The sequence below is a fragment of the Xenopus laevis genome, chromosome 2S, assembly GCF_017654675.1.
Source record: "Xenopus laevis strain J_2021 chromosome 2S, Xenopus_laevis_v10.1, whole genome shotgun sequence".
NCBI lineage: Eukaryota > Metazoa > Chordata > Amphibia > Anura > Pipidae > Xenopus > Xenopus laevis.
In genome coordinates this window covers 63,954,250-64,076,145 of record NC_054374.1, presented here as the reverse complement: position 1 = coordinate 64,076,145, position 121,896 = coordinate 63,954,250, and the positions used below count along the sequence as shown (strand labels likewise).

The window sequence follows — 121,896 nt, the reverse complement described above, 5'->3', positions numbered from 1 at the left end:
CTTCCCCAGAATCGCCGCTGTTTAGCGGGCTGGTGGCAGCCGTTTGGGCCGCTGTGTGGCCTGATTTGGCCTCTGTGTACCTGAAATGCCAGGGCCTGTTTTAATTCTCAGTCCAGACCCGCTGGTCCAAATCATGTCCAGTTTTGGGTCTGTTATTCAGGACAGAAACACTGAAACAGTGGGGTATGGAAATGACAGCAATCTATGGAAGATACACCTTCCAGAAATAAAGTATTTATCACCAAATGAATGGAACGCAAAGCCGCCAGATGCTAGATTTACTGCGCAAGCGCAGCGCCTGACAGTTTGCGCATGCGCCGATTCCTTTTATTTTTTTTTAAAGTATCTGTGACTGGATGCAGTTGCGTTTCCAGTGTGGGAATCCACTCTAGTGCAGCTGCCAAAGACTAGTATATCGGAAGCCAATTCATTTATCTCAGAGCCGAGCAGTCAACATGGTTTTAGATTTAGATCTTTTCAGGGAAGACAAAGGAGGAAACCCGGAGCTCGTCAGGGAGACTCAGAGAAAGAGATTCAAGGACCCGGGGCTGGTGGATACATTGCTGAACTCGGACACAGCATGGAGGAAAAGTGAGTGGCAGCATTTTATAAACACGTAAATAATCTTAGCGGAAGAATTCTGCTAATTGTTCTTGATGTATAAGAATCCGGTCCGTCTGGCTCCTTTTAGCTGTCACTGATGGTGGGCCTTGCAGTTCAGCTGTAACCGAGCGTCTAATTAGCATAAGGCGTCCGCCGCTACTTGTTTAACATTAGGATCCTGCGGAAGAGCTCTGTGTAGTATTGGAAATACATTATACTGTACACTGGGGTTCCTAAATGCTTCTGTACTGCGGGAAGAATGGAACTCGCAGTTAAACATATGTGCTTGTGTCCACGTGTTATTTTATCTTCTGATGCAATCCTGCAGCAAGGGGGGGCGGGGCCTTTGCGCTTCTATCTTTCTAATTCCTGCCACTATTGATGTGCACTTCCTGTAGGGCTTGGTTGAAGTGCAAGTTACTATTTGTTACTAGGCAACTATTGTAAAGTTTTTTTTTTTAATGAGAATTCAACCCTTTAGGAAAAAAACCCATACCCACAACCCCACGGTGACTCCTCTCCCTCCTGCCCCCAGCTTAACTGAACAAATGAAAGGAAATAGTTATGTTTAAAATACTTCATCTGCTTTTTCTGGGAGGTTCTTACTGCAGATTAGGTGAATCCAGCTGTGGTGGTGGGGGGGCAAACGCCACATTTATTAAAGGAGAATTCAATCCTTTAAGGAAAAAACCCGTACCCCCACCCCACGGAGACCTCCCCTCCCTCCTCCCCCCAGCCTAACTGCCCCCCCGGGGAAATGCCCCATACTTTATACTTACCCCTCCATGCAGATTCTGACATTGAAGTTCCACGCAGCCATCTTCCTGGTCTTCAGCAAATTGAGTGGGAGATCGACATGTTGGCACATGTGCAGTTGGATCAATTTTACCGGTTTGCGACAACTCATGAAAATTGCCAAAGAAGACACAAAGACCCAGAAGATGGCTGCGTGGAACTCCGATGCCAGCATCTGCGCCGAGGGGTAAGTATAAAGTATTGGTGCATTTCTCCCGGGGGGGGGGGGAGATACAGGATTTTTTCCTAAAGGGTTGAATTCTCCTTTAAGGATGCTTTAATAAACGTGGCGTTTGCCTACCTGCCCCTCCACCACACACAGCTGGATTCACCTAATCTGCTGTAAGAACCTCCCAGAAAAAGCAGATCAAGTATCTTAAACATAACTATTTCCTTTCATTTGTTTTATCTCACTGTAGCAAATAGTAACCATTTGATCCTCATTAACACTATGCTATGACTTCCTACAATTGAGAATAGCAATTAAAGGGGTTGTTCCCCCTTTAAATGAACTGTTAGTATGACGTAGAGAGTAATATTCTGAAACAATTTGCAATTGGTTTTAATTTTTTTATTTGTGGTTTTTGAGTTATTTAGCTTTTTATGCGGTTGATACATATGAAAATGTTGCTTTAAGTCTGACTGATGCATTCTCTCCTAATAGGGAGTACGGTAGCATACTGAACATTTTGTCTACAATTACAATCCGATAGAAAAGAGCGGTGGCCACAAAACTCCTGTTTACCTGTCAAATAAGTATATACAGTATATGTGACGCACAAAAAGCGGTTACAAGCAGAACTTGGTGAAACAAGTGGTGGTGTCATACTGTATGCACAGGGGTATTTTGATTACCACTGTTCTTTGCTAGAGTACAATTGCTGTCAAAACAGCCATGTGCCATAGCTATAAATCATACATAAAATATGTAGAGTATATTTATATTTTCTTTATTAGGGATTTGCTCTTCTCTCTATCTTAACAGAGGAAAGTTGGGGGGGGGTTGTAAAAGGCTTACTACATACAACATAAGAAAAATGTTTCTTCTTTTCACTAACAGTTTTTGAGGTGATTGAGTACTGTTGTATTTATAACAAATATGAAGATATATTTATCTGCCCAGGTGTCTACATAGTGTACTGTAGATCAAACAACACAGTCCATTTGTTATAGCTATATGGGTGTGTTCTGCTGGTGTCTACGGAAGGTACTCTTCTAAGCCAAGGAATATGTCAGGAATATAGACTCTATTCTTTTCCATTAAATTAGTCCTATCTCACACCCTTATTGATTTGTTTGTGTCCTTGCAGGCAGGTTTCAGGCAGACAATCTTAATAAACAGAAAAATCTTTGCAGCAAAATCACCGGGGAGAAAATGAAGGTAAACTTTGATCATCAATGATCTCTAACCCTTATTCCTGATTTACCTGTGCAACTTATATGTAAATACTTTTTGACACCTTAGCCATACTTGTACGTCTTCTTACACCTTTGTCATTTTTCTGCCAAATTCAGCTATTTTTAATATGTTATTGACTGTTTTTCGCCCTGCTAGCTCCTTCTCTTTTCCTTGGAGTTCCATGACCTGTATAAAAACACTCGGCCTTCGGCCTCGTGTTTTTATATGGTCATGAAACTCCTCGGTAACTTATAATATCCTCATATTTTACAAGAGGGGGTACTTTATTCACTATATATAATATGCTCTTTATCAACATCCTTCTCCCTTCAGCTCTTTGTTGAGACCATTTTGGCTTATAGATAAGCAGAAGTCCTTTTATCTGCACACTGAATGCCACCAAGAACCCAAAAAGTTGGAGATTGATATAACACTAAGCCGTAAAATATGTTCAGTGCATGCCCAGTTCATCAAACTCACTCAAGGAGGTATATTGTCCCTTAAATTGAGCATCTCTTGACTGTAATGCAGCCAAACTTACCAAAACTGGTTATTGCCAACAATAGTGAAAATTACTTCTATTAGGGATGGTGAAGCCATAGGATCAATTCTGCAAAAGCATCAAATAAAAATGAACCAAAAAAGTGTAGAGAAATGATGCTGAGCAGGTTTAGTCCTAAAATGTTATGATAGAAGTAAGGCAGAAATAGATTCTATCTAGACTCATTACAACAGAGCTGTGCAGGTGTATGGGAGTGAATTCCTGGAATACTGGTAGACAAATTCAATTTGGAAAGAAATTACTCTTGAGCTGTTGTCAAAAAATCATGATGTGTGGGCACTTGGAACAATTGTAGATGTGTGGAAGCTGCCCTGAGATGCTGCAGCAGAGGTGTAGATGCCTGACTTAACCAACACAGAGCGGCTCTTTAGGGCCCTAACAGAGTGGTGTTTGAAGGTGCATCTGTTGAAATGCATGATAAAGGCATAAAAGTGAATACACACTAGAATAATGTATTTTGAACACAAGTACTTGCCTCTCAGAAGAGTCAAACACATGAAAAATGGCTGTGAGGTGTAGGTTGTAGATAAAGCAGTCTGGTGTCAAAGACCTAAAGGAAAATAAAATAGGTAATTTGAACAGGGTATTGCATACAGCAGAATGCATTTTAGTTGATGCTAGCAGAAGTTGTGTTTAAGGAACACGGGCCTGCCGTGTTAATTTTTAAGGTAAGCTGGGAATGGCATGGTGGAGGGAGCCATAGTATAAGCAATTTTCCCACTTCTAAACTAGGGATACACAGAATCCAGTATTCTATTTGGTATTCTGCCTTATTGAGCAAGATAGAGAGTATGCAGAATCTTCGTGCATGGCCGAAACAAATCCTTAAAATTGCATGACTTTTTGTCATACAAACAAGGAAGTAAAACATTTTTCTTTTACCCCTCCCTCACCTATTTGGAATACAGGTATGGGATCCGTTATCCAGAAAGCTCCAAATTACGAAAAGTCCGTCTCCCATAGACATCATTATATTGAAATAATCCACATTTTTAAAAAGATTTCCTTTTGCTCTGTAATAATAAAACAGTACCATGTATTTGATCCAAACTAAGATGTACTTAATCCTTATTGGAAGCCTACTGGCCTTATTTAATGTTAACATGATTTTCTAGTAGACTTAAGGCATGAAGATACAAATTACAGAAATATCCATTATCCAGAAAAGCCCAGGTCCTGAGCATTCTGAATAACCGGTCCCATATCTGTTTTAATTCTTGAAATATCAGTTGTTTTTACTATAACACAATTTTATTTTGCATCTTTTGCTGTGGTTTATTGTTTGATTACTGCTGATTTGGTAAAAGTATCATTTTCTCTAGTACAGTGCATTTAGGGGCAATTCTGAATAAACCGACCCAATGATGTCCCCATACCATTACCGCTTTCATTCCCTTTCGGGGCCCCTGAGGCGGGTCCTTTTGTACTCCTCGACCCTTAAAAAAGGGCGAACTCACTTTAATATGGTATATAGAATAATTTCTAGAAGGAATGTTGGGAAAATTGTGGTCATGATAAATATGGCAAATGTGGGTAATATGGGCAAACAAATGTCACTTTTATAAACAGACATTTCCAGATAGCTGTATTACTTTCTATAAAGTCAGATTTTCATTGTCTGATTTTTGTCTGCTTTTACAGAAAAAGGAACCATTGGGGGACAGTGATGTTCTTCCTGAAAATATCCAGCTTGACCAGCTGACAGCTGAAGTTCTCAGTGTGAGTAAAGATCACTGTACATTGTTTACTTATTTTCTTTAAAATCAGCTTTAAATGCAGTTATACTTTTGATTGTTATTTTATTGCAATAAATGAACCTTACTATCTGGTTTTGCATTCTTGTTTTTCAGTTCCAACCTTTCAGCTTTTAATATATTGCAGGTGTTAATGCCTGTGACTGCTTGGGTTTTTTAAATTTCATTTTAATGCTATTTTGGGGGTCAGATTTTGCTCCTTGCACCTGTGCTGTGCAGTAGTTACTAGGGCTATAGTTATAAAGCGATAGCACAGTTGTCTACAAATGGCCGCAGTTGTTGCACAAATCTTTGCCATTTATTAAAGGTACTTGTGTCTTGCTCATTTTGGCACAAAGCTCCAGTGTGCCCAACAGACAATTCACTGCATATTCAGTGCCTATTGACTTTGAGAACCCTGGCGTTACTGCTACCTTGAAGGGTGGCATGTGCCTGAAATGGCATTTGCAAACTACACTTGCAGTTGTAAATGAGCCCTACCAACTTTACCAGCAGTTTAGTCTTGTCTAAAGTGCCATTTTCTCAGACAGTCTGGACATAAACTTCTTTGTTGCCTTTTAGCTTAGTGGTTTATCATATCATAATATCATACATAAATATAGGAACACGAGGAAACACAAGTTAGGAAGGGGCAAGGCTTCTAGCCACATTTATTGTAGAAAAAGGATAGTGCACAACATTTCAGGCTAAGAACTTTTCTTCAGGTGAAAAAAGGTACAAGTGACTGATCATAAACATTTATAACCAATTGTGTCTCAGTGAAGAAACATTATTGTCCATGGAATAGTCCACTTGTTGAGAAAGTAGACCACATTTGGAAAAAGTCTATCTAGTCCGATTCAACATAATGTTTGGATAAAATTCTTTACGTTTTTAATAATTAAAATGCTTTTATTGGAGACACATGGCAGAACATGGTTAACAGCTGCTATATTTATTTATAAAGTATATTTCTCAGCACTATACAGTAAATAGCTGCATACAGTGAGCTTACAGATTACATACACAAAAAAATAACCAATAGAACAGGGAAAAGGGACCTGCCCAAAAGAGCTTGATATGTAAAAAGTTTATTTTAAATTTGTTTAATTTTAGAACAATTTTAGAAAAGTAAACCCTGTGGTCTTTGTTGAAACCAAAACTTGTTTGGTTGTCCTTGCCATCAAATCTGTTATGAGGTCTGGTTGTATAGAAGTGGAAAAGAGCATAACTATTTTAATGTAACCTGCTTTTGTGTTGTATTTCTTTACCTCTGCAGGCTCTGTCAGTTACACAGATAAAGAGACTGCGGGTTTTAATAGATGAAGCCATAGCAGCAACCGATGCAGAACGTATTAAGCTGGAAGCAGAGAGATTTGAAAGTTTACGTGAGATTGGGAACCTGCTTCACCCAACAGTGCCTATCAGCAACGATGAGGTACATTCCAGAATATGCAATAGGAAGGGAACTAGTTTATTTTTCCATCATCGCAGTAATAATTATTCATATGATGCCAAGTCATTTAACCATTCACATTTGTAAAATATTAAGCTCATTGTAAAAATGCTTACATACTTTTAATGGCAAAGAGACCATATTCTAGTATTTCTATGAAAAAAGAAAATTTCCTGTCGTGTATTTTTTCCCCATTTTTACTGCCCCTTTAATAATGTTATGGCTTAATTTTTTTGCGCAAGAATAACGTTAATAATTTTAACACTGAAACGTTCTTTCAGGACAATGATAACAAGGTGGAACGCACTTGGGGAGACTGTGAAATTCAAAAGAAATACTCGCATGTGGACCTTGTGGTTATGGTGGATGGCTTTGAGGGTGAAAAAGGAGCTGTAGTAGCTGGGAGCAGAGGATATTTCTTAAAGGTGAGGGTCATGTGGTGTTTAAACTTGCAGCTCTGTTTACTGGTCTAAGCTACATTTGCTATTAGCTGTTCAGTAAGTTTCTCTGTGAAGTATACTGTGCCACATGACATGTTAAAAGGCTAATCCTCAGAGCCCCTACACCCACCTCCATTGCTCTCCTTCCCTGCTACTTTGAAGAGTATCCCTGTGTGTGTGGACCTGTCTTAAAACTGCAGTGCGGCAGAGTTCAAATGAGCCATCTTCTGCTGTCTTCAGCTCCTCTTCTGTCCATTCCCCAGCATGGATATTCCAGGAGCATGCGCAATTGATTCTGCATCTGTAATCTTCACATACTCCCACAAGAGCCATATCAGAAAATGAACAGAAGAGGAGCCTAAGACCTCTTTTAAAACCATTTACTTTTTTTTTTAGTTAGCTAATGTATAGTGAATATCGCCGCAAAAATTACACCCATAGACTCTAATGGGTGAAAAAATTTGTCACACATCAAGAAAAATTTTGTAGCCCACACAAATTTTTGACAAAGCGAAACAGGTCAGATTCACCCAGCACTAATATTGAGATGTTGCTTAGAATCATATATCCGTTATGCAAAAAGGTGTATATATATGGTTGGGTGGCTTTCACACCCAATAATGATTACATTTAGAACTAAAATTTCACATTAGAACTAAAACTTTATAATAAGTAGTGGAATTAGGTCTGTAATTGAATGCTACTTTTCTCCTTATTTTAGGGTCCGTTGGTGTTTCTAGAGCAGGCCCTCATACAGTTTGCTTTGCATACTCTGTCAGAAAAGGGATACACTCCCATATATACCCCATTCTTCATGAGAAAAGAGGTCATGCAGGAGGTGGCCCAGCTCAGTCAGTTTGATGAAGAACTGTACAAGGTATGTGTATGATCTACATAGTTTGTTTATAGAGCTGCAGTTTTTTTTGTGACTTTTTCGAGATAGGAGTTCATCAGATATTCCCTTTGTGTGTATTTTTTTTCGAGACATTTAAATAGTTATTGGGGTGTTACTCTGCCTTTTGAGGTGTTCAGCCTGTGTAGTCACACAGGGGCAATGAGAAAGGGCAGGGCATATTGTTCATTATTCTTATATTTGAACATTTGAAGTATACAAATTACAATGTATATATATATAAAATATTTAATTGTCATCCTCCAAGTATGCACTGAAAGCGAAGATATTTTAGCCACAGGTGGCAGATAATGGGACCACTGTACTTGGGTGAAAAAAACATTATGTACAAGCAACAAACGAGTCCAATGCCATAGTACAGAACTAATATGACTTACTTTTTTTCCTGTGCAAAAATTGCACAATTTTGTTTGCATCTTTATTGTCCTCATTTGTTTTATATTTTTCCACAAACTCATATTTCCATAAAACTGCCCTTTGTCATATTAATTAAACTTTGTTTTTATCTTTTACGAGATTTAAACAAAAATATGTTCCTGGGAACAGTCAATTATGGGATGTGACTGCCTCTATGTGGACTGGCAGCCTACAGAAGACTCTTTGGCAGTACACCTGATTTTTATGCAACTTAAACTTGCTTCCAAGGAAGGAATTAAAAAAATAAGCACTTGTTTTGAGGCCACTGGGAGCAACATCCAATGGGTTGGTGAGCAACATGTTCCTCACAAGCCACTGGTTGTAGCTAAGGTCACACTTAGCCTGCAGATAAACTTGTTGGCCCAGGTGCAGGCAATGTATTGACATGTTTTAGCATTGAAAACAGCTCTGTGTGCCTGCTCCTGGGCTGATGCAGATCCTTTCTAGTTTCTTATGTACATTTAAAAAAAAAAGTCTAGTTTAATAAAAATGCAGCTAAACACGTCTGTGGATCCCAGCCTACTCAACTTCATTCTGAGTGGCCCCCCATTTTTAATTCCTGACATCCACTTCCCCTTTAACCCAGAGCTTTTCTTTAAGTACAAGATACTGCATTATTACAGGAAATTATGGGAAAAAAATATGACTCTACAAGAAATGATCTTCCGTTAATTTAAAGCTTTTCTGGATTTCAGCTTTCCGGATAAGCAAAGATAAACTAAAGTTGACTTGGCATTGTATTTTCTTTTATTTGCAACTTATTTATATTTAAAGGTGATCGGTAAAGGCAGTGAAAAATCTGATGATAACTCTGTAGATGAGAAATACCTTATAGCTACTTCAGAACAGCCAATAGCTGCATTACATCGGGATGAGTGGCTGAAGCCTGAAGATTTACCTGTACGATATGCTGGCATATCAACCTGTTTCCGTCAGGAAGTAGGGTCCCATGGAAGGGACACACGAGGCATATTTAGAGTACACCAGTTTGAGAAGGTAAAAGCTTGTTCAGTTTGATCATGTATTTCTCCTTTGCGTATTTAATTTGAACAATTTTATTTTTAAAGTATGTTGCTCTTTAAGACAACCCCAATTAACTTGCCTCTCATGTCATCTATTCTGTCCCAAATGTATTATTTTTTTCTTCTTTGTAACCCTTACCAGATTGAGCAGTTTATTTATGCCTCGCCACATGATAACAAGTCCTGGGAAATGTTTGAAGAAATGATTATGACAGCCGAATCATTTTACCAGATGCTGGGCATCCCATATCGTATTGTGAATATTGTTTCAGGTACTCAAATGAAGCCTATTTTTGGAATCATCATGATGATGATAATTACCACTTATATCGGTGTAGGGTTAGAGGTAAATTAAATGCCCCACCCTTTCTAGAGGATAGAGCACAATCTGGGAGCATTTAATTTTTTATGTGGACAAACATACCCTCCTTTAGGCCAGTGGCATACAGCATTATATCCGCTGGTGTAAAAAAATGTGGAGAAACTCGATCCCTAGTTGAAAAAAAGTAAATGTCCTGACAAATAATTTCTTTTGTTTTTAGGCTCCTTGAATCATGCTGCCAGTAAGAAGCTAGATTTAGAAGCCTGGTTTCCAGGCTCAGGTGCGTTCAGAGAGCTGGTCTCTTGTTCAAACTGCACTGACTACCAAGCCAGGCGGCTACGGATCCGCTATGGACAGACAAAGAAGATGATGGACAAGGTACTGATGAACTGTGCAAGGGAAATGTCCCAGTCCTGAAATGAGAACACGGCAGATAAGAAAGAAATAATAGCAATGCTGATAAGATAAAACACCTAAATTTTTCTCTTGCCTAGATTGGGGGACACAGGAATCATGAGAATGAAGCAGCTTGGTAAAATGGAAATTGATAGTTAAAAATGACTCCTTCTACTGCCCCGCGCTAATGCCCATTGGCCTTCCCATTTTCTGGAGGACTGCAGGCAAGCTCCCTATCCCCTTAGGCTGTTGATTTCTCTCCCATAAGGTCTGCGCCAGCCTAATAAGTATGGTTCAATCATATGCACTATGTATATATAGCTCACACAAGGGAACTATTGTTTTGGGCAGAAATAGCATTCCGCCACTGCAGCAGCAGAGTTCCTCACATACTTCGAGCACCAGAGAGACAACTGTGTAACAACATGAAAACCTTCCTGCAAGGAGCAACAAGAATAGTTTCCCCCCTCCACACATACACATATCGGGTTCCCCCTTTGGGACATGAACTTCGTAGTGGCAGTCCTACAAGAGGATCCCTATGAACCTCTAGGCAACATTCCGCTCTTCATTCTCATGGAAAAGGTTGTATTCCTTCTGGCAACTAGTATTCGAGCTGGCAGTTCTGTCCTGCAAATCTCCATCCACCGGTAATGAGACCAACACCAGACTTTTTTTCTAAAGTTTGTCTCGGAGTTTTATCTTAACCAGAATTTGCTAGTTCCCTCATTTTGCCCAGTCCACAAAAATTCCCTAAAACAAAGACTTAACTAGCTGGATGTTGTTTGATAACTCATAACCTAATTGAAGGCTATGGGGAGGGTTAGGAAGGTAGACTCACTTTTTGTTCTTGCCGACAGCCCTAGAAAAGACTCAAGGCTTCCAAGATGACCATTGCCAACTACTCCACCATCATTAGGGCCTATGCAGTTAGGGGCAAACCTCCTCCCTTCAAAGTCCGAGGTCGCTCAACACGCTCACTCTATATTTTCTGGGAGTTCGGCACCAGGCCTCCACTCAGCAGGTGTTTTGAGTAGCCATCTAGTCCTCCCTACACACTTTCACAAGATTCTAAAAGCTTGACATGCAGGTGTCAGTCGAAGAAAGTTTCGGGACGAAGGAGTTATAGACAGTGATATACTTACCACCTACAGGGCGACATTGTCCCACTTTTCAGGGGTTGCTTTGAGACATCCCCATGGCACCTGTGTCCCCCAATCTAGGCAAGAGAAAGAGGGTTTTTTTTTGTTCTCACTGATAACCCCTTTTCTTTCAGCAAGTTCTGAGGGGTTTGTCTGTTTCTATGTTGTTTCCAGTGCTCTGCTTCAGATTCATAGCATGTGCCTGTGGAAAAACCATCCTGTATTTTAATGGAGGAAAAACAAAATTGTCCATCAATGCGCTGAACCTTGTTGATCTTGCATATTAGACATTTTCTTTCCCACGTATCGTATGCCTACTTCTAGTTCAGTCCCTGCTTGTCATGCCACCTTCCATATATGTTATAAAGGGGGTCTCCAGCATATGGGGGGTTTTGACTGCTGCTGTTGTCGTCCAATCAGGATTGGTTGCATTTTAGCTGCCACTGACTAGTCAGTGGACAAAACACCCAGTGTGCTGGATATGCACATTATTGGGCTTGTACTTGCAGTTTCAGTGTACTTCAATAGGCTTGTAGATGGTTTCAGTTGTTCCCAACTGAAGTGAACTGTTGTAAAACTGTCCCATATGGCATTTGCTTCAGACATTTTGAACTAGCCTGTACAGTAAAAGACACATGCTTGTAAGAACAATACTCCCACATCCCAAATAAGTTATTCATTGAGAAGCAGAGTATACTGACACCCCAAATACATTAAATGCTGTATTGCTCGAAGCAGTGAGGACTTTAGCCCCATATACATTATTTACTTATGAAGTAATGGGCCCTGATACACTAGACTACTTTCTGCCATTTCAAAGAAAAATATAACTGAAGACAGGAGCTGATTTCAGCATGCTCCTAAATCAGGGGTATCCAAACTTTTTGCAACCATTCAGCCTGCCATTCTTACGTACTGGTGCGTAGTGATGCGCCGCTCTCGTATACTTCTTTAGTTTACTGTACTGGCATGTCGGTATGTCTATTGACACTATGTGCCAGTACGTGTCTATTGCTAACACCTTCAGCACACAGGCAACAGTATAGACCAAGTGGCAGATCATTTCACTACTATGCCGAAATATTACTGCTATGCTACGCGATTCCTTGTTTAAATGTGTTTAATGATGTTAATGGTTCAAAGAATGTCAGGCTGAATGGTTGCAAAAAGTTTGGACACCCCTGATTTAGGAGCATGCTGAAATCAGCTCGCGATTCCTGATCGCACTGTGCTGACGGGCCGCATTATTATTAATTTCATGAAGGAGGCCGAGGGCCGGTGTAAATTTTGAAAACGGCCCGCAATTGGCCCCTGGGCCTGACTTTGGACATGGCTGTCCTAAATTGTCTGTATTCCAGCCAACACAAGGCAATTATAGACAGGAGAGAATCAAGGGGAAATAGGAAGTGTTTTGCTGTATTGTCAATTATGCCATCAAGTGCTATATACGAGAATAGCACCCAACAAAATAATAGGAAGAAAACATCTGTTGTAGTGTTGTGTGTTGTGTGGGTCAGGAAAACCTCAACCTGCTCCTGACCCTAACCTCTGCAAAATATTGTCATTGTAGGACCTGCACTCAATCCGCACCTCCTTCTTCTGCCTTTGTATGTTACTTCTGTGTTCACCTCTGATTCCAAGACAAGGAATCTTTGTAAGCCTTGGAAGAACGTTCTTCCCTTGTGTGACCTGAACCTAACGCTAAGTGGTTGGCCAAATTAAACTTAATTATAGCAGTATAATTACGTAAAACTTAAATGTGCTATTCTTGCAAGATTGCAGATTCTGGCATTGTTCATTCAGGCACTCCATTTTTTTAAAAAATAGTATAGAATAATATTAAATTTGATTGGATCTTAATTAGATTAACAGATTTCTTTGACAGAATGCCAAAGTCAATATGAAGTAAAAATGCAAATGTAAGGGACACGATAAAGCACATAATTTTTGATACTCATTAGCATGACCTTTTTGTCTCACAGGTAGACTTTGTGCACATGTTAAATGCCACTATGTGTGCCACAACCCGTGCAATTTGTGCAATTCTAGAGAACTATCAGACTGAGGAAGGTATAATTGTTCCAGAGAAACTCAGGAGCTTTATGCCTCCAGGTAAGTTTTATAGATGAGAGAAATTCTGAATGTTTCTCTTATTAACTTTGAAAAAGTGTGTAACTGATTAACTATATGTTGTCCCAAAAACATAATCAATCTACATTTGGCTCGAACCAGTTTGCATATGTAAGGGCTCATTTATTATTGGCAGGGGCCATAGTTGGTGCTAATGTAGTTTTCGCAGGGCACCATGGGTAGGTTGCATTGTGATATGTGGGCAAAAACAATGTGCATTGCATATTGCCATCATTGAATAAATGAGCTTTATAGTATTTTGAACAATCCTCTATTTCCTGTTAAATATGCATTATATAGTGGTTTTATGTATCTACACATATAGGGAGTTATTTATCAAGGTCAGAATTTATTTCAATATCGGCTGCTACAAACTCCGATCTAAGCCGCTCGGGTTTTTAACACTTCTTTAATACATTTTGCGGGAAAAGCTCCAATTTTTAAGATTTTTCGGGGATTTTCCAGAGTTTTCACCCTAAAGCCCCGAAAACATTGTGGAATTGCCCGAAACCCCCGACACAAACAAAAATCAATGGGACTGTTCCCATTGACTTTTATGCAACCTCGACAGGTTTGAGATGCCGTGTTTTGATATTCGGGCTTTTTATCCCTCTGGGTTTAATAAAATCCAGAAAAATTCGTGTTTTTTTTAAAAGCCTATAATAACACAAAAAATCACGAATTTTACAGATTTTGTGTATTCTGAGTTTAGTAAATAACCCCCATAGAGTCCACCCCCTCAAAATATTGTCACACTCCTGAGTCATATTGTTGGTGACACAAGCTGGAAGGGGGTACAGGTCAAAAGAGAAGAGATATGAAAATCATGTAAACATTAAATAAAAATAAACTCATAAGGCTGGTTCTGCCTCCAGTATGATTCATTTTATCTTGGTTTGTATCAAGTACAAGGTACTGTTTTATTATTACAGAGAAAAAGGAAATTAATTTTTAATTATATGTATAAAATGGAGTCTATTGGAGACGGCCATTCCGTAATTCAGAGCTTTCTGGATAACGGGTTTTACGGATGACTGATCCTATACCCGTATACGGTATATATGTCTCTATAAACCCATACCTTTGGTGGGGGAAACAAATTCAGGTGACAGGTGCCCTTTAGGTCTAAGGCTACATGCAGCATGTTCCAGTGTCTGCAACATCCAACATCCGCTCCATGTTTCTGCTTACAGGCATAGTGCTGACTCAGGAGCAGGCTCTGTCAAGCGATTTGGCTGTTTCTCGGCCTGCATTTATCCTGTGTTGTGATCGCAGCCAATATCCATTTGTTGTTTGTCTTGAAATCAGAAACGGTATATATTTTGTGCTATAGGTGTGGTGATTTATACATTTTGCCTAAAAAGCATTTAGAGCTTTTAGGCAAAGTTCAAAGCAAGTACAATATCTGTAGTGATGTGCAGTAGTTGCATCATGCTGTGGGGTTGCTTATCACAAGGGACTGGGCATCTTGGTAAATGTTCGTTTAATATGCCTTGTACTGAACATACATTTTTGCCTATTGTTTTAATTAGGAAATATGTATTTTTTTTATTTCACTAAATAAATTATTAAATATTTCACTATATTACAATATATGGGGGTAAACTGTGCAATTGGCAGCAAAGTCACATTTTACATTTGTTTTGTACAAGCTTAATCAAAACAAATCAGTAGTCCACTGGAAGCCCTCTATAATGACCTGCTCTTTATTGAATAGTCTGAAGGGCTACAAAGGGTAAGGTCACACTGAGCGTTTCGGGGAGTTTTAGTCACCTGTCGACTAATTGCCTCGTCTTTGCGCTGACCAATCTCCCCGAACGCCTTCCCTCACTCTGCGCTGGCTAAAATGAAAAATTGCCGGCGCTAAATGAAAAAGCTAACGATTTTTCATTTGAGCCGGCGCAGAGTGAGGGAAGGCGTTCAGGGAGAGGGTCGCCACAAAGACGAGGCGATTAGTTGCCAGGTGACTAAATCTCCCCGAAACGCTCAGTGTGACCTTACCCTAAGGGTTGTTTATACACTGAGTTTTTTAGTGGACTGCTTATTTGTTTTACTGTGCTCATAAGAATCAGAAATTAGAATGTGATTTTACTTTCAGATTTGGACCATTTAGTGCAAGCAATAGAAAATTAAATTCATATGTCCTACTTAAAACAATGGTGAAGGAGGCAAATATGCTGCCTCAAATACCACATACCCGAATGTGGGAGAAATAAATGGTTTAAAAAAAAAAAAAAAATGTTCAGGAATGGAAAAAGATAACATTTATTGGTGAATCTTACAAATTCCACCTATTTTTCTTTCTTAGGTCTAAAGGATATAATAAAGTTTGTAAAACCTGCTCCAATTGACCAAGAACTTACCAAAAAGCAGAAGAAGCAGCAGCAGGAAAAAGGAAAGAAAACAGAAAATTGTGGTTTAGATACTCAAATGGAGAGCATGAAAGTTCATTCAGCTTAAGATATTTGTCCATAACCTTGTATACCCTTTCTGTCTTGTATGCTGCCTCTTACATTTAACTACATCCCATCCAGCAGACCATTAAATTATTGAAAATCTGATATTTCTCTCACTTACCTGTTACTCTTATAAACGGTTGCTGCTACATATTAAGAGAGACTTCTGATTTTAGACGTTGGGTATTAAGAATAAGGTTTGAAAAGACTATTGGAAACCTTGAAATAAAGTTTAGTGATTGAAGCATTTGTATGAAGCCGATATCCCATATGTAATTTAATTAAAAAGGAAAATCATGTAATTTAGTTAAACTGTAATTTTTAGGAGAAACTAATCAAACACTGAAATATACATCAATAGATGTGTAGAATAAATGCAAACTAGACTTTTCTGAGCAAAATGTTGTAGCATAACTTAAAAAAATGAAAAACCACAAAACCTCTCTTGCTTGTATTAACATATGACATAGTAGAACAAACCAGACAATCTCCTTGATAAGGAGGATTACCTTGGCATTGTTAACTCTGAACATGCATTCCATAAAATCTTTAAATGTTTCACCACAAATAATATTGTGTAATACAAGTAATGTTGCAGTATATTTTCTCAAGACTTTGCCTCACAGTAAACTCTGTTATTTTGGTTACTGTTTCCACAATACAAACTGGAAGAGGCTACATGACAAAATGGCATAATTGTTGCTAAACTGAGGCCAGGTCAATATAGTTGCACTGTGTTGTCTTAGCTGATATGTTGCATTTATGTTAGGCCAATATATTATATACTCCAGGTCCTCTCCTGTAAATGCCTACTACAGCAACACGTGCAGGTGACAACCAGGGTTTAACAAGCAATTCCTACAATTTCCAATAATGATTGAGTTAGTGTCATCCACAAGCTCCTACCAATACAAATTAAATATCCAATCTATGTTGAATTCACGTGCATGGTCAGACCAATGCATCCACAGAAAAAAATTTAAAGTATCTGATCTAATTTATTTTAGTTTTATTATTGTTTTGAAGAATCTGCATTCAATGTCATCTGTCCTTCTCCCTGCATCTGAAAGGTTAATTAAAGCTTTATATTGGCCTATAACTGATGATGTGCTATTCTCTTGGTTGGGTTTACCCTCATCACAATGTAATATACCTGTATAGTATATGCTTGCTGAATATTAAAGGGTGCCAATATTCAATCTTCGCAGAATATAATCAATAAAAAACTTGAACCCGAGCTGGCTGTTCACTTGCTGAAAAATGCACTGGCTTTTCCTGTGAGTGTGAATGCTGGATTCTTTAAAGGGAACCTGTCATCGGAAAACATGTTATTTTTTCAAAACGCATCAGTTAATCGTGCTGCTCCAGCAGAATTCTGCACTGAAATCCATTTCTCAAAAGAGCAAACAAATTTTTTTTATATTCAATTTTGAAATCTGACATGGGGCTAGACATTGTCAATTTCCCAGCTGCCCCTGGTCATGTGACTTGTGCCTGCACTTTAGGAGAGAAATGCTTTCTGACAGGCTGCTGTTTTTCCTTCTCAATGTAACTGAATGTGTCTCAGTGAGACATGGGTTTTTACTATTGAGTGTTGTTCTTAGATCTACCAGGCAGCTGTTATCTGGTTACCTTCCCATTGTTCTTTTGATTGGCTGCTGGGGGGGGAAGGGAGGGGGGTGATATTACTCCAACTTGCAGTACAGCAGTAAAGAGTGATTGAAGTTTATCAGCACAAGTCACATGACTTGCGGCAGCTGGGAAATTGACAATATGTCTAGCCCCATGTCAGATTTCAAAATTGAATATAAAAAAATCTGTTTGCTCTTTTGAGAAATGGATTTCAGTGCAGAATTCTGCTGGAGCAGCACTATTAACTGATTCATTTTGAAAAAAAATTTTTTCCCCCATGACAGTATCCCTTTAAGGACTGTTACTTTCCTGCCCGTGTAAACAGTACTAAGAGAGCTGCAGGGGATGCATAGGAAAACCTTGAAGATAGTGTAGCACTAAGTGGAATAATACCCTGAGTGGGTGTGTTTTTCAGGCAAATGGAGCACCAGTCCAAGGTTAGTGATAATATCCACTGGAAAAGACATGCTGCTCTGCACAAATCTTCCAACTGGAATTAATTCACTGACATTGCAGGCTGTAGTTATGGCCATTGATAAAGCTGCTCTCCAGGAGAGAGAGATTCATAGGCATAACTTTTAAGTGGCTCAAACTGATATTCTGCTAGCTTTTGAAGTATTAACATAAGATCCTGAGGCACAACCTTAGGTTTAACAACAGGCTTTACATGTTTGACAGCCTAAAAAAAAAATATAGAACCAAGGGGAAAGTGGACCACTGAACTCTGGTAAAGGCTGTTAGAGCTGATAGTTTGCCCTGTAGAGTTGAGAGACTCCATTGAATATCCAGACCTCTCTGGAGAAATTCCACAACAGCGTCTTCAGAATGTTATGGGGAAAATTGCTGGGGTTCTTGCTACAGGGAACACATTTTCCCAAAATTTTGTAGTACTTGAATGAAGTTGAACTTTTCAAAGATGCCAGAATGGTTTTAATTACACTATTAGAGAAACCTTTCTTTGACATTATTTCCCTCCCAACATCAACCAAGTTAAATTGGACATTGATAGATAATGTTCCCTTAGCTTAGCAGACATCATTGTTTCAGAAGTGTTAATGGTTGCTCTAAGGCCATTTTTCAAAGTTGTGGAACCTTGGCCACTGAGAGAGTATCACAGCTTGTGCTTTGTTGCTGTTTTCGAGATAAAGGGTAGAGGAAGGGACTTAATCAACACAAAGTCATATTATCTAAATTTACAGGTATGGTATGATTCAGCCTGTTTGTGTACAAGTGCTACGTGGACTGCATTGATCTCTTTCAATTGAAGCTGTAAAGTTTTTGGGACTTGCTCGATTGTACCTGAACTGAGTTTTCCAGCAAATGCTCTCCCCACACAAACAGTTGTGTTCATATTAACAGAACCTAAATCCTAATTGATTAGCTAACCAAAATATTTACAAATTGACTGTTATTAGTGATGTGTGGGCTGACCCCGATACCCACGGGCTCGATACCAGTGCACCATTTGCAACCTATGCCTGCTTTGCCCCTTTTGTGACGTCATTGACAAGGTGGCGCAGGTCTATAAATAAAGGGGGAAAGGGTGGGTTGGCCAGTTTCGGGTCAGGTGCGTGTCAGGCTTTTCTCAACCCTGCACATCACTAACTGTTATTGATGAATACATCAGTATTGATCAAAATGAATGAAAGTCTTGTTTTCTGCCTTCACTGGGCAGAATAAGCATAGATGATAAGTATCTTTTGAGTTCTCACCAAAGCTCGAATACGAGGCAGCAAGGCCAGAAAAAGTCAATTAATACAAAACTATTGATGAGTGGTCTAGGAAATTGGAATGTTCACATAAGCACCTTTTAAGTCTACCCTGGTCATTTTGACTTCATAATTTAGTTCCTGGACTATACTGTATATCTTAATCTAAAAAAACAACTTCAAAATAGACTTGAATTCGCCAAAAGGCTTCCTTCTTAAAATAGACTGCTCATTCCCCACACTTTCTGAAAAACTTTTCACCATGAGTCTTTTTCTCATGATGTTTTGTAGAGCTTCTAACGTGTCTAACCCTACCCCCTACATATACCCCCCCCCCCAGCCTAGCTGCTACCCTGGGCAAATGCCCCTGACTCTTTAGGAAGGAGGGGGGGTCTATTTAGGGTAGGGGGTAGGGTTTTTTTACTTTACAGTTGATTTCTCCTTCGACTGGAAGCAAACATAGATTGTGCTAGAGGGGATATTGGTGTCCCAGTGTGTTTTTGCAGCTACAGGCATCACAATTGCTGACTGCTAATTTCAGTACTTTCAGCAATGACTCTTCTATAAAATTGTTCACAATTTTCTTCCAAAGGCTTCAGAATGACTTTTCTGTTGATATCAGATTGTAAAGCCTCTGCAATATTACTAGCCCATGCCAGAGGTTTGGGCATTGGGCAGGACTGGACTAGAGAAGATAATATATATTCTAGTGCTCCCAAAGGTAGTACAGGTAGGGACCTGTTATCTAGAATGTTCAGGACCTGGGGCTTTCCGTAGTTTGGATCTTCATACCTTAAAGGTGAAGGAAACCATTTTGCAAAAAACCCCGTACCCCTCACCCCAGGTAGACCCCCTCCCTTCTCCCCCCAGGCTAACTACCCCACCGGGGATATGCCCCATACTCCATACTTACCCCTCAGTGCAGATTCTTCCAGCGGAGTTCCACACATCCATCTTCCGCATCCTCTGTAAGCTTACTGGGAGATCGTAAATTTCCGTGTAATTCTGCACATGACAGTTGTTGCAAACCGGCAAACTGCTCCAGCTGCGAATGCCAGTCAGCTTACAGAGGACGTGGAAGATGGATGCGTGGAACTCCACTGAGGGGTAATTATGGAGTATGGGGCATTTCCCCGGGGGGTAGTTAGCTTGGGGGGAGGAGGGAGGGGGGGTCTACCTGGGGTGGGAGTATGGGTTTTTTTCAAAAGGGTTTCCTTCTCCTTTAAGTATACTAGAGAATCATATAAACATTAAATAAACCCAATAGGCTGGTTTTGCATCGAATAAGGGTTATTATATCTTAGTTTGTATACAATGTACAGTTTTATTATTACAGAGATGAAAATAATTTTTAAAAATGTGGAATATTTGGATAAAATGGAATCTATGAGGACTTTCTGTAATTTGGAGGTTTCTGGATAATGGATCCAATATCTGACTTTCTATTTAAAAGGTTGAGTATTACCTATGGAGGAATTCAGGGACAGTGTTCTAGAAATAAGGAGCAGCAAGGTAGAAAGGTTTTATATGAAAGTTGGTAGTGGGAGTGGATGGTATGAAAAGATGGTGACTCTAAGCAGAACGGAGTACAGGGACGTACAGTGAGACAAGCAGCAATAATAGGATTTTTTTAAGTTTTATTTTTTATTAGTTTCACCTGCGACACAAGGGAAAAAATGTCAGCTAGAGCATACATTGGTTGTTCATACAGGTTAGGGTTGGGGCAGACGGGCAGATTCGTGGAGATTTAGTCGCCTGGCGACTAATCGCCTCTTCTGTGTGACGACAATCTCCCCGAACTGCCTTCTGTCTGCTTGAATGAAGAATCGCCTGTGCTAATACACTCGTGGCGATTCGTTTTCCGAAGTCGCCCGAAGTTGCCTTACGGGGAAACTTCGGGGCGACTTCAGAAATTAGCGCAGGCGATTCTTCATTCAAGCAGACGGAAGGCAGTTCGGGAAGATTGTCTCCACGCAGAAGAGGCGATTAGTCGCCAGGTGACTAAATCTCCTCGAATCTGCTTGTCTGCCCCAACCCTTAGGCAGTTCTTCAAAGGATAACTCAAAACTGCTAGTACTGGCAGTAGAAGATCAAACCGTTTTTATATACATATGAGTGTGTAGAAAAGGGGGATGAGGTCGGAGGGGGTTGGGCTGTGGAGCATACATCAATTTCTATTTGGGCATAGGTGGGTAATGTCCTGTTAGCTGGTAGCCTGGGGAGTAGTTGTGTCAAGTGTGTCGGCCCATGTCCCCAAACAAATTTGTCTCGGCAACCTCTGCTTATGTATGTTAGCTTGTAAAGAGGAAGTGCTTCATATATTAAAGGAGAACTCTGGGTTCCAAACCAGAATTTGATAAAGACGCCCACATTACACAGAAACCCCTAATATACTTATCACAGTTACCTGTTTCTTCAAAAAGTATGGATACATGCCATTTTCTATGCTGAAATCCAGCTGTTTAACAGTTCTTCTCTTTCTGCATCATTTGAAATACTGACAGGGAAGGAGGGACTAAACACTGATGTTACAAATTGTAAGAACTTCTCCACAGCTTACAGACAGCATGCAGGAACTACATAACCCATAATGCATTGCACTATGATGTTCTATTCCTTATATGTTAATAGTAAAAAAATGAAGCAGGAAGGGGTGGGACCCTTACTATCAGAGGGGGGTCAGCTGGTTGATGAAAACAAAATAAAAGCGCAGATTCTGAACTCATATTTTTCATCTGTCTACACAAATGAGGAACCAGTAAGTGAAGGTTTCCTTCTTAACAGTACCAATTCTAGTAATACAACTAATGATGCATGGTTCACACATGATGAAATTCAAAAGAGACTAGAACATGTTAAGATTAACAAAGGTCCGGGGCCAGATGGTATTCATCCCAGGGTAATTAGCGAGCTTAGCTCTGTGATTGCCAAACCTCTTTACTTAATTTTTCAGGATTCATTGAGATCTGGCATAGTGCCGAGAGACTGGCGAATTGCTAATGTGGTGCCTCTATCCAAAAAAGGATCCTGTTCTCAGCCTCAAAACTGTAGGCCAGTTAGTCTGACGTCAGTGATAGGAAAGCTTTTCGAAGGGTTAATAAAGGATAAGATACTGGACTTCATAGCAAATCATAATACTATGAGTTTGTGCCAGCATGGTTTTATGCGTAATAGATCTTGCCAGACTAATTTAATTTCTTTTTATGAGAAGTTAAGTAGAGACCTCGATTCTGGGATGGCAGTGGATGTGATTTACTTAGACTTTGCTAAAGCATTTGATACAGTGCCACACAAAAGGTTACTGGTTAAATTAAGGAATGTTGGCCTGGAACATAGTATTTGTACCTGGATAGAGAACTGGCTAAAATATAATATATATAATAATAAATTGGTTAGAGGGATGGAAGACTTAAAGTATGTGGGTAGACTGTCAAGGTTGGGGTTGTTTTCTCTGGAAAAAAGGCGCTTGCGAGGGGACATGATTACACTTTACAAGTACATAAGAGGACATTATAGACAAATAGCAGGGGACCTTTTTACCCATAAAGTGGATCACCGTACCAGAGGCCACCTCTTTAGACTAGAAGAAAAGAACTTTCATTTGATGCAACGTAGGGGGTTCTTCACAGTCAGGACAGTGAGGTTGTGGAATGCACTGCCGGGTGATGTTGTGATGGCTGATTCAGTTAATGCCTTTAAGAATGGCTTGGATGATTTTTTGGATAGACATACTATCAAAGGCTATTGTGATACTAAGCTCTATAGTTATTATAGGTATGGGTATATAGAATTTAATTAAAAGTAGGGAGGGGTATGTGTATGGATGCTGGGTTTTCATTTGGAGGGGTTGAACTTGATGGACTTTGTCTTTTTTCAACCCAATTTAACTATGTAACTATGTAACTTATGGAAATCACGTGTGCAGGTATGGAACGCATTTTAGAACGCATCAGGAGAACACATGCTCCTGCTTGCGCTCTCCCTATGAAGAAGTATGCAGACCTCTAAGGCCTCTTATTATATTCACTTATCCCCAGAGGCTGCAGTCGACCTCCGTGCTGCCCACATATGCTCTTGCAATCTCCCCCCTCATGGCTCATTCCTCAGCCCTCCCTCCTCAGTCCTCAGTCCTCCCGATTTAGGAGGGAGGTGCGACTGCAGCCTTTAAGGATGGGTGAGAGAAAAAGCAGGCAATGCTGCATTCCTCTGCTTTAGGAGATTGCATGCGGCAGAGCGATTTTCCCTGAGGATGTCCTAAAATGCTTTCCGTATGCAGGGAATTGTGGGGTTTGGAGGATGCAGGGGGAGGACAGATGGCTGCTGATACAAAGTAACCGTAGTCAGCCAGCTCAGCAAAGCAGTCAGACAGATCAGAAGGAGAGCAGGGGGCTAGGCTCAGGGAACTTTTCCAAACCATTAAAAATCATGAAAAGTCTGCATCATTTTTGTTTGATGTATATTGCAGATTATATTTACTTTTCAAAAAGCTTAAGTTATGTTTTTATGGAGTTCCCCTTTAAGAATTTCCAGTCCCGATAGACATGCCTCTGGAGATAGCACGTTTGGCATGTCTAGTGTTTCCAATATAAAGTAAACCACTTTTCCCCAGAACTTATTGACTTATCAGGCAAGTCTAGAAGGCATGAAAAAATGTACCTGGGCTAGCCCCACAAGTAAAACATGAATTATCCGGTTTAAGGCCTGGAATATAGTCGGGCTGGTGTGAAATAAGTTCTGTGTATTGTATGGTATTGTATCAGGATATCTTAATGCTAATTTCAGTGGGTAAGGGTGGGTTAGATCCCAGTCATCAGGGTCTAAGTATGGTATGTCCAAGGCCCATTTGGTATTACATTGTGCAAAGGAGTTTCCTCTCTGTGTGTTAAGGATAGAGTAAATACGAAACACTAATCGTTTATGGTGCGTGGTCCTTAAAGGAACAGTAACATCAAAAAATGGAAGTGTTTTTAAGTAATGAATAAATAATGTAATGTTGCCGTCCACTGATAAAACTTGGGTGTTGGCTTCAGAAAGACTATTATAGTTTATATATGCAAGCTGCTGTGTAGCCACTGGGATAGCCATCCAAGCACAGGATACACAGTAGATCACAGATAAGTTCTAAAGGATCCTATTGTATACTGTATCTATTATCAGCTGGCTGTGTAACTTGTACCTTTTATCCTTTTTCAGCTTTGAATGGCTGCCCCAACAGCTACCCAGCAACTTATATATAAACTATAGTAGAGTTGCTGAAGCAAACACACCCGTTTTACCAGTGCAGGCCAACAGTGCATTATATTTACATAGTTATATAGTTAAATTGGGTTGAAAAAAGACAAAGTCCATCAAGTTCAACCCCTCCAAATGAAAACCCAGCATCCATACATACACCCCTCCCTACTTTTAATCAAATTCTATCTACCCATACCTATACTAACTATAGAGCTTAGTATCACAATAGCCTTTGATATTATGTCTGTCCAAAAAATCATCCAAGCCATTCTTAAAGGCATTAACTGAATCAGCCATCACAACATCACCCGGCAGTGCATTCCACAACCTCACTGTCCTGACTGTGAAGAACCCCCTACGTTGCTTCAAATGAAAGTTCTTTTCTTCTAGTCTAAAGGGGTGGCCTCTGGTACGGTGATCCACTTTATGGGTATATAAATGTCTATAATGTCCTCTAATGTACTTGTAAAGTGTAATCATGTCCCCTTTTTTCCAGAGAAAACAACCCCAACAATTAAATTAATGCACTTTCATTTGTTGGTGTTTGTTATATCTCAGTAATGCAGACAGACTGTTATCAGTTCACCATCTTTATTTCACACACACAGAGACTAGCTTCCCAGTCTCCTCCCACTATTCCCCAAGCTGCAACATTCTAACATCCTTCAAAGGTAATTAACTTTATAAAACTTAACACAGCTTAAGTAAACACACAACCTCTTCCCCGCCCGTCTATTATGCTTCAAAACCTGGAAACCTTATAAAGTACAGTCATCCAGATGCCTAGGTAAGTTGCTTGTGCAGGCTGAACTTTGACATATTTCAGTGGCCCGTTCAACGGGGTGGAGTATTGCCTGATGGGTTTTCTGGTGTTTGTGGCTGTGCAACCACATTCGATGTATCATAACAGAAATGCCAGTTAGAGGCAGTGTTCCACACCTGTGAAGGCTCAGAAACAGGTGATATACTGCTCACATGCCAAGTAGATCCATCCTGCAATTTGTAGGTGACTGGTTCCAACTGACTGTGGATCTGAATGGGGTCAGACAATATGGGATCAAATTTTGACCTGATTGAGGGTTTTCTTATTCTCACCCATTGCCCAACCTTAAGAGTAATTGTCTTGGCTTTTCTTCTTGAATCATGGTTAGCTTTTGTTTTGCTCTAATAGGTTTTTACCCTTGCTCGCAAGTCTCTGGGTTCCGTTACTTTTATCTGTGAACGTAAACGTTCACAGATACACTCACGTTCACGTCAGTTTTACTGGTGATTCCCCAGTTGCGCTATGGGGTGCAGACCTGTAGTGCTGTAGAACTGTAGTTAAAGCTTTGCTGAATAGAAGGCCTTCATGTAGGTGTGCCTTAAGGCCATTCTTTAAAGTTTGATTAAAACGTTCCACACCTCCATTGGCCTGTGGATGGTATTGTGGTGTTAAAATATGCCTCATGCCCTTCAATTGAAGGAAATCTTCAAAATATTTTGACACATTGTGGGCCATTGTCTGTAATGATTTCTAGTGGAAGTCCCCACCATGAAAACCATCCTTCTAAGGTAGTGATGACAACTTTTGAGGTAATCACCCCTACTGTAGCTACCTCTGGCCATTTAGAGTATAAATCAAATGCAACCAACAAATGTCTCTACAGTAAGTTTACACTCATTAGCCGCACTTTTAGTATAGCCAGACTATGTGTTTCCCTGGAAGCTCCGTCCCTGGCCTCCTCTTGTAAATCACGGTTTTGTCAAAGTATGGGAATCACACGCTGTAGGCAGAATAACTGCATTTAGGATTTATTAAGTATCCACACAACATGTTTCGGGCACCAAGGCCCTTTCTCAAGTGTCTGGTGTTGTGGTGCTATGGTTATTTCTCCGCATATATCCAACTGAATTGTATCCCATGGGGCTTGGGGAAAAGGCCTAACTTGTAGTGGAGCAGCCGTTTTCTTCAAATTTTTCCCACTCAGTAAGCATGGTTCACAGTTTCGAATCAAGGTTTCAATTTGATTATCTATGCCAGGCCACCATACTGCTTCTCTGCAAAGCTGTTTTGTTCTTACCACACCCAAATGTCCTTCATGGGCCATCCTGAGGACTGCTGGTCTTAGTGCAGTTGGAATTACTGCCCTGTGCCCTCGTACTAAACAAACATCTTTCCAGGGTGACAACTCTGTTCTCACTTGGTAGTATGACTGAAGGTGTCCTGCTAAAACAGATGGCCATTCTCCACTTAAGTAGTTTAGTATTTCTTGAATCACTGGGTCATTCTGAGATGAGGTCACCAAATCTTGTGGTGTAACTGTGAAGACTAAGGAATTGGACATCATCAATGTGTCTTCTTCCTCCTGTGCAGTCTTTGTCTCCTCAGACTTGAGGACTATACGTGACAGGTAATCTGCTACTTGATTCAATTTTCCTGGTCTGTAGCAAACTTCAAAGTTGTATTGATATAACCTGTGTGACCATCGCTGAATACGAAGAGGGTGATGGCCAGATCCTGATGTAGACAGCAAGGAAGTTAGGGCTTGGTGATCAGTTCTCAGGGTAAACGTCCTGCCACGATGCCGCTTTTCACAAGCCCATATACAGGCCAGTGACTCCTGCTCTCCTGCTGCGTATTTCTGCTCAGCTGGAGAGAGAGCTCGAGAAGCAAAAGCAACAGGGTGCTCCACATCATGCTGAATCTGTGATAAAACTGCACCTATGGCAACAGCTGAAGCATCACAAGAGACAAATGTAGGTGACTTTGTTAAAAAATACACAAGGGTTGGTGCTGAAGCAATACGATTTTTGGGAACACGATGATGTCCACTCCCGGTGCACATCTTTTTTTAAGTAAGGCACGTGGTGGTGTTGTGATATTTGCATAGTCAGCTACGAAACGTAGATAATAGTTTGTGAATCCTAGAAACAAAGCGAGTTCTGCTCTGTGTTTTGGCTCAGGTAATTGATGCATGGTCGAATACCGAAAATATGCATTGTATGAAGCAGAGTTTATAATAGAAACCTTTGCTCCAGTTTCCAAAAGCAGTGGAATTGTGACATTAGCAATCACACAGTGGCAGAGTTTGAAATTTTCATTATCCTTACCCACCGCATTAATCTCACTATTATCAGGTGTACAGTCATTTTGTTCTAGATTATGAACCGTTGTGTCTGGCACTGAGAAGCAGAATTTAGCAAAATGGTTCAATTTGTTACAGCACCTGCAGCGTTTCCCTTGTGCTGGGCACAGTTTCATGCCACCTTTATGGCTGCTGCCTCCACAATTGAAGCAGTGTGCATTAGATTTACTGTCAGTCAGCTTGTGTACATGAACAGAGACCTCACTCCCTCCTGAAGGGGGCATATTCCTGGCCTCCAGCAAAGCCATTTCCATTTGGCACCCCAGCTACACAGATTTTTGTAAAGTAAGTGTATCTGGTTCCATAAGCAACCTCTCTCTAAGTTTAGCATTTGTCGTTTTTTCAATAAGTTGGTCTCTAATCATTTCATCGTGCAAGGGACCAAACTTGCAGGGGACTGCTAGCCACCTCAGCTCTGCAACATAGTGATGTATAAGTTCCTCTTCAGCCTGACAGTGTCTGCGAAACTGAACTCTGGCCACTTAAGCATTTGGGGCAGGTTTAAAGTAATTCTCCAGAGCCTGTACTGTGGCAGTGTATAAGGAATCTGCTCCCAGAATTGTGAAAATGAGGTATGCTTCAGAGTCCAGGGAGTGAAGTAACAGGGCCCTTTTTCTCTCAGGGGAGATCTCATCCAGGCCAGATGCCAGTAAATAGATAGAAAACTGTTCATACCAGAGATCCCAAGACACTGCAGGCTCTCCTGGGTGCTGCAGAAACTTTTCAGGGGGATGCACAGAGGGTTCAGATGTCCTTGTCGCCATTGTTATATCTCACACACACACACACACACACAGTGACAAGCTTCCCAGTCTCCTCCCACTATTCCCCAGGCTGCAACATTCTAACATCCTTCAAAGGTTTATTAACACAGCTTATGCAAATAAACAACAGTGTTACTGTTCCTTTAATAGTTATGTGAGTTTAGAGAGGGGTAGGAAATGGACTCATAGACCTAGGGATATTGTATTCTGCAGTTAAGGCTGCAAAGGACTTTAGCCTATGATCATCATACAGCTGACCAACATATTTGATATTAAACATCATCCAGAGATCAGGAACAGTAAGGAAGTGTTTTAACACAGGGTTGCGCCACAGAGGTAACATTTTGGAGGGTTTTTTTTTTCATAACTAAGTAATGTTGCCCACACCAAAGGTTCCATTTTCGATCCTGCCTCCACTGAGATGGGGAATGCAGCATTGTCAGCCAAGGGAGAGAACCAAGACACCATAGACTAGCTGGGCAGCTAAGTAGTATAAAAAAGTGAGGCAGGGCCAAACCACCATTGCTCTTAGCGGCTGTTAAAATCTTTAGGCTTATATGTGGCTGTTTGTTATTCCATATGAAGGAACATACCATGGAGTCAAGTCTGGTTAATAAACTGTATGGGAGCGAGATTGGGGATTGTGAAAAAGATAAAGTAGTTTAGAAAATACTACCATTTTTATGAGATTAATGCACCCCAGTAGGTAAGTGGGAGACTATGACAATGCATGAGGTTGGAACCTGGTTGCTGTACCATTGGGTCTATATTTAGCACTCCTTATCTTCATGGATTCACAATAACCCACACTCCCAAGTACTTAAACACTTTGACACATTCTAATTCTGTGGGGGGGGGGCAGGGGGAAGGTATATGGTTATGTAGCCACATGTAGGTAGATTTTGCCAATTAACTTGGAGCCCCAAGACCTCCCCAAACTGGTCATCTAACCCCAGGAGTGCCATAAGGGACTGCCCCTCATATGCCAGGTACACCAATGAGGGGCCCTTGAGTAGTGGGGTTGTGCGAATGAAAGTCACTAAGGGCTCTTTAACCAGTACAAATAAGTAGGGGGATCCTGTCTAGTGCCTCTGCCTAGGTTGAAGTAGTCAGAAATGAATTTGTTTGTGCAGACAGTGGCGGAACTACCGGGGGAGCAGGGGGTGCGAGAGGGCCAGGGCCCACACCCCCTCAGGGCCCCCCAGCAGTCCATTCTCCATTGAAAATGTGGCCAAATGCGGCCGCACGGAGGGGGCGGGGCCCGGCTGTGCGTCACGCACCAGGGCCCGCCCCCCGAAACGAACGCTACTGTGTGCAGAGTCTGGCTACTGGGCTGGCAGCCAAACCCAGCTAGTGAATTTAGGTCCAAAGCCCATTGCTGCCATCACCTTCCATAGATACCTTAATTCCACCGAGTCAGGTCAAGGCCTTCCTAGCATCTAGGGAGCCCACCACTCCCAGGTATCCCCCTAACTGGGCCAGATTGAGGTTTGTGTATAATCTGCATATGTTGATGTCAGTTGCCCGGCCTGGCATAAAACCAGATTGGCCAGGGTGCACTTAGATAGAATACCCATGGTGAGGCAGTTATATAATACTTATATATTATATATAATACTTTTGCTATAATTTTGACATTGTTGGAGAGAAGTGAGACAGGCCTGTAGGCAGCACGGTCTGTTGGGTCACCACCCTTCTTGGGTATTAAGACTATAAGTTCTTCCCAAAGGGATAGGGTAGGGTGCCAGCAACAAGGGCTGCCTCATATAACTAGAGCAGCTTGGGGGTCAAAGTGTCTAGGTTAAGATTGTATCAGTCTATTGGGATGCAGTCCAGTCCAGGCATCTAACCAGTAGGGAAGGAGGAGATTGCATCCTTGATTTCAGTAACTGTCAATAGCTCTTCCAATAGGTGTTTTTTATTGCCTAGTTAGCTTCTCCAGGGAAATATTGTTTAGGTAGTTCCTTAAACTCTGGGTATTTTCAACTTGTGTGGGCCAACAGAGCATCTGAAATATTGGACAAATGTGTCGTTGATGCCCCTGGGGGGACCATAACTGTGTAATGGGGACTAGGGCATTGCTTTCCCAGAGGAGGAATGCCAATAGCTGCCCTTTTTTATCTTTCTCAAAGAAGAGGTGGTTGTAATATAGGAGCTTCTTTTTGGTTTTGTTAAGCAAGTGGAGTTGATGTCTTTGGGCCTGTGAGACTTGTTGAAATTGCTGCAGTTTAATTGGTTCGTAATTATAGGATTTTTACCAGGTGTGACTCTAGGAGACCAATTAGTAGAAGAATGCCGTAGTGTAATGGGATAGTTTAAGTACATAGATTAGCATTTTAGCTATTACTTGTGAAGGTAAGCAGCATATATTGCAATGTTTTAGCAGTGGCATTAATAGTGTTAATGCTACTGGGTTCAAGATAACCTCTCAGACAGTGTGCCAAATTAAGAGAATTAATGGTCAAGCCATCAATAGTAGTGATAACAGAAGGCGATGAGCCATATTTGGATGAGAGGATCATGAGCTCTATTTTAACTAGGTTCAGTTTGAGGCCTCCTAAAGTGAGAGTGCACAGTGAGAACAGAACAGGGTTGAGGCACCTCAACATTAGGATGAACTAGTGAAGAGGATGTGTTAGAAAAATTCCATATCCAGCAGGTTATGGGTGCAGAAAAAAATGTTTTAGGAGTTTAGGATGTTAGGGTAAAATGACAGACATGGCGATAGATAGACAGGATAGGTCCAGTGAAGCCTTGTTAAAAATGGGCTTGACACAGGTCTGTTTAAAATAAATGGGGAAAGTACCAGAACTAAAAATGAACTGAATATACTGTATGAGTAACAGCTAAAGTTAGGGCAGAGGAACATTGTTTTAGTAATGATGAAGGCATAGGATCATGTGAATAAGTTGTACTGTAGCTGAATAAGACATGAAAGGATTTAGTAACAATATTAAAATAGTTAAAAAGGATTGTGGAGACATAAGAAGGTTGAGATCATTCAGTCAGTTGCAGAAACTCTTAGTTGTTTGATTACCAAAGTGAGTGCTATGAGTATAGTTTTTATGAGAGGTGTTATTATAAGATCTATGTAGAAATCAAATGTTTCTAAATAATTTGGCTCTTCATTATCAACTTCTGGATGTTTTCTGGAAGATGCGCAACAACTGTATTTTGTCTGGACAATGATACTCTTTAAATTTCGCTTTTGATTACTCTATTTATTTTATTTGTGACATGGACTGACTGAAGGAGAACTGTATCCAATCTATGAGCTTGTCAAATTTGGTGACTAATTGCGCATCCGTCAGACCAAGCATTACAGTTTACAATGTCTAAGGAGACGATACAAAACCAGGCCTGCAGAAACTGCAAAGTTTTTAAGCTGGGGAACCTGATACCTGAATAAACAAATTGAGGTTTGCAGGATTCTAAAATACTCACCTTGCACCCAGTGCTGTACATGAGGGCCATGCCCAGTTTGCCTGAATTGTCATCGCCTGAGAAGGCACTTTGCAGTCTGGGACCAGAAGGGGCTGAGATGGTGCACATGCTGCAGTCAGGTGATCCAAGATAGAATGAATCTTTTGCAAATAAAGTGGTAAAGGAAAAAGCCATCTGTGCTCGATATCATGGGAATGTGTTTTTTGTCTTTTTTCTTACATTTCTTTGGTGTCCCGGTGGACTAGCAAAGGCTCTTTTCCTTTGTGAATGCAGTGCTGGCTTTAGGTAAGTTGCAATGTTTTTTGGCCCTCAGTTCAGACACATTAAGGTCGGCGAGCGGAAAGGTGATCTTTGCTTTCTGTCGGGTCCCCAGGGAGCGGAAAGCCTTTGCTCGGAAAGGCCCGCAGCTGTCGCGCAGCTATACAGAAGGCTATAAGTTGCCTTATGTTCTGCATCCAAATGCAAGTTTCACATGTTCCCAATGTTTGGTGGGTTGCACCGTAAAAACAACGACGAGCAGACGCCCAACGTGGGGCTCGAACCCACGACCCTGAGATTAAGAGTCTCATGCTCTACCGACTGAGCTAGCTGGGCCGCTGCTTGCTAAACAGATGGGCCCTTCCGGGACTGGTGAGTGCCGACGGCATGGCGTCAGTGGTTCCCATGCGGTTCCCATGCGGTTCCCATGCGGTTCCCATGCGGTTCCCTACAAGGACACAGGTCAGGGCAACGGAAGCATTGGTGGTTCAGTGGTAGAATTCTCGCCTGCCACGCGGGAGGCCCGGGTTCGATTCCCGGCCAGTGCACGAGCTGCGTTTTGCCGGGGGATAGCTATTCAAGACTTCCCTGCACGCTCCTTGCCAAAATGAATAGGAGTTAGCGCGAGGAAAAGGCAGGAACGCAAGCAGTCGCTTGCAAACCTATGCCATTTTTCCAAGTGAAGCCTCTTTCCCAGGAGAAAAGTAACAAAGGCCCTCTTTAGCTTTTGGCACCTGAAGCATTGGTGGTTCAGTGGTAGAATTCTCGCCTGCCACGCGGGAGGCCAGGGTTCGATTCCCGGCCAATGCACGAGCCGCCTTTTGCCGGGGGATTGCTATTCAAGACTTCCCTGCACGCTCCTTGCCGAAATGAATAGGAGTTAGCGCGAGGAAAAGGCAGGAACGCAAGCAGTCGCTTGCAAACCTATGTCATGTTTCCAAGTGAAGCCTCTTTCCCCGAGAAAAGTAACAAAGGCCCTCTTTAGCTTTTGGCGCTTGCAAGCTGCACGAGATCAACTTGTCATCCAGGAGGACTATCCAGCTGCTTGAAATCAGCTTGCCCTCCAGGCGGAAGATCCAGTTGCTTGACATGCCGCAGTCAGGTGATCCAAGATGGAATGAATCTTTTGCAAATAGGGTGGTAAAGGAAAAAGCCATCTGTGCTCGATATCATGGGAATGTGTTTTTTGTCTTTTTTCTTACATTTCTTTGGTGTCCCGGTGGACTAGCAAAGGCTCTTTTCCTTTGTGAATGCAGTGCTGGCTTTAGGTAAGTTGCAATGTTTTTTGGCCCTCAGTTCAGACACATTAAGGTCGGCGAGCGGAAAGGTGATCTTTGCTTTCTGTCGGGTCCTCAGGGAGCGGAAAGCCTTTGCTCGGAAAGGCCCGCAGCTGTCGCGCAGCTATACAGAAGGCTATAAGTTGCCTTATGTTCTGCATCCAAATGCCCGTTTCACACGTTCCCAATGTTTGGTGGGTGGCACCGTAAAAAAAACGACGACGGAAGACGCCCAACGTGGGGCTCGAACCCACGACCCTGAGATTAAAAGTCTCATGCTCTACCGACTGAGCTAGCCAGGCCACAGATTACTCAACAGGTGGGCCCTTCCGGGACTGGTGAGTGCCAACGGCATGGCGTCAGTGGTTCCCATGCGTTTCCCTAGAAAGACACAGCTTAGGGCACCGGAAGCATTGTTGGTTCAGTGGTAGAATTCTCGCCTGCCACGCGGGAGGCCCGGGTTCGATTCCCGGCCAATGCACGAGCTGCGTTTTGCCGGGGGATTGCTATTCAAGACTTCCCTGCACGCTCTTTGCCGAAATGAATAGGAGTTAGCGCGAGGAAAAGGCAGGAACGCAAGCAGTCGCTTGCAAACCTATGTCATGTTTCCAAGTGAAGCCTCTTTCCCCGAGAAAAGTAACAAAGGCCCTCTTTAGCTTTTGGCGCTTGCAAGCTGCACAAGATCAACTTGTCATCCAGGAGGACTATCCAGCTGCTTGAAATCAGCTTGCCCTCCAGGCAGAAGATCCAGTTGCTTGACATGCCGCAGTCAGGTGATCCAAGATGGAATGAATCTTTTGCAAATAGGGTGGTAAAGGAAAAAGCCATCTGTGCGCGATATCATGGGAATGTGTTTTTTGTCTTTTTTCTTACATTTCTTTGGTGTCCCGGTGGACTAGCAAAGGCTCTTTTCCTTTGTGAATGCAGTGCTGGCTTTAGGTAAGTTGCAATGTTTTTTGGCCCTCAGTTCAGACACATTAAGGTCGGCGAGCGGAAAGGTGATCTTTGCTTTCTGTCGGGTCCCCAGGGAGCGGAAAGCCTTTGCTCGGAAAGGCCCGCAGCTGTCGCGCAGCTATACAGAAGGCTATAAGTTGCCTTATGTTCTGCATCCAAATGCCCGTTTCACACGTTCCCAATGTTTGGTGGGTGGCACCGTAAAAAATAGGACGACGGCAGACGCCCAACGTGGGGCTCGAACCCACGACCCTGAGATTAAGAGTCTCATGCTCTACCGACTGAGCTAGCCGGGCCACAGCTTGCTCAACAGGCGGGCCCTTCCGGGACTGGTGAGTGCCGACGGCATGGCGTCAGTGGTTCCCATGCGTTTCCCTAGAAAGACACAGCTCAGGGCACCGGAAGCATTGGTGGTTCAGTGGTAGAATTCTCGCCTGCCACTAGGGATGTCGCGGACTGTTCGGCGGCGAACTTGTTCGCGCGAACATCGGCTGTTCGCGTCCGCCGCAAGTTCGCGAACATCGCACGACGTTCGCCAATAGGCGTTCGCGTCAAAATCATTCGACCATTCGATCGCTAAAATCGAACGATTTTCGTTCGATTCGAACGAAAATCGTTCGATCGAACAATTAAAATCCTTCGATCGTTCGAATCGAACGATTTTCGGATGTTCGAAGTTCGCGAACTGTTCGCGAACTGTTCGCATTTTTTGCCGGCGTTCGCGAACACATTATCGGCATTCGCTACATCCCTACCTGCCACGCGGGAGTCCCGGGTTCGATTCCCGGCCAATGCACGACCTGCGTTTTGCCGGGGGATTGCTATTCAAGACTTCCCTGCACGCTCTTTGCCGAAATGAATAGGAGTTAGCGCGAGGAAAAGGCAGGAACGCAAGCAGTCGCTTGCAAACCTATGTCATGTTTCCAAGTGAAGCCTCTTTCCCCGAGAAAAGTAACAAAGGCCCTCTTTAGCTTTTGGCGCTTGCAAGCTGCACAAGATCAACTTGTCATCCAGGAGGACTATCCAGCTGCTTGAAATCAGCTTGCCCTCCAGGCGGAAGATCCAGCTGCTTGACATGCCGCAGTCAGGTGATCCAAGATGGAATGAATCTTTTGCAAATAGGGTGGTAAAGGAAAAAGCCATCTGTGCTCGATATCATGGGAATGTGTTTTTTGTCTTTTTTCTTACATTTCTTTGGTGTCCCGGTGGACTAGCAAAGGCTCTTTTCCTTTGTGAATGCAGTGCTGGCTTTAGGTAAGTTGCAATGTTTTTTGGCCCTCAGTTCAGACACATTAAGGTCGGCATGGTGATCTTTGCTTTCTGTCGGGTCCCCAGGGAGCGGAAAGCCTTTGCTCGGAAAGGCCCGCAGCTGTCGCGCAGCTATACAGAAGGCTATAAGTTGCCTTATGTTCTGCATCCAAATGCCCGTTTCACACGTTCCCAATGTTTGGTGGGTGGCAACGGTATAAAAACGACGACGGCAGACGCCCAACGTGGGGCTCGAACCCTCAACTCTGAGATTAAGAGTCTCATGCTCTACAGACTGAGCTAGCCGGGCTGCAGCTGGCTCAACAGGTGGGCCCTTCCGGGACTGGTGAGTGCCGACGGCATGGCGTCAGTGGTTCCCATGCGTTTCCCTAGAAAGACACAGCTCAGGGCACCGGAAGCATTGGTGGTTCAGTGGTAGAATTCTCGCCTGCCACGCGGGAGTCCCGGGTTCGATTACCGGCCAATGCACGAGCTGCGTTTTGCCGGGGGATTGCTATTCAAGACTAGGGATGGGCGAATAAATTCGCCATGGTTAAATTCGCGGCGAATTTCTGCGCCAAAAATTCGCCACGCGACTCGTTTCGCCGCGCGTCGAAATTTTCGTCGCGCGACGAGCCGCGACGCCGCTAATGCGCGTCAAAACAAAAAGACGCGCGACAAACTGAACGTCACCCACAGCAGCCAATAAGATGTGAGCCATCCCTGTGCCATCCCACTGGCTATATAAGGAGCTGCAGAGGCCATTACTCGTGGCGTTTCTGGTAGAGGTAGAGAGAGCAGGATAGTGAGAGATTTGTGTGTGATTTAGCTAGTGGAGTTTGTGTAGAGAGTTTTTTTTTTTTAATCAGTGCAAGTGGAGGTTGTGGATTTCAGTTTACTGTTTTCCCTCTTCTGCTTGCCTGCTCACCACCCAATAGCCCTTTTTAGGGCTAACTGTCTTTGTCTTTGTCTGTGCTGGTGTGTGTACTCCTTGTGGGTGCACACTTCTGCTGAGGGGATTTAGTTGAGGGTTTTATTTTTTTCTCCTTTCCTTCCCCGAAATATCCAAACCCCCCCTTATATATATATATATTTTTTTAAGTTTAGTTGCCCAATATGACGGGCCGTGGGAGAGGGGGGAGGGGTGGTGGTGGTGGTGGGAAGAAGGGTGGGATAGGAAGGGGTGGCCGAGGAAGAGGCCGTGGTGCTGGCCGTGGGCATCCAACCCCACAACAGCCCAGCCCATGTGCCATGCCCAGTCTGGGCACTGTAAATCAGTCGCAGCACAAGCTGCCATCAAAGCAGCTGCCATCACAGCAGCAGCTGCAACAACAGCAGCAGCTGCAACAACAACAGCAGCAGCAGCTGCAACAACAACAACAGCAGCAGCCGCAACAACAGCAGCAGCAGCAGCAAATGCCACAGCAGCAGGTGGCTTTGGGTCGCAGTGGGGCAACTGGCACACGTAGGACTGTGCCAGATTTTTTTGCCACTGCTTCGCGACCCATACGCTCGCAGCAGGCAGAGGCAGTGGTAGACTGGCTGACCCAGGCTACCTCGTCTGCAGCGGGCACCAGTGAGCGGCAGGAGGTGGCATCACCTGCTAGCTCAGTGTGGGATGACACCCCATCCCTCTTATTTGATCCTGAGGTGGACTTGGGCCCAGACACCCAGGATCTTTTTGATGATCAGGCAGGAATGGGGGGGGCATTCATGTCTGATGAAGAGGAGGAGGTCATGTCACAGCCCACATCAGTAGGGGATATTGGGCAGGGTCCCCTTATGGCAGGGCAGCAAGTTGCTGGTGTGGGGTCAGACACCAGCATGTTGGATGTGGGTATTGATGCCATGTATGAGGCAGGGTCTGGTCTGGGGGAGGATGATGACAGGGACAGACCCTGGGAGCCGGCTCCAGAGGATAACAGCAGCAGTTCAGGGGGGGAACTGTTTGTTGTTGATGAGGATGAAGAGCCGGCTCCACCGACCACTGCTAGGGGGGGCAGGCAACAGGGCAGCACTGCGCCTAGGTCCAAAGCCTATGGGCGTACGGGTGGGGACCATCCCCAACCCTCCACAGCAGGCAAGGCAGTGGCCCGCACTTCAGCAGTGTGGGCTTTTTTCACGTGCCATGCAGAGGACCAGGCAGTAGCAGTGTGCCAGCTCTGCCGGCAGAAGGTTCGAAGGGGGCAGGCAGGGTCACATATGGGAACATCAGCTTTAAGTTCCCATATGAAACGTCATCACAGGATGACGTGGGAGCAGCACCAAAGTGGCAGGGCACCGGGTGGCAGTGGTGCTTCCTGTCCACCTCCTCCCATTCCTCAGGGAAGAGGTGCTAGCTCCCCAGACCCTGCAGCAAGGGAAGAGGATTCTGGGGCTCACAGTCGGAGGCAGCCACTGTCTATAGCAGAGGGTTTTACACTGATTAGTGATTATGCCTTACTTCTTGTAATGGTTCCCTGGATGCTCCGTCTCTGGCACCCTGTATATATCCAATGTATTGTGAAGTATGGGAATCATTCACGACAGCAGGTTAACTGCAATTAGGCTGTTTATTATGTCACCACACGACATGTTTCGGACCTATTGGTCCTTTTTCAAGTGTGTACAAACTGGTGCGAAATGAACATACTTATACACCACATGTGATAGTTGGCCCGCCCACCAATCAACAAATCCCCAGGTAGTTAACCCTTAGATCCTAAATAGAAAAAAATTTTTGAAAATTTTAAAAGTTTTTTTAAAATGGTAAAACCATGTGTCTCCATTCAGTGTCCATCTGTGAACTTGTCCATCTCCATATATACGGCATCGTGTCTAAACATCATAAATAGATCAAAAATGTCAAAAAATAATTTACAATAAAAGTTTTTTTAAAAAAACAATTTTATACATAAGTTTTCTCAATATGCATAAGGAACTGCTCAGTTATGAGCCTACCTGAAAAGACAACTTGAAAAAGCAAAGTCTGCCCACATTTATATTTTTAAATTTACTTCATTATTGGGTTTAATAATTCGTTTCTTACCCTTAGTTGGCTTCTATAAAATGAAAGCTATGATTATGTTCTATTCTAGTTTGTGTGGTCTTCAATATCTGTGGAGGAAAACAGGTACGTTATCATCCTAAAAATGGTATGATACTCCAATGGTCATTCATGCCTATTGGGGCCATTGTATTCATTTTTCTAATCCAATATGCTTCTTTTTGGGCCAGTGTTTTTCTCATGTCACCCCCCCTATTGGGCATTTTTATCTGCTCCAGAACCAGCCATTTCAGTTGGCTGACATTGTGGCCTTCTGCATGGAAGTGTCTGGAAACAGATGTATCTGTAGCTGTTCCCATTTTAAAGTTTCTGATGTTTCCCCTGTGTTCTTTGATTCGGTCTTTGACTGCTCGTATTGTTTGACCGATATATGCTAATCCACAGGGACATTTTAGACAGTACACCACAAATTTAGATTCACAGGTGGTATAGTGTCTCAGTTTAATCTGTGTACCCTTAGTTGGATGGCTCACTGTGTTTCCCTTTACAATAGAGGCACAGCATATGCAATTCAAACAAGGAAACGTGCCTTTTTTGGGTTTACCCATGAAACGATACTCCTTTTTCTCCTGACTATCTGAGGGGCATAGCGTGTCTTTAAGTGTGCGCCCTCTTGTATAGCAAAACATAGGAGGTATACGGAAGAGATGCCCATACTTGGTATCCTGTTGGAGGATTGGCCAATACTTTCTTATAGTTTTTTCTATGGCCTTACTTTGTTTTCCGAATTTTGAAACAAATGGTATCCTATTTTGGTTTTTTGTTTTGTTTTTCGGATTTCAATAATTTTTGTCGGTCTAATTGCATTACTTCTTGAATAGTGGGTATTAGTTTGTTTCTCCTATATCCCCTATTCAGAAATTTTTTGGTAAGCATATTGACAGAGCCTTGAAAGGAGTCTGTATCCGAAGATATACGTAAAGCTCTTATGTATTGACTTTTAGGGATGGCTTTTATAATGTTGGGATTATGAAAACTGTCTGATGTTAACAGTGTGTTTCGGTCTGTGGATTTAGAGAACATGGAGGTTTTTATTTGTTTATCCTCTATCGAGATATTCACGTCTAAGAAGTGGATTGCTGTAGTGGAGGTCTCACTGGTAAATTTTATAGTTTTATGTTTTTGATTAGCCTGGTCTATCATTTCTTGAAATTCGTTTTTCGTCCCTCCCCACAATAAAAAAATATCATCCACAAATCGCCAATAGTGGATAATACTTTGACAATAATGTCCTTTCAAGAATATAGCATCCTCTATATAGTTTACAAAGATATTAGCGAATGAGGGAGCGACCGCTGCCCCCATTGAGGTCCCTTGGCGTTGCCAAAAGTACTCCCCTTCAAATCGGAAGTAGTTTTTTTGTAAAACTATTGTTAGACAATCAATCAGAAAAAAGATTAAGTGATGTGACAGGTTTGTTTCCAATAATGCCTCCTCTATATATCGTATCCCCTCCTCTTGGGGTATTGAAGTATATAGACTTTGTATGTCTATACTACATAAGAGGACGTCTGTTTGTGGTAGGGTAACATCATGTAATTTAAGTAACAAATCTGTTGTGTCTTTAAGACAAGTGGGGATCTTTGATACAATTGGTTGGAGGAACTTATCTACGAATTTTGAGAGGGGTTCAAGTATGGAGCCAATAGCAGAAATTATAGGACGCCCAGGAGGATCTATTAAAGATTTGTGTATCTTCGGTAATAAGTAAAGCACCGGTGTGCGGGGGTGCTCCACCTGTAGAAAATCCTTCTCTTGTACGTTAAATTGTTTTTATTTTTCCCCATCTGTATTTTATGTGGCTGATCCCAGATATTTGATACTTCATTTCTAATTACATTCTCAAACGTTGTTATACAAGGTGCTTCTACTACCGGTACAAACGTGCTTGGTTTTTTTAATATGTGCACTTCTTTACTCAATTCTGTGCCTGGACTTTCTGCAAAGTGCATTTTCAATTTAAGGGTTCTAATAAATTTAAGAAATTCTATTTCCCAATTTTCTAATTCATTTTCATAATACGGCACAAAACCCAATCCCTTGTCCAATACTGCAGTCTCATTTGGTGTCAGTCTGTAGGAGGAAATATTAATACACAAGTTCTTTACCTCCGCTTGTTCTGTGTCCTCTGCGGATAATCTTCCCTTGGGATTGGGGCTCGTGGATTCCTGTACTGGCGTCTTGTATTTGGCGCTATCTCCTGCGAGCCCTGCTGTTGAAAATGGGTCGGCGGGGGTGGAGGTGAGGAGCTCATCTCGTCGCTGCTTCCTGACGTCGGTCCTCCCTGCCATCTGTAGGGAGGATACCTTTGCCCATGGCGCGGATTCCATCTGGGAGCAGGCAGTCCGGTTCGGGGTTTCCCCCAGAAGCGCTGCCGATCGCGTCCCTCCTCCACGTTCACGTCCTCTCGTCTCCGTCCCTCCCACTGGCCGGCGTGGAACTCTCGTTGTCTGGTACGTTCGTCCCGCCATGTATACACTCTGCCGTGCAGGTAATCGTTGGCGTCTCGCTCAAACTTTGCGGTCTTCTTCGCTGATATATTTTCTTTCAAACGGTTTAAGGGTGCTGAATGTTGTAGCGTTATTTCGTTCGCAAAGATCTCTCCTTTCTCCGTTATAATCCTCTTTTGTATGGTGTCTATCTCCGCCTTTGTTTCACTTATTTGGGTGGTTAGATGATCGATAGTCAGCAGCATAAGATCCTGACTGCATTTATTACATATTGCATGCCACTGCTATATATTTTTTCTATTTAGGATCTAAGGGTTAACTACCTGGGGATTTGTTGATTGGTGGGCGGGCCAACTATCACATGTGGTGTATAAGTATGTTCATTTCGCACCAGTTTGTACACACTTGAAAAAGGACCAATAGGTCCGAAACATGTCGTGTGGTGACATAATAAACAGCCTAATTGCAGTTAACCTGCTGTCGTGAATGATTCCCATACTTCACAATACATTGGAGGCAGCCACTGTGTAGCTCAGCCTCTTCTGCAGCCTCCTCCTCCTCAATGCGGCCCCTGTCCCGCCAGGTTTCCCTCCCCCAGTTCCTCACCCACAAGACGCCTCTCTCCCCCAGCCACCCCCAAGTGCAGAGGCTTAATGGCTGCCTGGCAAAGCTTCTGGCAGTGCAGCTGCTGCCCTATCAGCTAGTCGAAGCAGCCCCCTTCCGACAGCTGATGGCTTGCGCTGCCCCTAACTGGCGGATCCCCAGCCGCCATTATTTTGCCAGGAAGGCCGTCCCTGCCCTCCACCAGCAGGTGGTGGATAATGTGTCCCTGTCGCTGGATCATGCTGTTGGCGGCAGGGTGCACTGCACCACTGACACGTGGACCAGCAGGCATGGGCAGGGGAGGTACATAACCTACACTGCGCACTGGGTCACCCTCATGAGTGCTGGGGAGGGTGCAAGCCGGGGCGCTCCCCTCAGGCTACAGGTGCCTCCCCGTGGGGTACAGGGCAAGCCCCACATGTCCACTTCCTCCTCCTCCACTATGGATGAGCCACCCCTGAAGCGTCCCCGCAGCTACGCTTCAGTGCAGCACAGGCGATGTCAGGCTGTGCTGCAACTCCTCTCCCTGGGCGAGAGGAGTCATACTGCACCTGAGCTCATGGCTGCCTTCCAGACTCAGGTGCAGCGGTGGTTCACTCCCCGCCAGCTCCAAGCAGGTTACATTGTTTGCGACAACGGTCGCAACCTGCTGGCCGCCATCCACCTAGGGCACCTGACCCACGTGCCTTGCTTTGCACATGTCCTCAACCTTGTGGTGCAGCGCTTCCTCAAGAGCTACCAAGGGTTGGGTGACATGCTGGAGAAGGTACGTAGGGTATGTGCCCATTTTCGCAGGTCCCCCACCGCCAGCGCATCTTTGGCACGGATGCAGCGGCAGCATAGTCTGCCACCCCACCGGCTCATCTGTGACCTGCCGACGCGCTGGAATTCCACCCTGCACATGGTGGAGCGCCTCGTAGAGCAGCGCTGGGCGGTCAGCAATTACCTGCTGGAGCACAGTGCCAGGGGTACTCAGGGGGCGGATTTGGGGTACTTTAGTGCAGAGCAGTGGCAGCAAATGAGGCAGCTCTGCCAAGTACTTGCCCCCTTTGAGCAGGCGACACGCTTTGTTAGCAGGGACAATGCGTGTCTTAGTGATGTCATACCCCTGGTGTTCCTCCTCAAGCGCACGTTGGATGGGCTGCTAGAGGAGGGTGACGTGCCTGAGGAGGAGGAGGAGGAGAGTAGGCCCCGTAGGCAGGCAGAGGGGGCTGAGGAGGAAATGGTGCCCGATGAGGAGGATGAGGGAGAGGAGGACTGGGTGCCTGCGCAGCATGGGGAGCAGGGCACATGCCACCCAACCACCCCAGCTATTGTCCGCGGCTGGGAGGGTACAGAGCAGGGGCCGGTCGAGCCAGATGACCTGCTGCATCTGGAGGGCAGTCAAGAAGAGGTTGGTCGGGGGCACCTCTTTTACATGGCTGCCCATATGCAGACTTGCCTCCGAAGCGATCCCCGGGTCTGTTCTATCAAAGACCGGGAGGATTATTGGGTGGCTACTTTGCTTGACCCACGGTACAAGGGAAAGGTGGGGGAGTTCCTTGTACCCAGCCAGAGAGAGAGGAGGATGGGTCAATTGAGGAAGGCTCTGTGCTCAAAATTAGTGGAGGCCTTCCTCCAGTCTGACACTTCTCAGGCCTCCACTACTCCACACACCCAGCAGAGACGGGGGCCCTAGCAGCAGCAGCAGCAGCAGCAGCAAGGGCGGAGATCTCATGGGTGTGTGGAAGAGCTTTTTTCGAGCCCTCAATGGCCAGCAGCAGGCCCAGTCAGCACCCAAAGCCACCACCAGCAGCGGGTGGAGCATATGGTGGCTGACTACATGGGGTCAGTCAGCGTGCAGGATGCCATTCGCCCTGACGATGACCCCATGCATTATTGGGTCTCGAGGCTCGACCAGTGGCCAGAACTGGCACAGTACGCTCTGGAGGTGCTGGCTTGCCCCCCTGCCAGTGTCCTGTCAGAGCGTGTCTTCAGTGCCGCAGGTGGGGTGGTCACTGAGAAGCGGACACGGCTATCCACTGGCAGCGTGGATAAGCTGACATTCATTAAAATGAATGAGGCATGGATAAGCGGGGATATCCAAGTGCCCATTGCAGACAGCAGAGACTAGCCTCCTCTCCTCCTTCTCCTCCTCAGATTTAGCCTCCTCTCTCCATACTCTGCCCATACTCTCCTCCTCAGTAGTATTGCCCATTCCCCATCTGTCTGCACCTGCTGCCCTTGCTGCTGCTGCTGCTGCTGCTGCTGTAGCCTGCTACTAGCCCTAGTAGTACTGCTGCTGTGCTGCATTGTCGGCAAATTTTTTTATGGTGGGGGCCTATCAAAGCTCCTACTGCTATCGTAGATACTACTGTGCTGCATTGTCGGCAAATTTGTTTAGTAGTTGAGGCCTAACATGGCCTTTTAAATATGTTTCTTCGAATACTGCCACATTGTTGGCTAATTTCTTCTGGTTGAGGCCTAACATGGCTTCTAAATATGTTGCTTATAATTTTGCCGCTAAGTTGGCTAATTTCTTCTGGTGGTTGAGGCCTAACATGGCTTCTAAATATGTTGCTTATAATTTTGCCGCTAAGTTGGCTAATTTCTTCTGGTTGAGGCCTAACATGGCTTCTAAATATGTTGCTTATAATTTTTGCCGCTAAGTTGGCTAATTTCTTCTGGTTGAGGCCTAACATGGCTTTCTAAAAATGTTTCTTCAAATACTGCCACATTGTTGGCTAATTTCTTCTGGTGGTTGAGGCCTAACATGGGCTTCTAAATATGTTGCTTATAATTTTGCCGCTAAGTTGGCTAATTTCTTCTGGTTGAGGCCTAACATGGCTTCTAAATATTTTTCTTACAATTTTGCGGCTAATGCCTTTGAGGCCTGCCTCATTTAATTCTTCTGGCTCTAATATAGAGTTGATTAAAAGTTACAACATGACTGTTGCTGCCGCTGCTGTTGCTACTAATGCCTCGTTATTTGGCAAAAGTCTTCTGTTTGGGGCCTGCCTTATTTAATTCTTCTGGCTCTAATATAGAGTTGATTAAAAGTTACAACATGACTGTTGCTGCCGCTGCTGTTGCTACTAATGCCTCGTTATTTGGCAAAAGTCTTCTGTTTGGGGCCTGCCTTATTTAATTCTTCTGGCTCTAATATAGAGTTGATTAAAAGTTACAACATGACTGTTGCTGCCGCTGCTGTTGCTACTAATGCCTAATTATTGACAAAAGTCTTCTGTTTGGGGCCTGGCCTCATTTAAATTTCTTCTGGCTCTAATATACGAGTTGATTAAAAGTTACAACACTGAACGGTTGCTGCCCGCTGCTGTTGCCTACTTAATGCCTCGTTATTTGGCAAAAGTCTTCTGTTTGGGGCCTGCCTCACTTTAATTCTCTGGCTCTGATATAGAGTTTGATTAAAAGTTACAACATGACTGTTGGCTGCCGGCTGCTGTTGCTACTAATGCCCTCGTTATTGGCAAGTCTTCTGTTTTGGGGCTGCCTCATTTAATTCTTCTGGCTCTAATATAGGAGTTGATTAAAAGTTAACAAACCTGACTGTTGCTGCCGCTGCTGTTGCTACTAATGCCCCGTTATTTGGCAAAAAGTTCTTCTGTTTGATGGCCTGCCCTCCATTATAATTCTCTGGCTCTAATATAGAGTTGATTAAAAGTTACAACATGACTGTTCTGCTGCCGCTGCTGTTTGCTACTATGCCTCGTTATTGTGGCAAAAAGTCTTCTGTTTGAGGCCTGCCTCATTTAATTCTTCTGCTCTAATATAGAGTTGATTAAAAGTTTACAACATGACTGTTGGCTGCCGCTGCTGTTGCTACTAATGCCTCGTTATTTGGCAAAAGTCTTCTGTTTGGGGCCTGCCTCATTTAATTCTTCTGGCTCTAATATAGAGTTGATTAAAGTTACAACATGACTGTTGCTGCCGCTGCTGTTGCTACTAATGCCTCGTTATTTGGCAAAGTCTTCTGTTTGAGGCCTGCCTCATTTAATTCTTCTGGCTCTAATATAGAGTTGATTAAAAGTTACAACATGACTGTTGCTGCCGCTGTGCTGTTGCTACTAATGCCTGCGTTATTTGGGCAAAAGTCTTCTGTTTGGGGCCTGCCTCATTTAATTCTTCTGGCTCTAATATAGAGTTGATTAAAAAGTTACAACCATGACTGTTGCTGGCCGCTGCTGTTGCTATCTAATGCCTCGTTATTTGGCAAAAGTCTTCTGTTTGGGGCCTGCCTCATTTAATTCTTCTTGGCTCTAATATAGAGTTGATTAAAAGTTACAACATGACTGTTGCTGCCGCTGCTGTTGCTACTAATGCCTCGTTATTTGGCAAAAGTCTTCTGTTTGGGGCCTGCCTCATTTAATTCTTCTGGCTCTAATATAGAGTTGATTAAAAGTTACAACATGACTGTTGCTGCCGCTGCTGTTGCTGACTAATGCCTCGTTATTGGCAAAAGTCTTCTGTTTGGGGCCTGCCTCAATTTAATTCTTCTGGCTCTAATATAAGAGTTGATTAAAAGTTAGCAACATGAACTGTTGCTCCGGCTGCTGTTGCTTACTAATGCCTCGGTTATTTGTGCAAAAGTCTTCTGTTTGGGGTCCTGCTCTCATTTAAATTCTTCTGGCTCTGTATAGCGTTGATTAAAATTATACAACATGACTGTTGCCTGCCCGCTGCTGTTGCTAACTCAATTGCTCGTTATTTGGCAAAAGTCTTCTGTTTGGGGCCTGGCCTCATTTAATTTCTTCTGGCTCTAAATATAGAGTTGATTAAAGTACAAACATGATGTTGCTGCCGCTGCTGTTGCTACTAATGCCGTCGTTATATTGGGCAAAAGTTTCTGTTTGGGGCCTGCCTCATTTATTCTTATGGCCTGATATAGAGTTGATTAAAAGGTTAGCAACATGACTGTTGCCTGTGCCGCTGCTGTTGCTATATGCTGTTATTTGGCAAAAGTCTTCTGTTTGGGCTGCTCATTTAATTCTTCTGGCTCTAATATCGAGTTGATTAAAAGTTACAACTGTTGATGCTGCGGCTGCTGTGCTACTAATGCCTCGTTATTGGCAAAAGTCTCTGTTTGGGGGCTGCCTATTTAAATTTTCTTGGCTCCTAATATGAGTTGTTAAAGTTACAACATGACTGTTGGCTGTGCTGCTGTGCTTACTAATTGCCTCGTTATTTGGCAAAAGTCTGGTGGGTGTATCTATCATGGCTCCTACTGCTTGTTGCTGACACTACTGCTGCATTGTCCGCAATTTTTTTTTTGTCGTTTGAGGCTACATGGCTTTCTAAATAGGTTGCTTATAATTTTGGCCAGCTAAGTTTGGCGTAATTTCTTCTGGTGGTTGAGGCCTAACATGTTTCTAAAAATGTTCCTTCGAATACTCCACAATGTTGGCTATTTCTTTGGGTTTGAGGGCTTACATGGCTTCTAATAGGTTGGCTTATAATTTTGCCGCTACGTTTGTAATTTCTTCTGGTGGTTGAAGGCCTAACCTAATGGCTTGTCTAAAACTGTTTTCTTGCGGAGAGACGATGATAGCATTGAGTGTGGCTATTTTGTGTGGTGTTGAGAAGGCCGCATTTGTTGTTTTCTAAATACGCCGGGTTAGCTTATAATTTGCCGTTGTACCAGAATCAAGTTTGGCTAATTTTTCTGAATCCGCTGGTGGTTCGAGGCCTAACATGTTCTAAAAATGTTTCTTGAAACTGCCACTTGTTGGCTAATTTTTTGGTGATTGTGGCTCTACAGTGGCTCTCATTATTTTGATCAGTGTCACTCTCTTGTTGCCAGCGACTCACGCGTTGATAAATTCTATGTAGAGATAGATATAGCAGGCCTGCACATAGAGGTCCGTGTAATTGATTCTCTATGAACACGTTGCTAAGTGTTATATTGTCTCGCGGATGGTGACTCTCTGCTTTGGTTGGAGGTGTGCTTAGGCTTCTAGGAGAGGTTGGTTCGACTTGCGTCGAATACTGCAGCATAATTGAGGCTAATTTAATTTGGCTTGTAAGGGTGCTCACACTTTGGCGTTCTAGAATGAGAGATTTGCTTCTAGATTTTGTCCGCTAGTTGGCTAATTTCTTTCTGGTGGTTGAGGCTAAACGGAAATATAAGTAGATTTATATGTGATCTTTTTATAGTATACACACGTGCACACTTGTTGGCATAATTTCTTTTGGTTGAGACGCTAACAATGAGGCTCTCATAAAATATGTTCTACCGGTGGACTGTGTGGTCATATTGCCCGCATTGTTGGCTAATTTCTTTGGGTTGAGGCCCTAAATGTGCTTCTAAATAGGTTGCTTTATAATTCTTCCGCTAAGTTGGCTAATTCCTATGGTGTGTTAGATGTGTTATGAATGGGATTCGATAAATGTTTCGTGTCGAAGCAACTTGGCCAGACAATTGTTGGACGTACTTGCTCGTGTTAGGTTGGAGGCTCTACACGATTTTTGTTGCTTATATTTTTGCGCTATAAGCAGGAAGTTTGGCGGTGAATTTTCATGTGCAGCTGTGGTGAATGAGAGGCGCCTAACATGGCTTCCTAGATATATGATGATATTACGATATTTGTCAAGCCATGATTCTATGACGTAGAGTATGCATTGCGGTTGAGGCTAAATGGCTTCTAAAAATGTTCCTAGTAGAATACCTGCCACATATGTTGGCGTCAGATCTTCTTCTGGAACGGTTGAGGCTAACATGAGCTTCTAATTATGACTTGCTTCTACTTCTTGTGGTGGTTGAGGTGTGGTGGGTTGATTTCTCTAGCAAATCACAGATCAGCCCGGCACCTGATAAGCATGGTGTTCAGGGGTAGAATTCCTGCGCCTGCCACGCACCGGGAGGCCCGGCTCTACTCATTTCTCCGGCCATATGTCCACCGAGCTGCCCTTTTGCCGGGGGATTCCTAATTCAAGATTCGCCTGACGCTCCTTGCCGAAAATTGAATACGGCACAGTTAGATAACAGAGTCGATAAGGAAAAGGCCCGAGAGAACTCGATAGCACGTCGCGCTTGGCAAACCTAATCTAGTCAATGTATCTCACACTAGGCGTGTCAAACCCTCCTCTTTCCCGATGAAAAAGTAACACAAAGGCCCTCTTTAGCTGGTTTGGCCGCTTGCAAGCTTGCACGAGATTCAACTTGTCTCCAGAGGACTAATCCAGCCTGCTTGAAATCAAGCTTGCCCTCCAGCTGGAAGATCAGCTGCTTGACATGCCGCTCACGTACAGTGATACCAAGGATGGAATCGAATCTTTGTCAAATAGCCTGTGCGATAAAGCGCGAAACAAAAAGCGCCTCTCTGTGCTCAGATATCAATGGGAATGTGTTTTTTGTCGTTTTTCTTACCATTTCTTTGGCTCATCATGTCCCCGGAAGTACTGGAACTACGCCAAAAGGCTCTTTTCCTTTGGGAATTGACAAGCTGCTGGCTTCTTAGGATACGAGAATCTGCCAATGTTTTTTGGCCTGCAGCTTCAGACACGCACATCTACAAAGTGCTTACCGGCAAAGATGGATCTTTGGTTTCCATCTGTCGGGTCCCCAGGGAGCGCGAAAGCCTTTGCTCGGACCAGAGAGAAAGTCCGAACGACAGCATGACCCACAGCGCATCGCGACATGCCAATACAAGAAGGCATAAGTTGCCCTATGTTGACATCCAAATGTGCCCGTTCACACATCGTTCCCCACATGATTTCTCGTGCAAGCGGGTTAGGCCCACGGTAATACAAAACCGGGACTGGTGAGCGAGTGCCGACCACGCGACCTCCGCCATGTGGCGTCAGTAATCGGTCCCAATGCGTTTCCCTAGAAAGACACAACTCAGCGGCACCCGATCAGACAAGCATTGCGTGCCAGATCTCAGTGGCGCTCTCCTAGACGATTCTCGGCCTGCCACGTCAGGCCACATCGAGAGCCGGATCTTGCATCTTTCACAACGCACGCCGCGGCCAATGCACGAGCTGCGTTTTGCCGGGGGATTGCTATTCAAGACTTCCCTGCACGCTCCTTTGCCGAAATGAATAGGAGTTAGCGCGAGGAAAAGGCAGGAACGCAAGCAGTCGCTTGCAAACCTATGTCATGTTTCCAAGTGAAGCCTCTTTCCCAGGAGAAAAGTAACAAAAGGCCCTCTTTAGCTTTTGGCGCTTTGCAAGCTGACGAGATCAACTTGTCATCCAGGAGGACTATCCAGCTGCTTGAAATCAGCTTGCCCTCCAGGCGGAAGATCCAGTGCTTGACATTGCCGCATCAGGTGATCCAAGATGGAATGGAATCTTTTGCAAATAGGGTGGTAAAGGGAAAAAAGCCATCTGTGTCGATATTCATGGGAATGTGTTTTTTGTCTTTTTTCTTACATTCTTGGTGTCCCGCGTGGGACTAGCAAAGGCTCTTTTCCTTTGTGAATGCAGTGCTGGCTTTAGGTAAGTTGCAATGTTTTTTTGGCCCTCAGTTTCAGACACATTAGGTCGGCGAGCGGAAAGGTGATCTTTGCTTTCTGTCGGGTCCCCAGGAGCGGAAAGCCTTTGCTCGGAAAGGCCCGCAGCTGTCGCGCCAGCTATACAGAAGGCTATAAGTTGCCTTATGTTCTGCATCCAAATGCCCGTTTCACACGTCCCAATGTTTGTGGGTGGCACCGTAAAAAAAAACGACGACGGCAGACGCCCAACGTGCGGCTCGAACCCACGACCCTGAGATTAAGAGTCTCATGCTCTACCGACTGAGCTAGCCGGGCCGCAGCTTGTTCATCAGCGGGCCCTTCCGGGACGGGTGAGTGCCGACGGCATGGCGTCAGTGGTTTCCCATGCGTTTCCCTAGAAAGACACAACTCAGGGCACCGGAAGCATGGTGGTTCAGTGGTAAAATTCTCGCCTTGCCACGCGGGAGGCCGGATTTGATTCCCGGCCAATGCACGAGCTGCGTTTTGCCGGGGGATTGCTATTCAAGACTTCCCTGCATGCTCTTTGCCGAAATGAATAGGAGTTAGCGCGAGGAAAAGGGCAGGAACGCAAGCAGATCGCTTGCAAACCTATGTCATGTTTCCAAGTGAAGCCTCTTTCCGAGAAAAGTAACAAAGGCCCTCTTTAGCTTTTGGCGCTTGCAAGCTGCACAAGATCAACTTGTCATCCAGGAGGACTATCCAGCTGCTTGAAATCAGCTTGCCCTCCCAGGCGGAAGATCCAGTTGCTTGACATGCCGCAGTCAGGTGATCCAAGATGGAATGGAATCTTTTGCAAATAGGGGTGGTAAAGGAAAAAGCCATCAGTGCTCGATATCATGGGAATGTGTTTTTTGTCTTTTTTCTTACATTTCTTTGGTGTCCCGGTGGACTAGCAAAGGCTCTTTTCCTTTGTGAATGCAGTGCTGGCTTTAGGTAAAGTTGCAATGTTTTTTTGGCCCTCAGTTCAGACACATTAAGGTCGGCAAGGTGATCTTTGCTTTCTGTCGGGTCCCCAGGGAGCGGAAAGCCTTTGCTCGGAAAGGCCCGCAGCTGTCGCGCAGCTATACAGAAGGCTATAAGTTGCCTTATGTTCTGCATCCAAATGCCCGTTTCACACGTTCCCAATGTTTGGTGGGTGGCACCGTAAAAAAAACGACGACGGCAGACGCCCAACATGGGGCTCGAACCCATGACCCTGAGATTAAGAGTCTCATGCTCTACCGACTGAGCTAGCCGGGGCCACAGCTTGCTCAACAGGCGGGCCTTCCGGGACTGGTGAGTGCCGACGGCATGGCGTCAGTGGTTCCCATGTGTTTCCCTAGAAAGACACAGCTCAGGGCACCGGAAGCATTGGTGGTTCAGTGGTAGAATTCTCGCCTGCCACGCGGGAGCCCGGGTTCGATTCCCGGCCAATGCACGAGCTGCGTTTTGCCGGGGGATTGCTATTCAAGACTTCCCTGCACGCTCTTTGCCGAAATGAATAGGAGTTAGCGCGAGGAAAAGGCAGGAATGCAAGCAGTCACTTGCAAACCTATGTCATGTTTCCAAGTGAAGCCTCTTTCCCCGAGAAAAGTAACAAAGGCCCTCTTTAGCTTTTGGCGCTTGCAAGCTGCACAAGATCAACTTGTCATCCAGGAGGACTATCCAGCTGCTTGAAATCAGCTTGCCCTCCAGGCGGAAGATCCAGTTGCTTGACATGCCGCAGTCAGGTGGTTCAAGATGGAATGAATCTTTTGCAAATAGGGTGGTAAAGGAAAAAGCCATCTGTGCTCGATATCATGGGAATGTGTTTTTTGTCTTTTTTCTTACATTTCTTTGGTGTCCCGGTGGACTAGCAAAGGCTCTTTTCCTTTGTGAATGCAGTGCTGGCTTTAGGTAAATTGCAATGTTTTTTGGCCCTCAGTTCAGACACATTAAGGTCAGCAAGGAGATCTTTGCTTTCTGTCGGGTCCCCAGGGAGCGGAAAGCCTTTGCTCGGAAAGGCCCGCAGCTGTCGCGCAGCTATACAGAAGGCTATAAGTTGCCTTATGTTCTGCATCCAAATGCCCGTTTCACACGTTCCCAATGGTTGGTGGGTGGCACCGTAAAAAAAACGACGACGGCAGACGCCCAACATGGGGCTCGAACCCATGACCCTGAGATTAAGAGTCTCATGCTCTACCGACTGAGCTAGCCGGGCCACAGCTTGCTCAACAGGCGGGCCCTTCCGGGACTGGTGAGTGCCGACGGCATGGCGTCAGTGGTTCCCATGTGTTTCCCTAGAAAGACACAGCTCAGGGCACCGGAAGCATTGGTGGTTCAGTGGTAGAATTCTCGCCTGCCACGCGGGAGGCCCGGGTTCGATTCCCGGCCAATGCACGAGCTGCGTTTTGCCGGGGGATTGCTATTCAAGACTTCCCTGCACGCTCTTTGCCGAAATGAATAGGAGTTAGCGCGAGGAAAAGGCAGGAACGCAAGCAGTCGCTTGCAAACCTATGTCATGTTTCCAAGTGAAGCCTCTTTCCCCGAGAAAAGTAACAAAGGCCCTCTTTAGCTTTTGGCGCTTGCAAGCTGCACAAGATCAACTTGTCATCCAGGAGGACTATCCAGCTGCTTGAAATCAGCTTGCCCTCCAGGCGGAAGATCCAGTTGCTTGACATGCCGCAGTCAGGTGATCCAAGATGGAATGAATCTTTTGCAAATAGGGTGGTAAAGGAAAAAGCCATCTGTGCTCGATATCATGGGAATGTGTTTTTTGTCTTTTTTCTTATATTTCTTTGGTGTCCCGGTGGACTAGCAAAGGCTCTTTTCCTTTGTGAATGCAGTGCTGGCTTTAGGTAAGTTGCAATGTTTTTTGGCCCTCAGTTCAGACACATTAAGGTCGGCGAGCGGAAAGGTGATCTTTGCTTTCTGTCGGATCCCCAGGGAGCGGAAAGCCTTTGCTAGGAAAGGCCCGCAGCTGTCGCGCAGCTATACAGAAGGCTATAAGTTGCCTTATGTTCTGCATCCAAATGCCCGTTTCACACGTTCCCAATGTTTGCTGGGTGGCACCGTAAAAAAAACGACGACGGCAGACGCCCAACGTGGGGCTCAAACCCACGACCTTGAGATTAAGAGTCTCATGCTCTACCGACTGAGCTAGCCGGGCCACAGCTTGCTCAACAGGCGGGCCCTTCCGGGACTGGTGAGTGCCGACGGCATGGCGTCAGTGGTTCCCATGCGTTTCCCTACAAAGACACAGCTCAGGGCACCGGAAGCATTGGTGGTTCAGTGGTAGAATTCTCGCCTGCCACGCGGGAGGCCTTGGTTCGATTCCCGGCCAATGCACGAGCTGCGTTTTGCCGGGGGATTGCTATTCAAGACTTCCCTGCCCGCTCTTCGCCGAAATGAATAGGAGTTAGCGCGAGGAAAAGGCAGGAACGCAAGCAGTCGCTTGCAAACATATGTCATGTTTCCAAGTGAAGCCTCTTTCCCCGAGAAAAGTAACAAAGACCCTCTTTAGCTTTTGGCGCTTGCAAGCTGCACAAGATCAACTTGTCATCCAGGAGGACTATCCAGCTGCTTGAAATCAGCTTGCCCTCCAGGCGGAAGATCCAGTTGCTTGACATGCCGCAGTCAGGTGATCCAAGATGGAATGAATCTTTTGCAAATAGGGTGGTAAAGGAAAAAGCCATCTGTGCTCGATATCATGGGAATGTGTTTTTTGTCTTTTTTCTTACATTTCTTTGGTGTCCCGGTGGACTAGCAAAGGCTCTTTTCCTTTGTGAATGCAGTGCTGGCTTTAGGTAAGTTGCAATGTTTTTTGGCCCTCAGTTCAGACACATTAAGGTCGGCGAGCGGAAAGGTGATCTTTGCTTTCTGTCAGGTCCCCAGGGAGCGGAAAGCCTTTGCTCGGAAAGGCCCGCAGCTGTCGCGCAGCTATACAGAACGCTATAAGTTGCCTTATGTTCTGCATCCAAATGCCCGTTTCACACGTTCCCAATGTTTGGTGGGTGGCACCGGTATAAAAACAACGACGGCAGACGCCCAACGTGGGGCTCGAACCCACGACCCTGAGATTAAGAGTCTCATGCTCTACCGACTGAGCTAGCCGGGCCGCAGCTGGCTCAACAGGCGGGCACTTCCGGGACTGGTGAGTGCCGACGGCATGGCGTCAGTGGTTCCCATGCGTTTCCCTACAAAGACACAGGTCAGGGCACCTGAAGCATTGGTGGTTCAGTGGTAGAATTCTCGCCTGCCACGCGGGAGACCCGGATTCAATTCCCGGCCAATGCACGAGCTGCCTTTTGCCGGCGGATTGCTATTCAAGACTTCCCTGCACGCTCCTTGCCGAAATGAATAGGAGTTAGCGCGAGGAAAAGGCAGGAATGCAAGCAGTCGCTTGCAAACCTATGTCATGTTTCCAAGTGAAGCCTCTTTCCCCGAGAAAAGTAACAAAGGCCCTCTTTAGCTTTTGGCGCTTGCAAGCTGCACGAGATCAACTTGTCATCCAGGAGGACTATCCAGCTGCTTGAAATCAGCTTGCCCTCCAGGCGGAAGATCCAGTTGCTTGACATGCCGCAGTCAGGTGATCCAAGATGGAATGAATCTTTTGCAAATAGGGTGGTAAAGGAAAAAGCCATCTGTGCTCGATATCATGGGAATGTGTTTTTTGTCTTTTTTCTTACATTTCTTTGGTGTCCCGGTGGACTAGCAAAGGCTCTTTTCCTTTGTGAATGCAGTGCTGGCTTTAGGTAAGTTGCAATGTTTTTTGGCCCTCAGTTCAGACACATTAAGGTCGGCGAGCGGAAAGGTGATCTTTGCTTTCTGTCGGGTCCCCAGGGAGTGGAAAGCCTTTGCTCGGAAAGGCCCGCAGCTGTCGCGCAGCTATACAGAAGGCTATAAGTTGCTTTATGTTCTGCATCCAAATGCCCGTTTCACACGTTCCCAATGTTTGGTGGGTGGCACCGTAAAAAAAACGACGACGACAGACGCCCAGCGTGGGGCTCAAACCCACGACCCTGAGATTAAGAGTCTCATGCTCTACTGACTGAGCTAGCCGGGCCACAGCTTGCTCAACAGACGGGCGCTTCCGGGACTGGTGAGTGCCGACGGCATGGCGTCAGTGGTTCCCATGCGTTTCCCTAGAAAGACACAGCTGAGGGCACTGGAAGCATTGGTGGTTCAGTGGTAGAATTCTCGCCTGCCACGCGGGAGGCCCGGGTTCGATTCCCGGCCAATGCACGAGCTGCGTTTTGCCGGGGGATTGCTATTCAAGACTTCCCTGCACGCTCTTTGCCGAAATGAATAGGAGTTAGCGCGAGGAAAAGGCAGGAACGCAAGCAGTCGCTTGCAAACCTATGTCATGTTTCCAAGTGAAGCCTCTTTCCCCGAGAAAAGTAACAAAGGCCCTCTTTAGCTTTTGGCGCTTGCAAGCTGCACAAGATCAACTTGTCATCCAGGAGGACTATCCAGCTGCTTGAAATCAGCTTGCCCTCCAGGCGGAAGATCCAGTTGCTTGACATGCCGCAGTCAGGTGATCCAAGATGGAATGAATCTTTTGCAAATAGGGTGGTAAAGGAAAAAGCCATCTGTGCTCGATATCATGGGAATGTGTTTTTTGTCTTTTTTCTTACATTTCTTTGGTGTCCCGGTGGACTAGCAAAGGCTCTTTTCCTTTGTGAATGCAGTGCTGGCTTTAGGTAAGTTGCAATGTTTTTTGGCCCTCAGTTCAGACACATTAAGGTCGGCGAGCGGAAAGGTGATCTTTGCTTTCTGTCAGGTCCCCAGGGAGCGGAAAGCCTTTGCTCGGAAAGGCCCGCAGCTGTCGCGCAGCTATACAGAAGGCTATAAGTTGCTTTATGTTCTGCATCCAAATGCCCGTTTCACACGTTCCCAATGTTTGGTGGGTGGCACCGTAAAAAAAACGACGACGACAGACGCCCAACGTGGGGCTCAAACCCACGACCCTGAGATTAAGAGTCTCATGCTCTACTGACTGAGCTAGCCGGGCCACAGCTTGCTCAACAGACGGGCGCTTCCGGGACTGGTGAGTGCCGACGGCATGGCGTCAGTGGTTCCCATGCGTTTCCCTAGAAAGACACAGCTCAGGGCACTGGAAGCATTGGTGGTTCAGTGGTAGAATTCTCGCCTGCCACGCGGGAGGCCCGGGTTCGTTTCCCGGCCAATGCACGAGCTGCGTTTTGCCGGGGGATTGCTATTCAAGACTTCCCTGCACGCTCTTTGCCGAAATGAATAGGAGTTAGCGCGAGGAAAAGGCAGGAACGCAAGCAGTCGCTTGCAAACCTATGTCATGTTTCCAAGTGAAGCCTCTTTCCCCGAGAAAAGTAACAAAGGCCCTCTTTAGCTTTTGGCGCTTGCAAGCTGCACAAGATCAACTTGTCATCCAGGAGGACTATCCAGCTGCTTGAAATCAGCTTGCCCTCCAGGCGGAAGATCCAGTTGTTTGACATGCCTCAGTCAGGTGATCCAAGATGGAATGAATCTTTTGCAAATAGGGTGGTAAAGGAAAAAGCCATCAGTGCTCGATATCGTGGGAATGTGTTTTTTGTCTTTTTTCTTACATTTCTTTGGTGTCCCGGTGGACTAGCAAAGGCTCTTTTCCTTTGTGAATGCAGTGCTGGCTTTAGGTAAGTTGCAATGTTTTTTGGCCCTCAGTTCAGACACATTAAGGTCGGCGAGCGGAAAGGTGATCTTTGCTTTCTGTCGGGTCCCCAGGGAGCGGAAAGCCTTTGCTCGGAAAGGCCTGCAGCTGTTGCGCAGCTATACAGAAGGCTATAAGTTGCCTTATGTTCTGCATCCAAATGCCCGTTTCACACGTTCCCAATGTTTGGTGGGTGGCACCGTAAAAAAAACGACGACGGCAGACGCCCAACGTGGGGCTCGAACCCACGACCCTGAGATTAAGGGTCTCATGCTCTACCGACTGAGCTAGCCGGGCCGCAGCTGGCTCAACAGTCGGGCACTTCCGGGACTGGTGAGTGCCGACGGCATGGCGTCAGTGGTTCCCATGTTTTTCACTACAAAGACACCAGTCAGGGCACCTGAAGCATTGGTGGTTCAGTGGTAGAATTCTCACCTGCCATGCGGGAGGCCCGGGTTCGATTCCCGGCCAATGCACGAGGTGCCTTTTGCCTGGGGATTGCTATTCAAGACTTCCCTGCATGCTCCTTGCCGAAATGAATAGGAGTTAGTGCGAGGAAAAGGCAGGAACGCAAGCAGTCGCTTGCAAACCTATGTCATGTTTCCAAGTGAAGCCTCTTTCCCTGAGAAAAGCAACAAAGGCCCTCTTTAGCTTTTGGCGCTTGCAAGCTGCACGAGATCAACTTGTCATCCAGGAGGACTATCCAGCTGCTTGAAATCAGCTTGCCCTCCAGGCGGAAGATCCAGTTGCTTGACATGCCGCAGTCAGGTGATCCAAGATGGAATGAATCTTTTGCAAATAGGGTGGTAAAGGAAAAAGCCATCTGTGCTCGATATCATGGGAATGTGTTTTTTGTCTTTTTTCTTACATTTCTTTGGTGTCCCGGTGGACTAGCAAAGGCTCTTTTCCTTTGTGAATGCAGTGCTGGCTTTAGGTAAGTTGCAATGTTTTTTGGCCCTCAGTTCAGACACATTAAGGTCGGCGAGCGGAAAGGTGATCTTTGCTTTCTGTCGGGTCCCCAGGGAGTGGAAAGCCTTTGCTCGGAAAGGCCCGCAGCTGTCGCGCAGCTATACAGAAGGCTATAAGTTGCCTTATGTTCTGCATCCAAATGCCCGTTTCACACGTTCCCAATGTTTGGTGGGTGGCACCGTAAAAAAAACGACGACGGCAGACGCCCAACGTGGGGCTCGAACCCACGACCCTGAGATTAAGAGTGTCATGCTCTACCGACTGAGCTAGCCGGGCCGCAGCTTGCTCAACAGGCGGGCCCTTCCGGGACTGGTGAGTGACGACGACATGGCGTCAGTGGTTCCCATGCGTTTCCCTACAAGGACACAGGTCAGGGCAACGGAAGCATTGGTGGTTCAGTGGTAGAATTCTCGCCTGCCACGCAGTAGCCCGAATTAGATTCCTGGCCAATGCACAAGCTGCGTTTTGCCGGAGGATTACTATTCAAGACTTCCCTGCAAGCTCCTTGCCGAAATGAATAGGAGTTAGCGTGAGGAAAAGGCAGGAACGCAAGCAGTCACTTGCAAACCTATCTCATGTTTCCAAGTGAAGCCTCTTTCCCCCGAGAAAAGTAACAAAGGCCCTCTTTAGCTTTTGGCGCTTGCAAGCTGCACGAGATCAACTTGTCATCCAGGAGGACTATCCAGCTGCTTGAAATCAGCTTGCCCTCCAGGCGGAAGATCCAGCTGCTTGACATGCCGCAGTCAGGTGATCCAAGATGGAATGAATCTTTTGCAAATAGGGTGGTAAAGGAAAAAGCCATCTGTGCTCGATATCATGGGAATGTGTTTTTTGTATTTTTTCTTACATTTCTTTGGTGTCCCGGTGGACTAGCAAAGGCTCTTTTCCTTTGTGAATGCAGTGCTGGCTTTAGGTAAGTTGCAATGTTTTTTGGCCCTCAGTTCAGACACATTAAGGTCGGCAAGGTGATCTTTGCTTTCTGTCGGGTCCCCAGGGAGCGGAAAGCCTTTGCTCGGAAAGGCCCGCAGCTGTCGCGCAGCTATACAGAAGGCTATAAGTTGCCTTATGTTCTGCATCCAAATGCCCGTTTCACACGTTCCCAATATTTGGTGGGTGGCACCGTAAAAAAGACGCCTAACATGGGGCTCAAACAAATATATTAGTGCACATTAGTGACAAATTTCTGGGGACCTTTTTACCCATAAAGAGGATCACTGCACTAGAATACACCCCTTCAGACTAGAACATCTTTCTTTTTTAGCAGTGTAGCATTTTCTTCATAGTGAGGACAGTGAGCTAGTGCAATCCCCTCTCTGGTGATGGCTTATTCTGTTAATGCTTTTAAGAGTGGCTTGGATGATTTCTTGGACAGAGAAACGCTTTGCTTTTTTAGTTTACCATTGGGAATGTGGTAACCCTAATGAGGATTGATGCACCAATACTTAAATTAATCTTAGGCAGAGCGGAAGAACATCCTCCATATTATAATACCAAAGGCGTTTGTAAAACTTAATTATATAGTTAGTATAGATATGGGTATATAATTTTTGTGAGGGTATGGAGGAGTGAGTTTGTGTGTATGCTTTGGATCCATATATCCATATGTTGCTATATACATCAGTTTATTCCAACTCCTTATTCTGGTAATTTTGCTTGTTTCATCACTTGTTTCATCATTTGTTTCTGTTAACCCCAACAACTTTTGTCTGTAGGCCTACTCTGCTTTAGTTCTTTTCATAAATATCTCAAGCACACATATGTGTCCACCCCTCAGTGAACAAGAGATATTTTTATAGGCCCAAACTTGGTTCTGATGTCTGTAAAACAATTTTTTATCCTGTATTTCGCCTCTTTGCACTTTCATGCTAGCATCCTAAAAAATTTTCACCACATCCCCCATCCATAGAAATCTCAGCCTCTCTAGTTTCCTCTCCATACATGACACATATGAAGTACTCTGTTTAGCTGTTCCAGGTAACTCCTCCTGGCTTCCTTACTTTCTTTCATCTAACACCCCATCCATCATATTAGGTGACTTCAATATACTTGTTAACAATACTAACAACCCTTCTGTCTCTAGACTTATTTTACTAACATCCTCCCTAGGCTTATCTTTGTGCTCAGACTCCCCCTCTCACTCCAATGGTAACTCTTTGGATCTAATATTTACCAGACTCTGTCTCTCTTCACTCTAATATCTCAGCCATCTCTTGTCCTACCTCTGTCTACTATAGCATTCTCACCACTGCCCTTAATGAGCTTGCTCCTGCAAAAACTAAACATGCTAAACCCAAACCAATTTAACCATGGCATGCTGCTCATACAAAAGCTCTCCAAAGGCACTCACGTGCACTTGGGCATCACTGGTGCAAATCCCGCTTAGAATTAGACTTTTGGAGCTACAAATCTGCCCTGCACTCCAATAACACCAGCCATTCCCAAGCCAAACAAACATACTTCACTTATTAACTCCCTATTAACTCCCTTTCTAAAAAAAAATGGCACAACTTTTCTCCAACTTTAACACAGTTTTTTCCCCTTCTCCACTCCCTCTGTGCACATCTGTCTCTGCTCAAGATATTGCTGAGCACAAAATTGACACAGAAGTGACATTACACTACTCAACCCCCCTAAACTTCCACCACCCTTCCTCCACACTCCCCAGTCTCTCCTGTGCTCCTTCACCCCTGTTACTGTTGAGGAAGTCTCAAAATGTTGGCATCTTCTTGCCTTCCTACCTGCCCACTTGATCCCATTATTTTAAAACTTCTCCGCAATACCAATCTTGTCTAACCAAAGCCTCATCTATTTAATCTCTTGCTCCCTTCAGTCCCTCCATTCGATTAGGCTTTGTGACATGACCCTGTCCTGGTTCTCTTCTTACCACACTAATCGGTCCTTCAGTGTCTCCTACAATGGAGTACCATGTTCTCCCTACCTCTTTCTGTTGGGGTTCCTCAAGGCTCTCTACTACTACCCTTATTATTCTCCCTCTATACTTCCTTCCTTTGCAAACTAATCCACTCTTATGGTTTCCACTACCACCTCTATGCTGATGATACTCAGATCTATCTCTCCTTCCTAGACCCTTCCCCTCAACCCAGAACTCCAACCTCGGATCTCCTCCTGCCTATCCACTATCTCTACTTGGATGTTGCAATGCTACCTTAAATTAAACCTCACTTAAATGGAAATAGTTCTCTTTCTTCCAATTAACACCTGTAACATCCCAGAAGTATCTATCATAGACCCCACCTCCCCAGGCCCGGTGCCTTTGGGTTATCCTAAATTTTGCCCTGTCCTTCACTCCTCACATCCAGTCATTTATTAAATCATGTCACTTCCACCTAATGAACATATCCAAAATTAAATAATATATCACTCAAGATGCAGCCTAAATTCTTATTCACTCTCTCTCACATCATATCATATCTAGACTACTGTAACTCTCTTTTAATTGGCCTTCCCTGCCAGAGACTGTCACCTCTCCAGTCCATAATGAACACTGCCCTGAGGTTTATACTCCTCAGCAATCGCTCCTTCTCTGCCATGCCAATCCCTGCACTGGCTTCCACTACCTTTCAAAATAAATTTCAAATTAATGACTCTGACATTCAAAGCACTTCATAACTCTGCCCCTCCCTACACCTCTGAACTCATCTCTATATGCTCATCCAACTGCTTCCTATGCTCCTGTTGAATTTGCTCTATTGTGGGGCACCAGGCTAATGACTTGAGACAGACTGATCTTTAAATAAGTGGTACTTATTTACAAAGCAAATAAAAGGTATATAATAAAAGGGAACTAACTAAGATGGAGGTAGAAAGGAATAGGGAAAGGTGCAATGGAAGGGATTGGAAAGTGCCTAACTAACAAAGTATTTACAATGCTCTTTATATACACATAAGGAAGACCATTGAAATAAGCATACTGACCTTTTCCCAAAAAAGCCACACCCAAAAGACAGTCTCAGCCAATGCACTTATTTACAGTTTACCATCTATGTGGGCTTGTTGACTAGAAAGAAGCTATATGATTCAAATATGTGAAATGTTAAATGTAATAAAGGTATTAAAAAAGTGAAGAGGGTACCTGTTTGTTTTTAGTGGAGCCCTATTTGACAGCTAAAAGCTCTGTTCATGATACTTCAAATGACAGAGGTCCTTGAGGCTTCAGGGAAGGCTCACTATGTGCATGTATGTGAGAGGTTGTAAGATGACCCTTAAAAAAGTGTTCATGAATAACACATTAAATATATTTTCCTGGTCAGTTATTACTCAGGGTTGCTCCTGTGAACCTGTGAGAAGCTGCTCAATAAAAGTTGCCTTAGTTCAGGGGTGCCCAGACTTTGTTACCCTGGCATCTGCTCTCAACACCTGGCCCCCATCAGGAGATCTATCTTGATTAAAATAGTGTGCTCTCCTAAGGCAGAAGAATGCAGACTCACCTGTATTCTGCAATTTCATGTTCAAATACCCCAGAACTCATAGAAGGGTGGACATTCCATGTATAAATACCCCCAGAACTCACAGCCAGATGACTCAGTGTCAAATTAATGTCAAATTCATGCCCCTAGAAGTCATAGCAAAATGGCAGAGTGGCAATTTCATGTATAAATACCCCCAGAAGTCATAGCAATGACATATTCACAGAAGGCAAGGAAAGAGTTAATAGTCAATGTGGGATAAACACCAGGCAAATGTGTGTAAGTAATGAGTTAGAGAAGAGTTAAGAGGGAAGTGCCAGCAGGCAGTACAAGTAATAAATACTGCTTATCCTTGTACTGCTGCTTTATCAGTTCAGTGTGGGAGAGGGGAATCTGCAGAGTAATCCTTTGTGCTCAGCCCAACCTCTCTCCCTTAGTGCTCAGAACTGCCAGCCCTCCATTTGTGCTGCTGCTCCTCTTGTGCCCTCCTTCCCTCCCTTCCTTCCATTCTGTTCTTATATATGGTTGCTTATCTAGCATCTAATCTGAGCTATTTATGCCATATTGCTGTACTTGGTTGTATCCACATCAAATGCACTCACATCTGAATGTCTTGTTTTCAGACACTTTTCAGCCAAAGACAATGCTCCTGTGATAAGGTCCCAAGGAGGTTTATAACTTCAGAATGTAATGCTTAATCTGTAGTATCAAGAAACCTTACCAAACTGGAATATATACATACATACATATACGTTATCCAAAAGTGCATCGGCACTGATGACAAAAAAATTCATAGGTGCCTGGGTGCAAGTCACCGAACATAGCAACACAAACCAAAAATGTGGAAAACTGCACTCACGGACTTATAAATCCATTTGCTAAAATTTATTGTAGGCAAACATACTGATGTTTCAGCTGAACACCAGCCTTTCTCAAACTGCTACAGTATTCTAGACACCAACTCAAATATTGTGAGGTGGCAGGAACCCAGTGACGTGGAAAAAGGAAAATTCAAAGTATGTGAACAAAATACACTAAAAACACCATTATGATCATCAAAATACTATTTAGTATCAAACAACTCAAATACATTTCATTCACAGTGACACAATAAAAATAAATTGCATAATCAGAAAGTAATATATAATATCACCTTGGAAAATGTGAACCTAAAACCTCCCCATATAATAAGAGCGCACCCATTAAAATCAACACTGCATTGTGAAATTCAATGTATAAACCAGTTAGAGAACTATTTATTGTGCAGCATACCAACCTGATAAGTATTCAGGGTCAAAATCAGTTAAAAAACGATTAAGTGTGTAGCATAAAAACATTGTATCACAATGCATTAAGTCCAAATTCCCCAATACAATGTAGCAATGTGAGCCGTCAAAGTAACATAGCCATTCTAGGCAATCAAACCACCACCGTTAGTTTAAAATTGAAAAGGCCACCAATATAAAGCAAGAATATAATTCTACAAGTCAACATGAGCAGCGCACTCCTCTTGCTAAGCATATTCGTTCTAGCGGTACACTGCATTCAGAGGCTTCTGGTCCACCCACTTGATAATTGGTTATTATTTAGCCTTCGAGTTGCTATGCTCACATCACTGTAGCAACCATGCATCAATTTCCATTGTCTCACATATAAAAGTTACCAAGCAATGACAGCAAAAGTGTCCACCATTCAATTAAATATACTAAATACTTCAAGGGCACAACAATATAGGATTCAATACTGCTATCTTATGGAAAAGTCATTTATTGCCTTAGGTGACCTACTACTATCTCGTCTAGGCTTGCAGGTTACAAAAGGAGAAACAAATAATTATGTCACAAAACCTTAATCGTATTACAGCCATATAGTCATACATCATGAAAATACCAGCATACAAAGTTTAATCCTCAAAATAAAGGTAAATATGACACTAGTTCATACAATCCATGCGGGTTCAAAGTATTCAATCTATGAATACATCACCATTCAAGTTGTAACAGCAACTTCTCCTGATTCCCCACTAATTGAGGTTGGTACATGATCAATTAACATACACAGTAGGCTTGCCAGGGAGTGTTCTTTGTTAAGAAAATGCTGTGCCACTGGTGTATCGGCCTTGCCTGTTGCCAATGCTAATCAGATTAACCGTGCTAATGCCATGCATTCACAGAACGTGGTGATAGTTTTGCCAATGTAGAGGAGTCTGCATGGACACTTGATAAAGTAGATTAAACATTTAGAATTTAATTTCTATAGATTAAATCTCATGATATTTGAGTTGGTGTCTAGTATACTATAGCACTTTGAGAAAGACTGGTGTTCAGCCGAAACTTAAGTATGCTTGCCTACAAAAATTATAGCAAACGGATTTATAAGTCCCGTGAGTTCAGTCTTCTACATATTTGTTGCTATGTTCAGTGACTTGTACTTGGGCACCTAATGGATTTTTTGTCATGAGTGCCGATGCATTTTTGGATAGTAATTAACCCTTTTTTTGTATTTGTTACAAGCAATTTAAAACTTTGTTCTATCACCCAGCTCTTAGTGTGAAGGCCTCATCTGATGGAAGGGAAGTGATTGATGTACTGTACCTCTTACAGGTTATCAGTTTTCAGATGCAGAAATTCTTTTTACCGAAACAGTGGAGATTGAGCTAACTGCGTCTAACCATGATTTGTACCACAATTTGCTGTGATTACGGGAAAGAGAAATTTATCTGAAACTACATGGGATCTATTTATCAGGCTATTACAAGAAACAACACATACCACAAGATTTTCGCATCAGAAAAACCCCCACAATAGGAAGGAATAACATAAACTTTTGCAAGAGTTGGTGTCAGGTACTTAAAGGGATACTGTCATGGAAAAACATGTTTTTTACAAAATGTATCAGTTAATAGTGTTACTACAGCAGAATCCTGCATTGAAATCCGTTTTTCAAAACAAGAAATGGATTTTTTTATATCTAATTTTAAAATTTGCTATGGGGCTAGACATTTTAACATTTCCCAGCTGCCCTCAGGTCATGTGACTTGTGCTCTGATAAACTTCAGTCACACTTTACTGCTGCACTGCAAGTTGGAGTGATGTCATTACCCCTCCCTCCTACAAGCTGCTATAATGTAAATAGAGCCTTGTCTGCTGAGCCTGTCAAGATAGTCCTGTGATCACTGCCCCCACTTACGTTTCAAAAATAAATTTTATATATAAATATTTTATATAGATAGTTTATTATATTTGTTTACACAAAAATGAATGGCAGAGTATGGAGTACTCTCCCATGACTGATGACAGGGAATAGAAAAAAAGGATAAAATAAGGAGGACATACTTGAAAACCAGGAAAACTTAGGAGGAAGTCTAGGAAGGGTTAAAATAGCTCAGGAGAAAGGAGGCAGTAAGTAGTTAATGAAAAAAGAAGTATTGCAGGCAGGAAAGGAGCAAGGTCTGTGTGAGGTGGATAGCAGAGGGAACTCACAGCTCCTTTACCCCATCTAGTAACCAGTAAAACAAACTAGGAAGGCAGCAAGGAGAGAAAGCTCCAAAGGAATGCAGAGAACAAACTTACAGAACGGCAGGAGCTTTGATAGTGTCTGTGGGAGGAGGGGCTGCTAGTGCAGCTGTAGAGCAGGCAGAACGTAGGAAAGTGAAAGTAATTGCTTCCCTGCAAACCATGTGACCTCTCTCCTCCAAACATCACACGCATGGGCAGAGAGGGGAGGGGGAGTGTACAGCTAGATTCTCATGTCGAAGTGCGACCTGGCTTTTCATTACAGAGTGGCTGCCTCCAAGCACACAGGTAATGCTGTGCCTGCTGTTAGAGCAGCACAGGATGAATGTGTAATGAGCAGAAATGGAAGCCCCCATGACAAAATACAAACTAAAATAACTTATGCATGGATTTGTGGATTAACATTTTATTTGCCAGACAGTGTTTATGGATGTGTGTTTTTTTATAAAAATGCAAATAAAAAAAAGTTTAAAATGACGACAGATTCCCTTTAATAAATGTTCAATGGACTTGATGCTAATGGTTATAGAGATGGTTATGAAGAATTTGGTTGCAATACGTAGTGAGATAGCAGCATTTGAGTTTGCACATCTAAAGTCTTTGATGATTGATAAAGATACTAACTGGTTGAATAAACTACAACAACAACTTTCCCAGTATAAATCGTAACTGCATACATTCAAAAAACAAAAGGTACTGACTGTTAATATTGATTACCAGAATAGACGGGTATAGGTGGTTGATGGGTGTTGAGAATAGTGCCACTAATAGACCACTAAGATCTTGAGGGCATTTGTTTCCATCACAGATTGACTCTTCTCCATATACATCAAATTCTTCTGATGCTGATACTCCTTACTGTGGAAGAGGACATCAGAGGAGTGGTTATAAATGCCATACTGCTAACATCTTGGGGAGAGGAAAGAATAACCCTGTGATTCATTATATCCCCAAACACGTTCTTGATCCTCTTCTACTTTTATTGGGCCTGGCCCCCCTGTCAGAGACAGCGACACCCCCATAAAAGAAGGGGTGGGCATAAGCACCTGCACAACAAAGGGACCGAGACCACAGAGAAAGTAGTTTTTAACTTTAGTTCCCACCTTCTTACTTGTGCAGAAATGGGTCTCCTTTCCAAGGGGTTGTCATTTGTACCCACCTTTTGACACTTTGGTTGATATTTACAGACTTCAACGTACACCTACATTAAAAGAACATTATGGGGTTTCAATTGGCCCCACATGCAAGTTTAAAGCACCCAGTCTTATTGAACATACTAATACTCTCAAATCCATTGAGGCATTTATAAGACTTGTTGCAGATGAGACACCTGCTTTCCGAATTTAACTAAACCAGAATATGACTCAATTCGAAAAGTCAAACCATTGTAATTCAACCTGCAGACAAGGGATGGGCTATAGTGATCCAAAATTATAATGATTATCGTAGTGAGATCATGAGACAATTATCTGATAGAAATGTCTACCAGCAATTACCCAATGACCCAAGGGTCTTTATTACAGGCATTAGCTGTGTTTGTTGGTCATTTCTTACAGCCATTGGTACAGAATACTGCCACTTATTATTATTATTATTATTATTAACATGTATTTATATAGCGCCAACATATTGCGTAGCACTGTAAAGTAAATGTGAATATACAACTAAATCACATGAATTATATACATAGAAAATATGGAGTCACATATATCACAATCAATACAGGTACAAAAGGTGAGGAAAGGCCCTATGCATAGGCATACACTCTAAAGGGAGGGGAGTAATACACAAGGTGTGGGAGTGGGCAAGATAGAATTAAGTGGGTGAGAAATGTGGTACTGTATGTGGTGTTGCGTTTGGTAGTTAAGCAGAGTGAGGGTAGGCTTCTCGGAAGAAGTGCGTTTTAAGAGATTTCTTGAAAGCAGAAAGTTAGACAGACCATTCCAGAGGAGGGGTGTAGCCCTTGCAAAGTCTTGAATGCGGCATGTGAGGAGGTAATGAGAGAAGAGTAGCAGGTCAGTACAGGAGAGAAGTAAGCAGTTGGGTGAGTGTAAGGACCATCTGGGATTTGAACACTTGGGACTGGGGTTGCTGGACTTTAAGTGCACAGTCAGTGCACTTACCAAGTGAGCCACTGGAGGGTCTTGGGGCTTGTGCTGATCCTGTTATAGTAATCTGTATCTTGTTACGTTTCCAGTTTGTCTCCTCCCTGGTCTCCTCCCTTCTTGTTACCCTCATGTGTTTTGTGTTCTATAATCAATTGCTCTTTATAAAACCACGCCCTGAGCCTTGCTCAGGGCTGAGTCATTGAATGTATTCTGTTTGTTCCTGACCTAAACCTTGAACCTGTTTGAATCTGAATCTGTTTGGTTTTGTTCCTGAATCTGTGCCTGGATATTCCAAGTTCCAAGTTCCTGAATCTTGTTCTGTGTTTTTGTTCCAGCTTTTCATTGCCTGCCTGGTAAAGACTTTATTTTTGACCTGTTCCTGTTTTGCTTCAGTTCCATTAAATCCTGTATATTTCACCATGCCTGCTTCAAGTATTTGTGGCTTTTTCCCTGGGCTTCCACCACACGCACTACCAAGTGTGAATTTAACTCCTGTTGCAGCGGTTTCCCGCTGTGAACATTACAGAATGACTCAGCCAAACTGCAGGAAGCCTTTGGGTAAGCCCTCCATGCCTTCAAGTCCCGTTGTTGAACTGCAACTCCCTTGGGATGGGGAAGGTGAGGCCAAAGGTCAGGATACCACCGCTCCGCTGACCACTGAGATGCAAATCTCTACCAGGAGGAGACGCGAGTTAGGAGTTCTGGGTTGATATCAGGAGATGAGAGATAGATCTGAGTATCGTGAGCATAGAGGTGGTAGTGGAAACCATACGAGTTGATTAATTTGCCGAGGGAGGAATTATAGAGGGAGAATAGTAATGGTCCCAGGACAGAGCCTTGAGGAACTCCAACAGAAAGAGGTAGGGGAGAACATGATACTCCATTGTAGGAGACACTGAAGGAACGATTGGTGATGTAAGAAGAGAACCAGGACAGGGCTGTGTCACGAAGGCCAATCGAATGGAGGGACTGGAGGAGGAAAGGGTGATCTACAGTGTCAAATGCGCCTGAGAGATCAAGCAGTATTAGTAGTGAGAAATGATTGTTGGCTTTAGCGGTTAAAAGGTCATTAGTTAGTTGAGTCAGGGCAGTTTCCATGGAGTGTTGTGGCTTAAAACCAGGGGGTCCAGCAGGTTATTGTCGGAGAGGAATGAGGTTAGTCGGTTGTAGACTAGGCGCTCAAGCAGTTTAGAGATGAAAGGTAGCAGAGAGATAGGTCGGAGGTTGTCAAGATTGGAGGGATCAAGGGAGGGTTTTTTCAGAATGGGGGTGACAAGAGCATGTTTTAGTTGAGAAGGAAACAGTCCAGTTGAGGAGAAGTTTTGAAGGGAACAGGGGGGCAGGTGGTAAGGTGAGAAGAGGCCAAAAGCTTTGAGACTTCCTCATCAGTGACAGGGGTGAAGGAGCACAGGAGAGACTGGGGAGTGTGGAGGGAGGGTGGTGGAAGTCTAGGGGGGGTGGAGTAGTGTAATGTCCCTTCTGATAGTGTCAATTTTGTTTTTGAAGTTCTCAGCAATATCTAAAGCAGAGACAGATGTGCATGGAGGGGGTGGAGAAGGGGAAAGGAGAGTGTTAAAGGTGGAGAAAAGTTGTGTTGATTTTTTAGAAAGGGAGTTAATGAGTGAAGTAAAGTATGTTTGTTTGGCTTGGAAGAGGCTGGTGTTATAGGAGCGTAGGGCAGATTTGTAGCTCCAAAAGTCTGATTCTGAACGGGATTTGCGCCAGCGACGCTCAAGTGCACGTGAATGTCTTTGGAGCGCTTTTGTAGCAGTATGCCAAGGTTGAAGTGGTTTGGGTCTAGAACATTTAGTTTTTATAGGAGCAAGCTCATTTAGGGCAGTGGTGAGAGTACTATAGTAGACAGAGGTAGCCACATTAGGACATGAGATGGCTGAGATATTAGAGTGAAGAGAGTCAAAGGAAGAAGAGAGATGTGACACTTCTACAGCTTGCAAGTCGCGGTAAGTACGTGTTTGGGGAATAGCAGGGGGTGAGGAGGGAGTTGGTGAGGTCATTTTAATGAAATTTTCATGGTGGGAAACACAATGTGTTGTTTTCTTTAATGATTTGAGTGCCAATTCCCAGTCTTCCTGATCAATATCAACCTGCAAGAACTCCTGCCATCTCCTGAGCTGCCATTTAGGGGTATCATCTTTCAGATATAACAATGCTCTATAAAATATTGTGGTTCCTTTAGTTTTACTGTCCTGGGGATTAAGTAATCTATTAATTTGGGGTGTAAGAGATATAGGGTTACAGGTGGAAGAACTTTAAAAGTACAGCGGGGAGGGAGAAGCAAACCTACCCCACCTCCAGGTCTGTTTCCAGGTCTGGCAGTATGAGTAAGGTGTAGGCCCCCATAGGACAGGGCAGCAGGTGAGGCAGTGTTGGTAGGAGAAAGCCAGGTTTCAGTAAGTGCTAGTAGGTTAAAGGAATTTGCAATGAAATGGTCGTGTATAGCGGTCAGTATGTTGCAGACAGATCTGGCATTCCAGAGAGCACAGGAAAGATTAACTGGGTTTTTGGGTATAGGAGTAAGTGTTCTGTACTGTTTGAATTTACTCCGGAGAGAAGGATCTTGTGGCCATGATATAACTGGGATGGGGTAAGGGCCAGGGTTTGGGGAAATGTCCCCAGCTGCCAGTAATAGAAAGGAAAGATAGACTAAGTGAGAGTGGGATTTATAAATCCTTGGTTTGTATGAAAAAGAGGAGTTTTGTGGATTAGCTTAACAGAGCACTTTATAAACTTCATGTGTGGAGAGGGAAGGAGAGGAGAGTAGAGAGGCTGAGATTTGTATAGAACTAGGATTTGATGGAGGAGGTAGTGAAAAATGTTTTATGAAGCATGAGAGTGAAAGGAGGAGTAATGCAGGATAAAGCATGTTTGGAGTAAGAAGTAACAAAACTAGCAGGTACTAGCAGTATGAGTAAGGTGTAGGCCCCCATAGGAGTCCACTTATATCAGAGATATGGGGGACTTTTATTAAATCTTCAAGAGGCTGGTCCACTTCCAGTGAATGTGAAATTCGCCACTATGGATGTATCCTCACTTTATACACTGATACCCATGGAGGAGGGGCTAGCAGTGGTGAGAGATGCACTCAGTAAGAATCCTGATACACAGAGACCTCCCACAGAATATATATTTTTTTAATAGAATGCTTTTTATTGAATATTAACTGATAAATGAAAGGAAGGGAAAGTGGTAAAGAAGTAATGGGAAGGGGGAAATTAGCTGGATTTATTGTCCATTAGTTGAAGGAGGTGGCTGGTGATTAAACCATGGAGTCTAAAAACTTGCTTGTACAGCCTCTGGCTAGGAATGTGAGTTTATACAGTTCTAATTGCGAGTTGACAAGCTTGATCGACCAATTGAGGGTTTGTGGTGTTAGGCCCATCCAATGCAGGGCAATTGTCTTTTTGCCGTAGAATAGCTGCAGTCTCATTAGGCATCTGGTGTGTATTCTGGGCACCAGGGAGTCAAGGAGGCCTAGTAGGCAGGTAGTTGGGCTGAGCACTTGGGGCAATGGTGGTTCGCTTGCCATAAAGGCCACAATTTCCCTCCAAAATTTGTATATAGCAGGGCAATACCACATTGGTTGCAAGAAACTGGCATTCAGGGCTGTGCACCTTGGACTGTTGGAATAACCCATCCTACTCATGGCATACAGTTTCCATGAGGTAAGATATGTTTGATGAATAATTTTAGGTTGTATAAGTTTATCTCACTTATCTATAATTTCTTCCCAATCATCAGGATCTATTTGAATCCCACTGGTTTCCCATTTGTATTTAACTCTGGGTCATGGGCCATGTCTCTTAGAAATCAAATGCCTATATGTGTTAGATAGGAGTTTTGCTCTATTGGGTTGTGCAATCAAGTCCTCGAGTTCTGAGTACTGAAGTTGTGGAGGAGCAGTTTAGAATTGCGCTGAACAGAGGTGGCTAATTTGTGGCGTATCTGAACTTAGACAGGTCAGGCAGAGTGAGAGTTTGGTGGAGAAGAGGTAAGGTATGGAGTGTCCCATTGGTATAAATGTGTGACAGTTTCTTCACCCCCAACATGGACCATGTTTTAGCTTCAGGAACTGCAAAGTGTGGAAGATTACTGTTGCCCCACAGTGGGGTGTCTGGTGACCACAAGTTGGCTGTTTTAGTTAAATGTACCATAGCATCCCAGGCCCTCTTGACAGCATCCATCACAGGAAGTAAAGGGCTAACATCTTTCCTGGTCCTGTACAAAGCATTATGTAGGCTTTCAACAGATACCAGTTATAAAGCCTCTAATATAGATGCTGGATTGTCAGCATTAAACAACTTCCAGCTGGCCCCTGAAATGAAGAGATTGCATTAAAAAAAGGCTTTAGTTCCTCACATTTTTAAGCAATCTTTTTGTTCAACCGACTGAATTAAAGCTGAAAGTCTGCAGTTCAACTGCATCTAAAATGTTTCATTTAAAATTCATTGTGGTAATGTACTGAACCAAAATTAGAAAAAAATTTAAATTTATTCTGCCTATTAATGTGAAGGGCAGTTTTGTCCATTGCACAAGTGTATCTGTCATGTCTCCAGCATACACTTTTACCATATTTGGGATTTCCCTATTCATTTGCTCGGAGCTCCCTCCTCTGGACACTTGTTGTAAGTGCACAACGTCACTTCCTATATCCATTTTTACACCACCATAAGGCTTATGGCAGAATTTGGACTAATCAGGCTACCGTACGCCCACCATGTGACCTAGAGCAATGCCTTGTGGGAGCCAGGACTCCATTTTACAGACCATGCTGCTGGAAGAATCACACAGTTCTAAGGTTACCATTCGTCCCCGTTTCACAGGGACATGCCCCGTTTCAAGACCCTGTGCCCGTCAAAAATTGCCCCGTGAAGTGTCCCCGTAAAATGGCCATTAATTTAAAAGTCCCCGTGTATGCCTGGCTGCATCCCCGTGAATTAGGAGCCCTGGTTGGCCACAGAAAACATCTGTCAAGAGAGTAGAGTTCCAGACTGACCTACTTCTATTGGCTATATTTTGGCGCCAAGGAGAAAGGGCTGGGCCGCAGGAGGTTATATAGTTGTCCCTGCCCTCAACGTGCACAGTTGCGCAGTGGATGGAGACCAGACAGGACTCACCAGAGGAGCAGGAGTCACGGACGCGGAGGACAAGGTATTAGCAGCAAGGGAAGGCAGGTGAGCCCTGGCCCCTGGCTTAGTTAGCTGCAGCAGCCAGTCAGTATAGGGATCCCATTAGTAGGTAGGTAAACAGTAACAGTGCAGTGCTAGTGTAAGGGGAAGCCTTTGTTGCCCAATGTGTGAATCTGGGGGAGGGTCGCTGGGGGTCGCGGTGTTTGCTGCACAGAGTTGAGTCGCTGCCCTTTCTGTAGGAGTCGCACTTGTCCGCGCGTAACATCACTGCTGAGAGACTGAGGGAGGAACAGACGCGCTCTGTGTACAGACTGCAGACACTGGCGCCTTCTGATACTGGATCCAGCACTTGGGGGAAGTATGTGGCTGCTGCTGGGATCCAGTACTGGGAGAATTCTGTGGGTGCTGCTGGGATCCAGTACTGGGAGAATTCTGTGGGTGCTGTTGGGATCCAGTACTGGGAGAATTCTGTGGGTGCTGCTGGGATCCAGTACTGGGAGAATTCTGTGGGTGCTACTGGGATCCAGTACTGGGAGAATTCTGTGGGTGCTGCTGGGATCCAGTACTGGGAGAATTCTGTGGGTGCTGTTGGGATCCAGTACTGGGAGAATTCTGTGGGTGCTGCTGGGATCAAGTACTGGGAGAATTCTGTGGGTGCTGTTGGGATCCAGTACTGGGAGAATTCTGTGGGTGCTGCTGGGATCCAGTACTGGGAGAATTCTGTGGGTGCTGCTGGGATACAGTACTGGGAGAATTCTGTGGGTGCTGCTGGCTTTATCTAGTACTGAGGGAGTACTTTGGGTGCTGCTGCCACTACTGCTGCTTGCAATTATCTGGGTGCTGCTAGGAATACTGTGGGTGCTTCTGACTGTATTCCCTACTGCTAATACTGTGGGTGCTGCTGGCTTAATGCACTAGCCAATACTACTTGTAATACTGCAGGTACTTCTGGGAGTATAGTGAGTGCTTCTGGCTGTATCCAGTACTGTTGGGAGTCTAGTGGGTGCTGTTGACTTTATTCAGTACTGATGGGGGATAAAGTGGGTGCTGTTGACCTTATCCAGTACTGTTGGGAATATAGTGGGTGCTTCTGGCTGTATCCAGTACTGCTGGGAGTATTGTGGGTGCTGTTGACTTCATCCAGTACTGATGGGGATATAGTGGGTGCTGTTGACTACATCCAGTACTGTTGGGAGTATAATGGGTGCTATTGACCTCATTCAGTACTGTTGGGAGTGTAGTGGGTGCTATTGACCTCATCCAGTACTTATGGCAATATAGTGGGTGCTTCTGGCTGTATCCAGTACTGCTGGGAGTATTGTGGGTGCTGTTGACTTCATTCAGTACTGTTGGGAGTATAATGGGTGCTATTGACCTCATTCAGTACTGTTGGGAGTGTAGTGGGTGCTATTGACCTCATTCAGTACTGTTGTGAGTATAGTGGGTGCTGTTGACCTCATTCAGTACTGTTGGGAATATAGTGGGTGCTTCTGGCTGTATCCAGTACCGATGGGAATATAGTGGGTGCTGTTGACTTCATCCAATACTGTTGGGAATATAGTGGGTGCTTCTGGCTGTATCCAGTACTGCAGGAGTATTGTGGGTGCTGTTGAATTCATCCAGTACTGTTGGGAATATAGTGGGTGCTGTTGACTTCATCCAATACTGCTGAGATTATAATGGGTGTTCTGGCTTTACCCATTACTGCTGGGAATCTTGAGGGTGTTTCTGGCCATACCCAGTGCAGCTGGGGATACTGTGGGTACCCAGCAGATTTCTAGGCAGTGGCTCAGACTGGCTGGGATTTATATGTAGTGTCCCTGTGCTGTGTGAGTTATGTACCCCAGGGCTATAGAGATTTCCTTGGAATGGCCTAGGGGTGGACATAGTCTTGTCTAGTGGCCCTGGGCTATGCCGTTTGCTTTGAGGATGGGTAGTAACATAGAATTTGTGGGACAAGAAGATTTTAGCGTTTGTCTGAATTCCCAAGTGATACACAGATGTTGGCGGCAGTGCCCCTTGTGTATAAAGTGTTTGCTGGTAGTTGTGAGTGTACAGCAGTGTGTACAGCATGGGATGACATTGCCCTGGGGTATACAGATCTCTGGCAGTGCCAATGCATTGGGACATACTATCCTGAATATGCTGCATCATAACAATGATGTTTCCACCACATTAACCCATGTGCTGCCAGTTGCAGTAGAAAAGAAAGAAGTGAAATATGCGTGGCTGTCCGTTATACAAGGGAAGGCAGGTGAGCCCTGGCCCCTGGCTTAGTTAGCTGCAGCAGCCAGTCAGTGTGACACTAGGACTCAGGAGTCACGGAGGACGTGGCCGGGTAGTAGGTAGCAGCATCCTCCTAGAGGCTGTAAGTCCACATAGGTCAGACATAGGGGCTACCAGTAGCCAATCACAACCCTTATTTGGACCACCCAGGAACATTTTCCATGCTTGTGTTGCTCCCCAACTCTTTTTAAATCTGAAGGTGAAAAAGGTTGGGGACCCCTGATTTAAAGGGAATCAACCCCTTTAATAGAGCCAGTGTGTGTGTGTATAGCTATTGCAGTGCATTGGAGTTGTACTTGTAGGCACTGGTGTATAAAGGGTTAATATGATTTCCTAAGGGAATACATATGACAACAATTTAATGAAATATAAGATATGCATTTAATTGTACACCCAGATATTTAATACACTATAGTATATATTTATTAAAGCATGAAAATAGTTCCAGGATATCTTTGCTGGATTTCTTCACAGTTGGATTCCTTCAAAGTCAGACTCCTGCTTCAAGCATTCCAAGCCAGTCATCCTTCCATCCATCTCACAATTGCCATGTTGAATATTTACAAGCCAGGATAAACAGGTAAGTACTTAAAAAGCAGTGTTAGGAGTCTGACCTGCCAGACTCAGAGTGTTGCTGATGTAGTACTAATGTGTCTCTTTATTTACAGGATATCTCTGCTGGACTTCTTCACAGTTGGATTCCTTCAAAGTCAGACTCCTGCTTCAAGCATTCCAAGCCGGTCATCCTTCCATCCATCTCACAATTGCCATGTTGAATATTTACAAGCCAGGATAAACAGGTAAGTCCTTAAAAAGCAGTGTTAGGAGTCTGACCTGCCAGACTCAGAGTGTTGCTGATGTAGTACTAATGTGTCTCTTTATTTACAGGATATCTCTGCTGGACTTCTTCACAGTTGGATTCCTTCAAAGTCAGACTCCTGCTTCAAGCATTCCAAGCCGGTCATCCTTCCATCCATCTCACAATTGCCATGTTGAATATTTACAAGCCAGGATAAACAGGTAAGTCCTTAAAAAGCAGTGTTAGGAGTCTGACCTGCCAGACTCAGAGTGTTGCTGATGTAGTACTAATGTGTCTCTTTATTTACAGGATATCTCTGCTGGACTTCTTCACAGTTGGATTTCTTCAAAGTCAGACTCCTGCTTCAAGCATTCCAAGCCGGTCATCCTTCCATCCATCTCACAATTGCCATGTTGAATATTTACAAGCCAGGATAAACAGGTAAGTATCTAAAAAGCAGTGTTACAAGTCTGACCTGCCCGACTCAGTGTCGCTGATGTAGTACTAATGTGTCTCTTTATTTCCAGGATATCTTTGCTGGATTTCTTCACAGTTGGATTTCTTCAAAGTCAGACTCCTTCAAGCATTCCAAGACAGTCATCCTTCCATCTCACAATTGCCATGTTGAATATTTACAAGCCAGGATAAACAGGTAAGTCTCTAAAAGAAGTGTTAGGAGTCTGACCTGCCAGCAGCCAGAGTGTTGCTGATGTAGAACTAAAGTGTGTCTTTATTTACAGGATATCTTTGCTGGATGTCTTCACAGTTGGATTTCTTTGTCAAGTCAGATTCCTTCTTCAAGTCAAGGTCGGATTTCTTCTTCAAGTCAAGGTCGGATTTCTTCTTCAAGTCAAGGTCGGATTTCTTCTTCAAGTCAAGGTCGGATTTCTTCTTCAAGTCAAGGTCGGATTTCTTCTTCAAGTCAAGGTCGGATTTCTTCTTCAAGTCACCCATTCTCACAAGTATCATCTTACACAGGATACGAAGTCTGGAAATAGGTAAGTAACTAATTAGGATAACAACTTAATAGGTTGCAAATTCAGCAATATGTTTGTTTGATTCTAACAAGCTTTTTCTTTGTTGAAGGATTTTTTACAGCTACGTTCTTGAAAGACCAACAGGATGCCGAAACAACTAAAAAAACGCAAGTGTGTATTGACTGACTCTATACGAAAAGAATTTCCATTTCTCAGGCCAGGAGAAAATGAAAACTCAGCTTTCTGTTCAATGTGTAAGATATCTTTTACTATCGCAAGTGGTGGGCGAGCATCTGTAACTGACCATATAGCTTGTAAAAAACATAAAAGGGCACAGCTGTCTCAAGCTGGTACTTCAAAAGTAAACACATTTTTTTAAAAATTGTTACCTGATAAAAGTGAGTTACACTTGGCACTTCAAGAAGGAACATATGCATTCCATACAATAAAGCATCATCTCACCGAAATAAAAAGAACACGATTTGAATTGAAGCAGAAGCATTGAAGTGAGTGTGCCATTTGTTACTATTTTTGTGGATAAAAAGCATCATCATAGTTTTAGGTCAATGGACTGTTCTTCACATTTAATTAAGAAATTCTATGAGAGCAAATTTAGTTGTTCTAGAACAAAATGTGAACTAATTGTAACTAATGTGATGACTAGGTGGGCAACTGAAATGGTTACTCAAGATTTAGAGAGAACTTCATTTGTTACCTTACTGATTGATGCTTCAAACCATAGCCATATAAAACTTTTTCCTATACTGTTGAGATATGTCCTTGTTGGTAATGAGTCACAGGGTGGTGGTCAAGTGCAGATACACACTAAATTGGTTGACTTTTTTGAGCTTGAAGGAGAAACTGCTGAGATTTTGTCGAAGAAAACCCTCCAGGTTATTAGTAGGTTGCATATAGAAAACAAAGTAATTGGCATATCTGCTGATAACACTAACACTAATTTTGGTGGATTGAAAAGAAAAAGGGGCAATAATGTTATTACTAAAGTTAGAGAATCTCTTAACAGAAATGTTGTGGCATTAGGCTGTGTGGCACACATTGTGCATAACTCTGCACACGCCAGTTTTGGTATGATCCCTCTAGATATTCATGGTGTAGTTTCAAAGATTTTTGGATATTTTCATATCTTCACAGTTAGAGTTGAACGCCTCAAAGAATTTTGTGATTTTGTTGGGCAAGAGTGGAAGGAAGTTCTTAGCTCTAGCAATGTCAGGTGGTTATCTTTGCTACCAGCCTTAAGAAGAATTCTTGACCTTTACCCAGCATTAAAATAATTTTTCTTATCTGAAGACAAATGTCCAATTGTCTTGAAGAGATGGTTCTCTGATCCTTGCACTGAGCTTTGGCTACAATTTTCCAATGCAACCCTACCTCTTTTTCATGATACTATTAAGAAGGTTGAAACACAAGAAGGAACTGCTGTTGAGTCTTCATTGATTGTAAGTGAATTAGTTCGAAAGATGACTGCACGAAAAGATGAGAATTTTATCCCATCTGTGGTAAAAGCCACACTGACTTGTCTTGAAGAAGATGGCTTGTATACCAAAGCGGACTACCTTCATGTTTCTAATGAGTTTTATAATACAGGCGTAGATTACTTGAATGCTTGGTGTGCTCATTTTGATCACATTGATAAAACTGAGTGTGTTTTACTAAAAAATTTACCTGATAGGCAGTCCTTTGAGGAGGCTGTTCAGTTTTTTAAGAGTAAGTCAGATCTGTTAGATATAAAGGAGGATGACTTGTTTGATGAAATTAGCTATTTAAAATGTTTTACAACAGATAAAAAATTGCAGGAATGGAACTCTGATAATCTGTCAATTTGTCAGAGATGGAGTCAGATTTTTTCCCATTTTAAAGAAAAGATGGTTCCTTGTCTTGAGTTACAAAAATTGGTAGAGATAACACTTTGTTTGCCTGGATCCAATGCACCTGTGGAGAGAGTTTTTTCTGCTATGAACATGATGTGGACATCCAATCGATCACGTTTAAGTGTACAGTCTGTTAATTCTATGCTTACAGTATTGGTAAACTTTCCAATGACATGCCAGGAATTTGCTGCTGAATTAGCAAGTAGAAAAGACATTCTTGAAAAGATACACTGTTCTGAGAAATATAAGTGTTAGGTATTATGACTTGTTTGGCCTAACTCAAATACCAGCAGCAGTAGTATTTAAACTGTTTTCTAATTCTAATTATCTTTGCATTTGAACTGTGTAACCAGGTTCCAGAGGTATGTCCAAGCAGCAGGGCCATCTTCAAGACAGTTTAAATGCACCTGGGCATGGCCCTGGATTGAAACCTATTTTAAGTATCTTTAAGTATTTTGAACTGTTAAGTTTGTTTCCAGGCAACAGTGTTATTATCTTCTTCAAGACAGGTTCCAGGGCCATGCCCAGTTACAACATTTAAACTATTTTCTAAGTATTTTGAACTGTGAAGTTGTTTCCAGGCAGCAGGGCCATCTTCTTCAAGACAGGTTCTGATCCATTCCAGGGCCATGCCCAGGTGCATTTAAACTATTTGCTAAGTATCTTTATCTTTAAGTATTTTGAACTGTGATGTTGTTTCCAGGCAGCAGGGCCATCTTCTTCAAGACAGGTTCTGATCCATTCCAGGGCCATGCCCAGGTGTATTTAAACTATTTGCTAAGTATCTTTATCTTTAAGTATTTTGAACTGTGAAGTTATTTCCAGGCAACAGTGTTATCTTCTTCAAGACAGGTTCTGATCCATTCCAGGGCCATGCCCAGGTGCATTTAAACTATTTGCTAAGTATCTTTATCTTTAAGTATTTTGAACTGTGAAGTTATTTCCAGGCAACAGTGTTATCTTCTTCAAGACAGGTTCTGATCCATTCCAGGGCCATGCCCAGGTGCATTTAAACTATTTGCTAAGTATCTTTATCTTTAAGTATTTTGAACTGTGACGTTGTTTCCAGGCAGCAGGGCCATCTTCTTCAAGACAGGTTCTGATCCATTCCAGGGCCATGCCCAGGTGCATTTAAACTATTTGCTAAGTATCTTTATCTTTAAGTATTTTGAACTGTGAAGTTATTTCCAGGCAACAGTGTTATCTTCTTCAAGACAGGTTCTGATCCATTCCAGGGCCATGCCCAGGTGCATTTAAACTATTTGCTAAGTATCTTTATCTTTAAGTATTTTGAACTGTGAAGTTATTTCCAGGCAACAGTGTTATCTTCTTCAAGACAGGTTCTGATCCATTCCAGGGCCATGCCCAGGTGCATTTAAACTATTTGCTAAGTATCTTTATCTTTAAGTATTTTGAACTGAGACGTTGTTTCCAGGCAGCAGGGCCATCTTCTTCAAGACAGGTTCTGATCCATTCCAGGGCCATGCCCAGGTGCATTTAAACTATTTGCTAAGTATCTTTAAGTATTTTGAACTGTGAAGTTGTTTCCAGGCAGCAGGGCCATCTTCTTCAAGACAGATTCTGATCCATTCCAGGATCCAGGGCCATGCCCAGGTGCATTTAAACTATTTTCTAAGTATCTTTATCTTTTAGTATTTTGAACTGTTAAGTTGTTCCAGGCAACAGTGTTATCTTCTTCAAGACAGGTTCCAGGGCCATGCCCAGGTGCATTTAAACTATTTTCAAAGTATTGTAATAGACAGACAAATGAGGATGATGCAAAGGTCACCTCCAGTCTATTTAGAGAAATAATCACCAATCACTAATATGTACTTGTTACCTTTGTGGGTTTCTGGTAGAGGTCCCAATATATCAAGAGCAACTCTTTGCATAGGGTGATCTGTTTGAAAGCTACCATTGGTGCCCTAGCAGTCTTCTCAGCCTTACTGTTTCCGGATTACCTAACACTGCCATCTGCAGGCTGGAGGTGACCTTTGCATCATCCTCATTTGTCTGTCTATTACACTATCTTAAGTTATTTGAACTGTGAAGTTGTTTCCAGGCCAGGGCTATGTCCAGGCAACAGCAAAACATGTGTATTTAAACTGTTTTCTAAGTAACTTCAGTTCTCTAAGAATTTGAACTTGTGTGGTTCCAGGGCTGTGCCCAGGCAGCAACAAGACATGTGTATTTAAACTGTATTTAAACTGTTTTCTAAGTAACTTCAGTTCTCTAAGAATTTGAACTTGTGTCCAGGTTCCAGGGCTGTGCCCAGGCAGCAGCAAGACATGTGTATTTAAACTGTATTTAAACTGTTTTCAGTTCTTTAAGAATTTGAAATTGTATCCTGGTTACCAGGGCTATGCCCAGGCAGGAAAGAGCAGCAAAACATATGTATTTAAATTGTAATGTAAATTGTTTGTATGAAGACAAAGGCCCTGATTTTCCATGCTTTAAGTGTTGCAGATGCTGCTACTAAAAGTGAGTTAATAAACATTTGAAAAGGCATTACTTGAATGGACTGTTATTTCATATATATTAATGTAGCCCAGCTGACTTATTTTCCAATTTTCAGTTAATGTGCCTTAGCCATTCTGAAACTTACATAGCTACAGTATAATGGGTGACCCAGTGACAGGTAAGACATTTTTATTTTTTTGTGCTGAAGCATGCAAGAATTTAGGGGGCGTGTACAGGAAAATGGGAGTGGTTTGTGGGGGTGTGGTTTTAAAAGTGGGCGTGGTCTAAAAATTTTGCCGCGGCACACTATGTGCGCCGGTAATTTTGACTTGTCCCCGGATTCCTCTAGAGAAATCTGGTCACCTTACACAGTTCTGCATCTGCCTTATGATAGAATCGCTGGTAAGGAAATAGTTACACCAAAACACCTCCACAGCTGCCAGAAACCCTAGAGACATTGCTACAGAGACATTTATGCCAGTATATATATTTTATGCTGCAGTTATATGTTCATTTGCATGTTTTTATATAGTTCATTGCAAGCATACTTATTATATTTTCTGCTGTTTGTATTACAGTTTCACCTCTATTCCACTTGCTTATTCAGTAAAAATCTACAGACTCCAAGCTTAGTCTCTTTATTGGATTGTGGGAAGGTTTAGCTGCATGTCAAACTACACACTGCCCCAGGGTAATACGTAGCGAGGACAGACCAGTATCTTTAAATGTAAGGTGAAGTGGGAATAAGTTGTGTTGTAGAAAAAATGCTGGGTTTTTTGTATGGTAATCCCCAGGTATTTAAAATTGTCTGCCACCCTAAGAGTGCATTCTGGGTCCACCATCTGTGGGGGTTGTCCATCTAGGGGGGGAAACAATTGACTTGTCCCAATTAATTTGGAGGCCTGAGTATGTGCCAAAATGTTTAATTATACTAAGGACAGTAGTAAATGAGTCACAAGGGTCAGCTAGATATAGCAAGGTATCATCTGCATATAATTAGATTTTCTCTTTGACAATTTTATATAGCAGTCTTCGTACTTGGCGAGACAATCTGATTTTATTGCCATAGGCACTATGGCTATTGCAAACAATAATGGGGAAAGGGGGCATCCCTGGTGTGTTCCCCTTGTGAGGTTACATTTTGGGGAGAGGATTCCATTCACTCTGATAGAGGCCTTTGGTTCACTTTACATTAACATTTAAGGAAGGGAGGCCAAACTCAGTCTGGTTATAACTTCCCAAAGATTTGGCCATTCAACTGAGGCTTTGGTTGTGTCAAGAGACACTACCAGGCTCAAGCCTTTGTTCTCATGTGGTATTTGTAGATTGAAGAATAGCCTCCTAAGGTTGAAGCTTGTGGATTTAGAAGGCATAAATCCTGATTGGTCTGGTTCCAGCGTGGATATTACTTTGTCTTTGACTAGTCGTTTGCTAGACCTTAGCAAGAATTTTAATTTCCATGTTAAGTAGTGAGATCGGCCTGTAGGAGGAGCATACCATGGGGTCTTTCCCAGGCTTTGAAATAACTATGATTGTTGCATCTGAGAAAGATTTGGGGAGAGTGCAATCTTCAGGGTTTCATGTCTAGGTTCTACGGGGGTGGTTTGATTGCCTAGAATGGCTATGTTACTTTCACGGATTAGTGGCTCACATTGCTACATTGTGTTGGGGAATTTGGACGCACTGGGACAATGTTTTTATGCTACACACTAAATAGTTTTTAGTTTTGACCCGGATTATTAGGTTCTCATGCTGCACAATGAATAGTTCTCTAACTGGTTTTTATTCCAAATTTACAATGGGGTTATTGATTTTAATGGCTTGCAAACACTTAAAACACCTGGAACATAGTATTTGTACCTGGATAGAGAACTAGCTAAAAGATAGACTACAAAGAGTGATGGTAAATGGATCACTTTCTAATTGGACGTTAGTGGAGTACTGCAGGGCTCTGTACTAGGTCCCTTGCTTTTCAACTTGTTTATTAACCTGGAGGTGGGTATTGAAAGTACTGTTTCTATTTTTGCAGATGATACTAAATTGTGCAGAACTATAGGTTCCATGCAGCATGCAGCCACTTTGCAGAGTGATTTGTCTAAGTTGGAAAACTGGGCAGCAAACTGGAAAATGAGGTTCAATGTTGATAAATGCAAGGTTATGCACTTTGGCAAAAATAATATAAATGCAAGTTATACACTAAATGGCAGTGTGTTGGGAGTTTCCTTAATTGAGAAGGATCTAGGGGTTTTTGTAGATAACAAGTTGTCTAATTCTGGGCAGTGTCATTCTGTGGCTACTAAAGCAAATAAAGTTCTGTCTTGCATTAAAAACATAATTATGCCTCTTTATAGGTCCCTGGTAAGGCCTCATCTGGAGTATGCAGTGTAGGTTTGGACTAAAGTCCTTAAGAGGGATATAAATGGAGAGAGTGCAGAGACCAACTAAATTGGTTAGAGGTATGGAACACAAATTATGAGGGAGGACTGTCAAGGTTGGGGTTGTTTTCTCTGGAAAAAAGGCGCTTGAGAGGGGAAATGATTACACTTTACAAGTACATTAGAGGACATTATAGACAGATAGCAGGGGATCTTTTTACCCATAAAGTGGATCACCGTACCAGAGGCCACCCCTTTAGACTAGAAGAAAAGGACTTTCATTTGAAGCAACGTAGGGGGTTCTTCACAGTCAGGAGAGTGAGGTTGTGGAATGCACTGCCGGGTGATGTTGTGATGGCTGATTCAGTTAATGCCTTTAAGAATGACTTGGATGATTTTTTGGACAGACATAATATTAAAGGTTATTGTGATACTAAGTTCTATAGTTAGTATAGGTATGGGTATATAGAATTTAATTAAAAGTAGAGAGGGGTGTGTGTATGGATGCTGGGTTTTCATTTGGAGAGGTTGAACTTGATGGACTTTGTCTTTTTTCAACCCAATTTAACTATGTAACTATGTAACTACCATAATGATCATCAAAATACAATACTGGTTTTTATTCTGGGGTTGTTGATTTTAATGGCTTATTATTTGGGGCAGGTTTTTAGGTTCACAGTTTCCAAGATAATATTGTATATTACATTCTGATTTTTCAATTTATTCTTATTATTGTGTCACTGTGTATAAAATACATTGTGGGGAAGAGTTGCGACTTTGTTTAACATGATACAATTTACAAAATATTGTCCTTGTAGGAAAATGTATTCTGGACAGCAAATGTTGTATGACAATGCTTATCATTATAATACATGCTTCTTATATGGTAGGATACTGCACTTTATTAGTCATACTATATGTTTAATCTGATTTTGGTATGATCCTTGTAATAGGGGAGGTGTGTTCATGTTAATAAATTGCCTTTAAATAGGATATGATGTCAGTAGGCATTATGATGCTTGACAAAGAGGCGGGAAGCCTCGAAACAAACAACGTTTCAGTCTATAGCTAAGACCTTTCAAGACCATGAATGTTTTAAAATCAACAGTATGGAGACACTTACCCAATCACGTGCAACAGATGAAGTCATGTGAATTAAAAGAAAGAGTCCAATCACCAGCATGTACCATGTTACTATGTAATCTAAGAAAAAATCAGATCACTCTGTGACAGAAACACAATATATATAACATTGAATAGTGCTTTGAAAAATGCAAATATGCACCAAAGTAAAAGCATTAAAAACATAAACCCAATACATAAATTACAGGATAACTAGATAATAAGACTGCCTAATTATAACTAAACCAATATAAACAAAGTATCAAATATCCATTGTATCAATATATCCAAAGATAGCAACAGTATCAAATTTCTATTTAAACAAAATTGGTAAGTATTGTAGCAAAGCCAAAAAGTGCAACATAAAGAATAACCTCTGCTTTAGGAAACATGTTAAAGGACAACTTTCATTAAGGCCTAAAGGTGCCAAGGTATTTAATTTTTTTTTATCCAAAATACTTCTATTTGGAGAAGAATATTGGAGTGATCACCACCTCTCCTAGGAGGTGAAATGTGATCAATTGCAAAATATTTAAAGGTTGGAAGTCTATGACCCTGTTCCAAAAAATGTTTCACTACTGGCTTAGCCGTCTTACCATCCATGAATGCCGTACTTATTGCAGAATGGTGTGCATCCATCCTTAGCGTAAGTGTCAGGACAACATAAGAAAGACCACAGGGGCATGAGATGAGATCACATGAGTTGTGCTGCAAGTGATATGGTGCCTAATCATCAATCTTTTCGCCGTTTGAGGATGTAAAAATGATTCTCCAGGGGACATAAAACAACAAAAAGTCCAAGCGGGGCATCGAAAGCAACCTGGTTTGTCACCTATAAACCAGGTCCGTGTTTTAGTAACATCACACTGCACTGGATCATTTTTGACCAATAGGTCAGGGAAATTTGTACCCCTTTTGCAACAAACTGTTGGGGGATTTGGGATAATCCTAGCCAAATCCTTATAGGCCTGGATAATATTCCATTGCTTTTTAACAAAACTACCAATGTTCCTTGTGCAGTGATTATACTTAGTGCTAAACACTACGTTTGGTTGAATAACCTTTAGCATGGCTAGCACCTGCTAATGTTTCATAGCTATATCGAGAGCATCCCTCAGCACTTTGTCCATATAGCCCCTTTCTTTAAACCGATTCCACATAGTTACATGTTTACATAGTTAAATTGGGTTGAAAAAAGACAAATTCCATCAAGTTCAACCCCTCCAAATGAAAACTCAGCATCCATACACACACCCCTCCCTACTTTCACATAAATTATACATACCCATACCTATACTAACTATAGAGTTTAGTATTACAATAGCCTTATGTCTGTTAACTGTATATCACGGGTAGTTGAAACAGAATTGTTTCTCAAAACTCTGCAAAATTGGTAGATGGTAGAGACTTTCATCGAGTTAGGATGACAACTGGTAAAATATAAAAGAATATTTTTGCCAGTGGGTTTAAATGCAAGTGACCATTAAATGTAAGTGCAACATCAAAAAAATTAATTGTTTGGGGATGTATATTGTAACTAAACTGCACCGGACTATCGATTAAATTCAGTGCATTAACCATTTCAATGAACTGTGTCTCAGTGCCACTCCACACAATTAACAAATCTTCAATGTACCGACGATATGTATACAGTAAATATATATATATAGGACCTTTTAATAAAAAAATTTAGGACCTTTCAATAAGTATATTTTTTATATAGCATGATTAGATTTTTGGATTTTGTATGTATAACCTCTGTTTGGTCACTAGAGGTCTCTGTCATGCCTCCTATAACTTAGAATGATGTTTTATCCCTTAAGCCAATTATAAATAATTTTTTTCACATTAGGACCTTTATCAAGGATAACAAATAGTGACTTGTGCAAATATTAAATACCCATCATTGTGAAATTGGAGACAAAATGAGATTAAACAATTAATTCATGCCTCAATGAAGTTAATTAAAATATGCAAATATATATTGTGCATTTTACTATTCTGTCCACTGGGTGTCAGTGTCATATCAGTCTTAAAGTGTCAGTGCATTCCATCATGTTGCTATATGGAATATAATATAGTAACATAGTGTTCATTATGTGTTGCAGTCATCAAGTAGAAAATGTAATCATTTATCAAAAATTAAATAGAATGTTTTACTCATTAAAATGTTTTTTTTAAAATGATGCAGTATATCTAGTGTACCTCCCCAGCGTGCTTCAATTAGAGAGTTAAAAGTTCCATTATAAAATAAAAGTCCCATGACCTTTGCACTGGGCACAATTTAAGACAATACATCCTGAAAAATATATAAAGAGAGAGAGACTTTTGTATAAAACCACTCACTAATAGGCAATACATATCTGTAGAAATAAGTCAAATAAACTGGACTTGCTGTGTTTTTTTTTTCCTTGAAGACATTTTACCAATCATCCAACTGGCTTTCTCAATTCAGAATAAGGTAGGTAGGTTAAGGTAAGTGAGTAAATTTGGATGAAATTGAGTCTATAGGAGACAACCTTTCTGTAATTATGGTGCATTCTAGATGACAAATCTCATACCTGTACAAATATGAACATTAAAAATCCTGTAATATACTATTTGCATAAGCAGTAAACCCCATACTTCAGCATGTTATAGAAAAACTTTCTGCAAATGCCTCAGGCATATATTAAAGTTTTGTTTAAAGGGATACTGTCATGGGAAAACATGTTTTTTTTCAAAATGCATCAGTTAATAGTGCTACTCCAGCAGAAATCTGCACTGAAATACAATTCTCAAAAGAGCAAACAGATTTTTTTATATTCAATTTTGAAATCTGACATGGAGCTAGACATTTTGTCAATTTCCCAGCTGCCCCTGGTCATGTGAGAAATAGATTTCAGTGCAGAATTCTGCTGGAGCAGCACTATTAACTGATTCATTTTGAAAAAAATGTTTTTCCCATGACAGTATCCCTTTAATGTTGTTAGTCAGATGATACTTGTGCTGGTCAGTTTCCGGGTAGTGCTACTGTATCTCAATTGGTATTGATTTACATTTTGGTGTATTTATTATTAAATGAATATAAGACTATATGTACATAGTCATATGTATATAGTCAGGGGGGACTAGAAGTTACAATTTTTTAACATAGATGAGATGCTTTTAGTGTTATGGGGTTCTGAATTGTTGTTACATGAGTTTTAAAATGTCCTGGATAGATGGGATCCCAATTCATCAGGTGGAAAAGAAATTGTACTAGTGGTGAGGTTTTTGAGAGACAAATAGTAGTTATTAAAGAAAGATTTGTAGAGAAGGGATATAAGGAGGAAAACTAGAGGAGGATATAGAAAATGTATGAAACATGGATAGGAAAGCTCTTCTAATCCCCCAAAATAAACAAAATAAATGGAAAAATAAAGGCCCATGCATAGACGGAGGGTGACTTTTGAGTTTGGGAAGGCTAATTAAAGATCGCCTATCACCAAAAAAAATTTTTTTATCAGAGGTGCAGGCTAACAGTGCCTTCAGTGCAGATAGGTGAAACAATAGAATTTTTTTTAAGATAAGTCCCTTATAGAGTGCTATAGCCACCTCGCTCATTAAGCAAATATGTGTGCCCCAATGTGGTCGTCCACACCAGGAGAATCCCCCCAGTGCAAAGGCCACAGTGCCTTGATAGGGGTCTTTTCTTAAAACAGAACTGAACCCTAACAGTAAATAGTAATGATCTAGGACTTCAATGTTGTCACAGGAACTCCCTTTCTTGGATTTGTTAAGAGTGGCATTAACACTCACATGCTCAGTGAGCTTTGAGCAGCTGTTTAGAAGCTAAGCTTAGGGGTAGTTGCAAATCAGAAAATAAGGTTGGCCTATTATATAAGCTGGTACTACAGGCCTGATGATTACATTCTGCTGCTAATTGTGCTGGTTTGTACCAATAATCTGAATTATGTACTGATCAGCCATAGATAAAACTATATATTATGTGTCTGTCCCTAAGCCCAGAGCATGTGCAGTGAAGTAAATGATTGGGAGTTGCTGGAGATGTGGAGCTACTGGGGCATCTTTGAAGACACAGATCTTTACTGCTAAATGGCTGTAGTTGCCTTGGGCTGGTACAGAAGCCAAAACATAATATACAACACTTCTAGCCTATTTATTTAGTTAGGCTTTGGTTCTCTTTAGTAACCCTTCATGAATTCTCTCTCTCTCTCTCTCTCTCTCTCTCTCTCTCTCTCTCTCTCTCTCTCTCTCTCTCTCTCTCTCTCTCTCTCTATATATATATATATATATATATATATATATATATATATATATATATATATATATATATATATATGTTTTGTATTCCAGCTTTTCTATAAAATCCAGTTACAGCCGTGATCAAATAAACTAGTTCCATGTATACTGTATAATATCCCTGACAAACACTGAAAAATAAAAAGTATAAACTTATAAAAAGTTGGATGACCAAAGTCTCTGAGTCTTCCCCTTGGTTGTCCGACCCACCGATCCAAAATTTTCTTAAAAGGTCAGCGCTAATTCAAAGCTCAAGGGAAAAAATAATATGATGAAAAAAGGAAAAAGGATTTTTTATAGTGTAGTATTTACTGAGAGTTGTAGTTCCACAACCAAAATAAACTCTTTGGTGCAGTTACCCTTTACGATTCACCACATGTGGCTATTGAATGCGTACTTACAAACGTTTAGATTTAGCATATGCACATCATGATTTGTAGAGAATAAAATTGTAGGGTATTCTTTCTGGACTGGAAGAGGTTAAAAATGCACAAATATAGTGTAAAAACCCTTTTTATTAAATATCATTAAAAACCAACTGGTTGCACTCACATTTTAGTAGTTACAACAGGCATATAGTCACTTTTCCGTGCAAATCCGTACTGCTGCAAGTCTTTCCTAGTGGTTACTGTTGGGGTTCCAACCAGCGTTTCCTCCACAATCCGCTTGCCGCTTGTTGCTTCCTGGACGCTTGGATGTGATGTTAGCCGTCTATGCACCAACTGCACCAAAGAGTTTATTTTGGTTGTGGAACTATAACTTTCAGTAAATACTACAATATAAAAAATCCTTTTTCCTTTTTTTCATCATATTATTTTTTCCCTTGAGCTTGGAATTAGCACTGACCTTTTAAGAAAATTTTGGACTAAACATCAAGTATAGCATAGTATATGTCAGAAATTTCTTTTGTGAACCTAGTAGAAGCCTTCACCTAAAAATATATATATTTTCCCCATAATATAAAGTCATGTGATTACATGAAAAAGATACAGACTAAGGCTAGTGTCTCTAAAAAACACCAAAAAACAGTGTTTCCTTGCTTTATTTCACGTCACTGTCCTCCTCCCTGTACTCTAGTACTGGCACCAGGATTCCATGTGACAAGCACATCTTGGCATGGAAAGGGTAAAAATGCAGAAAGCTGACTTTGATTAAATAAATTGTAACCATGGGATAAAGGAGTACAAAATACATGTTATACACACAGCAAATCATTATTCCATCTTCATCTTCAAGTGTCTGAATGTATGAGAAATGTTTCAGTGACATCATAAATAAATATAAATCAGAAACTGGCAGCCTGGTTTGTGGAATAAATAAATATCTATAACTACTCTCTTTGACTCACTGTAGTCCTGTAGATGCTGCACAAGTTGGCTAAACCTGAAGCTTAGTTAAGAATGCAGTGCTTCTTCCAGGGAGATCAGCTGTGAGCTCTGCCGGGCCCGCCCCCTCTCCTCCCGTTCCTCAGTCAGATGATCTCTCAGCCTGCTGCCTGTGACAGACTACGGAGCTGCAAGTGAAACAAAGTCACTGCTAAGTTTCTATTGCACGGTATGGACGTCTCAATCAGTCTTTCAAATCCCCCATTTTAAAGGACATTTACCCTGCTGGTTTGGGGAGGCTTAGCCTCCCCAAGCCTTCATTAAAATCCACCCATGGGCCCATGTGTAGTAACCAGCAATAGTGAACAGGTCTGGACTAAAAATTAAAATAGGCCCTGGCGTTTCAGGTACACAGAGGCCCAATCAGCCCCCACCAGCCCACTAAATAGTGATTTTCTATGGCAACTCATAGCAGCCCCTCAGATTTCCAGTCCAGGCCTGATAGTGAAGATATCTGGAAGGTTTTCAATATTCTGAAAAGGCACTCGCACATTTTGCTTGAAGATAAAGTTCTAGATAAATTGTTAGATAAAAAAACCAAATGTGATATTTAAGAAAGGGTCAATATAATAAAAAAAATTAGTGGGTCCAAGCCAAGGAAATAGTCCAAGGAAAATAAAGAAAAATAATATATACATATTTTATACAGTTTTGTTGTAAATATAAGGAGTTTACTGGCCTTATTTATGATGATATGGCATTATTATGAAGAAAAATGTTGTTCTCTCTATTTAGCAGTTTGTCATTTTAAGAATGAGGATTTATTAGAAAGCTTGGAGGGGGAACGCCTATTCCAGTGAAAGAGAGAAAAAAAACTGCTTGAGAGTCCTGTGAGACGAAACATGCTATGGAATCAATGTACAGGTATGAGATCCGTTAAAGGAACAGTAACACCAAAAAAATTAAAGCGTTTTAAAGTAATTAACATATACTGTAATCCATATTCCTTCGCAAAAGATCCTAATTTGCATATGCAAATTAAGGGTGGGATGGGGAAAACATTTTTTACTTCCTTGATTTGTGACAAAAAGTCACGTGATTTTTCTCCCGCCCCTAATTTGCATATACAAATTAGGATTCAGCCGGGCAAAAGTATTCGGCAGAATCTGATTCCTGAATCGAATCCTGAATCGAATCTTGGATTCGGTGCATCTCTAACTGTAATATACTGTTAGCATGCACTGGTAAAACTGGCATGTTTGCTTCAGAAAGACTACTATAGTTTATATAAAGAAGCTGCTGTGTAGTCATGGGGGCAGCCATTCAAGCTGGAAAAAAGGAGAAAAGGCACAGGTTACATTGCACATAACAGGTAAGCCCTGTACAAAAACAATGGTGTATTATCTGTTATCTGCTTTTTCTCCTTTTTTTCCAGCTTGGATGGCTGCCTCCATGGTTACACAGCTGCTTGTTTATAAAAATTATACTAGTCTTTCTGAAGCGAACACCCCAATTTTATCAATGCAGGGCAACAGTACATTATATTGTAATTACTTTGATACACTTTCAGGTTTTGGTGTTAATGTTCATTTAACCTGGAAACCCGTTATCCAGAAAGCTCAGAATTACAGAAAGGCAATCTCCCATAGACTTTATTTTATCCAAATAATTTAAATTTTTAAAAAGGATTTCCATCTGTACTAAAAAAACAGTACCTTGTACTCGATCCAAAAATATATAATTAATCCTTATTGGAAACAAAACCAGCCTATTGGGTTTATTTGGGGACACATTTACTAAGCTCGAGTGAAGGATTAGAAGTAAAAAAAACTTCGAATTTCGAAGGTTTTTTTGGGGTACTTCGACCATCGAATAGCCTACTACGACCTTCAACTACGACTTCGACTTTGATTCAACGATTCAAACTAAAAATCGTTCGGCTATTCGACCATTCAATAGTCGAAGTGCTGTCTCTTTAAAAAAAACTTTGACTACATACTTCGCCACTTTAAACCTACCGAGCTACAATGTTAGCCTATGGGGACCTTCCCCATTACTTTTCTAAGGGTTTTTTGATTGAAGGATAATCCTTCGATCGATGGGTTAAAATCCTTTGAATCGTTCGATTCGAAGGATTTCATTGTTCGATCTAATGATTTTTCCTTTGATCGATCGATCGTAGTATTTGCGGTAAATCCTTCGACTTCGATATTCGAAGTCGAAGGATTTTACCTCGAGGGTCGAATTCGAGGGTTAATTAACCCTCGATATTCGACCCTTAGTAAATGTGCCCCTTATGTTTACATGATTTTCTAGCAAGCTTAAGGTATGAAAATCCAAATTACGGAAAGATCCATTATCTGGAAATCCCCAGGCCCAGAACATTCTGGATAATAGGTCCCATACCTGTAGTAATTTCTGAATTAATTGAAGAATTGACTTTATTCTTAATTATTTATCTATAAATTGTGGAGATTCTATTTGATTTATTATAGTTGCTTTTGATTCTTGATTAATTTTAAATGAAGCGTGTGCTCCTCTATATTTATTAATTTATGTTAATTTATTTAAAAAGATATATACATATGAAGGGCAATGAAATATCTTACTTTGTGATTATTAGGCTTCATTTAATTATTGTATTTTGTTATTATCCCCATAGGGACCAAATGGAATTTGTGGCCCTTTAATTCCTGAAGCGATTAATACCCATAATACCCACACCTTTTCTATTATTATCTACTAGTGCACACTTCCAAAGATATAGTATGATATAGATCTGTGTGTAAGACAACAAAAATATAGACGCAAAGAAAAATATAAGGTTGACAACGACTAGCAGAAATAGAAAATGTATATTTAATACAACATTTTTATATTATATAAATCAAAAATACTATCAAAAATACTAGTTCACAAATTATCAGTGAAGACATGTATAGAACGCACAATTAAATTGATTCTTATAAATTAAAAACTTCAAATAGGTTCAACTAAGATTTTACATATAAAAACTGTGTCCTATGAAATAGTTTATTTAATATTTACAATAAATATTTGATATTAAAACAGTTATCATAACATTAACTAAAATCTCTCTCTCTCTCAAATAAGTTATTAAATATTAATATACCCAACAAAATATTAAATATTGAAAAATATAATAAAAATGTCAAGTATCGCTCTGAAATAAATTGTAATAAATACCTGTCATGGAAATCTTAAATAAATTGTTATTACAGTAAAATCACATCAACAGGAACAATATAAACAATAATAAAAAAAATAGGAATAATTCTTCATTGCAAATGTCAGTGTTCAGAAATGTTATAAGTTTTTTCAGTCTGCATTATGCTTTCAGCCTTGATAATTTTTTTCCAACCAGCGAATCAGGATATTCAAGTCTCCAATAGCTTTAATAATAGCTGCTTCTGTCTCCATCTGAGGAAACAGGGAAAGGAGTGGTAAGACATAGTAATAATTTGATCATTTATAATTTTGTCACTCAATTTCTTTCTAACTGGAAGTAGAAGATGACACACCCTGCTCTACAACATGGGTTTGCATGTTGGCCACCATGCAAATAAGTGCTGCAATTGTTATTAAATACACAGCCAGATTTCACACCCATATTTTCAGAAAAGGAAGTCTGGCTTTCAGGACTTGTCAGTTGCATCAGATAGAAACCTCTGGTGGCTCAGATGGATTCACCTGTCTTGCACTTTTAACTTATAAAGCAATTTCTTTTACAAAACCTTTATGGGATTTATATTGTATTTTGAATGTGCTGTGACTTCAACAACAACAAATAAAATCAGCAAATTACCCAGGTTATTCGTCTGAAAACATAAGAAGTGACCAACCGATTAGAAAGGAACTATTTGAAACTTTATTTTGTTTTTTATTTTCTAAAATAAACCAAAAAAAGAACACAAAAAGAAGCTGAATGTTCCATACCTGGTAAAAGGTTTCCCTAAAGTCTTCCATAATTTTGTGTGACTGATCACCACAGGGACACCTCATAGAAGAATGCTACACGTAAAATAAAATGAAATAGTTAAATGAAAAAATATTGTGCATTTTTACTGAACCCCATATTAGAAAACTATTTTTTAAATATAATTAATCATAGACACGGTCATGGATTTTTTTAAAGAGGTTGTTCACCTTTGTTTTAACTTTTAGTGTGATGCAAAGAGTAATATTCTAAGACAATTTGCAATTGGTTTTCATTTTTTTATTATTTGTAGTTTTTGAGTTAGTTAGCTTTTTATTTAGCAGCTGTTCAGTCTCCATTATAAATAAACTGGTAGCTAGGGTCCAAATTTCCCTAGCAACCATTGATTTGAATAAGAAACTGAAATGTGAATAGAAGAGGACCTTACTAGAAATATGAGAAATAAAAATTAGCAATAACAATACATTTGTAGCCTTACAAAGCATTTGCTTTATAGATGGAAAGAGTAGGAGAAAAAGGCTAATAATTAGTGATGGGCGAATTTGCAAAACGGCGCCGGCGTCTCGTTTTTGACGCCGGCGAATTTTTCCAGGTGAATTTTCGCGGGCGTTTCGTGATTTTATTCGCTGGAGGCGAATCACACAAATTCGACGCGAATTCGCGCCTGGCGAATAAATTCGCCCATCACTACTAATAATTATAAAACTATAAAAAATAAATAATGAAAACCAATGGAAAAGTTGCTTAGAATTGGCCATTCTACTAAAAGTTTACTTATAGGTGGAACACCCCTTTAAGAACTAAAAAATAAATTAACAGTTGTCATTAAAGTAGCCTTCAACCTATGTATTAAACAACAACAGATGCTTCATAGCTACTTATAGCATTTAAGGCATTTGGAAACTCAATTTTGCATACAAAGTACAAAAACCTATGCAAATCACCCTGTCCTTTACCCGTAATGCATAATACAGAGAGAGTTAGAATCCCAACATTATTTCAGGCAATTACGTGAGCCACAAATTGGCAATCCAGATGCATTTTAGGATCCACATAGGAAAACTGCATACAATTGCAGTGCAAATTATTTGTGTGCAAATTGCTTCACTTCCCATGTGCAGTTAAATGTGTGATTCACTAGTTAAATGTCAGCTGTGTGTACATATACCCAACACCCTAAGAGCCCTGTAATCTCCTCAAAGTAGGTGTGAATTCCAAGTCTCTGTTGATTGAGAGCATGTCAAATTCCACACAATTTTGTACTTTGCACCAGTGCTGCAGGCCATGAAATCCACTGACCCTTTACAATCACCTCACCCCATCCACTTTCCTTTGTGTAGAAGTCTTGAATGATGCACTGAAATAGCTCTTGAGCAATATATATAAAATAAATTATATTTTTTTCAATTAAAAAAAACTTGGTGCTTCCATTCTTAAACAGGCCTTTAGTTGTACTATAGAAACAATATTGAACTTGTATTCTCAAAAAGCCCAATGTACAAATGATTACTCAAAAAACATGTGCACGGGCTTTCTGTGGCCATTTCAACATTAGTTGTTCTGTCTTAGTGTAAATAACTGGTGTCACTGTTCAGCTGCAGCCTACATGAAAGATTTGCCTGTTTACAAAACAGGTGAAATGTGCTGCTGCAAGTAACTACAACTCACAAGGGTTGGAATAATATTTTGAAAGGTTTTATATATTTTCATTGAGCATCACACCACCTCAGAAAAATACAATGAAATGCAATTACTTACACAATGCTTGAGCTCTATCTTTAGACCCAGGACAGAGTTAGCTAAATGATTAAGACCTTTCTGCTCCTTAATTGAAGAGATTTCCAGTTTTGGGAAAATATTGTTCATGTAAAAACGTCCCAGTTTGAGAAGGAAGCAGCATTGCTCAGATGGCTAAAATGACAAGGCAATAAAACAAGTAATGAGCAAACATTTTACACCCAAAGCAATCTGTAAATATAGAAGCAGAACACTTCACTGGCCAAGATCATCCTGCTTCAGAGAAATAATTGTCTAAAGTAGCTTGATTATAAACTATTGGCATGGGGATGGAATATAATATAATGGTTATTTTATTATAGCCGGGCCTATACCAACAGTTTAGGGCACTCATTCATTTTTTATTAATATTATTGTCTTTTATCATTGTCTTTTCTAAATTAAATATTTCATTAACTGAGGCAGGTAAAGGCTAGTGATGGGCAAAAATTATTCTGACGCCGGCAAATTTTTTCAGGCGAATTTTCGCGGGCGTTTTTAGTTAATTTCTAGTGTGATGCAGGGGCGGTGAGTTGAGAAACAAGTAACAAGTTACCAGGGACAGCAAAAAAGCCACTAGGGGGGTTGGCATAAGAAAAGCCGCCACAGGGCGACAAAGATCCCAGAAATGCTCCTGTGCCAGCAACTTATGTCCTCAGAGTGCTTCCACTTCAATCATATCTTTTACCACTGGCAATAATGTGAATTTCAGGTGAGAAAGCACTTGGAGGAGAATGGTTACCAATGCAATTATGAGCAAGGCGAATAATCTCCTTCTGTATCAGGGCCCTAATGAGTAGATATGATAGTTAATTTAATTAATTTTCACTTCCCCATGGTTTTTATTCAGAAAGTGTTCTCCTCCTTTGAACAATGAAACACACATTTTATTCTATGGGCTTAAAATGATAATGTCATAAGAGGTGAAAAGTAATGTAACATTTTTCACGCTGTGGGAAATTTATTACAATGCAAGTTTATGGGAAAGTCCTGGAACTTATATCTTTTTTCACACCTTTTCCTGTCAAATGAAAAGGAAAGGATCTGGCACGAACAACCCTAATAAAGATGGCTTTTAATTTGAGAAAGTTAACTTGAAATGCTTCTTTATTTTGTATAATTCATGCCTTGATAGAATATCCTTTAAAAACTGTCCAAAAAAAGTTGTTAACTCACATGTATCTGATTCAGCACTTTGGCTTTCAGGAGGCTGACATCTGTAATCACATCCTTTTTGTGCTGCAGCAAAGTAAGAAACCACTGTTAGCATACAACTTAAATGACATGCTCCAAATCACCTTTGTACAACATCAATCAAAAAACTCCCATTCTCTGTTTAGTTAGAGGCTAGAAGGAAATAGAATAGCAAGATTTTATTTGGTAATTTTGCTGTTGAAGTGTCTTCCTCATACTTTCAGAAGGAAGAGTGTAATGCAATGTAACAAGTCAGTTTAGAAAGATTTAATGATTTTTAGAAGCTCCCAGATGAGTACATTTCCTAATGATGAAATGAATATCCAGTTTGCTAATTGCTATTAAAAAAAGTCATGTTTACTGGCTCGGTCAGTGAGAGAAATTAGTACAGGTATGCGATCCGCTATCCAGAAACCTGTTATCCAGAAAACTCCAAATTATGGAAAGGCCGTCTCCCATAGACTCCTTTATAAAGAAATAATCTACATTTTTAAAAATGATTTCCTTTTTCTGTTTAATAATCAACATTGCCTTGTACTTGATCCAAACTAAGATTTTGAATTAGTCCTTATTGGAAGCAAAACCAGCCTATTTGGTTTAATTAACATAGTAATGATTTTTAGCTTTGGTCCACAACCAAACAAAGGTCGGCACTCCTGGAAAAATTAAGCCTAAGGGATCCATTACTGAAATGCTTAAGGTGATTGTCATCCGCAGGACTCTGCAATAAACCTGCTTTTCTCCAGGAGTGCCGTCCTTTTTTTTTTGGTTGTGGACTTTTTGTGGACAGTGAGGACGCTGTGGACAGAGCAAACATATCTTTGTGGGGCAGCAGCATCGGGAACGTGAGTTTTGGATCAGTGCCTTTAGTTTCTTTTGCGTGTATATATATATATATATATATATATATATATATATATATATATATATATATATATATATATATACAAACAGGGGAAAGTTGTGCTCACCACTAGTTTTTAAAATCATTAGGCGGGGGTGCAATGAGGGTGTGACCACAAAAAACATATAGACAATTATCAATATATTTAAGACAGCGACATTTTGTGCATACTGCTACTGAAAAATGCCTTACCCTTTAAACAAAACAGGGATTGTTTGTCCATATATTGCAATATATTTATATATATGGGATGACTTTGACGTAGTTGGCCAGCTTAAGTATATTGCAATATATGGACAAACAATCCCTGTTTTGTTTAAAGGGTAAGGCATTTTTCAGTAGCAGTATGCACAAAATGTCCCTGTCTTAAATATATTGATAATGGGTTGAGTGCAGAGGAATCTTGTATTTGTCTATATGTTTTTTGTGGTCACAGCCTCATTGCACCCCCGCCTAATGATTTTAAAAACTAGTGGTGAGCACAACTTTCCCCTGTTTGTTATAGTTATACAGGAGCAGTGACCAGCTCCATGTTGTAGCTCCCACCCCCTCCAACTATAGTCAGGTGATCCCACTGGTGTCTAATAAAAGGGCAGCCAAGTTTGGGAGTTTTACTTTGAAAGCAGCTAGTAAGTTGCAGGTAAAACGTATTCGTCCCTTTTATAAAATGTATAATTAAACCATAGAATTCTTAATGAATCAGATGAAAATTGAGCATAGGACTGGCCAGATATGGGATGACTTTGACGTAGTTGGCCAGCTTAAATATATTGCAATATATGGACAAACAATCCCTGTTTTGTTTAAAGGGTAAGGCATTTTTCAGTAGCAGTATGCACAAAATGTCGCTGTCTTAAATATATTGATAATGGGTTGAGTGCAGAGGAATCTTGTATTTGTCTATATATATATATATATATATATATATATATATATATATATATATATATATATATATATATATATATATATATATATATATATGTTCAATATAGCTTACAATATTTATTTACTCACCAAGACCTCTTTGACAGACTCATGGTATTTTTTAAACTCTTGGATATCCAAAGACACAGGGCAGTGGTGTCCGCTGGATTCAATAATCTTTATCTTCATCATCAGGATACAAACTAAAACAGTTGAAACAAGTGCAGAAAGTGCGACCATGGTGAGCTGTAGCTATCCTCCTGAAATAAGAACTTTTAAAGAGAAAAGGATTCATAAGAACCAGATGTGTTGAACATTTGATGCATGTGTGTCATTTTAAGCACGACTACAGTATTGCAATTTCACTAGGTATATGTCCATAGTACATTACAAAACTTTCAATCACCTTATGTGCAAACTATTATTATTATTATTACCATTTATAAAATGAAAGCAGGGGCACTGCAGCGTCCCAGCAGTTACCTGGGGAGGCAAAAGCCACGCCGGGTAATTTTAAGAGCTGAATTTCCGGTCAAAACAGAAATTCATCTCTTCTAGTGCAGAGAGGGTAATTGCAAAAAGTCGCAGACTTCTCCCCTAGAAAGGTGAGCACAGGGATGGGGGGTTTCAGCACTAAAGCTGCTTCAGGGCTGGTGGGGACAACAACAATTCATTAAAAATGTTCCATGGTTTTAAATAAAAAAACGTTCATGACATTCAGGAAAGCATTTTAATGAATTAGTTCATTTATCAAATACTTTTTAGCATGATTTCAATGTACTGAGTTGTCAAAAATACTGTAAGTCAAACTTATTTATTTTCTTTGGTCATGCTTCATGCATAATTTATACGTGAGGCAAGATATTTCAGGGATCAGAGTTTCAGTGGGAAAGTGAGTGGACACTATCCAGGAAAACCTACAAATATATGTCAGATGACATATCATGGAATTACGTAACTAATCCTATCTAATCATGTCTCAGGTGCCAAAGAGCTTTGCAAGCTAAATTGGACCAGAACCTGCTTTACCTGAAAAGCACAACAATATTTGTGTTGAATGGGAAAGCAGATAACAGTTTCTTAGTTTTGAGCTGCTATGGCTTTATAGTTTTTTTGTTTTTCAAAAATTGTGTGACATTTGTCATTGGAAAATTAGTGACACTCATTAAAATTCTTGCTTCTAAAGCCACTCCTTTACTTATTTTGGAGCAAAGTTCTGGATGAACTTTACACAGTGAGTCTGTTAAAGGAAAATTAAACCCTAAAAATCAATAAGGTTAAAATGCCATATTTTACATACTGAACTTATACCAGCCTAAAGTTTCAGCATCTCAATAGCAGCAATGATCCAGGACTTCAAACTTGTCACCATCTTGGAAAGTGTCTGCACAGATCTTTACTGCAAAAGGACTGTGGATGCCTTGGGCTGGTACAGAAATCCAAAACATAATGTACAACATGTCTAGCCTTATTCTTTAGTTAGACTTTAGTTCTCCTTTAATTAATATCCTATTACCATCTTGATGTTGGTGGTAGGTCCAAAGTTCCCACAGCAACCTGCATCAGGAATCACAGAGCTGGCTTGTCCCTGTTTTGCTTCATTGTAACCGTTAAGTATTTGTTGTATTTTGTATTGTTTAGTTAATAAACTGCTAGATAAGCGCTATCCTGGAAAACTGTCTTGAAACACAGGGTCTCTTTCATAAACACTGAGCAAATTCGCTACAGGGCAGGAACCCATAACAACCAATCAGTGATTAGATTTTTTCAGCCAGCTGCAAGTTGAACACTGAAAGCAGTCATCTGATTGGTTGCCATGGGTTACTACCCTGAGCAAATTTGCCTGGTGTTTATAAATGACCATAACTGCATAAGTTATTCATAACATTGTTTAACTGTTAAATGGAATAAGATCTGGCTATTATGTGGGTATATTTAGCTTTGTTTCATCACATGTTTTGTGTTCAAGACCCTTTATACTGAGGATGGCCTTTCTTGGTCAAAAAAGAGAATTTGTGGTGGTACTGCTACCTAAATAAAAGTAACGTTGGGTTGCAGACCACTTGTAATAGGTAATGTTAGTAGCAATAAGACATCCACCAAGATGCACCGAGTTACACTAAAATGTTCAGGTTACATATATCTCTCAATATATTCTCCATTCTAAATGAAAAAAATGTTAGTCCCTGAAAAGCAAGTCCTAGGGAGATATGGATATCCTTCATATAGTGATATAGTGTCAGCATCCCTTTAATAATAACCCTCTAGGATGTACAGTTATGGGATCTGTTACCCGGAAACCTTTTATTCAGAAAGCTCCGAATTACAGATAGTTCATCTCCCATAGACTCCATTTTATCCAAATAATCCACATTTTTAAAAAACATTTCCTTTTCTCTTTTAAAAATAGAACAGTAACTTATACTTGATCCCAACTAAGATATAGTTAATCATTACTACAAACAAAACAGTCTACCGGGCTTATTTAATATTTAAATGATTTTATAGTAGAATTAAGGTATGATGATCAAAATTAGAGAAACATCCATTATCCGGAAAACCCCAGGTCCCAACCATTCTGTATAACAGGTCCTATGCCTGTAATACATTTCACACCACATTCTCACAATACACTACATATAAATAATGTATAAATATGAAAAAAGGCAAGAAAGAGTGAAGCAGAATCTCTTCATAAATAAGTGTTTAAAATGTCTTACCTGAACCAAATTGTTTCTCAGAAGATTTTAATGTGGATGCATGTACTGCAAGGCTTTTATACATCTTTGAGTCCCTCGAAATACTTCCTCCATGTGCAGGTGTTTTTTTTTTTTCCCTTCATCTTTTTTTTTTTTTTGCTGTACCTGTAGTCATGCAATGGTAAAATCCCCATGAGTTAGCAATATACCTCTTACAACACACTATGTGATGTAAATTTTTCTTATTCTGAAAATCTGGACCATTGCTACTCAGAACCTGCCTGACAAAGCACCTTAAATGGAATGTAATTTCCCTTTCCCATTAACGCCAATGCATTTAGCCAATTTTTTGCATTTTGCTAATTTTTCAGAAAAGTGAAATAGACCAGTTTCACTCCTCACTATATTCTTGCATTTTGATACTTTTATAAAAAAATTTTTAAGTGGCTACCTTGTTTCTTTCATTGAACCAAACTTCTGTCTCATTTGCATGTGGATTAGCAGCGTCCAAAATTCCTGCCACTGTATCTCTTTTGACAATCATATCAACCTCGAAAAAGAGACAGAATACCAGGTTATGGTGTGTTTTAGTTACTGTATTACCAAGCAGTGATGTCTAACTAATATGTTCTTTAATTGAACGGTACTCACTTTTACATACTCTTTCTGAGGTTTTGTGTGCGGAAATGCTGCTTTGTAGCCATTAAAAGGCTTTGCATTTACTGTATTTCAACTTAAGTACAAGTGCATTTAACATAAAAAACAAGAACTTAGTCACAAATGATACACATATAAAGTGGTGAAGAACAAACAGCATGCTTGTAGCACCCAAATATCGAGTTATTCTAATATGCCTGAATGGTTAACAACAATAAACAATGAAGTCCCTTTCAAGTACAGCTTTATCAAGTTCATGCTACCTTGATGAGTTTGAGACAAAGGGGCAAATTTATCAAGGGTTGAATTGAAAATTAAAATTTTGAGTTTATTTTAGTGTAATTCGACTAAGGAATAGTCCAAATTGATTTGAGTTTAAAAAAAATGTAAGAATTCAAATTTGACTATTCGTCATCTAAAACCTGCCGAATTGGTGTTTTAGCTTATGGGGGACCTCCTACAATCAATTTGAAGTCATTTGATGGACTTTTGAAAATCAAATTTTTTTTAAAAAAAAAAATATTTATTTTTTTTCGTGAAAAAAAATTATCGAAATTTGCAGGTCAATCCTATTCACGCGAATAAAAAAAATCGAATTTTTTAATACATTTCGATTGGTTGTTTTTTTTTGAATTTCAAGTTTATGGGAGTTGAATTCCCATAAACTCTAAATTCGACCCTTGATAAATATGCCCCAAAGTGTCCCTCACCTTGTTGCATGGTTAAAATAACCTAAACTTGCCCCTATTTATAAAAGAGCATTCACTCACACTATACTACAATTTTTGCCAAAACTGCACATCTTAATTAACAATAGACAAAGGGGCAAATTTACTTACCTTCGAAGTTACGCCAGCGTTGGCTTCCCTGCTCTTCGCCGCACTTCGCCAGGCGAAGTTTCGCCAGAGTGCCACTACTTTACTAAAATCCGAAGTTGCGCTCAGGGAGGCGAAAGGTAGAAAAGTTGAGCTAGCTTTGATTCGTCAAGCAAAGCGAAGTTACCCTAGCAATGCATAATTTGCATACGGCGCCAAGTTAAAGTACAATGGATGTATATGTAGCAGCAAATACATTACACTACACAAGCCTGGGAAAGCTTCATAAAATAAAATAGAGTTGCTATTTTGCCCTATACATGTGCCTACTGTATTGTTTAAATGGCATATGTTAGGAAATGTAGTGGGGAAGGAGGGTACCCCAAGAAAAAATTACGATCTTTTTCAGCCTATCACCCTTAAAAAAGTAAAAGACGCCAGCATTTTTTGGGACTTAGAAAAAATTTCAACTTTTTTTGAAGCAAACCTAATCTACTCTATTGCACTTCACCTGGTCTGAGTTGGCGAAGGCAAGTCTGGCGCAACCGGTAACGTTTAGTAAAATGCGCAAGTTAGTGAATTAGCGTAGTTACGTCCCTTCGCCATAACAAAACTTCGCCTGTCGTAAGGATGCGAAGTAGCGCTAAAGTAGGTCCACTTCACTAGCAAATTTACGCGAGCGCCCGTTAGTAAATCAGCAAATTAACTAAATGATGTCACGCTGGTGAATTTTCGCTAGCGTTAGCCCCTTCAGCCTTTAGTAAATTTGCCCCAAAGTCTGTTGAAGCAAAAAGATGCAAACAGACTTGTGTTGACAACTCACATAAAGTTAGTAAAACTGTGCAACATATGTGCGTCTCATGTGCAATTTTTTTTTACAGCGCCAGTTTCCATGCAATTTTTCCTATATGAAGCTACATGAGTTCTTCAGACCTTTTTAGATGTTTACAGGGTTTTACTCAGTGAACATTGGTGCTAAAAGTGGCACAGGAAATTTTATTTTTTATGGTGATGACCACCTATATAGATATAAGGGGTCATTTACAACCTCAAGGAGCACAAGCCAAAACTTTCCTCTTAGATCTCATTTAACAGCTCTTGCGTCAGTATGGCTGCTGCTCTTCTTATGGAGTGCCAGATTGAAAACCCGGCACTATATGAAAAGAGCAGCATCTGGATACAATAGGCAATGCAGTGCCCCAATGCAGGCTATTAGTGATGGGAGAATCTGGCACGTTTCACTTTGCTGAAAATTTGCGAAACAGCAAAAAAAATGTGCCAAATGCATAGAAGTCAAAAGGCTCTCTGTGCTTCCGTGGATTTGCTCTCAGAATTCTGTCTCTGCTTACAATCCAAAGTCATACAGAAAGGGTAGTTGGCTCCTAATGAAAATGACCCTAGAGTGTGTAAATGTGTGTAAACAGTCACCCATATTCTAAAAAGATCTTTATCAAAGTGTATGCAAAATGCGCTTTGGCAAGCCTTCAATTTTTTATTACTTATTTTATATTTACTATAAGAACTTTTCTTCTTTTTAACTATTTAATTAACAGACCATCACAACCTTTTTAGAATTGTGGCTAATCAAGTGTGGCATTAATTTCTCTTGTATCTCATTTTATTCTAAAGCACTGGGGATTTGTGCTTTTTAAGTGAAGTCAACTCTCCTACCAATAGACAGAGAAGTATAAATATGAGACCATAGTCCTCGGTGTTCTGCCTTCTCCCTCGTGTGGTGTCCCAGTGCCTAGAAAACTCAATACATAGTATCTTTGGGACAACTCCACCGCTAAACTATTTTCCATTTCTGACTTTTATTCATGAATTGCTGGCACCTGTTATTATTACCTTATTTATAGATTAATGAACTCACTTTTAAATAATTAATTTAAGCACCTTATTTAAGTAATTTATTATATAACTTAATGATGAATTTTTGATAATAATTTGTGTGTTGGCACAGAATTGATTGGAATTGTGCATATGATTGTATTGGCACTTAGCATTTAATAGAACACGTTATCATTTTGGTAATTTAAGGAAGTGTGGGGTTTTACTGCTTTCTAAATAAAGCTATAAATGTTATACACACAGATGACAAAAAAACAACCAGTGATATCAACAGTGAGCCATAAACATGTGCTGGTATGCACATGTATGTGTTTGTATGATGCAGCCATCAAGGGGGTACAGGTGGTACAATAGTAGGTAGAACTGGTATTGCCAAGGTCAGAAACAAATATTTAACATTAATTATTATGTTACAAGGGGCCCAAAAGATCATCATATATGGGACCCCAGTGGAAAGTGGGGTTCTCTAGGTGGTTCTGTGTGGCTTTTTTATTTGCCTTTTGCTGTTTGTGTGTAAGTAAGTTTGTGTTTCCATGGGTGTGGTTGTATTTGTGTGTGTTTTTGTACATGTTCATTTGTATGCAGGGTTGGACTGGGGGGCCCGGGGCCCACCGGGACTGCTGTCCAGGGCCCCGCACCCCTACCACGATGCTTGGAGGCTCGGTGTTCATGCGCAAACTACACCGCGCGCATGCGGAAACTGCACGCTATGTGCGCATGCGCAAACAGCCCTGTGACATAAAAGTTGCCACGCATATCGTGGTGAATTTTTTGACCATGCCCATTTTTGTGGCCACACTCCCTAATTACCATGTTAATTTTACAAAATGTGAACATATTTCTGTGTTTTTTTTTCCAGTTATTACAGTTTTGCTAATAAAGGTGAATTGCCCTTTAAGCTGTGAGTCTAACTTTTCTTAAGGGACCTGTTATCTTATATTGTTACAATTACTTATTTAATTATTTCAAAAATGTTACAAAGTATCTTATTTGCAACTGTGACTGTTCTGGGCTCTCTGCCAAAAGCCAATTAAGTTAGAAACATTGTTTCTTTTTCTGGCTGTTCAGTGCAGAGAAAATCAGGACTTACCAGTACAAATGAGGGACTGCAGGTTGAGCTGTCAAAAGAGGGACTGTCCCTCTAAAAACGGGACAGTTGGGAGGTATGCCTTAGTAGTTGTTAGTGTTTATGTATCTTTATTTCCTAGTACTTTCCCAATTTTGGTTCTTTAAGTTTATTATGACTGCAATTTGTCTGTGTATATTTATTGCAATATTCCCTAACATAACTAGCATGAGTATGTCACTTTGTAATTTCCTTTTTAAAACAGCATTCTGAAAAAAATTCTGCATTCAACAGAAAATTATTATGTTTGCAGTTATAAAAACAATTTTAGAACTGTGCTATGCAGAGCTAAAGGGGATGTCAGGAGAGCAGATTTCTCAGGTATTTCTCTTGTCAAACTGGTTCAAGTAATAAGTAACTTTCACTTTCATTTCTCACACAAACCAGACAGAGAAATAAATGGGCTTGAACCAAAGTTTTCATTGAAAATCCATAGTTATACATTTTGGCCTTTGCCACAGCTCCCTACAGTTTTCTGGTACTTTGAAATGTCAGGTTTTGGATGTTTCTTTCTTTTGCAATACTTTGCTGTTAAGTAGTCATATTATACAATCAGGGGTGATATGATAACTATAAATATATAAGGGGATCATATAATAAACTCTCTAATGCTTTATTTACCAGTAGGTCAGGATGTCCAAACTTTTTGCAACAAGGGCCAGATTTGGTGAGGTGAAAATGTGTGGGACCCGACCATTCAGCCTGACATCAATTACGAGGTAGCTAGCTTGCGATCAGGATCATTCACTCCTGGAGATGGACTCGTACACGGAGTTTCGGAAGTGGAGAAGTGGAGTCTGTTTGGACTTATTCGCCGCGCCTCATTTAAACAAGGAATCGCGTAGCCATAACAGTAATATTTGGACACATGATAAGTGAAATAATTGTCTATACTGCTGCCTGTGTACTGAAGGTGTTAGCAATAGACACGTACTGGCACGTAGTGACACACCGCTCTCGCATACTTCTTTAGTCAGTACGTCTATTGCACCTTCAGCCCTAAAGAAGTACGAGAGAGCCACGCGTGCCAGTACGTGTCTATTGCTAACACCTTCAGCACACATGCAGCAGTATAGACCAAATGACAGATCATTTCACTAATGTGTCCAAATATTACTGCTATGGCTATACGATTCCTGATCGCACTGTGCTGGTGGGCCGAATTATTATTAATTTCATGATGGAGGCTAAGGGCCAGTGTAAATTTGAAATTGGGCTGCTATTGGCCCGCAGTCCTGAATTTCGACTGGTCCTTCCAGCTGACGCAAGGTCATCCATTCTGATTAGAAGAAAAGAGGTTCCGCCTAAATATTCGGAAGGGGTTTTTTACAGTGATAGCTGTGAAGATGTGGCATTCTCTCCCTGAATCAGTTGTACAGGCTGATACATTAGATAGCTTTAAATAGGGGTTGGATTGCTTTTTATCAAGTGAGGGAATACAGGGTTATAGAAGATAGCTCATAGTACAGGCTGATCCAGTGACTAGTCAGATGAATACAAACATATGGCAAAGGCAGGGATAGGACAAAAAACAAGATCAGTCAAGGGCAAACTAAAATGGAGAATGTTTGTGGGATATAATTTGACCCAAGTACATTTTGTTTACACAATGTATTCTGTATACAAAAATATGCCAAATAGATATAGGGGTCTATTTGCTAACAAGAAAATGTCTATTTTACCACAAATCTCGAAAAATTCATGGTTTTCCTATATTTCTTAAAAGCTGTAAAAATGTGAAATTTATTAAATGTAAAAACCACTTAATTACCCTTAATACAAAAAATCAACAGGTAAAAGTTGTTGGGGTCCTATAGAAGTCTTATTGAACCATATTTAATTCATTCTTACTTTTAGAGGTTGTTGGATTTTCCCCCTTAGAAATTGTCCAAATAACTAGAAGGTTTTAGAGGTATTTGTATTTTTTCAGATCATTCAGTACTTTCCTGCTATTTATATTTTCACATTTTCAAGCCTAACACTGGGCCAATCTCTATTTCTGCACTGTAATATGTTTGTGTAAAAAACTCCATGTAAACTACCCATATAGTCCATATACTGTATATATTTTGTCTTTTTTTTTAACAAAATCAGTTGAATCTGAATGTATACATTTTATTTACAAAGCACTACAAAGATATGCAGCTCTGTGGACACAGAGAAGACAAATATTATAAAATATTATAATATTATATTATAAAAAATACAGTAAGAATAAATAGACAGATATTAGGTGCCATGTGGCATGCAACATAGTAGGAAGGAGGTCCCTGCCCCATAGAGATTAAAGTCTATCTGAAAATATCCAGAAGGTCAAAGTGTACAACCATTTTCACTTTGCCTTACAGTTAATATTTTTAAGGAAACATAAAGTTGATTAATTGGCACACTGCCTAAGGAGGATATTAAGAGCACAAACAAGAAAAAAAACGCGGCTCCATCCAAACAGTGAACATTTTACTAATTTACAAATTTACTAATGAAAAACCGAAGCTCATCCGATATAGAGCTTGACATGGGTGCGTGGAGATTCTTGTTCTTTTTCGTTCATTCATTTACTTAATTGCTTAATTGGTTCGTGGGATTCCTTTATCCTGTTTCAGGGACATTGGCGTCTTTCATGTGGATATATTTTATATAATATCAGTAATATATTATATAGATTTTACTTAGTATCAGCAATATATTATATGGATGCACTTAGTGTAACTATTTATTTGCATGTTCAATTAATTAAGTTTGCCGATCTCTTAATGCACTGATCATTCAATTATAAATTAAATTAAATATAATCTAAATCAAGTATAATTTTGAGTTGATTGTCCTTTTCAAGTTTGAATGAATTTTATGCCAATTTTGGAACTGAATTAATTTATCGTTTTGTTAATATAAAATGATAACATTTAGTTGCCTGTTAAAAATGATATCCTGAAATTCTGTGAATTTGTATATTTTTAAATCCTCTTTCTGGATACAATTTCGCTTGAATAATAGCTATGTTACAATTTATAATTAATGGTTCAAATGTTAATTGAATTTGATGAGATATATATATATATTGTGTGTTGGACAGCACCCATTATGTTAAACATTTTGAGTGAAATTTGTCCTCACGTCCTCATGTCCTCTTTTAAGGATTAAATATGAGTAATGCTTCGTTTTGAATGTGTGCCTATGATTATATATCTATAGATACGAAACGCTTTAGGACAATTGTTTTTAACCTATGGAATACAGATCGAGACTTTATCCAATCTGGTGTGTCACAGGAGCTCATTCCACGATTTCTTAAGGAGGATATTGCCAAACATTGTACTTAAGCTAATAGCATCAAACTGGTTAAGTCACTCTCTTTTTAAAGTGCAGTCTTTGCTTGCATCATCCTTTCTTCAAAATTTCCATGAATTCTAGTGGCAGAAGGGTGTTGTAGGAACATAACAAAACATGTTTGAGGCCAATATACTTTGTCTTACCGTATTTAATTACCACTACGTGTTTAGACATTACTAGCACAAAATGAACATAAAATGAACCAGCTAAACAAGGGCTTTATTTAGACAGTTTCATGTTTAAAGGTGTTATTAATTTTTATTTATATGTCAGTGACATGTTGAATTTGGGGTGGTTGTTCATTATTCACATCAGTTCCTGTATCAATATACCAGTTATTTTACACCAACTTCCTGCACCTATTAATTTGACAGACACGAATTTGCCACAAAATTTTTGTGCTTCTCCGCAATCTAATACATTTGTGAAACTGTGGCGACAATTCGCCGGCGAAAAATCTACAGCGTCAAAACAGTCACCCGCATAAAAATTGACACGCTTCAAAACCATTTTGATAATAATTATTATTATTTGATAATTGACTTCAATGCGTTCGGCGAATTTTTGATTTGCCCATCACTAATCATATAAGCTGATGCTAAAAAGCTGATAGATAAATTGTGAGAAAATAATTAAGTACTAATAATCTGCTCAATAACTAAATAAACAGGTACTAACAATCTGCTCAGTAAGTGACAGCAGCACAAAGCATGTGCATTGAGTCAGCAGAAAAGGAGGTGCAGAACAACTGCAGGGCTACCAAACTTTAACACTAGGATTGGACTTTGAGAAAGCAACAATTTAAAAAAAACATAGTCATTTGGTAAAAATTGATTATTTAAATTTTATTACCAGTTAATGTGAACCCTTACCAAATACACAGCTTTGGGCATTCATTCTGTAGAAGGGCGGCAATTATTGCCTCTATCTATAAATGCAGAGATCAGCAGTTGGTATGACACTTTAGCATGGAAAGATGCCACTATAAGCCATACTACGCCTGGTCCCTGCATCACTTGTTTGCAAAGAATTAATCCTTGCTATGTAAGCAAATGAGGACAGCTGGGGCATGCACAGTACCAACTAAATATGTAGAAGTTTCATACCTGAAGCTGATATCCAGATCAGCGCCTAACCCTTACCCATACTCCAGGGCTGGGCCAAGGTCTTTTGGCACCCTAGGCAAATCCTTCAATTGCCGCCCCCCCCCAGGTACCATTGTGAACTCTGACAACACATTAATGAATGTAACATTTTATTTGTGTAATTATAAATATTGACACTACAAATGCAATACAGTGGAATTTCAGGGGTGTAATGGTGAAAAATCCAGGAAAACATAACATCAGAGAAGTATATTATGCATTATATATTGTTGGAACGACAGAAAAGCAGTGTGAAATGTGGCAAAACTTAAAATCAGGGTATGATTGTGCCAGCAGTCATCATCCAGTCAAATAAATATAACCCCCACCTTCCTGATTTCTACATATACCTGTGCCATTCATCATCCAGCCAAATAAAATCCCCCCGATTGCCCCCATGTACCTGTGCCAGCAGTCATCATCCAGCCAAAATATCACCCCCCAGATTGCCCCCATGTACCTGTGCCAGCAGTCAGCAGCAGCCAGCCAGTGACAAAAAAAATTGCATCGTTCTGCCTCTTTATTCAGCACTAGTCCCACCAGTGCACCAGGTCATCAGCCCGATTCAGCCGTGATAATAACGTTGCACGCGCCGCTGCATACAGCACATGCGCACATCGCAAGGAATGGTTCCAGCCAGCATGAAAGGGGTAGGGAAGCACTAAGGAAATTAAACGTACACAAGACTGAATCAGGACTGGGGTGGCCAAAAGGTTAGGCAGCTCTTGCTTAAATGTAAAAACTATGATTAAAGACCAAGTACAAAACAGAAAAAGAAATAAAAAAAAATCTCCTCTTTGTGCCCCCTATTGATTGCCCCCTAGGCATGTGCCTACCCTGAGCAAGTATATATGTATCCCCTAAGGGATATATATAAGGAGATCAGCGCCTGTGGCAACAGAAATTAGAAACAAGCATAGCGTAATACGTTCAATTAAAGGGAATATCACCCTGTGCGTATACAAAAAAGATTTCTCAGAGGTGTGCTCCCCTTTTTTTGGGCAGCTATTGGTTCGAAAAAGTGAAAGAAAAAATGGATCCAAGTGAATATAAAAACAAGAGGTGACCTTCCTTGTATAAAAAAGGTGCAATCCGATAGTGAAGCGCCTCCACACTATGTATAAAATGCCTACTTACAAACCACTACTGTGGCGTTGTGCATATCGACAGAATTCTTTCCAATCCCTCCTCCAATTCACCGCTCCTGCCAGACTCCGGATTAGAAATAGGAACCGAGGATAGTGTAATACCGCTTTTATTAAAACATAATTAAAAACAAGTAAAAAATACACTCACATTTACCCTCTTGGGTAATACGCATTCAGTCCCGCAGAGTTTGAGTGTGCTCCCTTGGGGCGGTCCTGCCGATTCTTTTGGACTCCCCTGTGGTGCCTCTCCTGGGTCCAAAGCGTACCCCAAACGTACCTGTGTGCCTACCCTGCCTACCCCTAATTCCGACCCTGCCATACTCTTTGTCTGATGGGGATGAACAATTATTGCTTAATTATTACACTTGGAAACATATTTATTGTATCACTTCGGCAAGATCTGACAAAAGATGGGCTTCCCCTTTAATAAATATAATATCATCATGCATTTTTTGGACAAGCACTACTAACACCAAGGGGGTTATTTATCAAAATCTGATTCTTTCAGATTTTTAAAGTAAAAAAATTGGTGTGGGAAAAATACTTGAAAAAAAGTATTTTGTGAAATCACTTCAAACCCCTAAAACACAGCGCAGACCATGATATCTTCAAATTTGAAATTGGATCTTAGCCATTCACTTCTACAGCTTGGAGACGGAGTATTTTCGGATTCTGACTTTTAGCAGCATCGATGTATAATAAATCACGAAAAATTTGAGTTTTTAGTTTCGACTAAAAATTCGGATTTTATAGTAAAGTTTTAGACCGACAGACTGATTGGAAGTCTGTGACTGTACTGCCTTTAAAGGTGAAGGTACGCAGAGCTACTAGAAGCAGCTAATTTTTGTGCCTACAAAATACCCTTTTGTGCCTACTAGAGATTGTATATCACAACCTGGATGAATGAAACTCTTCAAAAAGAAAAAGAAAAAAGGTGTTTTTTTTAAAAAAATCATTGGTGGTCAGGGCCCTCATAAGTAATAAAAAACGTTGGTCCAGGGCCACCCATAAAACTTTTTTAAGAAAACATACATTGGCACCAAGGCCCCCCTTACTTTGGGCCTACAGAGATTTTTTTTAAAAAAACATTGGTGACTGGGGCATATCAAGTATTAAAATAAAACATTGGTGGATAGTGGTTTAATAAAATAAAAACACATTGGTGTTCCGTAAAACTGAACTCGTGGCTTCAGGACTTCGGCTTCTTTCATGGCTTTGGGTGTTTTCACTGCTTTGGGACTTCAACTTCAGCTCCTTTCATGGCTTTGGGTCTTTTCGTGACTTCAACTTAAGCTCCTTTTGTGACTTTGCTTTTTTTCGTGGCTTCAGGACTTCAACTTCGGCAACTTTCACTGTTTTTGGTCTTTTCGATGCTTTGGGTCTTTTTGTGGCTTTGGGACTTCAGTACTTTGGCGGCGTAGGCACGGCTTCAGCGATCCACGAGCCACAACATGGCATCCCTCAACGAGCCACAACCCAGCACCCCGCTGGCCGCGGCGCCTACCTTCTTTTTCTTTCTGCTGCGCTGGGGGCTAGGGAGGGAGGAGCGGCTTCCACAAAAGGACGGATTTTTTGCCGATGTCCCGCCAGCCCAGTCCAACACTGAGGGTCGCTATAATGGGAAGTGGGCATGAAAAGTTGTCTATGGTTTCTAAAAACACCTGCAGAGGTACTGCCTGAATACCACAACATGTACTAAGGATATTATAGGAAGCATCAGTTTTGTCCCATCTAATCCACACTAAAAGGTGTTGCAATTGGGAAGCCAAACAATCGGATCTCCAGTCAGGAAGAGCCACTCTGCCTTGTAGTGTAGAAAGCTGCATTGCTGAGTCCGATAACCTACTACACTTTCCTGACCAAATTAATGTTTTTGTATTGGATTCTATCAGGGAAAACACTTATTTAGACATACTGTATACACTGGAGAGTTTGCAAATATATATAACACTTGTGACAGGAAAATCATTTTACAAATCGCCACTCTGCCTAGTGGTGTTAGAGGGAGCGAGCAACATGCTTTTATTTGATTGTTTATTTTGGTAATTATGGGATTCAGGTTGGCTCTCAATTATTGTCGATAGATACCTAAGTACTGAAAACTGGTAACTAGGCAGTTGATATTGTGAAGCTTAAGCATCCAGAGAGAAAATATGTCATTTTTCCGCAATTTATAAGCAGGCCTGAGAACTTCCCAAATGTGTTTTCTGTTTGGAAAAGTCTTTCTAGAGATTCTGCCAGGTCTGCCAGAAATAAAAGCACATCATCAGTATACAATGCTATTTTTTCTTCTATAACATTGTATATAGAGCCCATTATCCTAATAACAATGGCCAGCACTTCTAAAGCCAGGGCAAAAAGTGCTAGGGACAGGGGACAGCCCTGTCTGGTGCCCCTTTCAAGTGGAAAAGGTTCAGAAACTGAAGTATTCATACATAGTCCTAATTGGCAAGAATATACCAATTGCACCCAGCCTATGAACGTATCCACAAAAAGCCCATTAGACCAAAGCAAATCAATATTGAAATAACCCTCTTACCAGAGTTAATATGTGATATCTGTAAATTTGCAAAATGTTTCCTGATATAGTAATTGTATGAACCCAGTTTGGTCTCCCTGAATCAGTTTGAGAATTATAATGTTCAACTTAAGAGCCAAAACTTTTGCTAGTATTTTAAAATCACAGTTTAGCAAAGATACAGGGTGGTAGTGTTCAACACTTCCCCTTCTTAGGAATCAAAGCAATAAGAGCTTCTGTCATGGATGGTGGTATAGACTTAGTGGAAAATGTCTAATCATAACAAGTTTTCAACCTGGAAGTCATACATTCCTTATAATATTTATAGAACTCTATGGGAATCCCATCAGTACCTGGAGCTTTGCCATTAAGGAATGTACATATTGCATCCTCTATTTCCTGTTCAGTTATCTCACTGTCTAGCAAATCCCTATCCTCAGAGGTTAAAGAAAACATGTGTTTCCCAAGTATGCTTGTAACTCATCCCTTGAGTATGTGACCCTGGTCTTATAGGCCTGGGAGTAGTAAGTTAGGAAGGCCAAATTGATTTATTGCATATCTGATACCATAGTGCCATCTGGAGTATGAATGTTAAGGATTGCTGTGGATGGGGGCTACCTCCCTACACATAAGTGCCAGCAAATGTCCAGTTCTGTCTCTGAACTGGGCAATCTTATGTTTGGAGTACAGAATGCTATTATGAGCTTGTTGCAGTAACAATTCCTGGTATTTCCAGGATTTAACAAGCCAGGCTGCTTTATTTAAGGGGTGGGTTTTAATTTGTATTTAATTTCTGTTTCTGATCTCCCCTCAAGCTGAATTCTCTTCTCCTCCCTTTTCATTTTCCAACTACTAACTCTGGATTTAATCAACCCTCTAGCATAGGCTTTCATAGCATCCCATGCACTAGAGTAAAAGGCTGTGAGCTTGTTAAGTGACCAATATTTGTCTATTGCCATTGAGAGCCCAGTATTTACCTCAGGTAGTTTCAGCCAGTATGGCCATGGTTTGTTGGATCATGACAGTGAAGTCACAGTGAGGGAAAGTGGTGAATGATCTGAAACCATATTGGGGTCGGGATTTTATCATATGCCAAGTGTGTCTTTTGTAAAATAACAATGTCCTGTTTCTAAATAGTTGAAAATAAGGGACCTTTTAATTTTATCATGGAGTCCCCTCACTTTCCATTTAACCAATTTTAGACCAGAGAAAGTCATGGTAAACATATTTAGTATAGGCCTGGAGATGATAGCGTGGCACCATATCACACCTAGTTAACATGATAAAGGCACTTTGATGTAGAGGAACTGTCACGGTCGGCATCCTACACCAGAACAGATGCCAAGCACCCTGGTCTTGGCTCGACTTCACCAGTTAAGTGACCGCCTTTGGCCTCGGGAGGAGCCCTCGGCGTACTCAGATGCCACCTGGACTTAACGAGAGGTGCAAGGCATAAGTTCTGGCAGGCAATGGGGCACGACTGTTTTACAAGGATGCTGGAAGATAGGAAGCCACCAGGAACAGGCAGGCCGGGCCAGCACAAGCAGTAGAATAGTCAGACAGGCCAGAATCAGGATTAGAGATCGTAGAATAGTCGGAAAGCAGGCAAGGTCAGGATTGGAGAGAACAACGTAGTTTCAGGCAGGCAAAGGTCAGGATTGGAGAGGTCAGAGTAGTCAGCAGGCAAGCAAGGGTCAAACACAGTAGATCAAACAGGAATTACACAAAACAAACACCCAGGAAAAAACTAATTGAACCTAACAACGGGCAACTTGCTGAAACCTAAATTCCCCTTAAATACATTTGAATTTCGCGCCAGCGCGACTGCACCTTTAAATAATGCACGCGCGCCCTAGAGGAACCGGCATAGGAGGAAGAGGGAGCTGCGCAGCGGGCGTCCACGCCGAAGGAGCGGCGGTGGACCCCGCTGCCCACTAGACCACCAGGGTAAGTCCTGACATTACCCCCCCCTCTAGGATGGCCACTGGACCCTCAAGCTTACCAGGAGACCTGGGATGGATCTGTCTCCTAAGGTGGTCTACCTTGGCATCAGACTTGACCAGACTTTTCACCAACACAGGAGTAGGACATGATTGTTGGTGGACCTGTATGGCTGGTTTTAACACAGAAACATAAAACAGGTTAGATAACAGAAATAGCTCAGGTAACTCAAGGCGGACAGAGGTTGGGTTCACGATTTCCACAATAGGGTATGGACCTATAACTTTGGGCCCCTGCTTAAGAGCTGGAATTTTAAGCTTAATATTTCCTGTGGATAACCAAACCAAGTCCCCAACCTGAAATTTGGGTACCTCCCTATGGGACTTAACTACTGCTCTTTTTTGAGCGGATGGAACTGCCGATAGGGAACTATGTATCATCACGCCAGTGCGACTGTGCCTCTAAATAATGCACGCGTGCAACGCTCGCCCTAGAGGAACTGGCATAGGAGGAAGAGGGAGCTGCGCAGCGAGCGTCCACGCCGAAGGAGCGGCGGTGGACCCCGCTGCCCACTAGACCGCCAGGGTAAGTCCTGACAGGAACAGACCATGTCATACTATGAGCCTTACGTGTTTTATTCTGCGATCTGTTGTCACTGCTATATATTATAACAAATAACAAATATTTCCATCTAACCCATGACTTATATTAATTAAATAACCAGACTGAACACCAAAACTTGTGGGAAAAACAAGAGGTCACAGCTTTATTAAACATTTAGCATATTAAGTTCTCTTAACCAAATGCGGCCCGTTGACATCAAATGTAATTGTTTAAGACCACCCACCAAGGAGGAGCCCAGAGCCATTTTCTGTACACTCCCTGGTTTCTCTCAGCCTGGGTGTAGGACCCAACCCTCTAGTGCTTACTCTGTCCTGCCCCATTCAGCCTGAGCATCTACCAAAGAGGAGCCCAAAGCCTTTTGCCTTGCTCTCCCTGGTGACTCTTTTCTCCATGTGCCCCTTGGTGGTCCATAATATAGGCGTCTGTGCAAGCTTGGCTGTACAATCACAAACTGCTAGCCTGGGACCCCCAATACTCTGCCGCTTACTCTGTCCTGCCATATTCTGCTGATTTAATTTCTGTTGAGCATTCGGCCACTCCTGCTCGTGACCTCTGTCCTCTTGAACTGAATGTGTACAGCTTAAGGGAATGAGAGGGTGGGAAAAAACACAAAGCAGAAAAAACAAAAAGGTTATCTGGCCCCTTCCCCCACCACCTAATTTTTTAAGTTTTAGCATCCACCATTTTAAAACCACCCTGAGCCAAGGGGAGGGGGTTGAAAACAACCAACTAGAGAGACCCCCACCTACCACTCCCACTGGCAGTCAGCAACACCTAGCCCCAAGAACAATAGGTCTCATGGGCCTCCATTTAAGGAATTGCAGCCATCTTTTATACTACCAAAGTATAAAACCTTCCAATCCTTGGGTTCAGCTTAAATGGATCCCTAAACAACAAAATCATCATTTAGCACAAGGATATTTCGGGGGGGGGGGGGGAGCCTATGGCTCAAAAAGTTTTGAATGATAAAGAAATTTGTCTAATGTACATTTAGTACTCATGACTATGTCTCTCCTGCATATAAGTGTATTGCATACAGAGCTGAACTCTAGGCAAAACAAAGGTAGTAATGTTAAGTTGGAACCTACTAGAGAACAGTTAGCATATCAAAATAAACCGAGTGGAGGTCCTGGCAAGGCTTAATAATTCGACTGACATGACAGCTCTCTCAACCCGTTAATTAGAGGGCTGTCATCACACCTGAATTTCTGCATCAGTGGCAAGAACCATTAGTGCAATGAAAAACTTAAACTGCAGGAAAATGTAGCTGCTATGTTCCTGGCAATTGGAGCCCTTGTTGCCAGCATGTAGGAAAAGCGTGCTTGGCAGGAGATAGGGTAATCTTTAGTTTGAAAAACCTCATGAATTTTCAACTTGATCAACTGAATTTGGGGCAGAAACTACAAGGCAGACTATAAGACCTGTAAAACATTACCACTTTTGTGATATAAGGTCTAATCATGCTTACTTCAAAGTAGCCTCACTTTCTTCATAATATAATAGTTGGAATCTCAGATTTATCTCAGCTGTAGCTAAAGATTTTCTATGTTCTGGTTTCGGTCAATGGTGGAAATATTTTTACAAGGTTATCGGACTGGAAGTGAATTTTAGCTATAGAGCAAGAACAACAAATTAGAATTCACGTTAATTCTATTCCTCACTGATGTTCAGGCTGTGACCCTTTCACATGTCTTAGACTCCTCCAAGGGGCCAGTCATGCACTTTGAGAACTCCGGTTTAACTCATTTTGAAAACTGATCTTAGCTCTTTTTCCTTTTAAATCATAATTGGATATCGTTTTTTTGGTTCTCTTTTCAGTTGTGAATAAACACTTATTTTATTAAACATCCCTTTGTTCAAAGTTCTTTGTATTCTTGTGGGTGGCACAATATAACTAAATAGAAACACAAAATGTTCATTTAAAAAACTTGAGTCTCACTTATGATAAAATATTAGTTGTGTTAAAAAGGAAGAGCAATGTGAAACAGTAGGCAAACTTGGGATTTTCCTTTGTTCTTTCAGTTACTAGTGTAGACATGAAACATCAGCAGGAAGTAATGAGCTCAGGGAAATTATCATGTTGCGGCTTCTTTAAGCCTAAACATTTTAACATGCAATATCATATTATGTATTTCTTTATGCAATATTTAATTTGATAATGTATTCTTAGTATATAATTGAAGATCTATTTATTAGCAATATTACTTAAAAAATATATATTTTCTGAAATTCATAACTATATCAGGCTGATGAATATTAAACCTTTTATCAAAAGCAGATATTGGAAAACACTGGTTCAAGTAAGACTGATATGTAGTATGGAAGTATGGAATGGTAGGTCATTATATTGACCAAACTAGAGAATGAAGAGCTAAAATAATGTGATTAAAGCAGTAATATACTGTATCTTATTTTACCAATGAGTCAAATAAATAAGGCTTGTACTGAACATATATCCTAGCTTTATTTAGTTAAACAATGTATTGTTTTAAATCTAGTTAAACTGGCAAGTTTATTAATTTTGTGACTTCTCCATCACCCTAGAATTATCAGCAAATTATTACTTTAAGACCTTACTTTAAAATAACATAACCACTTTAAATATATATTGTATATACCCCACTCTGACCCTCTGTGTTTACTGTGTGTCAGTTAGAGCAGATAAGAAATATATCAATTGATAGAGGGATATAACTGGTAGCACTACTTTGCTTTTAAGCACACACAGAATCTATTGTATATCCCTGTTATTGAACTAATCTTCATCACAGGTATCTTTTGCTACTAAAGGGCAGAGACACATGGTCAGATTCTGGAAGATAAGTTGCCTGGCGACAAATCTCCTCTTCTTCGGGGGAACTAATCTCCTTGCCTTCCCACCTGCTAGAAAGTTGACGGCAGGATGGCACTCGGAGGACAGAAACTTCAGGCGACTTCGGAAAACGATGTGCTCTGAGTGCCATCCTGCTGGCAATTTTCATTCTATCTGGCAGGAAGGCAGGGGAAGGCAGTTTTGGGGAGATTAGTCGCTCCGAAGAAGAGGAGATTAGTCACCAGGCGATTGATCTCCCGGAATCTGACAGTGTGTCTCTGCCCTATAGGAGAAGGAAAGTCTTTTGAACTTGGGGGTGCCAAGTTCTCTGCTGATAGGAGCACCCACCCAAGGTATCAGGTAAATAAATATCATCACTTGGGGTGCCTAACTTATAGCACCACCAAGTAAAAAAGACTTTCTTTCTCCTTTTACTATAACTGAAAAATAGTTTATTAAAAAATCTCCAGAAAAATATCTTGCATAAAACAGTGTAGTGTTGTAGTAGTGATGAGAGAATCTGTCCTGTTTCACTTCACTGTAAAATTTGCAAAACAGCAAAAAATCCACAAAACTTATTGAAGTCAATAGGCGTCCAATTTTTTTTTACATGCAACAATTTTTCATTTTTCTTGTGACTTTTTTTTGTCTTTGCGTCTTTTTTTGTCTCATCGACTTTTTTGTCCATATGCATTAAAGTCAATGGGCGTTTTTTCTTATGGCAGCTTTTTTGTCTCTATGAAAATTTTGTCTTGGCGACTTTTTTGTTGTGCCAAAATATTTTGCTACAGTTTTGAGAAAAAAAAATTGCAGATGGTGAAGAGCAGAATTTTGCCGCAATTCCAATTCGCAAAAAAATTCACTCATCACTACAGGTGAGAAGCACACAGCTAAAAATACAGATGTAAGCTCATTGAGTGGAGGGGAAAATAGATGTAATGTGCTTGTAGTAGAAGGTGCTCTGCATTGAATTAATGGGTAAATTATTGGGTTTGAGGTTTGGAATTAAGGTTATCAACCAGACTTTACGTCTAAATGGCAAGCAGTTTTAATTTTGGCACATGAAAGAGTAAAAAAAAAAAAATCAAGAAAAACATTTTCAGTAGATACAGGATAAATCTTTATTATAAAAAATGTTATGACAAACCATGGAAATTCTGTTTCTGCATGATGAATGACAAACAAAAATTCCTGTTAAAGTGCTGAGTGATTTTAAGGGTAACACACACTTTCTTGTAATTGTTCTTTTATCTTTTCCTTTCTTTCTTTCTTTTGTGTCTTAGCAAATAATGCAAATCAACGTAAAGTGTCACAATGGATGTTTCTAAGGAATGTAAAATCCATGTTTTGCATATACAGTATTTGACACATGCTTGTTACTTTTATGAGTACTTCCTGATCTGAACAGTCCTGCCCTTGAGGAAGTAAAGCAACTCTGACATAACTGTCTCTGGTTGTAATACTGTCTTTAAAAATTGTAAATGTCCAGAAAAATGAAATATGCCTTGTTGATATGATTATGACACAGGTTTGGACTGACCCAAAATTATTTGAACGTTCAGTAGGGGGAGAGCGGGCTGTCCAATTTGTGCCTGCCGGGCTCCTGATGTATATCTTTCTTAAGTATGTAGTACAGGGAACTTACCAGCTTCTCTTTTTTTTTTTGCCCTCATCGCACAACAATGCAGGGAGATTCTTCAGAATAAAGGCACACCGGGTCTGCTCGTAGTAATGCCTGTTAACCAATCACGTGTTATGTTAGCTAATCACGGCATTCTGAAGGAGCTCTCTGCCAGTCTTGTGCGATGAGAAAGACAAACGACAAACAGATAAGAAAATAGTCACTCTAGAATGGGAGGGAGGCACATTCCTATATGCTATAGGAATAGCAAGATAATTAGAAGCAATGAATAATATACAAAAAGGCTTTGTTCTAATGATATCCACCTGTGTTGCTGGTCAATTTCCTTGTTAGATCACACCAGCCAGACAAAATGTAATAGGATGGTGCACAAATTTTTTTGATCCATCCTTCCTATCCCTTGTTGTGTGGGGTAGTGAAGTGTGTAGAACCTGAGAATGACAGCACAGGATGTAAACATGGAAGGGAATGGTGGGGAACATTAGGAAGTGGAAAGAGGCAACAGGTAAGGTCTGCAGTGACCTTACTGGCATATCTGGA

General features: G+C 41.5%; 2 protein-coding genes and 25 non-coding genes across 27 annotated transcripts; 13 read left to right on the top strand and 14 right to left on the bottom strand.

Moving 5' to 3' along the window:
- Positions 1-300: 300 nt before the first annotated feature.
- sars1.S (seryl-tRNA synthetase 1 S homeolog) lies at positions 301-17,023 on the top strand. Its single transcript, XM_018249389.2, has 11 exons — positions 301-591; positions 2,709-2,779; positions 5,001-5,078; positions 6,372-6,530; positions 6,830-6,973; positions 7,710-7,865; positions 9,093-9,314; positions 9,483-9,612; positions 9,883-10,040; positions 13,183-13,312; positions 15,639-17,023. The coding sequence occupies exons 1-11, from the start codon at positions 456-458 to the stop codon at positions 15,788-15,790; spliced, it is 1,536 nt and encodes a 511-aa protein (XP_018104878.1). The 5' UTR covers positions 301-455; the 3' UTR covers positions 15,791-17,023.
- Positions 17,024-32,216: 15,193 nt separating this feature from the next.
- trnak-cuu lies at positions 32,217-32,289 on the bottom strand. The gene has a single exon. It is a non-coding gene; the product is annotated as a tRNA-Lys (tRNA).
- Positions 32,290-32,430: 141 nt separating this feature from the next.
- trnag-gcc lies at positions 32,431-32,501 on the top strand. The gene has a single exon. It is a non-coding gene; the product is annotated as a tRNA-Gly (tRNA).
- A 191-nt stretch (positions 32,502-32,692) lies between these two features.
- trnag-gcc lies at positions 32,693-32,763 on the top strand. Its single transcript has one exon. It is a non-coding gene; the product is annotated as a tRNA-Gly (tRNA).
- Positions 32,764-33,459: 696 nt separating this feature from the next.
- On the bottom strand, positions 33,460-33,532 carry trnak-uuu. The gene has a single exon. It is a non-coding gene; the product is annotated as a tRNA-Lys (tRNA).
- A 108-nt stretch (positions 33,533-33,640) lies between these two features.
- On the top strand, positions 33,641-33,711 carry trnag-gcc. The gene has a single exon. It is a non-coding gene; the product is annotated as a tRNA-Gly (tRNA).
- Positions 33,712-34,407: 696 nt separating this feature from the next.
- On the bottom strand, positions 34,408-34,480 carry trnak-cuu. The gene has a single exon. It is a non-coding gene; the product is annotated as a tRNA-Lys (tRNA).
- Positions 34,481-34,588: 108 nt separating this feature from the next.
- On the top strand, positions 34,589-34,980 carry trnag-gcc. The gene is made up of 2 exons: positions 34,589-34,624; positions 34,946-34,980. It is a non-coding gene; the product is annotated as a tRNA-Gly (tRNA).
- Positions 34,981-35,669: 689 nt separating this feature from the next.
- trnak-cuu lies at positions 35,670-35,742 on the bottom strand. The gene has a single exon. It is a non-coding gene; the product is annotated as a tRNA-Lys (tRNA).
- Positions 35,743-35,850: 108 nt separating this feature from the next.
- Positions 35,851-35,921, top strand: trnag-gcc. Its single transcript has one exon. It is a non-coding gene; the product is annotated as a tRNA-Gly (tRNA).
- A 14,284-nt stretch (positions 35,922-50,205) lies between these two features.
- trnak-cuu lies at positions 50,206-50,278 on the bottom strand. The gene has a single exon. It is a non-coding gene; the product is annotated as a tRNA-Lys (tRNA).
- Positions 50,279-51,150: 872 nt separating this feature from the next.
- Positions 51,151-51,224, bottom strand: trnak-cuu. The gene has a single exon. It is a non-coding gene; the product is annotated as a tRNA-Lys (tRNA).
- Positions 51,225-51,331: 107 nt separating this feature from the next.
- On the top strand, positions 51,332-51,401 carry trnag-gcc. Its single transcript has one exon. It is a non-coding gene; the product is annotated as a tRNA-Gly (tRNA).
- A 689-nt stretch (positions 51,402-52,090) lies between these two features.
- trnak-cuu lies at positions 52,091-52,163 on the bottom strand. Its single transcript has one exon. It is a non-coding gene; the product is annotated as a tRNA-Lys (tRNA).
- A 108-nt stretch (positions 52,164-52,271) lies between these two features.
- Positions 52,272-52,342, top strand: trnag-gcc. The gene has a single exon. It is a non-coding gene; the product is annotated as a tRNA-Gly (tRNA).
- Positions 52,343-53,038: 696 nt separating this feature from the next.
- On the bottom strand, positions 53,039-53,111 carry trnak-cuu. The gene has a single exon. It is a non-coding gene; the product is annotated as a tRNA-Lys (tRNA).
- Positions 53,112-53,219: 108 nt separating this feature from the next.
- On the top strand, positions 53,220-53,290 carry trnag-gcc. The gene has a single exon. It is a non-coding gene; the product is annotated as a tRNA-Gly (tRNA).
- Positions 53,291-53,986: 696 nt separating this feature from the next.
- Positions 53,987-54,059, bottom strand: trnak-cuu. Its single transcript has one exon. It is a non-coding gene; the product is annotated as a tRNA-Lys (tRNA).
- Positions 54,060-54,167: 108 nt separating this feature from the next.
- trnag-gcc lies at positions 54,168-54,238 on the top strand. Its single transcript has one exon. It is a non-coding gene; the product is annotated as a tRNA-Gly (tRNA).
- A 696-nt stretch (positions 54,239-54,934) lies between these two features.
- trnak-cuu lies at positions 54,935-55,007 on the bottom strand. Its single transcript has one exon. It is a non-coding gene; the product is annotated as a tRNA-Lys (tRNA).
- Positions 55,008-55,115: 108 nt separating this feature from the next.
- Positions 55,116-55,186, top strand: trnag-gcc. Its single transcript has one exon. It is a non-coding gene; the product is annotated as a tRNA-Gly (tRNA).
- A 696-nt stretch (positions 55,187-55,882) lies between these two features.
- trnak-cuu lies at positions 55,883-55,955 on the bottom strand. The gene has a single exon. It is a non-coding gene; the product is annotated as a tRNA-Lys (tRNA).
- A 108-nt stretch (positions 55,956-56,063) lies between these two features.
- Positions 56,064-56,134, top strand: trnag-gcc. Its single transcript has one exon. It is a non-coding gene; the product is annotated as a tRNA-Gly (tRNA).
- A 696-nt stretch (positions 56,135-56,830) lies between these two features.
- Positions 56,831-56,903, bottom strand: trnak-cuu. The gene has a single exon. It is a non-coding gene; the product is annotated as a tRNA-Lys (tRNA).
- Positions 56,904-57,011: 108 nt separating this feature from the next.
- Positions 57,012-57,082, top strand: trnag-gcc. The gene has a single exon. It is a non-coding gene; the product is annotated as a tRNA-Gly (tRNA).
- A 696-nt stretch (positions 57,083-57,778) lies between these two features.
- On the bottom strand, positions 57,779-57,851 carry trnak-cuu. The gene has a single exon. It is a non-coding gene; the product is annotated as a tRNA-Lys (tRNA).
- Positions 57,852-93,525: 35,674 nt separating this feature from the next.
- Positions 93,526-99,384, bottom strand: LOC108708915 (interleukin-20). Its single transcript, XM_041583261.1, has 5 exons — positions 99,139-99,384; positions 97,200-97,262; positions 96,006-96,158; positions 94,247-94,321; positions 93,526-93,730 (listed from the first exon to the last, which is right to left on the bottom strand). Exons 1-5 carry the CDS (start codon positions 99,286-99,288, stop codon positions 93,647-93,649), a joined length of 525 nt encoding a protein of 174 aa, XP_041439195.1. The 5' UTR covers positions 99,289-99,384; the 3' UTR covers positions 93,526-93,646.
- Positions 99,385-121,896: the final 22,512 nt, after the last annotated feature.

Excerpts from the sequence above, each read along its gene's own strand:
- sars1.S (XM_018249389.2), top strand. The coding sequence starts at position 456 with ATGGTTTTAGATTTAGATCTTTTCAGGGAAGACAAAGGAGGAAACCCG. Across the intron at positions 6,974-7,709 it reads GCAGAGGATATTTCTTAAAG|GGTCCGTTGGTGTTTCTAGA; the intron begins GTGAGGGTCATG and ends TCCTTATTTTAG. Across the intron at positions 9,613-9,882 it reads TATTGTGAATATTGTTTCAG|GCTCCTTGAATCATGCTGCC; the intron begins GTACTCAAATGA and ends TTTTGTTTTTAG.
- LOC108708915 (XM_041583261.1), bottom strand. The coding sequence starts at position 99,288 with ATGGTCGCACTTTCTGCACTTGTTTCAACTGTTTTAGTTTGTATCCTG. Across the intron at positions 97,263-99,138 it reads AGTCTGTCAAAGAGGTCTTG|CACAAAAAGGATGTGATTAC; the intron begins GTGAGTAAATAA and ends ACTTTGCTGCAG. Across the intron at positions 93,731-94,246 it reads TTAGGGAAACCTTTTACCAG|ATGGAGACAGAAGCAGCTAT; the intron begins GTATGGAACATT and ends CTGTTTCCTCAG.